Source organism: Oncorhynchus clarkii, chromosome 22, assembly GCF_045791955.1.
Source record: "Oncorhynchus clarkii lewisi isolate Uvic-CL-2024 chromosome 22, UVic_Ocla_1.0, whole genome shotgun sequence".
Taxonomy (NCBI): Eukaryota; Metazoa; Chordata; class Actinopteri; order Salmoniformes; family Salmonidae; genus Oncorhynchus; species Oncorhynchus clarkii.
Genome location: NC_092168.1, coordinates 25,833,363 through 25,977,541, shown reverse-complemented (window position 1 = coordinate 25,977,541; position 144,179 = coordinate 25,833,363). Strand labels below are relative to the sequence as shown.

At 43.0% G+C, this 144,179-nt stretch overlaps 4 protein-coding genes across 8 annotated transcripts; all 4 read left to right on the top strand.

The window, feature by feature from the left end:
• Nucleotides 1-24,938: 24,938 nt before the first annotated feature.
• LOC139380640 (follistatin-related protein 1-like) lies at nucleotides 24,939-85,607 on the top strand. Its single transcript, XM_071123531.1, has 11 exons — nucleotides 24,939-25,154; nucleotides 25,276-25,332; nucleotides 56,235-56,336; nucleotides 65,497-65,626; nucleotides 68,708-68,740; nucleotides 69,210-69,340; nucleotides 77,722-77,840; nucleotides 79,768-79,880; nucleotides 82,908-83,018; nucleotides 83,175-83,269; nucleotides 84,133-85,607. The coding sequence occupies exons 1-11, from the start codon at nucleotides 25,152-25,154 to the stop codon at nucleotides 84,172-84,174; spliced, it is 936 nt and encodes a 311-aa protein (XP_070979632.1). The 5' UTR covers nucleotides 24,939-25,151; the 3' UTR covers nucleotides 84,175-85,607.
• Nucleotides 85,608-86,856: 1,249 nt separating this feature from the next.
• On the top strand, nucleotides 86,857-105,636 carry LOC139380639 (leucine-rich repeat-containing protein 58-like). The gene is made up of 4 exons (XM_071123530.1): nucleotides 86,857-87,443; nucleotides 101,967-102,095; nucleotides 102,704-102,981; nucleotides 103,136-105,636. Exons 1-4 carry the CDS (start codon nucleotides 86,857-86,859, stop codon nucleotides 103,327-103,329), a joined length of 1,188 nt encoding a protein of 395 aa, XP_070979631.1. The 3' UTR covers nucleotides 103,330-105,636.
• A 1,195-nt stretch (nucleotides 105,637-106,831) lies between these two features.
• LOC139380632 (probable G-protein coupled receptor 156) lies at nucleotides 106,832-142,763 on the top strand. Of its 5 annotated transcripts, none has more exons than XM_071123519.1 (9): nucleotides 106,832-107,036; nucleotides 121,455-121,607; nucleotides 137,898-138,025; nucleotides 138,572-138,707; nucleotides 138,791-138,901; nucleotides 139,000-139,221; nucleotides 139,354-139,590; nucleotides 140,006-140,164; nucleotides 140,485-142,763. In XM_071123519.1, exons 1-9 carry the CDS (start codon nucleotides 106,980-106,982, stop codon nucleotides 141,901-141,903), a joined length of 2,622 nt encoding a protein of 873 aa, XP_070979620.1. In that variant the 5' UTR covers nucleotides 106,832-106,979; the 3' UTR covers nucleotides 141,904-142,763. The 5 variants fall into 5 exon arrangements, with proteins under 5 accessions (XP_070979620.1, XP_070979624.1, XP_070979621.1 ...); XM_071123523.1 differs by having other exon boundaries at nucleotides 140,006-140,175; nucleotides 140,485-140,711; XM_071123520.1 differs by lacking the exon at nucleotides 106,832-107,036 and adding an exon at nucleotides 114,152-114,447.
• Nucleotides 132,738-135,339, top strand: LOC139380634 (E3 ubiquitin-protein ligase TRIM39-like). The gene is made up of 2 exons (XM_071123524.1): nucleotides 132,738-132,886; nucleotides 133,141-135,339. The coding sequence occupies exon 2, from the start codon at nucleotides 133,143-133,145 to the stop codon at nucleotides 134,676-134,678; it is 1,536 nt and encodes a 511-aa protein (XP_070979625.1). The 5' UTR covers nucleotides 132,738-132,886; nucleotides 133,141-133,142; the 3' UTR covers nucleotides 134,679-135,339.
• Nucleotides 142,764-144,179: the final 1,416 nt, after the last annotated feature.

The window sequence follows — 144,179 nt, the reverse complement described above, 5'->3', positions numbered from 1 at the left end:
AAATAAGAATATGTTCTTTAACTGACTTGCCTAGTTAAATAAAGGTAAAAAAAATATATATATATTATTCCAAAGAGCTCCACCCCGAAACAATACCCAGTGTGCAGTTCATTTTGGCATGTTCATTTTCAAATATTCATTTACATTTTGGTAATTTATCAGACACACTTATCCAGAGTGACTTGCTCAACTAAGGAAGTTAAATAACATATCACACTCAATTAAATACATTACAAAATACACTTTTGTCATTTATTTTGATACATTGATCTTTATGGTATTTTGTCATTGTGGTCATTTTTGCCCATCCCTGCCTGATGTGCAGTTTTCAATCAATATAAGAACAGATTGCTTTACATTGACAGCTTGGAGATAAACAGTATTCCGAATGTTCACATATATCAAGCCAAGCAGAGAGTGTCTTTATGTAGCACGAACCTCAAAGAGAGAATACACACAGATCTGAAAACGTATCTTGCTCCTGTTAGCATGTATTTTCATGCTTGAATAGAATGTGGTGTACATTTTTTTTACAATATCTTTGTTTTCTTCCATTAGTTAACACACATAACACATACAGTACATAAACATAATATCATATTTTCACATTGGAGACATGTTTCTTATTTCTCTCCAGTATTGTCACGGTCGTCGTAGTGAGGAGACCAAAGTGTAGCGTGATGTGAATACATCTTTTTAATGAAAGACGAAAAACACGAAGTACACTAAACAAACAAACAAAATAACAAGACGACCGTGACCGCTATCAAAACTGAGTGCAAACATGCAACATCACATTGACAATAACCCACCAAATACCCAAAGGAGATGGCTGCCTAAATATGGTTCCCAATCAGAGACAACGATAAACAGCTGCCTCTAATTGAGAACCAATCTAGGCAACCATAGACATACATAAACACCTAGATGGTAAACAACCCGATAAACCTACAAAACCCCTAGCCAGTGAAAAATACATACATCACCCATGTCACACCCTGACCTAACCAAAATATATAAAGAAAACAAAGAATACTCAGGTCATGGCGTGACAGTACCCTCCCACAAAGGTGCGGACTCCGGCCGCAAAAACCTAACCTAAAGGGGAGGGTCCGGGTGGGCCTCTTTCACGGCGGCGGCTCGGATGCAGGACGTGGACCCCGCTCTACCTCAGTCTTGGCCCACTTAGGTGGCGCCTCCGGAGCGGGGACCCTCGCAGCAGGCCCCGGACTGAAGATCATCGTTGAGAGCGCCACTGGACGGAAACGCGCCTCTGGACTGAGGAGCAACTCTGGCAGCTCCGGACAGGAGGGAGACTCTGGCGGCTCCGGACAGGAGGGCGACTCCGGCATCGCCAGTGTGACAGACGGCTCTGGCAGCTCCTGGCTGACGACTCTGGCAGCTCCTGGCTGGCTGACGGCTCTGGCAGCTCCTGGCTGACTGACGGCTCTGGCAGCTCCTGGCTGACTGACGGCTCTGGCAGCTCCTGGCTGGCTGACGGCTCTGGCAGCTCCTGGCTGACAGACGGCTCTGGCAGGTCCTGGCTGACAGACGGCTCTGGCGGCTCCTGGCTGACAGACGGCTCTGGCGGCTCCTGGCTGGCTGGCGGCTCTGGCGGCTCCTGGCTGGCTGACGGCTCTGGCGGCTCCTGGCTGGCTGACGGCTCTGGCGGCTCCTGGCTGACTGACGGCTCTGGCGCCTCCCGGCTGGCTGACGGCTCTGGCGCCTCCTGGCTGGCTGACGGCTCTGGCGGCTCCTGGCTGGCTGACGGCTCTGGCGGCTCCTGGCTGGCTGACGGCTGTGGCAGCTCCTGGCTGATAGAAGGCTCTGGCGGCTCCTGGCTGACTGGCGGCTCTGGCAGCTCCTGGCTGACTGGCGGCTCTGGCAGCTCCTGGCTGGCTGACGGCTCTGGCAGGTCCTGGCTGACTGACGGCTCTGGCACGTCCTGGCGGCTCTGACGGCTCAGGACAGACTGGCGGCTCTGACGGCTCAGGACAGACTGGCGGCTCTGACGGCTCAGGACAGACTGGCGGCTCTGACGGCTCAGGACAGACTGGCGGCTCTGACGGCTCAGGACAGACTGGCGGCTCTAACGGCTCAGGGCAGACGGGAGACTCTGGCAGCTCAGGACAGACGGGAGACGCTGACAGCTCAGGACAGATGGGAGACTCTAGCAGCTCAGGACAGACGGGAGACTCTAGCAGCGCTGGGCAGGAGGAAGGCTCTGGCAGCTCTGGACATGCTTGAGCACGTGTAGGGATGAGACGGAGAGACAGCCTGTTGCGGGGGGTTGCCACCGGAGGGCTGGTGCGTGGAGGTGGCACTGGATAGACCGGACCGTGCAGGCGCAGTGGAGCTCTTGAGCACCGAGCCTGCCCAACCTTACCTGGTTGAATGCTCCCGGTAGCCAGGCCAGAGCGGCAAGGTGGAATAGCCAGCACTGGGCTGTGCTGGCGAACCAGGGACACCATGCGTAAGGTTGGTTCCATGTACGCCGGCCCGAGGAGACGCACTGGAGACCAAATGCGTAAAGCCGGCTTCTTGGCACCTGGCTCGATGCCCACTCTAGCCCGGCCGATACGAGGAGCTGGAATGTACCGCACCGGGCTATGCACACGCACAGGGGAGACTGTGCCCTCCACCGCATAACACGGTGCCTGCCCGGTCCCTCTCTCTCTCCGGTAAGCACAGGAAGATGGAGACCAGATGCGTAAAGTCGGCTTCATGGCACCTGGCTCGATGCCCACTCTAGCCCGGCCGATACGAGGAGCTGGAATGTACCGCACCGGGCTATGCACACGCAAAGGGGAGACTGTGCCCTCCACCGCATAACAAGGTGCCTGCCCGGTCCCTCTCTCTCTCTGGTAAGCACAGGAAGATGGCGCAGGTCTCCTATCTGGCTTCGCCACACTCCCTGTGTGCCTCCCCCCAATACGTTTTTTGGGGCTGCCTCTCAGGACTTCCAGCCACGCTGCCGTGCTGCCTCCTCATACCGGCGCCTCTCTGATTTCGCTGCCTCCAGCTCTGCTTTGGGGCAGCGATATTCCCCTGGCTGTGCCCAGGGTCCTTCGCCATCCAGAATCTCCTCCCAAGTCCATGAGTCCTGCGTACTTTGCCCGCTGCTGCTGGCCGTTACCACGCTGCTTGGTCCATTGTTGGTGGGTTATTCTGTCACGATCGTCGTAGTGAGGAGACCAAAGCGCAGCGTGATGTGAATACATCTTTTAATGAAAAGACGCAAAAACACGAAGTACACTAAACAAACAAACAAAATAACAAGACGAACGTGACCGCTATCAAAACTGAGTGCAAACATGCAACATCACATAGACAATAACCCACCAAATACCCAAAGAGGATGGCTGCCTAAATATCGTTCCCAATCAAAGACAACGATAAACAGATGCCTCTAATTGAGAACCAATCTAGGCAACCATAGACATACATAAACACCTAGATAGTAAACAACCCCATAAACCTACAAAACCCATAGACAGTACAAAAACACATACATCACCCATGTCACACCCTGACCTAACCAAAATATATAAAGAAAACAAAGAATACTCAGGTCAGGGCGTGACAAGTATAGACTGTAACAGGCTGTAACGTTGGGAGAGTGATGGGTGTGGAGTCAGACGCACAGAGCAGAAGGTAGACGGGGGAAAAACACTTTAATGTCCTCTATCACAGTAACAGGTACAAACATGGGTGAAGTCCAAAACACAGGCGCAAACAAACCCAAAACCACTGTTACAAAAATACCGGACAGCGAAAACCCAAAAGTCAACAATACACCACTAACGTAAAATAACAACATCCCAAAACCCCAACAAGGAACAGGTGAAAACAATTAGACCAAAACAAACAAAAAGGAAAAAGGGATCGGTGGCAGCTAGTAGACCGGCGACGACGACCGCCAAGCATCACCCGAACAGGAAGGGGAGCCACCTTCAGTGGTATTCGTGACACAGGCAGCAACCCTGCATATACAGTTAAACTCGGAATGAATACACCCCTGATCGCACGCAAACACAGTTTACTTTCATAGCAGCTACATAAAAACAGCATGATCACTTTGCTCGTTGTGTATATATAAATAATTCTATAAATAATAATTTAACCACAGTTGAAATCGGAAGTTTATATACACTTAGATTGGAGTCATTAAAACCCGTTAATCAACCACTCCACAAAGTTCTTGTTAACAAACTATAGTTTTGGCAAGTCGGATAGGACATCTACTTTGTGCATAACATAAATCATTTTTCAAACAATTGTTTACAGACAGATTATTTCACTTATAATTCACTGTATCACAATTCCACTGGGTCCGAAGTTTACATACACTAAGTTGACTGTGCCTTTAAACAGCTTGGAAAATTCCAGAAAATTATGTCATGGCTTTAGAAGCTTCTGATAGGCTAATTGACATAATTTGAGTCAATTGGAGGTGTACCTGTGGATGTATTTCAAGGCCTAACTTCAAATGCAGTGCCTCTTCATTTGACATCATGGGAAATCAAAAGAAATCAGCCAAGACCTCAGAAAAAAAATTGTAGACCTCCACAAGTCTGGTTTATCCTTGGGAGCAATTTCTAAACGCCTGAAGGTACCACGTTCATCTGTACAAACAATAGTACGCAAGTATATATACCATGGGACCATGCAGCCATCATACCGCTCAGGAAGGAGATACGTTCTGTCTCCTAGAGATGAACGTACGTTGGTGTGAAAAGTGCAAATCAATCCCAGAACAACAGCAAAAGACCTTGTGAAGATGCTGGAGGAAACGGGTACAAAAGTATCTATATCCACAGTAAAAACGAGTCCTATATTGACATAACCTGAAAGGTTGTTCAGCAAGGAAGAAGCCACTGCTCCAAAACCACCATAAAACAGCCAGACTACGGTTTGCAACTGCACATGGGGACATGGGGACATACCTTTTGGAGAAATGTCCTCTGGTCTGATGAAACAAAAATAGAACTGTTTGGCCATAATGACCATTGTTATGTTTGGAGGAAAAAGGGGGAGGCTTGTAACCTGAATAACACCATCCCAACCATGAAGCACAGGGGTGGCAACATCATGTTGTGGGGGTGCTTTGCTGCAGGAGGGACTGGTGCGCTTCACAAAATAGATTGCATCATGACGATGGAAAATTATGTGGATATATTGAAGCAACATCTCAAGACATCCGTCAGGAAGTTAAAGCTTGGTCACAAATGGGTCTTCCAAATGGACAATGACCCCAAGCATACTTCCAAAGTTGTGGCAAAATGACTTAAGGGCAACAAGGTCAAGGTATTGGAGTGGCCATCACAAAGCCCTGGCCTTAATCCAATAGAAATTTGTGGGCAGAACTGAAAAGCGTGTGCGAGCAAGGAGGCCTACAAACCTGACTAAGTTACACCAGCTCTGTCAGGAAGAATGGGCCAAAATTCACCCAACTTATTGTGGGAAGCTTGTGGAAGGCTACCCAAAATGTTTGACCCAAGTTAAACAATTTAAAGGCAATGCTACCAAATACTAATTGAGTGTATGTAAACTTCTGACCCACTAGGAATGTGATGAAAGAAATAAAAGATGAAATAAATCACTCTACTATTATTCTGACATTTCACATTCTTAAAATAAAGTGTTGATCCTAACTGACTTAAGTCAGGGAATTTTTACTCTGATTAAATGTCAGGAATTGTGAAAAACTGAGTTTAAATGTAGTTGACTAAAGTGTATGTAAACGTCCGACTACAACTGTATGCAGCATCCCCCTTTTGCAGGAAAACTTTCCTGCAGTGTTTGACATTTTAAACTTGTGTATTTGAGGTTTAAAAAGGCTTCTGAAATTGCACTTTTCCCTAATGAAAAATGTTTCAAGCCCTAAAAAAATGTCCATTCATTATAATCTACATAGTAATTTACATTTCCTGTTGCTGCAGGATTATTTTCCTGCTGTAGCAAACTGTCTTAAATAAATTAAGATCCTATATCTGTATATTTAATCAGATATCCTCTGCTGCCACTGTCAACCTGGCAGGTTATATCTGCCAGACTGTCACCCACTCTGATAGAGCAGATCGGAAAGGTGTTGATGATGATTCTGTATCATAGCCTTATAGAGATATGGTCTTCCTACACACACCTCACAGGAGAAAAGCAGACACCCTTTCAAACAAGCTCTCTTTGTTACGATTTTCTTCCGATGAAAGAGGCGGACCAAAATGCAGCGTGGTTATTTTGATTCATGGTTCTTTAATAAAGAAACTACACATGAACAAACTAACAAAACAAGAAACGTGACGTGAAAACCTAAACAGCCTTATCTGGTGCAAACTAACACAGAGACAGGAACAATCACCCACGAAACACTCAAAGAATATGGCTGCCTAAATATGGTTCCCAATCAGAGACAACGATAAACACCTGCCTCTGATTGAGAACCACTTCAGGCAACCATAGACTTTCCTAGATAACCCCACTCTACCACAATCCCAATACCTACAAAAAAAACAAGACAAAACACACCACATAATTAACCCATATCACACCCTGGCCTGAACAAAATAATAAAGAAAACACAAAATACTAAGACCAGGGCGTGACAGAACCCCCCCCCAAGGTGCGGACTCCCGGCCGCACACCTAAACCCATAGGGGAGGGTCCGGGTGGGCGTCTGTCCACGGTGGCGGCTCCGGCGCGGGACGTGGACCCCACTCCAACAAAGTCTTAGTCCACTTGAATCGCGTCCTTAGACTGGCGACCCTCGCCGCCGACCTTGGCCTAGTAACCCTCACCAAGGGCCCCACTGGACTGAGGGGCAGCTCGGGACTGAGGGGCAACTCTGGACTGAGGGGCAACTCGGGACTGAGGGGTAACTCGGGACTGAGGGGTAACTCGGGACTGAGGGGTAACTCGGGACTGAGAGGAAGCTCAGCACTGAGAGGAAGCTCAGCACTGAGAGGAAGCTCAGGCAGGGTAATGGAACTGGCAGATCCAGGATGACTGGTGGTTCTGGCAGATCCTGGCTGACTGACGGATCCTGGCTGAATGGCGGATCCTGGCTGAATAGCGGATCCTGGCTGACTGGCGGATCCGGGCGGCTCTGGCTGCGCCATGCTGACTGGCGGCTCTGGCTGCTCCATGCTGACTGGCGGCTCTGGCTGCTCCATGCTGACTGGCGGGTCTGGCTGCTCCATGCTGACTGGCGGCTCTGGCTGCTCCATGCTGACTGGCGGCTCTGGCTGCTCCATGCTGACTGGCGGCTCTGGCTGCTCCATGCTGACTGGCGGCTCTGGCTGCTCCATGCTGACTGGCGGCTCTGGCGGCTTCTTGCAGACTGGCAGCTCTGGCGGCTTCTTGCAGACTAGCAGCTCTGGCGGCTTCTTGCAGACTGGCGGCTCTGGCGGCTTCTTGCAGACTGGCAGCTCTGGCTGCTCCATGCAGACTGGCAGCTCTGGCTGCTCCATGCAGACTGGCAGCTCTGGCTGCTCCATGCAGACTGGCAGCTCTGGCTGCTCCATGCAGACTGGCAGCTCTGGCTGCTCCATGCAGACTGGAAGGCTCTGACAGCGCTAGACAGGCGGGAAACTCCGGCAGCGCTGGAGAGGAGGAAGGCTCTGGCAGCGCTGGACAGGCGAAGCGCACTGTAGGCCTGGTGCGTGGTGCTGGCACTGGTGGTACTGGGCCGAGAACACGCACAGGAAGCCTAGTGCGGGGAGCTGCCACCGGAGGGCTGGTGCGTGGAGGTGGTACTGGATAGACCGGACCGTGCAGGCGCACTGGAGCTCTTGAGCACCGAGCCTGCCCAACCTTACCTGGCTCGATGCCCACTCTAGCCCGGCCGATACGAGGAGCTGGTATGTACCGCACCGGGCTATGCACCCGCACTGGAGACACCGTGCGCACCACAGCATAACACGGTGCCTGCCCGGTCTCTCTAGCCCCCCGGTAAGCACAGGAAGTTTGCGCAGGTCACCTACCTGGCGTAGCCATACTCCCTGTGAGCCCCGCAAACTAACACAGAGACAGGAACAATCACCCACGAAACACTCAAAGAATATGGCTGCCTAAATATGGTTCCCAATCAGAGACAACGATAAACACCTGCCTCTGATTGAGAACCACTTCAGGCAACCATAGACTTTCCTAGATAACCCCACTCTACCACAATCCCAATACCTACAAAAAAAAACAAGACAAAACACACCACATAATTAACCCATGTCACACCCTGGCCTGAACAAAATAATAAAGAAAGCACAAAATACTAAGACCAGGGCGTGACACTCTTCCTCTTTCTACCCACCTTTCTCTCTTCTCTCACAAACACACATACACACTCTCACTTTTGCTCTCTCTATCTTTCTTTCTTAATTTCTCAATGGAATAAAAACATACAAACAGGCATGCTTGTTTAACATTTCTGTCCCTGGGTGTTAGGTGAGTGGTGCAGGTACTGTTTAAACAATGATGAAGGGGAATGAGATAACTTCTGCCCATCTGTCCTGCTCCTCTACCCCAGGTCCCTCACCTCATACTGGGTAGAGAGAGGACCCCATCCCCTTATGGTGAATACAAATGTAGGTTCCTTTTCTGTGTGTAAGTGTGTGTGTGTGTGTGTGTGTGTGTGTGTGTGTGTGTGTGTGTGTGTGTGTGTGTGTGTGTGTGTGTGTGTGTGTGTGTGTGTGTGTGTGTGTGTGTGTGTGTAAGTGAGATTTGGTTGGGGGGCCCCCTACCTCGCGGCAAAACATTCTATTGCACAGCAACATTTTTCAGTGTTGCATTTCCAGTGCTGATTCAGGAGTTAAATTCACCCTGTAAGAATAAAATGAACACTCAGTGGTGTAAAATAACCAGTCCCATCAAACAGTCCCATCAAAACCACACCCATCATTATCATGTTTCCCAGCTCTACTGAAGGTGAATTTTTTAGAATTGATTTTGCATGTACATTTGCCATGGTGCTGGAATGTTGCATGATAACTTTGACCTTTTCTTATGTTTGCTGTGGACTGTTTGCTGATCACTTAATTTTTGCATGAAGACATTATGATTTGCAGTGGAATTGAAAGACTGACCTTTTAAAGGGTATTTATTCCTTACATTTGTTTTAGACAATTTGAGTATTCTATCACATTTGTATTTTTGCATGCTTCTGTTGTTGGGATACTCCCATGCAGACGACGACCTCTGAATTTACTTCCTGGGCTTCCCACTGGATTATCGACTCTGATGAACTAGACCCTGCCTGAATCTGAACTGTGGGTGCTGCCTGCATGTTTCCCATAGGATACATTGCATTCTCGAAGTATTGCAGGTTACAGTCTTATTCTAAAATGTATTAAATATATATTTTTTACCCACATCAATCTAAACACAATAACCCATAATGACAAAGCAAAAACAGGTTTTAAACATTTTTGTAAATTTATTCAGACCCTTTACTCAGTACTTTACTCACTTATTATCCTTATCACTTATTATGGCGTAGCAGTCGGACGTGTGTTTTGTCTTGTCCCGTAATATCCTGTGTAAATATAGTTTTCCTCATTTTGTTCATGTTTTTTAATCTCACTTTCCATCTATGGACTGAATATACTCTCCTGCATCCCACCTCACCCAATGTGGTACGGATCTGCTATTTTTATACTTTACAACCGGATCCCCCATCAGAAGCTAGCACGCTAACTAGCTACTAGCTAGTAGTCAGTTAGCCACTGCTAGCGGCCTTCACCGTTAACTCGGACACCAGCCAGCCTCAGCTCGGTGAATACCTGCCAGTCTACACAGCGTGATATCAACCCAGAGCATATCGGACTGCTTTTTCACATCTCCGGATTTCTACAGCAAGCTCTGAACCTTTACACCAGAGCATTACAGCTAGCTGCAATTCTAGTGGCTACTCCTGGCTAACATCTCTGGCCTGAAGCAAGCACCAGTTAGCCTTGAGCTAGCCTCGAGCTAGGCCCATCTCCTGGCTAGCCGAAGAGGTCCACCAGCTAATTTCTTGGGCTACAATACCTCTTTTGCCAATTGGCCTGGACCCTTTATTGCCGATTCGGAGCCTCGCCGATCCATCACGACTGGTCTGTCGACGTAATTGTCCGAGGTGGTCTCAACAGGCTTTTCCATTATGAAGTCGCCGAAGGCCCATCTGCTAGCCCCGGCCCGCTAGCTGTCTGAATCGCTGAGTCTCCAGCTTGCCTAGCATAGTAGCGACTACTGAATCGGCTCCCTGACTCACCTATTGCTACTCATTGGACCCTATGATCACTCGGCTACACGTGCATCTCCCTAATGTCAATATGCTTTGTCTATGGCTGTTTTGGTGATTATTGTTTTATTTCCCTGTAGAGCCCTGTAGAGCCCCCAGCCCTGCCCAATATGCCTTAGCACTTTTGTCCCACCCCCCACACATGTGCGGACCTAGCTTAACTGGTGCCTCTAGAGACAAAACCTCTCTCATCGTCACTCAATGCCTAGGTTTACCTCAACTGTACTCACATCCTACCATAACCTTGTCTGTACATTATGCCCTGAATCTATTCTTCCACGCCCAGAAATCTGCTCCTTTTACCCTCTGTTTCCGAACGCACTAGACGACCAGTTCTTATAGCCTTTAGCCGTACCCTTATTCTTTTCCTCCTCTGTTCCTTTGGTGATGTAGAGGTTAACCCAGGCCCTGCAGCTCCCAGCACCACTCCTATTCCCCAGGAGCTCTCATTTGTTGACTTCTGTAACTGTAAAAGCCTTGGTTTTATGCATTTTAACATCAGAAGCCTCCTTCCTAAGTTTGTTTTATTCACTGCTTTAGCACACTCCGCCAACCCTGATGTCCTAGGCGTGTCTGAATCCTGGCTTAGGAAGGCCACCAAAAGTCATGACATTTCCATCCCCAACTACAATATTTTCCGACAATATAGAACTGCCAAAGGGGTCGGAGCGATAGCCTGCAGCGTCATGTCATACTATCCAGGTCTGTGCCCAAACAATTCACCTTTCCAGAAACAAGTCTCTCACCGTTGCTGCTTTTTATAGATCCCCCTCAGCTCCCAGCTGTGCCCTGGATACCATATGTTAATTGATTGCCCCCTATCTTCACAGTTTGTACTGTTAGGTGACCTAAACTGGGATATGCTTAACACCCTACAATCTAAGCTGGATGCCCTCAATCTCACACAAATTATCAAGGAACCTACCAGGTACAACACTAAATCCATAACCATGGGCCCTTAGATATCATCCTGACCAACTTGCCCTCTAAATACACCTCTGCTGTCTTCAACCAGGATCTAAGTGATCACTGTCAAACGCTCCCTAAAACACTTCAGCGAGCAAGCTTTTCTAATCAATCTGGCCCGCGTATCCTGGAAGGATATCCCTTCAGTAGAGGATGCCTGGTTGCTCTTTAAAAGTGCTTTCCTCAACATCTTAAATAAGCATGTAGAACTAAGAACAGGTATAGCCCTTGGTTCAGCCCAGACTTGACTGCCCTTGACCAGCACAAAAACATACTGTGGCGTTCTGCATTAGCATCGTATAGCCCCCCCGATATGCAACTTTTCAGGGAAGTTAGGAACCAATATACAAAGTCAGTTAGGAAAGCTAAGGCAAATTTTTTCAAACCGAAATTAGCATCCTGTAGCACTAATTCCAAAAAGTTTTCGGACACTGTAAAGTCCATGGAGAATAAGAGCACCTCCTCCCAGTTGCCCACTGCAATGAGGCTAGGAAACACTGTCACCACCGATAAATCTACGATAATCAATCATTTCAATAAGCATTTTTCTATGGCTGGCCATGCTTTCCACCTGGCTACCCTACCCCGGCCAACAGCTCTGCACCCCCTGCAGCAACTTGCACAAGCCCCCTGCCGCTTCTCCTTCACCCAAATCCAGATGCTGATGTTCTGAAAAAGCTGCAAAATCTGGATCCCTGCAAATCAGCTGGGCTAGACAATCTGTACCCTCTCTTTCTAAAATTATCAGCTAAAATTGTTGCAACCCCCTCTCTTTCATATCGTCTGAGATCCCCAAAGATTGGAAGACTGCTTCGGTCATCCCCCCTTCAAAGGGGGAGACACTCTAGACCCAAACTGTTATAGACATATCCACCCTGCCCTGCCTTTCTAAAATCTTTCAACGACAAGTTAACAAACAGATCACCGACCATTGTGAATCCGACCGTACTTTCTCCACTGTGCAATCTGGTTTCTGAGCTGGTCACCTCAGCCACGCTCAAGGTCCTAAACAATATCACAACCGCCATCGATAAAAGACAGTACTGTGCAGCCGTCTTCATCGACCTGGCCAAGGCCTTCGACTCTGTCATCCACCGCATTCTTATCGGCAGACTCAATAGCTTTGGTTTCTCAAATGACTGCCTCGCCTGGTTCACCAACTACTTTTCAGATATAGTTCAGTGTGTCAAATCGGAGGGTCTGTTGTCCGGACCTCTGGCAGTCTCTATGGGGGTGCCACAGGGTTAAATTCTTGTCCGACTCTTTTCTCTGTATATATCAATGATATCGCTCTTGCTGCTGGTGATTCTCTGATCCGCCTCCACGCAGACAACACCATTCTGCATACACCTGGCCCTTCTTTGGACAACAAACCTCCAAACAAGCTTCAATGCCGTACACCACTCCTTCCGTGGCCTCCAACTGCTTTTAAAGGCTATTAAAACTAAATGCATGCTCTTCAACCGATTGCTGCCCGCACCTGCCCGCCTGACTAGCATCACTATGCTGGACGGTTCTGTTTTGGAATACGTGGACAACTACAAATACCTAAGTGTCTGGTTAGACTGTAAACTCTCCTTACAGACTCACATTAAGCATCTATTTCGCAACAAAGCCTCCTTCACTCATGCTGCAAAACATACCCTCGTAAAACTGACTATCCTACCGATCCTTGACTTCGACCACTGGCTCCAGGTCATCTATAAGTCTCTGCTAGGTAAAGCCATGCCTTATCTCAGCTCACTGGTCACCATTGCAACACCCCCCTGTAGCAGGTATGTTTCACTAGTCATCCCCAAAGCCAACACTTCCTTTGGCCGCTGCAACTGCTGGAACGAGCCAGAATTCGGAGAGCCTGAAGCGCAACAGCATTGTGTATCTAAAGGTGACTCACATCACGCACTGGTCCAGTAGGCTGTAGACTGCGACCTGGGAAAATCGTATGTAACCTGGTCTGATTTGTTTGTATGGTGGAGGTCCACATTAGGCCGGCTGTGGGTCCATGTGGACTACTTACTCGGTGGCAAGTTAGAGACGCACAAAGAGTTATGTGGAGTGTTTTGTTTTGCATTGTTTGCACAGTTAACCCAACATTTGTGATCATTATTAGTCCAGTTATAGACTAAAAAGCTATAGAGAGAACGTTTTCTGAGTGTACGTTTGGAGTGCGGAACGAGGCACTGACTCTATATTCTCTTGTGTTTAGATCGCTAATCCGGCTCTGTGAATTTGGACTCGACTGTGTCACCATCTGGTGGAGTAAAACTGTCTTTTGAAAGTTACTATTTTTCTTGTGGAATTGTTTTTTTAAATTTTCTATATTTTTTTCTGTAGACAGTGTTTTTAAGGGCACATAATTGTTTTTGAATAAAAGTTATAATTGTGTACTCTACTTCAGCCTCTGCCTCCTTCTAGGTAATTGTTACACTGCCCCATCCCAAACCAATAACCTGTTATTTTATAGTTATTCCATTGAGAATAACTATATAAAAAAAGATACATCTCTCAGATATAACACAAACTTCCTTTTGATAAAACATTTTAGTATCTGTTTTCCATGTATGAATCTCTTATTCAACATGTTTCTTTGGGCTAATAGCTGTCACTTATACTCCCTCTCTGTCGCTCAAGCTCGTCAGGCTGCTCATTATTACGCACACCCCTTATCATTGTTACGCGCATCAGCGCCTCATCAGACTCACCTGGACTCAATCACCTGCCTGATTACCTTTCCTATAAATGTCACTCCCTTTGGTTCTTTCGCTAGGTATTATTGACTCAGTTTGTGTTCCATGTCTGTACACTACCCGTGTTTTGTTCTATGTTCATGTATTTATTCTACACATTTTGCCATGATTTATACCATCTTCATATAATATCTGAGTGAGAATGACAAAATCAATGTGGGCCCCTTGGAGATCAGGGCCCCTGGGCACGTGCCATATGTGCCCGGTCGGTATTCGGCCATGAATAATTTAAGTTTAGATAGCTGGCTAGACTAACTACTACTCTAAAAATGTACATGGCTAATTATCAGCTAATTGAGTGACTGACATAACAAGGGAAAAACTGATGATGCACAACAACATTTCTAAATTGCACCTGGTATGTTCTACTATTCTTACTCTCAATAGTAAGTTAAAAAAAATGTTACCCGACCGCTTATGTTGCTTATGCCTGGAGACGGCCATGTGTGAATGTGTGTGCATATTTACTTTTCTCTTCCCCACTGTAGCTGGAGGGAGGTCCTCACCTTGTGGCAGGCTCAGTGGAGTGGAGCATTAATTAATTGCTGAACTGCATGCTGGATCTGTTCCGCTTGCCTACATTTTACAGTTGTTCCTTTTCAATCTGCTCATTAAAATTGTATCTCACCACCAGCCCCTGGTGAGTAAAAGGCTTAAAGTAAGGGAAAATCAATGTTTGTGACGAAAAGCCAGCCATCTCTCAGTCATTAGACCTATCCAACAAAACAAGCCTTGTTGTGTACTAGCTAGCAGGGTACATTGTTGATTCATTTCACAGTTGCATTTTCCAATGGTTTGTCACTGTTTGTGTATCCCTCTTGGATACCAAGACATTCAAAGCCGTTATGTGCTGTATGTCTACATCTGATTTTAATCTCACATCCATTTGGAGGGAAAAGCTCTCCCTTGTTTTGGTTTCATATCCCTGCATGCCAGTGAAAGGTCACTCTCTGAGTACAGGAGATGGGGGGGGGGAATGAAAAACAAATACACACATCCCGTTGGGGGAAGTGTGATTTAGTAACGGTGAAAAATGGAAATGGTACAATGAAAAGGTGAAAATGCTTGGATTTTGTCTGATAATACGGTGCTTGTCGTCATGAAGATGTGCAAGAGGGGCTTCTTTGCACTTCAATGAGCAAGCCACCCTTCAAGAATGAAAATCACTCGAAATACATTTGTAGATCCATGGGGGTTGGCACTGTATGGTCTTTGCATCTATTTAAACAGGTATAGCTATCCGTAGAGCGATAGGATCATCTATAATGTCAAACATACACTGGAAAGATTCATCTTTCATCGAATTTAAATTCAGATTTTAAGGGTGTGCAATCTTTTGTTGCTAAGCCAGGCAGAGAAGACCATCCTTATCACTATTTAACCCAATGAGTACCATTAGTAGCAGGTGCGATTTGGACCTCTAACCCCCTTTAAGCACCCCTTTCAAACATTGACTTCTGGGTTGTACCATTGGATTTGTCTATTTCTTCTGCAGCCGTAGATACCATACATTAGTCTGTGTGATTAACGGGGGCTAAGCTAGAGCGGTCTTTGTGAGACAAAGACGGATCCCAAAAGGTATTTTTACAAAAATGTGACAGACCACCTAGATTCGGTCTGTAGCAAAATTTGAAATTGTGTTTTTTTTTACATTGGATAAAAACAGAGACACAGAGCTACAAAATGGTATATCACTTTTGAGAAAATGGCCTTTGAATGTTTTGGTACCTACTTGATAGGTGAGAATTGTCTGTTATTTGAATGATTAGAATATTCCGCCCTGAAACATATAATTGTATGGAATTAATTAGAATGCATAAAATCATAATCAATAAATGTGTAGTCCTAGTCAGAATCAGGGTAAAACAATATGTCTTTATGGTATTTTAAACACAGACTGTCTGAGCTTGGTGCCGACCTGGCTAGAGATTTGGGAGAGAACGGGGAGTACGTCTCAAGGACAAGGTCACTATCTCTGTCGGCTGGGTAGTGAGACAGACAGTGTGTGCGTAGCAGGACATGTGTGTGCTTCTGTTTGTGTGCATGTGTGTGTGGGTATGTGTGTATGTGTGTCTGTTTGTGTGTGTGTGTATGGCTGTGTGAATGTGTGGGCGTGAGAAGTCAGTATAAAATGAATTGCTTTGTATTCTTGATTTTAGAACGTTCCGTGAATAAACCTTTTTGTCTATTTAGCTGGGCCTCCGTCTGTTTCATTCGACCAGGATCTTACAAATTCTGGTTGGCAGACAGAGTAATATAAATTAAATTGGGTGATGTACCTGGAGAACATAATTCTCTTATCACTACTGAAGAGTTCTTCTTTGTCTACACCCATTCAGCATCGTTCACACACTCTTAAGCTTTAGCCCCACCCATCTCTTTTTGTTGTTCCAAACGTTCTGCCCTAACAACTGCAGTCAAGCACCTAAGCTAACTGGCTAACGTTGGCTACCTTGCTAGCTACTTCCAGACACAAATGAGAGAACAACTCACTGACCATCTTACTCGCCCTAGCAGAGCTGGTTAGTCTGTTTTATGTTTTCCAGAGCGTTGGTGACTGCAACTGTGCTGCTGGCAACAATTTACAATTTTTTGGAAAAGTTTACTGACACTTGACATATTCAATGGGTGTTGAGTGTTCGTAAATTCGTCAGTTATTCTGCGCTCTGGCACACACAGATTAAAGTGTTCTGAAATTGGAGTAGATAGCCAGAGCAAATTTACCAGCTAAGTCTATCAACAGTTGTCGCAGTGACATTCTATTGAAATGGATACTACCATAGTGGAGTCTTTTGTTAATTCATGTAGCTAGCTAGCTAGCTAAACAATTAAACATAATCCCAACTCATGACATTACTACCCTGCATGAATCTGCAGGTAGCTAACCAACCTGGTTCAATGTTAGCTAGCTAACATTAGGCTATAACTAGCAAAGCAAATGGCTCTGTGATACGAATAATAAGATTGTTATTAAGGCACGTGAAAGTTCACATGTTCCAGAAGGCATTTCTGCCCCAAAACTAATTTTGATTAAAATTGCTCTCCTGTGAAGTAGTGACCCGCGACATACGCCTAGTTTCCTTAAACGAGTCACAAATGTCTGTAGAGTCTGAATAGTTTGAGCTATTTATGAAAAGCTGAGACTCTCACGAACATGTACATGTTTTGCTCTATGATGCCCACAAGCGTCGTTAAAACGTAAGGAGTTCTTTTACATAGATCATAGGAAATCCTATGATACTGTAATAAGCTCACATAGTTTCTGTCACAAACTCCATACAGTTGTCACTGACTAGTTTGATATTAATTTCCCAGTGAGCAAACCATTTCTGTACTTCAAGCATTCATATAAATTAATTTTTAACATTTGTCAATAAAACTCATGAATGCAACTATTTATGTCAAGTTGTGTGTTCTACTTTTAGCCCTGGTTGTCCTGAAAAGAAAATGGGGAAACACTTCATTCGGAAACCTAAATATAAGGGCTTGACATGCAGATTAATGAAAGTCAGATAAATGAATAGCCAATTATTGCTGGGGTATCAGGACTGATAGGGTTAATTAGTTTAAGGGTGTACGACACATTGAGGCTTAGTTATCTTGGAATATTTGAAAAACATGTGGGCTAACTAGCTAGCTCACAACTCTAACTAGCTAATGTTAGCTAGCTAACTTGAATAGCTAATTCTGTGAGACACAATAATAGCTAGCTACATCCAAATCAAATAACATTTTGTCACGTGATTGATACAACAGACTTTACTGTGAAATGCTTACTTATGAGCACTTACCCAACAATGCAGAGTTAAAAACTAAGAAAAAAGTGTAACACAAAATAACAATAACGAGACTATATATACTGAACAAAAATATAAATGCAACAATTTAAACAATTTTACTGAGTTACGGTTCATGTATGGAAATCAGTCCATTGAAATACATTCATTAGGCCCTAATCTTTGGATTTCACATGACTGGGCAGGTGCACAGTCATGGGGGAGCCTGGGAGGGCACCCATGGGAGACTGGCCCACCCACTGGTGAGCAAAGCCCAGCCAAACATAATTAGTTTTCCCCACAAAAGAATCACCCACAAACCCCAACACCAAACAGCCTACCTAAATATGGTTCCCAGTCAGAGACAATGACTAACACCTGCCTCTGATTGAGAACCATGTCAGGCCAAACACAGAAACAGACAAACTAGACACTCAACATAGAATGCCCACTCAGATCACACCCTGACCAAACAAAACATAGAAACATACAAAGCAAACTATGGTCAGGGTGTGACATAAGCGTCAGTATAGAGACAAAGTAGTCGCAATTCAACGGCTCAGACACAAGAGGTATGTGGCAGGGTTTACAGTCAATCACGGATTACAAAAAGAAAACCAGCCCCGTCGCGGACCAGGATGTCTTGCTCCCAGACAGACTAAATAACTTTTTTGCCCACTTTGAGGACAATACAGTGCCACTGACACAGCCTACAACCAAAAGCTGCGGACTCTCCTTCACTGCAGCCGATGTCAGTAAAACATTTAAACGTGTTAACCCTCGCAAGGCTGCAGGCCCAGACGGCATCCTCAGCCGCATCCTCAGAGCATGCGCAGACCAGCTGGCTGGTGTGTTTAGGGACATATTCTTTTTAAACATTTATTTAAATTTTACCCCTTTTTCTCCCCAATTTCGTGGAATCCAATTGTTAGTAGCATGCGCAGACCATGCATATCTTGTCTCATCGCTGCAACTCCCAAACGGGCTCGGGAGAGACGAAGGTTGAAAGTCATGCATCCTCCGATACACAACCCAACCAAGCCGCACTGCTTCTTAACACAGCGAGTATCCAACCCGGAAGCCAGCCACACCAATGTGTCGGAGGAAACACTGTGCACCTGGCAACCATGGTTGGCGCGCACTGCGCCCGGCCTGCCACGGGAGTCGCTGGTGCGCGATGAGACAAGGATATCCCTACCGGCCAAGCCCTCCCTAACCCGGACGACGCTAGGCCAATTGCGCGTCGCCCCACGGACCTCCCGGTCGCGGTCGGTTACGACAGCGCTGCAGTACAGCGCCCTTAACCTCTGTGCCATCCGGGAGGCCGTTTACGGACATATTCAATCAATCTTTATCCCAGTCTGCTGTTCCCACATGCTTCAAGAGGGCCACCATTGTTCCTGTTCCCAAGAAAGCTAAGGTAACTGAGATAAACTTCCGTGTGTTTTGAGAGACAAGTGAGACAAGTCAAAGACCATATCACCTCCACCCTACCTGACACCCTAGACCCACTCCAATTTGCTTACCGCCCCAATAGGTCCACAGACAACGCAATTGCAACCACACTGCACACTGCCCTAACCCATCTGGACAAGAGGAATACCTATGTGAGAATGCTGTTCATCGACTACAGCTCAGCATTTAACACCATTGTTCCCTCCAAACTCGTCATCAAGCCTGAAACTCTGGGTCTCGACCCCACCCTGTGCAACTGGGTACTGGACTTCCTGACAGGCCGTTCCCAGGTGGTGAGGGTAGGTAACAACATCTCCACCCCGCTGATCCTCAACACTGGGGCCCCACAAGGGTGCGTTCTGAGTCCTCTCCTGTACTCCCTGTTCACCCACGACTGCGTGGCCATGCACGCCTCCAACTCAATCATCAGGTTTGCGGACGACACTACAGTGGTAGGCTTGAATACCAACAACGACGAGACGGCCTACAGGCAGGAGGTGAGGGCCCTCGGAGTGTGGTGTCAGGAAAATAACCTCACACTCAACGTCAACAAAACAAATGATTGTGGACTTCAGGAAACAGCAGAGGGAGCACCCCCCTATCCACATCGACGAGACAGTAGTGGAGAGGGTAGTAAGTTTTAAGTTCCTCAGCGTACACATCATGGTCAAGTATTTCGCTACACTCGCATTAACATCTGCTAACCATGTGTATGTGACAAATTAAATTTGATTTGATCTTGAACGTCCATACTTTCAGGCCAGGGGCACAATGTATGAATTTATGGTTGGATCCGAATCACTGTTCTAATCATTGGCCAGTACGGAGAATTACTTAAAACCGCAAATCCAAATCCCTATCTCCATCCATGGCTAATGTGAAATGTGTCCCATGAACATTGTGCTGATATATTTCAACAAATGCCTGTGCAGGGAAGTCTAATGTATTATCCTTATTTTCCAGACAATAAAGCTCGATGGCAGACATATTTTTCCTGAAGTATACTACATGCGGAGCCATCTTGTGTTGTAAGGGCTGTCTATCCCTCTCTCAATGATCAATATGCTGTATAAAGACGTTGACTCCAAAGAGGAATTTCACATTTACTGAAATATCATATTTACAGTACCAGTCAAAGGTTTGGACACACCTACTCAGTCAAGAGTTTTTCTTTATTTTTACTATTTTCAACATTGTAGAATAATAGTGAAGGCATGAAAGCAATGAAATAACACATATGGAATCATGTAGTAACCAAAAAAGTGTTAAACAAGTCAAACTATATTTTATAGTTTAGATTCTTCAAAGTATTCACCCGTTGCCTTGATATGTCCTTCTTTATATACCTTAGTTTAGTGAACTGACTGTAAGTCACTCTGGATAAGATTGTCTGCTAAATAACCATGTCATATCAGGTAAAACGTTTCTGTAACTGTTCCTGAGCATGTTGTTGTAGTTAAAGATACACTGGTCTTCAAGGTATATTGTATTTGTTAGGAGATACCTTTTGCTGTATCTTTGCCCATCTCTGGTTGGTGCCAAGTACGTTACTGTAATATTCAGTAAATTGCTACCAGTTTCATGTGACTGTAATATCAGAGCAATGATACAGCACAATACTGTAAAATGTACCTACTATACTGTGAGAAAGTAAATGCTACTGTCATTTAAATATTGGCATTTCACTGTACGTACATGTGATTGGTGCAAGCAGGTTGGCTGCTAGTTATTTGTATGTTGCAGTACTACAAATACTGTATTTGGTGTTTATTTAGTGTAGTAAATATAGTCACAATAAAGGCACACCTCTAAATATATTAATGAGCCAGCGATTATTTCCCAGCCCACAACATTTGACCGTAATTTATAGAACACTGCAGTAAATAAACAGAAAAACTGTAATACAGTACTTTATTGTTAAATTGTATGGTAATAAAATTACAGCAATTGCTAACAGTGAGTATGTAATTATATATTACATTATACCAATGAATATTTGGGGTTTTATATCACTTGCAGTTGTAGAGGCCTTAACAAAGGCTTCTCAACTGGCAGTGGCTAGATGGCAAAACAGTGCAAAAGGTTCAAAACATGGCTGAACACTCAACCATTAAAAGTTTGAGGCTAGCTGCCACTCTGTTCAGTCCCCTAAACACATTCAATTGTTTGGGAACTACTTCCACATTTCAGTTACCGATGCAACAAATATAACCTCTTACAAGGCAAGCCTCAAAATATATAAATGAGACAGAAACAACACTACCATGTACCCATTAGTGTTCAAAAGTTTTTTGGCACTCCAAAAAAACAGTATGTTACTGTATTCTGTGGGGTTGGTATGGAATTACAGTGAAGTACTGGCAGCACAGTAGCTAGTAAATTACTTTAGATTTACAGGAAAATGTTTTTAGATTCCAAAAATACAGTATGTTATTGCATTACAGTAAATTACTGGCTGCACAGTAGTCAGTAAGTTAAATTTAGTTTTGCAGGACAAGGTTTTTAGATTCCAAACTTATGGTATGGTACTATTTTCTTTGGGGTGCAGCATTCTAACTAACGGATGCAACAAATAGTGCCTCTTACACTGCATGCCTCAAAATGTGTTAATACCTATGTGAGAATGCTGTTCATCGACTACAGCTCAGCATTTAACACCATTGTTCCCTCCAAACTCGTCATCAAGCCTGAAACTCTGGGTCTCGACCCCACCCTGTGCAACTGGGTACTGGACTTCCTGACAGGCCGTTCCCAGGTGGTGAGGGTAGGTAACAACATCTCCACCCCGCTGATCCTCAACACTGGGGCCCCACAAGGGTGCGTTCTGAGTCCTCTCCTGTACTCCCTGTTCACCCACGACTGCGTGGCCATGCACGCCTCCAACTCAATCATCAGGTTTGCGGACGACACTACAGTGGTAGGCTTGAATACCAACAACGACGAGACGGCCTACAGGCAGGAGGTGAGGGCCCTCGGAGTGTGGTGTCAGGAAAATAACCTCACACTCAACGTCAACAAAACAAATGATTGTGGACTTCAGGAAACAGCAGAGGGAGCACCCCCCTATCCACATCAACGAGACAGTAGTGGAGAGGGTAGTAAGTTTTAAGTTCCTCAGCGTACACATCATGGTCAAGTATTTCGCTACACTCGCATTAACATCTGCTAACCATGTGTATGTGACAAATTAAATTTGATTTGATCTTGAACGTCCATACTTTCAGGCCAGGGGCACAATGTATGAATTTATGGTTGGATCCGAATCACTGTTCTAATCATTGGCCAGTACGGAGAATTACTTAAAACCGCAAATCCAAATCCCTATCTCCATCCATGGCTAATGTGAAATGTGTCCCATGAACATTGTGCTGATATATTTCAACAAATGCCTGTGCAGGGAAGTCTAATGTATTATCCTTATTTTCCAGACAATAAAGCTCGATGGCAGACATATTTTTCCTGAAGTATACTACATGCGGAGCCATCTTGCGTTGTAAGGGCTGTCTATCCCTCTCTCAATGATCAATATGCTGTATAAAGACGTTGACTCCAAAGAGGAATTTCACATTTACTGAAATATCATATTTACAGTACCAGTCAAAGGTTTGGACACACCTACTCAGTCAAGAGTTTTTCTTTATTTTTACTATTTTCAACATTGTAGAATAATAGTGAAGGCATGAAAACAATGAAATAACACATATGGAATCATGTAGTAACCAAAAAAGTGTTAAACAAGTCAAACTATATTTTATAGTTTAGATTCTTCAAAGTATTCACCCGTTGCCTTGATATGTCCTTCTTTATATACCTTAGTTTAGTGAACTGACTGTAAGTCACTCTGGATAAGATTGTCTGCTAAATAACCATGTCATATCAGGTAAAACGTTTCTGTAACTGTTCCTGAGCATGTTGTTGTAGTTAAAGATACACTGGTCTTCAAGGTATATTGTATTTGTTAGGAGATACCTTTTGCTGTATCTTTTCCCATCTCTGGTTGGTGCCAAGTACGTTACTGTAATATTCAGTAAATTGCTACCAGTTTCCTGTGACTGTAATATCAGAGCAATGATACAGCACAATACTGTAAAATGTACCTACTATACTGTGAGAAAGTAAATGCTACTGTCATTTAAATATTGGCATTTCACTGTACGTACATGTGATTGGTGCAAGCAGGTTGGCTGCTAGTTATTTGTATGTTGCAGTACTACAAATACTGTATTTGGTGTTTATTTAGTGTAGTAAATATAGTCACAATAAAGGCACACCTCTAAATATATTAATGAGCCAGCGATTATTTCCCAGCCCACAACATTTGACCGTAATTTATAGAACACTGCAGTAAATAAACAGAAAAACTGTAATACAGTACTTTATTGTTAAATTGTATGGTAATAAAATTACAGCAATTGCTAACAGTGAGTATGTAATTATATATTACATTATACCAATGAATATTTGGGGTTTTATATCACTTGCAGTTGTAGAGGCCTTAACAAAGGCTTCTCAACTGGCAGTGGCTAGATGGCAAAACAGTGCAAAAGGTTCAAAACATGGCTGAACACTCAACCATTAAAAGTTTGAGGCTAGCTGCCACTCTGATCAGTCCCCTAAACACATTCAATTGTTTGGGAACTACTTCCACATTTCAGTTACCGATGCAACAAATATAACCTCTTACAAGGCAAGCCTCAAAATATATAAATGAGACAGAAACAACACTACCATGTACCCATTAGTGTTCAAAAGTTTTTTGGCACTCCAAAAAAACAGTATGTTACTGTATTCTGTGGGGTTGGTATGGAATTACAGTGAAGTACTGGCAGCACAGTAGCTAGTAAATTACTTTAGATTTACAGGAAAATGTTTTTAGATTCCAAAAATACAGTATGTTATTGCATTACAGTAAATTACTGGCTGCACAGTAGTCAGTAAGTTAAATTTAGTTTTGCAGGACAAGGTTTTTAGATTCCAAACTTATGGTATGGTACTATTTTCTTTGGGGTGCAGCATTCTAACTAACGGATGCAACAAATAGTGCCTCTTACACTGCATGCCTCAAAATGTGTTAATGAGCTACAGATTTGTTCCTCGCCCACAACATTTCCCACAATGCAACCTAATTCATAGTATGTTGCCATAAATATACATCAAAACAGGCAATACAATGTTTTATTTTAAATTTACATTGTAAAATTACAGAAATTGCAATTTTACAGCATTGTAGAGGAATTGTAGTGGAATACCATTTAGCCCTGATAATGCACTCCTCTTCACAGTACTGTACTGTAATATAGAAATATAATAGCAAAGGTAAGTGTTTTGCTGTAAATGTACAGCAATGTGTTTCAGTGGGGGTACAGTAAGCCATGAGACCATAACCTGCTTTGGTGCGCTCTGCCAGCTGTTGTTTGTCAAGTGTGCTAAGCTGTATCATGCAAACCCTGCTAAAAAATAACATTACTCCAATTTGTATAATGATTATATAGATTTACGTCTATTAATTGAGTAGCATTTAGATAACTGCTCAGTAACAACTAGATATCAGCCGAAATAAGACAGGGGAAATAAAAATCATGAAAAATACATCTTAATCTGCTTGTGATCTGGTTATAAGAAGTCCCGACCATATTTCAACCAATAAAATACGTCTTCATCACGTTGTATGTCCACTGGGTACAACCATTTTGCAAGTAGGACATTTCTGAGTTTCGTAGTTCCGACTAGCACGTGAACGCTCCATAACGTTCCTGCGCTCCGGAGATGTTCATTGGTCACGCCATATCGGGGGCAAGACTCGAGACCAGGAATTCCTCAGCGCTCCTCAAATTTCCTGAAATCACAGACCTCTCGCTCGCCTCGGTTACCGATACATTCTGCGCCCACCTCCTCCTCGCAACAGACGTCTGAACAGAGCCGCTTTTCAAAATGGTAATTTTCTAATATTGCTCTTTATTTATTTGACTATTTTACTTGACATTAACCAATAACATGCGTTTTTCAACTTTCGTATATTTTCATATTTTTCTCTTCCTTGCCTCTGTCTTCCCAGATGTTGCAAAGTGTCCCCTTCCTCCTATTGCTGGCCATAGCGCTCTGTCAAACCGAGGTAAGTTGGACTTCAGATTGTTTTGTTAAATGGTAATCAATGCAAAGCCAAACAACATATTATGATTGACATAGGTTACTTCTATATTAAACGTGAAAGGCTCTGCTCTCTTTACTGGCTTTATGGTTTTTTGGTGCTTTTAGGCAGGACCTGATTATTGCAGGGGCTTACAGGGGCTGAAGCCCCAGGGCCTAAACCAGTAAGGGGGCCCTTGAAGCAGAGAAAACATTTTCACAGTTAAATTACGTGTTTAATATTAGGCTCATCAAAAAATATCTAAGCCCCAGGGACTATGATTTTTTAATGCAGCCCTGCTTTTCGTGGCACAGCTGGAGCACTTAGAATGTAGACTAGTCTAGTTATATTTGTGACAAACATTGGACCTAATAATTAAAAGCCTGGTTTTCTTTTCAAGGGAGAAACGATTAACATGGCATTATCCAAGGGACATTGCACACTAGACTTCATTATGGAGACAATTAGAAAATTGCATTTTAATTGGAAGATCTTCTTCCAAATCTGTTTGTAGATTATGATGGCCACACAGCATATTATTTTATCATCATGGTTTGTAGGACTATCCTAAAACAGCACAGACATTTATCTTTGATAATTTAGTTTAGCTATGTTCACAGATGTGAATGTGTCCTCTATATCTCTGATGGAAATAGGGCAAGGATTGGTATTTTTGACAGTGTTTTGGACCACACAGATGGAACAGAAAAACACACACACACACACACACACACATACACATACATACACACAAAGACACACACACACGCACACTCAAACACACACACACACACACACACACAAACACACACTATCCTGTGAATTTCCTCTTTCAGTGTTTGTTAAGTTGATGAAGTGATATTGTTGCAAGCAAACGAGGATACTCTTTATTATCTTTGGCTCCATGGGTATCAAACAGAGTTAACTCTTTACACTCGTGGGAATTGGCCTAAATGGATAGGGCTACATTTAAATGTATTTTGCAGAAGAAATATGGAAATGCATAACAATGGTAGCAATTACACTGAACAAAAATATAAACGCAACATGCAACAATTTCAAATATTTTACTGAGTTACAGTTTATATAAGGGAATCAGTCAATTGAAATACATTCATTAGACCCTAATCTATTGATTTCACATGACTGGGAATACAGATATGCTTCGGTTTGTCAAAGATACCTAAAAAAAAACGGTAGGGGGCATCGATCAGCTGGATGTGGAGGTCCTGGGCTGGCGTGGTTACATGTGGTCTACGATTGTGAGGCCGGTTGGACGTACTTCCAAATTCTCTAAAACAACATTGGAGGTGGCTTATGGTAGAGAAATTAACATTCAATTCTCTGGCAACAGCTTTGGTGGACAGTCCTGGAGTCTGCATGCCAAATGCACGCTCCTCAAAACATCTGTGGCATTATGTTGTGTGACAATACTGCACATTTTAGAGTGGCCCAGCACTCAAGGTGCACCTGTGTAATGATCATGCTGTTTAATCAGCTTCTTGATGTGCCACACCTGTCAGGTGGATGGATTATCTTTTCAAAGGAGAAATGCTTACTAACAGGGATATTCTATATTCCATAGAATATGAGAGAAATATGCTTTTTGTGCATATGAAACATTTCTGGGATCTTTTATTTCAGCTCATGAAACATGGGACCAACAATTTACACGTTGTGTTTATATTTTTATTCAGTGTAAAGGGGAACAGTTTGGAGAAAAGTTATGTGCATTTACATTGACTATACATTCAGTAGCATGATACGAATATTCACAAGGCAATTTGGAGAAGCAGATGGTAATTTTGGTGCGCATAGAGTGGAGTCATGAGTGCATTCAGATGCGTGGTCCGTGGCAAATTTTCTTCATAATACAGGACAAGCGAAGGTATGACGCCATGTCGTCTTGTAACTGGACATCCAGCATAGTGATCATAAATGTTGACATGGTATATTACATGAGTTTGATGATATGGAAATGTGCGGTGCACTTTTGGACTCACGGGTGTTTGACATGCTTGTATGACATCAAAGCGGTATTTATTATAATCCTCAATGTCTCATCTTTCAAAATATATCTAGTCCTCGTAATTTACAGCAATTCCCTAACTCAGAAAACAAAAAAGTTGCGCAATTATCGGGAGGGATGGTGCAACTTCTTGTCGCGTGAGGGGCTCAAGTTCAGAATGTCTATCAGTCAAAACTCATACAGACCTGTGAAGCGGACACCCTTAGCATGTTACTATACAGCCACCTCATTCCAATTTAGGCACTTATCAGTGTCCAAATCTGCAACTTTCAACCGAATATGGGTATGCGTGTAGAGGGTTAATAGACAGCTGAGCTAACTATACAGGGATCAGGAAGACTTTTTGCTGTGCTGGGGTTGTGTTTGGGTGGTCAGTGTGTGTGTGTGTGTGTGTGTGTGTGTGTGTGTGTGTGTGTCACTCACCCGGGTGGGTCTCACACACTGTGGTGCTAAGTAATGCCTGAGTAAACACTGAACCTAAAGTGGTTGGAGGTGAGGTCTCTTGAAACCACACAGTTAGAACTGTCACACACACATACACACAGGTTGTCTATTTTCAATGACTTCTCAATAAATTCAAAATATATTTATTTATGTAAAGAATAACAAAAAAAATCTTCCTGAGTTGACACCAATTAGAATTGTCACCAACCCTGACACACACTTGTGGGCTTCGGGGTTAGATTGTGGAAAACACTTTGGAATTTCCAAATATGTTCAGGAATTACTGTGGAATTCCAAGGATGTTCAGGAATTACTGTGGAATTCCAAGGATTTTCAGGAATTACTGTGAAATTCCAAGGATTTTCAGGAATTACTGTGGAATTCCAAGGATTTTCAGGAATTACTGTGGAATTCCAAGGATTTTCAGGAATTACTGTGGAATTCCAAGGATTTTCAGGAATTATGCTACTTTGGAATTACTTTGCTTTTCAGGATTACCCTCATTTCTAGATTAAGATTATAGGTCAAGGTTTGGGAGAGGTTAGCTTTTGGGTTGAGGTTTAGCATGGTTGTAGTTCTGTCTCTAGACTTGCGGGAGATTGCAGGGTGAACTAAGTCAGCCTCTACTCATTGGCATTACATGTCCAGACAGTCATCACTATCAGTACCAGCGCTACTACCTCCAGGCCCTCTGCTGACCTCCGAGTGCTGCCCCTGTCATTGCCTGCTGAAAAAAGGCCCTTTGTGTGGGTCTTTATTGGATCTGTGACCTCTCTCATTGGTGACATCTGGCACTGAGAAGACTGAGTACAGGCCAGAGTTTGTGGAATGTGGCTGTGGAATATGTGGGAGAGGCATTATAAAGACATACATAATTTAAGGGTAATTACCCTGCTAATATACAGCCTATTGACAGACCCAGTAGGAATGTTAAAGTGGCCTGCTAGTACACTGTCTTAAGGCGGTCTTGGGGATTGTTTAGTTATACAATGTGTTGGTATACAGTTTAAAGTTTACTACAGACCAATTTATGCTTGATCCGAAAATGTGATCGGAGGCTCTGTATAGAGGGTGTGACACAATTGAAGCGCTTCCGGGGGCATGCAGAGGCCAAATTGAGCTCTGTACCGCATTGCCTTGCGCCTCCCAAATGTTTTAACAATGCAGAGGGCTCCGCATAGCTCCGCATTGACATGATTGGTTGTTGGTACGTGGGGGCGGTTTGTATAAACACATTCATTTCCTTGACAACTTCCTTCACAACAGCTCTCCTCAACAGCTATACGCTGCTCCGTGAAGCGCAATTAGTATGAATGCAGATGTCAGATTGACCATGCAGTGCCTTTAAGGCAGACTAAAATGTTGCACTGCATGGCGGTCTTCAGTGATTATTTCAAGTCTCAATCCCTGTTGTTTAGTTAGTTTAGCTGCGGATACTGTACCTCAGGTGTATGTGTTTTGTGTGTGTGTGTGAGTGTGTGTGTGTGTGTTGCTGTTTGATGGCTCTTTATATTGCTGACATATGAATGCTAAGATATTAAAATGTGAAAGCTGGCTCCAGATTTATTATGAAGGAGAGAATGCCTGGGTACTTCCTGAGGCAAGAAACGGCTGTGTTTGCATATAGTACGGCTGGGCTCACGGCTATTCTCTCTGGCTGTGTGAAGACTGAGGAGAAAGATGCATCTGGTGAATATGATGTGGACGTTTCCCACACACACACACACTGTGAGAGTGAGATGCGAAGGCTGTGTGTGGGGGGGGCACACACACACACTGTGAGAGTGAGATGCGAAGGCTGTGTGTGGGGGGGCACACACACACACTGTGAGAGTGAGATGCGAAGGCTGTGTGTGGGGGGGGCACACACACACACTGTGAGAGTGAGATGCGAAGGCTGTGTGTGGGGGGGGGCACACACACACACTGTGAGAGTGAGATGCGAAGGCTGTGTGTGGGGGGCGCACACACACACGCTCACACTTTTCTGTTCTCCAGGCATCCTGTGTTATTGCATTACCCATAGTGGCCGGTGTAATAACACAGTAGATCATTCAGTTATTAGAAACACGGCTGGATCTGGCTTTGAAAATACAGGAAAGAAACTGAACAATGGCCCTCAACGCCACGCACAGTATACAACCTCTCTACTCACACACAGTGGATATACTACCTCTCTACTCACACACCGTGGATATACTACCTCCCTATACACACACAGTGGATAGACAACCTCTCTACTCACACACAGTGGATATACTACCTCCCTATACCCACACAGTGGATATACTACCTCCCTATACACATACATTGTGGATATACTACCTCCCTATACCCACACAGTGGATATACTACCTCCCTATACACACACCGTGGATAGACGACCTCTCTACTCACACACAGTGGATAGACAACCTCTCTACTCACACACAGTGGATAGACAACCTCTCTACTCACACACAATGGATATACTACCTCTCTATACACACACAGTGGATAGACAACCTCTCTACTCACACACAATGGATATACTATCTCTCTATACACACACAGTGGATAGACAACCTCTCTATACACACACAGTGGATAGACTACCTCTCTACTCACACACAGTGGATAGACAACCTCTCTACTCACACACAATGCATATACAACCTCTCTACTTACACACAGTGGATATACAACCTCTCTACTCACACACAGTGGATATACTACCTCCCTATATACACACAATGGATATACTACCTCTCTATACACACACAGTGGATAGACAACCTCTCTATACACACACAGTGGATAGACAACCTCTCTATACACACACAGTGGATAGACTACCTCTCTACTCACACACAGTGGATAGACAACCTCTGTACTCACACACAATAGATATACAACCTCTCTACTCACACACAGTGGATATACTACCTCTCTATACACACACAGTGGATAGACAACCTCTCTACTCACACACAATGGATATACTATCTCTCTATACACACACAGTGGATAGACAACCTCTCTATACACACACAGTGGATAGACTACCTCTCTACTCACACACAGTGGATAGACAACCTCTCTACTCACACACAATGCATATACAACCTCTCTACTTACACACAGTGGATATACAACCTCTCTACTCACACACAGTGGATAGACAACCTCTCTACTCACACACAATGCATATACAACCTCTCTACTTACACACAGTGGATATACAACCTCTCTACTCACACACAGTGGATATACTACCTCCCTATATACACACAATGGATATACTACCTCTCTATACACACACAGTGGATAGACAACCTCTCTATACACACACAGTGGATAGACAACCTCTCTATACACACACAGTGGATAGACTACCTCTCTACTCACACACAGTGGATAGACAACCTCTGTACTCACACACAATAGATATACAACCTCTCTACTCACACACAGTGGATATACTACCTCTCTATACACACACAGTGGATAGACAACCTCTCTACTCACACACAATGGATATACTATCTCTCTATACACACACAGTGGATAGACAACCTCTCTATACACACACAGTGGATAGACTACCTCTCTACTCACACACAGTGGATAGACAACCTCTCTACTCACACACAATGCATATACAACCTCTCTACTTACACACAGTGGATATACAACCTCTCTACTCACACACAGTGGATATACTACCTCCCTATATACACACAATGGATATACTACCTCTCTATACACACACAGTGGATAGACAACCTCTCTATACACACACAGTGGATAGACAACCTCTCTATACACACACAGTGGATAGACTACCTCTCTACTCACACACAGTGGATAGACAACCTCTGTACTCACACACAATAGATATACAACCTCTCTACTCACACACAGTGGATATACTACATCCCTATACACACACAGTGGATAGACAACCTCTCTATACACACACAGTGGATAGACAACCTCTCTACTCACACACAGTGGATATACAACCTCTCTACTCACACACAGTGGATATACTACCTCCCTATACACACACAGTGGATAGACAACCTCTCTATACACACACAGTGGATAGACAACCTCTGTACTCACACACAGTGGATAGACAACCTCTGTACTCACACACAGTCGATATACAGTGCATTCGGAAAGTATTCAGACCCCTTGACTTTTTCCACATTACAGGCTTTATCTAAAATGTATGAAATAAACATTTTCCTCATCAATCTACACACAATAACCCATTATGACAAAGCGAAAACAAGTGTTTAGAAATGTTTGCAAATGTATTTCTAAAAATAACAAACAGATATAACTTATTTACATACGTATTCAGACCCTTTGCTATAAGACTCGAAATTGAGCTCAAGTGCATCTTGTTTCCATTGATCATCCTTGAGATGTTTCTACAACTTGATTGGAGTCTACCCGTGGTAAATTCAATTGATTGGACATTATTTGGAAAGGCACACACCTGTCTATATAAGGTCTCACAGTTGACAGTGCTGTCAGAGCAAAAACCAAGCCATGAGGTCAAAGGAATTGTCCGTAGAGCTCAGAGACCGGATTGTGTCGAGGCACAGATCTGGGGAAGGATACTATAATAAATTCTGCAGCATTGAATGTCCCCAAGAACATAGTGGCCTCCATCATTCTTAAATGGAAAGAAGTTTAGAACCACCAAGACTCTTCCTAGAGCTGGCCGACCGGCCAAACTGAGCAATCGGGGGAGAATGGCCTTGGTCAGGTAGGTGACCAAGAACCTGATGTACACTGACAGAGCTCGATTTCAGATTTCCTCTGTGGAGAAGGACACCCATCTTTGCAGCACTCCGCCAATCAGGCCTTTATGGCAGAGTGGCCAGACGGAAGCCACTCCTCAGTAAAAGGCACATGACAGCCCGCTTGGAGTTTGCCAAAAGGCACCTAAGGACTCTCAGAGCATGAGAAAAAAGGTTCTCTGGTCTGATGAAACCAAGATTGAAATCTTTGGCCTTAATGCCAAGCGTCACGTCTGGAATAAACCTGGCACCATCCCTGCGGTGAAGCATGGTGGTGGTAGCATCAGACTGGGGCGAAGATTCACCTTCCAACAGGACAACGACCCTAAGCACACAGACAAGACAACGCAGGAGTGGCTTTGGGACAAGTTTCTGGATGTCCTTGAGTGGCCCAGCCAGAGCCCGGACTTGAACCTGATCGAACATCTCTGTAGAGACCTGAAAACAGTTGTGCAACAATGCTTCCCATCCAACCTGACAGAGCTTGAAAGGATCTGCAGAGAAGAATGGAAGAAACTACCCAAATACTGGTGTGCCAAGCTTGTAGCGTTATACCCCAAAATACTCGAGACTGCCAAAGGTGCTCCAACAACTGAGGGAAGGGTCTGAATACTTATGTAAATGTGATATTTCAGTATTTTTCTTTTTTTACATTTGCAAACATTTCAAACAGTTTTTGCTTTGTCATTATGGGGTATTGTGTGTAGATTGATGAGGGGAAAAACAATTTAATCAATTTTTAGAATAAGGCTGTAACGCAACAAAGTGGAAAAATAAATGGTTCTGTATAATGCCAAATAAGGGCTATTTGACTGGTAACCACAGTGAATCCCTTTTTGGTGCTATATATATATAACATGTTTTTGAAGGTTATATAAAGAACCACACTCATAAGGTTCTAAATGGAACAGGTATGGTGCTATAAAGAACCATTAAAAAAGGTCCTAAAAAATGAAACGTCCTGTCACTGTAAACTGCGTTTATTTTCAGCAAATTTAGCATGTGTAAATATTTGTATGAACATAACAAGATTCAACAACTGAGACATAAACTGAACCAGTTCCACAGACATGTGACTAACATAAATTGAATAATGTGTCCCTGAACAAATGGGGGGTCAACATCAAAAGTAACAGTCAGTATCTGGTGTGGCCACCCGCTGCATTAAGTACTGCACTGCATCTCCTCCTCATGGACTGCACCAGATTTTCCATTTTTTTCTGTGAGATGTTACCCCACTCTTCCACCAAGGCACCTGCAAGTTCCCAGACATTTCTGAATGGCCCTAGCTCTCACCCTCCAATTCAGCAGGTCCCAGACGTGCTCAATGGGATTGAGATCCGGGCTCTTCGCTGGCCATGGCAGAACACTGACATTCCTGTCTTGCAGGAAATCACACACAGAACGAGCTGGTGGCATTGTCATGCTGAAGGGTCATGTCAGGATGAGCCTGCAGGAAGGGTACTACATGAGGGAGGAGGATATTTTACCTGTAACGCACAGCGTTGAGATTGCCTGCAATGACAACAAGCTCAGACCGATGATGCTGTGACACACCTCCCCAGACCATGATGGGCCCTCCAGCTCCAAATCGATCCCGCTCCAGAGTACAGGCCTCGGTGTAACGCTCATTCCTTCGACGATAAACGCGAATCCGACCATCACCCCTGGTGAGACAAAGTCGCGACTCGTCAGCGAAGAGCACTTTTTGCCAATCCTGTCTGGTCCAGCGACGGTGGGTTTGTGCCCATAGGCAATGTTTTTGCCAGTGATGACTGGTGAGGACCTGCCTTTACAACAGGCCTACAAGCCCTCAGTCCAGCCTCTCTCAGCCTATTGTGGACAGTCTGAGCACTGATGGAGGGATTGTGCGTTTCTGGTGTAGCTCGGGCAGTTATTGTTGCCATCCTGTACCCGTCCCGCAGGTGTGATGTTCGGATGTACCGATCCTGTGCAGGTGTTGTTACACGTGGTCTGCCACTGCGAGGATGATCAGCTGTCCGTCCTGTCTCCCTTTAGCGCCTAAGGCACATTCACTCAGATGATCAGGGAACCTGGGCATCTTTCTTTTGGTGTTTTTCAGAGTCAGTAGAAAGGCCTCTTTAGTGTCCTTAAATTTCATAACTGTGACCTTAATTGCCAACCATTTGTAAGCTGTTAGTGTCTTAATGACCGTTCCACAGGTGCATGTTCATTAATTGTTTATGGTTCATTGAACAAGCATGGGAAACAGTGTTTAAACCCTTTACAATGAAGAGCTGTGAAGTTATTTAGATTTTTACCAATTATCTTTGAAAGACAGGGTCCTGAAAAAGGGACGTTTCTTTATTTGCTGAGTTTAAATAGCACCAATAAGGGTTCCGCTATGGTTACAACCCCTTTTGGGTTCTTCAGCAAGAAAAGTTCTTTATAGAACCATTCTCAATATCAAAGGTTCTTTATAGAACCATTCTCAATATCAAAGGTTCTTTATAGAACCATTCTCAATATCAAAGGTTCTTTATAGATCCTTTTGAAGATCCCAAATTTTTTGGGGCTGGTTATCCATATTAGGTTGTTAAAATTCCATAGGTATTTTTATGGCAATGTACAAGTTCAATCAGGTGTGCTAAATCTTGAACTGCTGGAGATCCCCGAGGAGAGAATTGAGAACCATTGATATTGTCAACCATTCTCAATTAACACAAGGCCATACATGAGTATTACCCAAGACACCATCACTATATATTGTCATATATAGCATGCAATCACATAACATAACAGATTAGATAAACTGGAATGACACTCGCAGTCACGGTTGCACAAAAAGCTTTTTTAGCTTTGTGCTAAACACGGCCCAAATTATTCCAATGAGCAGCCGTCCCTATATTTTAATTATCACTAAAAGAGCAAAGAACCCTTTTGTGAACTACAAAGAACCATTGAAGGGCTCAAATTCCCAAAGAACCCTTGAGGAATCCTCTTTTCTTAGTGTGTACTCTCAAAGTTGAAGCACATGATGTAGGACATAGGATCAAAATGTTAGAATACTGATGGTTTGCAATTAGTTTTTCACTTGATCTACTGTATAAACAAATACATGTTCTTGTGTGTATTGGTCATAGAATCACTTAACTAATGTTAGCGACTAGCAATGTGCAAAACCACATTTAGCAGCCTACTTTATAGTCGAAGTAGAGGAACTGCCTCCCAAGCTGTAATATCCTTACTAGAGCTGACAGTGACAGAGTCGCTGCCTCCATGTCACCATGCTGTGTAGCTGTTGATGACTGTTCTCTCATTGGAAGGTGCTGCCTGGGCTATAAATACCATGCCAAGGAGGAGTGAACAGAGCTGGAACATGGGGTACAGTACAGCCTGTCCTCTGTCATTTTTACTCAGGAATGCTCTAATTGTTCTAGTTCTACATTCACACACACACCCACACACACACAAACACACGCAGGAAGGCATGCACGCAAAGACACACATGGAGAGAGAGAGAGAGCTGCACTTTCTAACCTCCTGCCAAATCAAATGTATTGGTCACATACACATGTTTAGCAGATGTTATTGCGGGTGTAGCGAAATGCTTGTGCTTCAAGCTCTGACAGTGCAGTAATATCTAACAAGTAATATCTAACAGTTTCACAACATATACCCAAAATACACGTACATCTAAGTAAGGAATGTATTAAGAATATACAGTGGGGCAAAAAAGTATTTACTCAGCCACCAATTGTGCAAGTTCTCCCACTTAAAAGATGAGAGAGGCCTGTGATGATGATGATGATTTTCATCATAGGTACACTTCAACTATGACAGACAAAATGAGAAAAAAAAATCACATTGTAGGATTTTTAATGAATTTATTTGCAAATTATGGTGGAAAATAAGTATTTGGTCACCTACAAACAAGCAAGATTTCTGGCTCTCACAGACCTGTAACTTCTTCTTTAAGAGGCTCCTCTGTACTCCACTGTATTAATGGCACCTGTATTAATGGCACCTGTTTGAACTTGTTATCAGTATAAAAGACACCTGTCCACAACCTCAAACAGTCACACTCCAAACTCCACTATGGCCAAGACCAAAGAGCTGTCAAAGGACACCAGAAACAAAATTGTAGACCTGTACCAGGCTGGGAAGACTGAATCTGCAATAGGTAAGCAGCTTGGTTTGAATAAATCAACTGTGGGAGCAATTATTAGGAAATGGAAGACATACAAGACCACTGATAATCTCCCTCGATCTGGGGCTCCACGCAAGATCTCACCCCGTGGGGTCAAAATGATCACAAGAACGGTGAGCAAAAATCCCTGAACCACACGGGGGGACCTAGTGAATGACCTGCAGAGAGCTGGGACCAAAGTAACAAAGCCTACCATCAGTAACACACTACGCCACCAGGGACTCAAATCCTGCAGTGCTAGACGTGTCCCCCTGCTTAAGCCAGTACATGTCCAGAAGAAGATTGGGAGAATGTCATATGGTCAGATGAAACCAAAATATAACTTTTTGGTAAAAACTCAACTCGTCGTGTTTGGAGGACAAAGAATGCTGAGTTGCATCCAAAGAACACCATACCTACTTTGAAACATGGGGGTGGAAACATCATGCTTTGGGGCTGTTTTTCTGCAAAGGGACCAGGACGACTGATCCGTGTAAAGGAAAGAATGAATGGGGCCATGTATCGTGAGATTTTGAGTGAAAACCTCCTTCCATCAGCAAGGGCATTGAAGATGAAATGTGGCTAGGTCTTTCAGCATGACAATGATCCCAAACACACCGCCCGGGCAACGAAGGAGTGGCTTCGTAAGAAGCATTTCAAGGTCCTGGAGTGGCCTAGCCAGTCTCCAGATCTCAACCCCATAGAAAATCTTTGGATGGAGTTGAAAGTCCGTGATGCCCAGCAACAGCCCCAAAACATCACTGCTCTAAAGGAGATCTGCATGGAGGAATGGGCCAAAATACCAGCAACAGTGTGTGAAAACCTTGTGAAGACTTACAGAAAACGTTTGACCTCTGTCATTGCCAACAAAGGGTATATAACAAAGTATTGAGATAAACTTTTGTTATTGACCAAATACTTATTTTCCACCATAATTTGCAAATAAATAAATAAAAAATCCTACAATGTGATTTTCTGGATTTCTTTTCTCATTTTGTCTGTCACCTATGTCACCTATGATGAAAATTACAGGCCTCTCTCATCGTTTTAAGTGGAAGAACTTGCACAATTGGTGGCTGACTAAATACTTTTTTGCCCAACTGTATACATATGTCAGAGCGGCATTGGGCTAAGATACAGTGGCATAGTATAGAGTACAGTAGATTCAGTTGAAGTCGAAAGTTTACATACACCTTAGCCAAATTCATTTAAACTCAGTTTTTCACAATTCCTGAAATGTAATACTAAAATTCCCTGTCTTAGGTCAGTTAGGATCACCACTTTATTTTAAGCATGTGAAATGTCAGAATAATAGTAGAGAATTATTTATTTCAGCTTTTGTTTCTTTCATCACATTCCCAGTGGTTCAGAAGTTTACATACACTCAATTAGTATTTGGTGTCATTTGGAAGTATGCTTGGAGTCATTGTACATTTGGAAGACCCATTTGCGACCAAGCTTTAACTTCCTGACTGATGTCTTGAGATGTTTCTTCAATATATCCACATAATTTTCCTGCCTCATTGTACCATCTATTTTGTGAAGTGCACCAGTCCCTCTTGCAGCAAAGCACCCCCACAACATGATGCTGCCACCCCCGTGCTTCACGGTTGGGATGGTGTTCTTCAGCTTGCAAGCCTCCCCCTTTTTCCTCCAAACAAAACGATGGTCATTATGGCCAAACAGTTCTAATTTTGTTTCCTCAGACCAGAGGACATTTCTCCAAAAAGTATGATCTTTGTTCCCATTTGCAGTTACAAACCGTAGTCTGGCTTTTATATGGTGGTTTTGGAGCAGGGGCTTCTTTCTTGCTTAGTGGTCGATGTAGGACTTGTTTTACTCTGGATATAGATAATTTTGTACCTGTTTCCTCCAGCATCTTCACACGGTCCTTTGCTGTTGTTCTGGGATTGATTTGCACTTCTCCTACCAAAGTACATTCATTTCTAGGAGACAGAACGCATCTTCTTCCTGAGCGGTATGACAGCTGCGTGGTCTCATGGTGTTTATACTTGCATACTACTGTTTGTAAAGATGATCGTGGTACCTTCAGGCATTTAGAAATTGCTCCCAAGGATGAACCAGACTTGTGGAGGTCTACAATTTTTGTTGATAGAATTTCAGGATCCAATTTGCTTCGTTTAAATCCCCAGGTACAGTAAATGCAGCCTCAGGATATGTGATTTCCAATTTGCAAAAAGTCCAGTGAAGATCTTTGAGGGCCGTTGTGGTATTGGCTTGAGGGGGGATATAGACCACTGTGGCTATTATTAACAAATGTAGGCTGTTACGGTATGTTATCCAGAGCATAGTTACCTGCAACTGTGCTGTCAGATTGTTCGTTTGTAAATTCAGAGCTTTTCACGTTCAGAGCCCACGCTGGACGCTCTGGCCAATAAGTAGGGTTGTTTCCCGAAAGCTCTGACCTCACAACCACAGTCAATGAACCAAGCTAACTGGCTAACATTGGCTAGCTACATCCAGACACATAATGAGTGAGCACCCCACTCTGACCATTTTAGTCACCCTAGCAGAGCTGGTTAAGCAGTTTTCATGTTATCCAGAGCATTGGTGACTGTAACAGTGCCCTGCAGTGCCTAGTTCCACTCCGATTCCCCAGGCGCTCTCTTTTGATGACTTCTGTAACCGTAATAGCCTTGGTTTCATGCATGTTAACATTAGAAGCCTCCTCCCTACGTGTGTTTTATTCACTGCTTTAGCACACTCTGCCAACCCAGATGTTCTAGCCGTGTCTGAATCCTGGCTCTGAAATGTTCATCCCTAACTACAACATTTTCAGACAAGATAGAACGGCCAAAGGGGGTGGTGTTGCAATCTACTGCAAAGATAGCCTGCAGAGTTCTGTCCTACTATCCAGGTCTGTACCCAAACAATTTGAACTTCTGCTTTTAAAAATCCACCTCTCTAAAAACAAGTCTCTCACCGTTGCCGCCTGCTATAGACCTCCCTCTGCCCCCAGCTGTGATCTGGACACCATATGTGAACTGATTGCCCCCCATCTATCTTCAGAGCTCATGCTGCTAGGCGACCTAAACTGGAACATGCTTAAAACCTCTTAGAACTACCCATCCCGGATCCGGGAGAATTGTCATCAACTACACTAATTAGCATAGCGCAACGGTCAAAAAATATTACTAGAAAATATTGATATTCATGAAATCACAAGTGAAATATAGTGAAACACAGTTTAGCCTTTTGTTAAATAAGCATGCCCCATTCAAGAAATTTAGAACCAGGAACAGATATAGCCCTTGGTTCTCTCTTTCGTGTCGTCTGAGATTTTCAAAGATTGGAAAGCAGCTGCGGTCATCCACCTCTTCAAGGTTGGGGACACTCTTGAGCCAAACTGCTACAGACCTATATCTATCCTACCCTGCCTTTCTAAGTTCCTCGAAAGCCAAGTCAACAAACAGATTACCGACCATTTTGAATCCCACCATACCTTCTCCGCTATGCAATCTGCTTTCAGAGCTGGTCATGGGTGCACCTCAGCCACGCTCAAGGTCCTAAACGATATCTTAACCGCCATCGATAAGAAACAGTACTGTGCAGCCGTATTCATTGACCTGGCCAATCCTTTCGACTCTGTCAATCACCACATCTTCATCGGCAGACTCGACAGCCTTGGTTTCTCAAATGATTGCCTCCTGGTTCACCAACTACTTCTCTGTTGTCCGGGCCTCTGGCAGTCTCTATGGGTGTGCCACAGGGTTCAATTCTTGGACCGACTCTCTTCTCGGTATACATTAATGACGTTGCTCTTGCTGCTGGTGAGTCTCTGATCCACCTCTACGCAGACGATACTATTCTGTATACATCTGGCCCTTCTTTGGACACTGTGTTAACAACCCTCCAGGCGAGCTTCAATGCCATACAACTCTCCTTCCGTGGCCTCCAATTGCTTTTGAATACAAGTAAAACTAAATGCAAGCTCTTCAATTGATCAATGCCTGCACCTGCCCGCCTGTCCAACATCACTACTCTGGATGGCTCTGACTTAGAATATGTGGACAACTACAAATACCTAGGTGTCTGGTTAGACTGTAAACTCTCCTTCCAGACTCACATCAAACATCTCCAATCCAAAGTTAAATCTAGAATTGGCTTCCTATGTCGCAACAAAGCATCCTTCACTCATGCTGCCAAACATACCCTTGTAAAACTGACCATCCTACCAATCCTCGACTTCGGCGATGTAATTTACAAAATAACCTCCAATACCCTACTCAATAAATTGGATACAGTCTATCACAGTGCCATCCGTTTTGTCACCAAAGCCCCATATACAGTGCCTTGCGAAAGTATTCGGCCCCCTTGAACTTTGCGACCTTTTGCCACATTTCAACCTCGTTCGGAGGTTAGTTAACACAGTGTCCAAAGAAGGGCCAGAAGTATACAGAATGGTGTCGTCTCCGTAGAGGTGGATCAGAGAATCACCAGCAGCAAGAGCGACATTATTGACATACAGTGCCTTGCGAAAGTATTCGGCCCCCTTGAACTTTGCGACCTTTTGCCACATTTCAGGCTTCAAACATAAAGATATAAAACTGTATTTTTTTGTGAAGAATCAACAACAAGTGGGACACAATCATGAAGTGGAACAACATTTATTGGATATTTCAAACTTTTTTAACAAATCAAAAACTGAAAAATTGGGCGTGCAAAATTATTCAGCCCCCTTAAGTTAATACTTTGTAGCGCCACCTTTTGCTGCGATTACAGCTGTAAGTCGCTTGGGGTATGTCTCTATCAGTTTTGCACATCGAGAGACTGAATTTTTTCCCCATTCCTCCTTGCAAAACAGCTCGAGCTCAGTGAGGTTGGACGGAGAGCATTTGTGAACAGCAGTTTTCAGTTCTTTCCACAGATTCTCGATTGGATTCAGGTCTGGACTTTGACTTGGCCATTCTAACACCTGGATATGTTTATTTTTGAACCATTCCATTGTAGATTTTGCTTTATGTTTTGGATCATTGTCTTGTTGGAAGACAAATCTCCGTACCAGTCTCAGGTCTTTTGCAGACTCCATCAGGTTTTCTTCCAGAATGGTCCTGTATTTGGCTCCATCCATCTTCCCATCAATTTTAACCATCTTCCCTGTCCCTGCTGAAGAAAAGCAGGCCCAAACCATGATGCTGCCACCACCATGTTTGACAGTGGGGATGGTGTGTTCAGGGTGTTGCTTTTACGCCAAACATAACTTTTTGCATTGTTGCCAAAAGGTTCAATTTTGGTTTCATCTGACCAGAGCACCTTCTTCCACATGTTTGGTGTGTCTCCCAGGTGGCTTGTGGCAAACTTTAAATAACACTTTTTATGGATATCTTTAAGAAATGGCTTTCTTGCCACTCTTCCATAAAGGCCAGATTTGTGCAATATACGACTGATTGTTGTCCTAAGGACAGAGTCTCCCACCTCAGCTGTAGATCTCTGCAGTTCATCCAGAGTGATCATGGGCCTCTTGGCTGCATCTCTGATCAGTCTTCTCCTTGTATGAGCTGAAAGTTTAGAGGGACGGCCAGGTCTTGGTAGATTTGCAGTGGTCTGATACTCCTTCCATTTCAATATTATCGCTTGCACAGTGCTCCTTGGGATGTTTAAAGCTTGGGAAATCTTTTTGTATCCAAATCTGGCTTTAAACTTCTTCACAACAGTATCTCGGACCTGCCTGGTGTGTTCCTTGTTCTTCATGATGCTCTCTGCGCTTTTAACGGACCTCTGAGACTATCACAGTGCAGGTGCATTTATACGGAGACTTGATTACACACAGGTGGATTGTATTTATCATCATTAGTCATTTAGGTCAACATTGGATCATTCAGAGATCCTCACTGAACTTCTGGAGAGAGTTTGCTGCACTGAAAGTAAAGGGGCTGAATAATTTTGCACGCCCAATTTTTCAGTTTTTGATTTGTTAAAAAAGTTTGAAATATCCAATAAATGTCGTTCCACTTCATGATTGTGTCCCACTTGTTGTTGATTCTTCACAAAAAAATACAGTTTCATATCTTTATGTTTGAAGCCTGAAATGTGGCAAAAGGTCGCAAAGTTCAAGGGGGCCGAATACTTTCGCAAGGCACTGTACTACCCACCACTGCGACCTGTACGTTCTCATTGGCTGGCCCTCGCTTCATACTCGTCGCCAAACCCACTGGCTCCAGCTCATCTACAAGACCCTGCTAGGTAAAGTCCCCCCTTATCTCAGCTCGCTGGTCCCCATAGCAGCACCCACCTGTAGCACACGCTCCAGCAGGTATATCTCTCTGGTCACCCCCAAAACCAATTCTTCCTTTTGCAGCCTCTACTTCCAGTTCTCTGCTGCCAATGACTGGAACGAACTACAAAAATGTCTAAAACTGGAAACACTTATCTCCCTCACTAGCTTTAAGCACCAGCTGTCAGTGCAGCTGACAGATTACTGCACCTGTACATAGGTGCATAGTTAAATAAGGGTGAAATAGGCCTCCCGGGTGGCGCAGTGGTTAAGGGCGCTGTACTGCAGCGCCAGCTGTGCCATCAGAGTCCCTGGGTTCGCGCCCAGGCTCTGTTGTAACCGGCCGCGACCGGGAGGTCCGTGGGGCGACGCACAATTGGCCTAGCGTCGCCCGGGTTAGGGAGGGCTTGGTCGATAGGGGTGTCCTTGTCTCATCGTGCACCAGCGACTCCTGTGGTGGGCTGGGCGCAGTGTGCGCTAACCAAGGTGGCCAGGTGCACAGTGTTTCCTCCGGCGCATTGGTGCGGCTGGCTTCCGGGTTGGATGCGTGCTGTGTTAAGAAGCAGTGCGGCTTGGTTGGGTTGTGTATCGGAGGACGCATGACTTTCAACCTTCGTCTCTCCCGAGCCCGTACGGGAGTTGTAGCGATGAGACAAGATAGTAGCTACTACAACAATTGGATACCACGAAATTGGGGAGAAAAAGGGGTTAAAAAAAAATAAAAAAAAATAAATAATAATAATTAATAAAAATAAAGGTGAAATAAATAAGTAAAAATAAATATTCAACTGGTGTTGAGCGTTCATGTCTTTTGTTAAGACATGTAGCTAGCTAGCTAAACAATGGACCATGATCACAACTCTCTACCCTTTGATGTTACTACCCTACCTGAATCTGCAGGTAGGTTCTATGGCTATAACTAGTCAAGCAAATGTGTCTGAGATACGAAGAATAAGATCATACACAACGTTACCTAGCGACCCAGCCAGCTAACGTTAGCTAGCTAACAGTACACTTGAAATTAAGCCACGTTCTGTCAAAATTAGAAATGTGTAATATCTGAAACTAAACAAACTAGGCTCGTAATTGAACAATTGTATTTGTATTTACAGATGGAATACAAGTTTGATATTAAGGCACATGAACTTCACATGTTCGAGAAGGCATTTCTGCCAAGAAACACATTTTGATAAAAATAAATGTTTTATGTTCAAATAGCTCTCCTGTGAAGTCATGACTTGGAACATATGCCTAGTTTCCTGAATAGGGTCACGTTAGCACATCGTTACAACACTGTACATAGACATAATATGACATTTGAAATGTCTCTATTCCTTTGAAACTTTTGTTAGTGTAATGTTTACAGTTCATTTTTTATTGTTTATTTCTCTTTCATTTGATATCTATTTCACTTGCTTTGGCAATGTAAACGTATGTTTCCCATGCCAATAAAGCCCTTTGAATTGAATTGAGAGAGACAGAGTGTGTGCCAGTGTTTTATGGCCATGTTGTGTGATCTCCTCACTCTTGTCTAGTCATGAAAGGAATCCTCATTAACCAGCTGTACTGCTCTCTTATCCTCATCAGAGACACAGAAACACAGAAACACACGCACACGCGGTACAAAGACGTCATGCCTCACTGCCTCCTATGGTTGCTTTATAACACCATCCTCTCTCTCTCTCTCTAGCCTCTCTTTTCTGTAGCTAGCTCCATCTCGTGTGTGTGTGTGTCGTGGGATAGGACCAGGCACAAAGATAGCACTTGGCAGCATGCCCAAACATCGGGCCCAAATTGGCGGGCAATTAATACCAAGCAGAGCCCTGGGAGACACATACAGCCTAATTTCAGTGCAGCTTCAATATGAAATGGTTTATGACACAATACTTCAATGTAGAAAATGAACATGGACCTATCCGACTCGGCGGAACACTTGAATTGACACAGTGTATTGAACTTTGATGATATCCGTGGTCTCCAACATGCATCTGAACATTCCAGTCCCCAAAATGGCTGTCCATTCTACATATTCCAACCTATACTGTAGAGGTCTGCAAACAGGCCCACTTCCTTTGCCAAACACACTTTCAGCCATTAGCCCTGACTGTGGCCCCATGGAGGGAGTAGTGTCTGGGGCAGGGAAACTATTCCTCTGGTCTGGGCCTGGGTCTGAGCCCTCCCACCCAGACAGACTGGAGGGCTGCCAAGAACAGGCAGTGAGAGAAGTGGGGTGGAGAGAGGGGGAGAGAGAGAGGGATTGAGAAGGGAGGATAAGGGAGAGAGGGGCAAGGTGGGGAGCTGGTAAGGAGAGAAAGGATAATTTACAACAAAAATAAGAGATTTTCACATAAAGAGGGAGACAGGAAAGAAGGAAAGGTGAGGGTATGGATAATGAGTTCGACACAAAATCAGCTCAAGAGAGATGGACAGAGAAAGAAAGAGAAGCCTCCTCCTTGGATTTAGCAATGGAAATGGAGGCAACAGGACAGAGGTGTCATTGTCCTGACTGTGCCATGTGCCCACTGTGTTAGGTTGGGCAGTGGTGGCACTCTGATTTTGTTTTTCTGCTCAATTTCGTGGTATCCAATTGGTAATTACAGTCTTGTCTCATCGCTGCAACTCCCGTACGGACTCGGGAGAGGTGAAGGTTGAGAGCCTTGCGTCCTCCGAAACACAACCCAACCAAGCCACACTGCTTCTTGACACAATGCCCACTTAACCCGGAAGCCAGCCGCACCAATGTGTCGGAGGAAACACCATACAGCTGGCAACCGTGTCAGCATGCACTGCGCCTGGTCTGCCACAGGAGTCGCTGGTGCGAGATGGGACAAGGACATCCCTGCCGGCCAAACCCGGACAACGATGGGCCAATTGGTGGCACTCTGTTTTAGGGACTTTATTTTCTTGGTGACATTGTAACAGCCAGCAGATGTGCCTATAAGCTCAGGCCATGACAACTTCCTGACTAACAGCTTTCATTATTGTTTTTCTTTCACTCTTTCTTCTCAGTATTTCGTTTGCTATTTCTTTTTCTCTATTCCTTCCTACAGCTCTCTCCCTGCTTTCATCTCTCTCGCATTCTCTCCCTCCCTCTTTTTCTCTAACCCCCCATCTTTCTCTCTCTCGCTCTCTCACCCTACCTCTCTCACCCTTTCTCTCTTTCACCCTTGCTCTGTTTCTCTCTCTCAACCTATTTCTTTCCCTCTTTCCCCCTTCTCACCCTCTCTCTCCATTTGTCTTTGTTTTCTGTTCCTTTTTGACACGATCTTGAATCTCATGGACTTAAGGGATATGGAATGTGCAGCTTTATAATGACATCACACAGGATTCCATTCCAGATACGTGCATAAGAAAACATCTCCAAGAAACAAATACAGATCAATACACGATGCTATTTTCTCTCGCTCCATTTGGCCAGAGAACCAGACACAAACACCGGTCTGTGGCCATGTCCGAAGTCTGTCTCGCCTACTACTTCCTAAAATGACATACTATGTACTAATCGTACTGCATACTATTTAGCATGTATTGTTTAGTAAAAACGAATGCAGTAAGCAAAAAAATGTCAACATACTGTCTCATACATACTGAGATGTGTAGTCAATTGTGCAATTGCGTTGATTCCTGGCATTCTGTTTTTTTGACACAATACTGAATGGGGAGAGAACCTAAGGGTGTGCCAGATATAGGGAAGTTAATAAGTGAGGTAATGGAGTCCAGGTGTGCCTCATGATGACGTGCAGGTGCGCGTAATGATGGATCCCAGTACCGATGGAGATCGACTACCAGAGGGGAGGAGCGGGAGTAGACGTGACACATACTGAAAATATATGCATTTCATTTCAAATCTTTTATTTCAGATACCCAAAATGCCTGCTATTTAGAACGCAAGTACAAGTATTCAGACACGGCCAATGTGTATGGAACAAAGACTACCAGAGAGCCTGTGTGTATGGATGTCATTTCTCTCTGTAACTGTTTCTTATATTACCCTGTTTCCTCATCACATCACTACATACTGGTCACTCCTCTCTCACTCCAATATAAATGCATGGAATAGGAACCAGGCGTTTCATCTCAGAGGAGGATGAGAAATCCCTGTCATGCTGTAGTGTGGTGTCTAATGCACTGCAAGTCATTTCAGTTCACTACTGGTCGCTCAGCAGGGGTTCCCTCCATAACTCCTTTAAATTGAACTCAGTGGAGTAAAGGTATGATGAAAGCCTGATTAGTTGGAACTTAGGCTCAAAAGTGTGAAGATCCATGTGCAGTCTTTGTAGGATACAGGTCTGTTTCAGGATAATTAAAAGTAGACATTTAGAAATTAAGGAGCTGTCATTGAAAAAAAAATATTCCTCCAAATTATTATAAAACGTTCTAATTAAAACTGCTGTAAAGTATTTTTTCCTCTGGGCTATCCTCCAATGTGTCCCTTCGCCGAGCAGAGAGGTCCTCTCCTCTCTTCTCTCTCTGGCCTGGTTTGGACTGGGTCTGAGTTGTGTGCATAGGCTAGGACAACCCTGGGGAGGCTGGGAGTTGTGTAGAGAAGCAGGGAGGGGAGGGATATAGGAAACGGGGACGGAGGAGGGAGTTTGGGGGAACGTCCCTCTTACCCAGATATTTATGAGATTTTGGCTCCGGAGAAACCCCAATAGACATTGACAGAGGCACAGTTGAGCACCCAACCAATCTCTACTTGTTCTCTCTTCCCCTCTTGGTCTGACTCTTTTCCTCCCTCCCTTCCTCTTTCTCCCCCTCTCTTCAGATTATTTTGCCACGCTCCCTTTTATTCATATTCTTACCCTCTCTACAGTATGTACAGTACCTTTCCTTCATGATCTTTTTTTCCCTCGCTCTCCTTTCCACCCCCCCCCCCCCCCCCTGTTGGAGTTTAATAAGAAACATGTGTCTGAGAGCAATGAATGTTTCATTGGGAGGGGTGTATAGGCATGATGTCATCCATGGTGAGCTGCAGAGAGTCTGTGAGCCATTATGTTTAAACTCCCCTTACACATTTCTGTAAAGGGGTGTATGTGTATGGGCATTGGTTTGTTAATTCAAATTATAAACTGGGTGGTTCGAGCACTGAATGCTGATTGGTTGACAGCCGTGGTATATCAGACCGTATACCATGGGTATGACAAAACATGTATTTTTACTGCTCTAATTACAATGGTAACCAGTTTATAATAGCAATAAGGCGCCTTGGGGGTTTGTGGTATATGGCCAATGTACAGTACCACGACTATCTGCTGTATCCAGGCACTCCGCCTTGCATTGTTCGTAAGAACAGCCTTTAGTCGTTGTATATTGGCCATATATACCACACCCCGTCATGCCTTATTGCTTAAGTATAGCATTGATTAACACTAATCTCACTGGCCTTTTACTGTGGTTGCGGTTAGCAATACTGTTGTTTTAAAGGTAGTTACAGATTCTGTTGCAGGTGAAAAGAGAGAGAGCAGAGAAGGAGTCGGGGGATGGGTTTTATCCTTGCTTTAAACTGGCTATCAATGTTCTGTATGCTAATGAGTGCAGTGGTGCATCCTGGGAAGGGACTAATGGAGGTGGGAAAGTGACCCCAAAACAGGAAGCATCAATCCAACTGCTGACTCACGTGGAAGCACGCGTCCAACGAGAAAGTAAACCAGTCGCAGAAGTAATCCCATTTTATGAAATTAAACCCCCACTGTGAAGTGTGGGTGTACACTGGTTTCTTCTAACTATGTCACCTCCCATTCCATATGCGGTGCTATTATGGTGCTATGTTATATCATACTTCCTGCTCTAATGATCTGTGTTTGCAGGCTCGCAGGCCGCCAGGGTTTCCGTTAGCCGGCAATTGCTGGCTTTTAGAGAAAAACATTTTTAAGCCGATAAATAAAACTGTTGGCGGCCAAAAAATGACCTGGTGAAAAATAAATCCCAATGCAAAATAATGCTTTTTATTCATTGATGTAAATACCAGTCGATGTAAATACATTTGACCATCATGCTTATCGATCTATAGGTAAATTTGCATAATATATTGGAATAAAATTGGCCTGTGTGTATTTTCGTTAGTCATCATGTATCATTTATCCAACACAACTATCACATGTGCACAGCATACAGAGCCTATTTTGAGCTGGATTTCTCCTGCAGCTCCTCAGCTTGTTGCTGTTGGAATAAAACATGTGCTTTTATAAGCCCATTCATTGGCAACAATTCTGAATGCAATTGTGTTAGAAAACTGTTTTGGTGCTCGGTTAAAAAAAGCTAGGCCTACTATTGTTATTTCTCAACTGGTAATTGAAGCCTGGCTCGTTCACCATTCAAGTGCAGGCAACAGACTATCAGCGCATTACCCACCACTTTACAATGTGAGCTTGAAGCCAAATGCATTTTGAAAACATACTTCATTGTTTGAAAACTGAATGGTTGTTTTTTTCATATTATTTTTAAATAGCTTACTGTGAGGAACTCTAATTATAATATATTATAATTCGCTAAGGATGTTAAAAAAAAAACATTTTCCGAGCAGTTGGCCAGGTACTGCTATGCGCGCTCAGGAGCGTGCTCCCTCAACATTATCAGAGAAACCAGACAGAGTCTCATTGCTCACACTGAGCACTCCAAATATAAGACAATGAACATTTATTTATTTATTAAATAAACCAAAACTTGTTTCTCACAAGTGTAGTAGGTTGTGAACTCTGCAAAAAAAGAAGAAAATCCACAACTGGAATGAGAACAGTCAATGTTCATATTCATTATTATTTCATACATGCATTAACATTACTACAGAGATGACCTCTTCACACATCAACACTATTCATGGGTTGCACGTTTCATCAATTAACATTATTATGAAGACTGATGCCCCACAAAGGGTGGCTACTTTGAAGAATCTCAAATATAAAATATATTTAGATTTGTTTAACATTTTCTGGGTTACTACATAATTCCATATGTGTTATTTCATAGTTTTGATGTCTTCACTATTATTCTACAATGTAGAAAATAGTAAAACTAAAGAAAAACTCTGGAATGAGTAGGTGTTTCCAAACTTTGACTGGTACTGTATGTATATTACTTATATGTTTTATATGGGCATACGGGGCCTTCAGAAAGTATTCATACCCCTCAACGTATTCCACATTTTATTACATGACAACCTGAATTCAAAATGTATTCAATATTTTTTTTCTCACACATCTACACACAATAACCCATAGTGACGAAGTGAAAACATGTTTTTAGACATTTCTGCAAATGTATTGAAAATGAAATACAGCTAAATTAATGTACATACGTTTTCACGCCCCTGAGTCCTTATATGTTAGAATGGGCTTTGGCAGTGAATACAGCTGTGAGTCTTTCTGGATAAGTCTCTAAGAGCTTTCCACACCTGGATTGTACAATATTTGCATAATATTATTTTAAAAATTCTTCAAGATCTGTCAAGTTGGTTGTTGATCATTGCTAGACAGCCATTTTCAAGTCTTGCCATAGAGTTTCAGTATAAGTCAAAACTGTAACTAGGCCACTCAGGAACATTCAATGTTGTCTTGGTAAGTAACTCCAGTGTTTATTTAGACTTGTGTTTTAGGTTATTGCCCTGCTGAAAGGTGAATTTGTCTCCCGGTGTCTATTGACAAGCCGACTGTACCAGGTTTTCCTCTAGGACTTTACCTGTGCTTAGCTCTATTCTGTTTCTTTTTATTCTAAAAAAACTCCCTAGTCTTTGCCAATGACAAGCATGGGGTGGCAGGTAGCCTAGTGGTTAGAGTGTTGGACTAGTAACTGAAAGGTTGCAAGATCAAATCCCTGTGTTGATAAGGTAAAAATCTATCATTCTGCCCCTGAACAAGACTGTTAACCCACTGTTCCTAGGCTGGGACTATTGAAAATAAGAATATATTCTTAACTGACTTGCCTAGTTCAATTTAAAAAAATACCCATAACATGATGCAGCCACCACCATGCTTGAAAATATGAAGAGTGGTACTCTGTGACATATTGGATTTGCCCCAAACGTAACTCTTTGTGTTCAGGACATAAAGTAAAGTGCAGACCTCTCACCCATCCCCACTTTTTCTTCCAGTTTCTGACTCTTTTTCTACAGCTCAATTCCTATCATTTCTCCCTCTCTGTCCTCTCCTTCTCCCATCAGTCTTTTTCTTCCTATGAAGAGTGGCACTCAGTGATGTGTTGTGTTGGATTTGTCCTAAACATAACACTTTGTATTCTGTATTCAAGACATAAAGTACATTTCTTTGCCACATTTTTTATAGTTTTACTTTGGTGTTAATTGCAAACAGGATGCATGTTTTGGAATATTCTTATTCTGTACAGTCGTCATTTTTTTCACTCTGTCAATTAGATTAGTATTGTGAAGTAACTACAATGTTGTTGTTCCATCCTCAGTTTTTGCCTATCACAGGCATTATATTTTTAAGTCACCATTGGCCTCATGGTGAAATCCCTGAGAGGTTTTCTTCCTCTCCGGCAACTTAGTTAGTAAGGATGCCTGTATCTTTGTAGTGACTGGGTGTATTGGTACACCATGTAAGGTGTAATTAATAACTTCACCATGTTCAAAGAAATATTCAATGTCTGATTTTGTTTTATTTTTACCCATCCACCAATAGGTGCCCTTCTTTGTGAGGCATTGGAAAACCTCCATGGTCTTCGTGGTTGAAACTTTGTCCAATCCCGGGCAGTGTCACAATCGATCATGACCGAGAGTCCCATAAGGCGGCACACAATAGGCCCAGCACCGTCCGGGTTAGGGGAGGGTTTGGCTGTGGGGGCTTTACTTGGCTCATCGTGCTCTAGCGACTCCTTGTGGCGGTCCGGACGCCTGCAGGCTGATACGGTCGTCAGTTGAACAGTGTTTCCTCCGACACATTGGTGCGGCTGGCTTCCGGGTTAAGCGGGCGAGTGTTCAAAAGAGCGGTTTGGTGTTTTGAGGAATGCTTGACTCAACCTTCGCCTCTCCTGAGCCCGTTGGGGAGTTGCAGCAATGAGAAAAGATCGTAATTGGATATCACGAAATTGGGGAGAAAGATATATTTAAAAATCCACTGCTCGACTGAGGGACCGTGTCAATATTTATGTGTAAATAAATGTAAATGTTGGGTACAAAGATGAGGTAGTCATTCAAAAATCAGGATAAATAGGTGTGAGTTATTATTTGACTTGTTAAGCAAATATTTAGTCCTGATTTGTTTTCGGCTTGCCATAACAAATGGGTTGAATACTTACTGACTCCAGACATTTCAGCTTTTCATTTCTAATAAAAATGTATTACATGGCTTATAGAGTGACGGAGAATGGTAGAGAAGAGCTGTGATGTCTGAATACACTTCCCTCACCTGGAGATAGAGAGAGATATGAAGGAAGGGACTAGTGAGATTGTAGTGCCTCAAAATGTTTAAAGGCTGATCAATATACATTCATAAGCAAATCATTAATCACACTCAGACAGCTCTGATTTCCGATTGGCTCAGTTGGGGTTTATTATTGGCCAATCATTAATCACCCAGACAGCTCTTGGCTGCTATTGGCTCAGATTGGACAGATTGTGTTTTACGTTATCAGTTCAAATAAACAAAGGCCATTACTTAACTCAATAGCCTCAGTGTGTGTGTGCATGCATGCATGTGTATGCTAGTTGTGTATATGAATGTATATCTTTCTGGTATGACTGTAATCCTAGGTGATGCTTGACCTTCTCCCTGTCAATAGGACAGTAAGACATGCGTCTCTCTGAGCCTCACATCCCCTGTCACCATAGAAACTCCCCATTCAGAGCTGGTGGAACAAAAACTGCTCTCTCTTAGCTAAAATGAAAGGTGGTCCTGCAGGCGATATTTGGAGAGGTGTAGCTGGAGCTAGACTAAACTAAGCAACATCAGCACATCCATTACTCTGCTAGGGTTATCAGAGAGAGAGACTGCAGGTTTCAACAGGCTCCTCTCTCTGGTCTCTGGCCATCTGTAGCTAACTGTCTGAATGGACCACTACTCCACCAACCCTCATGGAGGCATTTGAAGAAGTTTTATAGTATGACCTCAGCTGTGGTTTGTGTGGAAGGGGGATGTGTGAGTGTGTTTTAACTTTTACACCAAACAGGGTTGTGTGTGTGTGTGTATATGCCTTTCCACCAAATGAACAGACTGGTTGTCTCTCAGGTAAGGGTCAGTAGTTAGTACATTACAATAGGCTGTTTAGCCCCCTCCTCTCTCTCTCAGGTAAGGGTCAGTAGTTAGTACATTGCAATAGGCTGTTTAGCCCCCTCCTCTCTCTCTCAGGTAAGGGTCAGTAGTTAGTACATTACAATAGGCTGTTAAGCCCCCTCCTCTCTCAGGTAAGGGTCAGTAGTTAGTACACTACAATAGGCTGTAGCCCCCTCCTCTCTCTCTCAGGTAAGGGTCAGTAGTTAGTGCACTACAATAGGCTGTTTAGCCCCCTCCTCTCTCTCTCAGGTAAGGGTCAGTAGTTGGTACACTACAACAGGCTGTATTGCCCCCATATGACCTCCATGTTAGCCTGTCATTAGTTTCCTAAAGGCTGATTGGAGAGATGGCAGGTCACAGGAGCCTTCAGGGATTTCTCCCACATTCCATGACTCACCCACACGCACGCGCTAACACAACACACAGGGGAGGGAGGAGAGCGAAGAACAGGGGACCCGAGGAGGGGTGGGGTAAGAATTACATATGGGAACGTATGGGACCATGGGAACGGGCCCAAAGGAAAACACAGCTCAGACTCCAGATGTGGATACACCCTGTTTTAAACACACACACACTCACACACACACAGTGAAAATGGGGAGGGAGGGGGTAGTAGGGAGGGCTGTAAGGCTACTCCCAGAGCTGTGCTTGGCAGCTGGTGATTGGCTGGCCTGTTGCTCATAATGAACTGGACTTGGCAAGTATACTGCCCTTGTTTCAGGAGAGACAAAGGCACAGAAATAGAGAAACAACGGAAAGAAAGAGCAATAGAAACATTTACAAGTATAAAGAGAATGAATAAAACCAAAGACTGTTAGTGTGTGTTCTGTATGAGGTCATATCTTCTCCACAGAATACATATACAGTTAGTATTTTCCTACTATTCACACACACACACAGCTCTTCTATCCTTGTGGTGACCTAGAATGTATTTACATTAAAGATCATATTGTCCCTAACCCCAAACCCCTAACCGTAACCCAAACCTAACCACTAACCCCTTACTTACCCTTATGTTATTTCTAACCCTAATTGTAAACCTAAGCCTAACGCATCAGCTTAAAATTGCCTTTGTCCTCATGGGGATGTGGGAAATGTTCCCACAAGGGAGACCTTTTCCATGTTTAACTATCTTTGTGGGGACTTTTGGAGAATTTCGGTCCCCACAGCGATGCCATCACGAATCAGTACACTACACTCAAGTTCCCGAGTTGCGCAGCGGTCTTAGGCACTGCATCTCAGTGCTAGAGGCATCACTACAGACACCCTGGTTCAAATCCAGGCTGTATCACAACCAGCTGTGATTGGGAGTCCCATAGGGTGGCAAACAATTGGTCCAGGTTTGTAGGCTGTCATTGTAGGCTGTCATTGTAAATATGAATTTGTTCTTAACTGACTTATTACTAATATAAGAATTGTCCCTATCGCTACATTGTGTTGGCTAAGGCTTTTACTACAGGCCACTTCCTGTTTACACTATGTCGTTTCTTGAGGTGAGCATGACGTAGTTGACATGGTAACTAACAGCTGCCACAAACAGGAATTAATGTGAGAGACCTTCACTCAGGTAGAAATAGAGAGAACCTGTCTGTGCTCTGTTGGAAGGGAACTGCTTTGGCCCCATTTAAGGACAATTACCCGTTGTCATGGCAATGAGATAGCCACCGTGTCTTCTGGGAGTTTGTAACAAAAATTGTGCCCCTCTAGTAAGGCAGTTATCAGCATGCATGTTTGTATATTTGTTTGCCCCTATTAGGCCAGTAATACCACATATCAGTTCAATTAGTACAGTATTCTCACTAACAGGTGCAACAAATATAGCCCCTTACAAGGCATGACTCTAAATATGTTAAGGAGCCAGCGATTCTTTCCCTTCCAACAACATTTTACCATAATGCACCATAATTCACAGTATGTTGCTGTGAATATACAGCAGAACAGGTAATACTAGGCTTTACTGTAAAATTGTATAGCAGTGTAGTGGAATGCCGTTGAGCCCCCATAATGTGTTGCTCTTTACAGTACTGTACGTTAATATATAATTACAGTAGATAGCTGTACATTTTTTGCCGTAAATTCACAAGCAATTTGTTACAGTGTGTGCGTGTGTGTGTGTGCGTGTTTGTGTGCGTGTTTTTGTGCGTGTTTGTGTGCGTGTGTGTGTTTGCTGAATGTTTCATGTGATTGCGTCAGCGAAACTGATAGTATCCTGATAGGGAGTGTGATAGGAGCCCACTGAAACTCACCCTACATGTGAAACCACTCATTCTATTCTGAAGAACACTGGCTCTTCTGAGAATGGGGCAACAGTGACGCCTTGTGTCTGAGACATGTAAATGCTGTATTTTTTCCTGTGTGTTTGTGGGGGGGGGGGGGGGGGGGGGGCGTGCATATACAACAAAATACAACTGCAAATGCCCCTAAAGACCAATGTATCAAAATTAAATATAATATACTTTTGCAAAGTATTGTACTTAATTACTATACATGTATTTTGTAGAACAGCAACAACATTCTCATTAACGGTTTCAGAAACTTCTTACTTTCTATGACTGTGATATGTTGTTATTTATATACCTTAGTTGAATGAGTTTTCACTCTGGATAAGAGCATCTGCTAAATTACCAAAATGTATATGTGAAAATTAACAACTACAAAGCACACTGGGTATTGTCATTGGCCTTGTTTTGGGGTGGAGATCATTCGAGTAATACACAGCATTCTTTGAAATTATACATTTTTACAAATATATTTATATTTAGTTAGCTATAAAGAAATAGGATACAAATTACAGCTTTCCAATGTATCTTCTTACAAAATACATTGGAATGTAAGTTCAGCCCAGTGCAATACAACATACAGAATACTCAGAAGTAATTATAATACCTATTTAAAATACATGTAACAGAAGTACTACCCATCTGTGTGTGTTTGTGCTGACAGTGTGCTCATGTGCCAAGGCTGTGTGTTTGTTTTCAGCACTAACAATGTGTGTTTTCTCTTTCGTCAGGAGGTGCAGAGTAAGAGTAAAGTGTGTGCCAATGTGTTTTGTGGAGCAGGAAGAGAGTGTGTCGTCACTGAGAAGGGAGAGCCCAGCTGCTTGTGTATAGAGGTGAGGCGTGTGTGTGTGAGTGTGTGTGTGTTCATTATCAGGACCACAAGTCACCAGAATGTCCCGACAAGGTCGGAAACCAAGAAAATGTTTGAAAAGTCAGGACCTTTTTCATGTGACTCACATCAACAGTGGCACTCAGCTCAATTTTTTTTTAAAGGGTTAGATCAGCTTTAATATTGCAGATAGATTGTGGCTTCTATCAGTGCATATTTTCCAATCCCCCATATATTATTTTAAATATAAACAGTAGCAGTCAAAAGTTTGGACACACCTACTCATTCAAGGGTTTTTCTTTATTTTACTATTTTCTACATTGCATAATAATAGTGAAGACATCAAAACTATGAAATAACACATATGGGATCATGTAGTAACCAAAAAAGTGTTACCCTTTTGTGTGTAGGGGGCAGTATTTTGGTTTTTGGCTAAAAAAAAACGTACCCATTTGAAACAGCCTATTTCTCAGTCCCAGAAACTAGAATATGCATATAATTGTCGGATTAGGATAGGAAACACTCTAAAGTTTCCAAAACTGTAACAATATTGTCTGTGAGTATAACAGAACTGATATTGCAGGTGAAAGCCTGAGGAAAATCCAATCAGGAAGTGCCTCTTATTTTGAAACCTCTCTGTTCCTATGCATGCCTATGCTCCATTTAAAGGGATATCAACCAGATTTCTTTTTCTATGGCTTCCCTAAGGTGTCGACAGTCTTTAGACATAGTTTCAGGCTTTTATTTTAAAAAATGGGTGTGAAGGATCACATTGCGTAAGTGGATAGGCGGGGGCTCTCAGAGTGAGTTTTGTGCAACTGAGTAAAGCGGCCATTGTTTCTCCCGCTGTTATTGAAAAAGCTACACACTCAGTTGATATATTATCGAATATATTATCGAAACTTTTACAGATGCACAATTGGGAGCATCCTGTCAGGATATTTCACTGCCTGGTACGGCAACTGCACCACCCACAACCGCAGGGCTCTTCAGGGTGGTGAGGTCTGCACAACGCATCACCGGGGGCAAACTACCTGCCACTCCTTTGTTGTCTCCACAGATGAACTCTAGAGCCCTGTCTGTCTTGGTGGTTCCAAACTGTTTTTGGGGACCATCAATGCTGCAGAAATGTTTTGGTACGCTTCCCCAGATCTGTACCTCGACACAATCCTGTATCAGAGCTCCACGGACAATTTCTTCGACCTCATGGCTTGGTTTTTGCGCTGACATGCACTGTCAACTGTGGAACCTTATATATAGTTGAAGTCGGAAGTTTACATACACTTAGGTGGGAGTCATTAAAACTTGTTTTTCAATCACTGTCTTGTTCACAAACTATAGTTTTGGCAAGTTTGTTAGGATTTCTACTTTGTGCATGACTCAAGTAATTTTTCCAACAATTGTCTACAGACAGATTATTTCACTTACAATTCACTGTATCACAATTCCAGTTAGTCAGAAGTTTACATACACTAAGTTGACTGTGCCTTTAAACAGCTTGGAAAATTCCAGAAAATCATGTCATGGCTTTAGAAGCTTCTTTTAGGGTAATTGACATCATTTGAGTCAATTAGAGGTGTACCTGTGGATGTATTTCAAGGCCTACGTTCAAACTCAGTGCCTCTTTGCTTGACATCATGGGAAAATCAAAAGAAATCAGCCAAGACCTCAGAAAATAAATTGTAGACCTCCACAAATCTGGTTCATCCTTGGGAGCAATTTCCAAATGCCTGAAGGTACCATGTTCATCTGTACAAACAATAGTGCACAAGTATAAACACCATGTGACCACGCAGCCGTCATACCACTCCAGAAGGAGACACGTTCTGTCTCCTAGAGATGAACGTACTTTGGTGCGAAAAGTGCAAATCAAGCCCAGAACAACAGCAAAGGATATTGTGAAGATGCTGGAGGTACAAAAGTATCTATATCCACAGTAAAAATAATCCTATATCGACATAACCTGAAAGGCCGCTCAGCAAGGAAGAAGCCACTGCTCCAAAATCGCCATAAAAAAGCAAGACTACAGTTTGCAACTGCACATGGGGAAAATATTGTACTTTTTGGAGAAATGTTTCGGCAGTTGTTGGTCTTCGCATTCCAGGTCAACATAATTCCTAGCTGCAGACTAGTAATTAGTATCGAAGATTTGCTCTTATTCTGTCGGTATCGATAGTCTCAGAGTTTAACCATTTCCCGCCGTGTAGCCAATACTCCGCGTGGTTTGGTTAGGAATTCAACAACCATTACAACCTTAGCTTATACTGAGGTTTTGTGGTCTCTACTCAAACCTTCTCCCCCTCGATGGTCGAGGTACATATGCTCAAGAGGATTTCTCCAGGTGGGGGTTTTGTTCGGAACAGTAGAAAAGGGCTGTCCCATTAGCCAGATCATGTCTGTGCTCACGGGGGCGGGCCAGTGACTAAGTTAAACTTTGAAGGGAATACAATTCTGTCACATTAATGGTTCAACATCACCTTACATAACTTCACAAATAGTTTCATCTTTACTCATTTTATACAATAATTAGTAATTAGACTCAAACCTCATAACGGAGGCTCCTGTATGAACAGAGTTATGGTAATGTGGCTGTATTGTCTTTCGTGAGGTCACAAAATGAAACAAAACGGACTGGGTCGTAGCTGGCTACTCCACCGACTGTTTACACATTCTCCAAAACATGGATATTGTTCAGTTCTCAAGTTCTGTGATGTAGAAGAAGTTCATTTGTTCTACTGTGAAACCCTCTCGCTATACTGCATGTATTCCGCTAGCGCCACCCCCCCCCCCCAACATTCTGCTGAAAAGGCAGCGCCGGATATTCAAAAATATACGTTTTAAATATTTAACTCTCACACATTGACAAGTCCAATACAGCAAATGAAAGATAAACATCTTGTTAATCTAACCATCGTGTCCGATTTTCTAAAAATGTTTTACAGCGAAAACACAACATATATTTATGTTAGATCACCAACAAATCCAAAAAACACACAGCCATTTTTCCCAGCCACTTTGACGAAAGATACATGTTTTACATATAATTAAAGATACACCGGTTCTTAATGCAACCGCTGTGTCAGATTTTTTTTTAAAGCATACCATGCAATAATCTAAAACGGCGCTAAGACGTAACAATATTTCTCCGCCATGTTGGAGTCAACAGAAATACGATATTACATCATAAATATTCCCTTACCATTGATGATCTTTCATCAGAAGGAGTCCTAGTGCAAGGAGTCCTAGTTCCACAATAATTCATTGTTTTGTTCCATAAGGTCCATTACTAGTGTCCAATTAGCTGCTTTTGCTAGCAGATTTAGCTCACATGTCCAAAAGCTGGCACTGGTCCAGGCGAACTCGGATGCAAACTTCAAAAAGTTATATTCCAGGTCGAATAAACTGGTCAAACTAAGTAGAGAATCAATCTTCAGGATGTTATTTTCATATATATCCAATAACGTTCCAACCGGAGCATTCGTTTTTGTCTACAGCGTCATGGAACCCAGGCGATATCAACAGTAATTTGCTCAACCAGGAACTGGCATTCTGACAGCACTGACTCATTCCCCTCCCATCCGGTCATACATCACACTAGAGGCTTCATTCCACGTTCTTCTGACTGTTGACATCTAGTGGAAGGCGTAGGAAGTACGAACAGATCCATATCTTTTTGGGATATGGATAGGCGATGACTTGAAATTTGACCAGCCCTAGAATTTCCACTTCCTGTCTGGAAGTTTGCCTGCCCTATGAGTTCTGTTATACTCACAGACATAATTCAAACAGTTTTAGAAACTTCAGAGGGTTTTCTATCCAATAGTAATAATAATATGCATATATTAGCATCTGGAACAGAGTAGGAGGCAGTTCACTATGGGCACGCAATTCATACAAAGTGAAAATGCTGCCCCCTATCCCTATGTCTTGTAATGGCCTAGTCAAAGCCCGGACCTAAATCCAATTTAGAATCTGTGGTATGACTTAAATCAAATCAAAATCAAATCAAATGTATTTATATAGCCCTTCTTACATCAGCTGATATCTCAAAGTGCTGTACAGAAACCGGGCCTAAAACACCAAACAGCAAGCAATGCAGGTGTAGAAGCACGTGGCTAGGAAAAACTCCCTAGAAAGGCCAAAACCTAGGAAGAAACCTAGAAAGGAACTAGGCTACGAGGGGTGGCCAGTCCTCTTCTGGCTGTGCCAGGTAGAGATTATAACAGAACATGGCCAAGATGTTCAAATGTTCATAAATGACCAGCATGGTCAAATAATAATAATCACAGTAGTTGTCGAAGGTGCAGCAAGTCAGCACCTCAGGAGGGTCAGGGTTCCATAGCCGCAGGCAGAACAGTTGAAACTGGAGCAGGAGCATGGCCAGGTGGACTGGGGACAGTAAGGAGTCATCATGCCAGGTAGTCCTGAGGCATGGTCCTAGGGCTCAGGTCCTCCAAGAGAGAGAAAGAGAGAATTAGAGAGAGCATACTTAAATTCACACAGGACACCGGATAAGACAGGAGAAGTACTCCAGATATAACTGACCCTAGCCCCCCGACACAAACTACTGCAGCACAAATACTGGAGGCTGAGACAGGAGGGGTCAGGAGACACTGTGGCCCCATCCGATGATACCCCCGGACAGGGCCAAACAGGCAGGATGTAACCCCACCCACTTTGCCAAAGCACAGCCCCCACACCACTAGAGGGATATCTTCAACCACCAACTTACCATCCTGAGACAAGGCCAAGTATAGCCCACAAAGATCTCCACCACGGCACAACCCAAGGGGGGGCGCCAACCCAGACAGGAAGATCACGTCAGTGACTCAACCCACTCAAGTGACACACCCCTCCTAGGTACGACATGGAAGAAGACCAGTAAGCCAGTGACTCAGCCCCTGTAATAGGGTTAGAGGCAGAGAATCCCAGTGGAGAGAGGGGAACCAGCCATGCAGAGACAGCAAGGGCGGTTCGTTGCTCCAGAGCCTTTCCGTTCACCTTCACCCTCCTGGGCCAGACTACACTCAATCATATGAGAGCTGAGTCTTCAGTAAAGACTTAAAGGTTGAGACCGAGTCTGCGTCTCGCACATGGGTAGGCAGATCATTCCATAAAAATTGAGCTCTATAGGAGAAAGCCCTGCCTCCAGCTGTATGCTTATAAATTCTAGGGACAATTAGGAGGCCTGAGTCTTGTGACCGTAGCGTACGTGTAGATATGTACAGCAGGACCAAATCGGAAAGATAGGTAGGAGCAAGCCCATGTAATGCTTTGTAGGTTAGCAGTAAAACCTTGAAATCAGCCCTTGCCTTAACAGGAAGCCAGTGTAGGGAGGCTAGCACTGGAGTAATATGATAAAATTTGGGGGTTCTAGTCAGGATTCTAGCAGCCGTATTTAGCACTAACTGAAGTTTATTTAGTGCTTTATCCGGGTAGCCGGAAAGTAGAGCATTGCAGTAGTCTAACCTAGAAGTAACAAAAGCATGGATTAATTTTTCTGCATCATTTTTGGACAGAGAGTTTCTGATTTTTGCAATGTTATGTAGATGGAAAAAAGCTGTCCTTGAAACAGTCTTGATATGTTCGTCAAAAGAGAGATCAAGGTCCAGAGTAACGCCGAGGTCCTTCACAGTTTTATTTGAGTCGACTGTACAACCATCAAGATTAATTGTCAGATTCAACAGAAGATCTCTTAGTTTCTTGGGACCTAGAACAAGCATCTCTGTTTTGTCCGAGTTTAAAAGTAGAACGTTTGCAGCCATCCACTTCCTTATGTCTGAAAGCGGGGGCAATTTTGGGGCTTCACCATGTTTCATTGAAATGTACAGCTGTGTGTCTTCCGCATAGCAGTGAAAGTTAACATTATATTTTCGAATGACATCCCCAAGAGGTAAAATATATAGTGATAACAATAGTGGTCCTAAAACAGAACCTTGAGGAGCACCGAAATTGACAGTTGATTTGTCAGAGGACAAACCATTCATAGAGACAAACTGATATCTTTCCAACAGATAAGATCTAAACCAGGCCAGAACTTGTCCGTGTAGACCAATTTAGGTTTCCAATCTCTCCAAAAGAATGTGGTGATCGATGGTATCAAAAGCAGCACTAATGTCTAGGAGCACGAGGACAGATGTAGACCCTCGGTCTGACACCATTAAAAGGTAATTTACCACCTTCACAAGTGCAGTCTCAGTGCTATGATGGGGTCTAAAACCAGACTGAAGCATTTCGTATACATTGTTTGTCTTCAGGACAGGCAGTGAGTTGCTGCGCAACAGCTTTTTCTAACATTTTTGAGAGGAATGGAAGATTCGATATAGGCCGATAGTTTTTATATGTTTGGTACACATCCAGTGGATAGAGAGCCGTTTATTATGTTCAACATAGGAGGGCCAAGCACAGGAAGCAGCTCTTTCAGTAGTTTAGTTGGAATAGGGTCCAGTATGCAGCTTGAAGGTTTAGGGGCCATGATTATTTTCATCATTGTGTCAAGAGATATAGTACTAAACCACTTGAGTGTCTCTATTGATCCTAGGTCCTGGCAGAGTTGTGCAGACTCAGGACAACTGAACTTTGGAGGAATACGCAGATTTAAAGAGGAGTCCGTATTTTGATTTCTTATGATCATGATCTTTTCCTCAAAGAAGTTCATGAATTTATTACTGCTGAAGTGAAAGCCATCCTCACTTGGGGAATGCTGCTTTTTAGTTAGCTTTGCGACAGTATCAAAAATACATTTGGGATTGTTCTTATTTTCCTCAATTAAGTTGGAAAAATAGCATGATCGAGCAGCAGTGAGGGCTCTTCGATACTGCACGGTACTGTCTTTCCAAGCTAGTTGGAAGACTTCCAGTTTGGTGTGGCGCCATTTCCGTTCCAATTTTCTGGAAGCTTGCTTCAGAGCTCGGGTATTTTCTGTATACCAGGGAGCTAGTTTCTTATGAGAAATGTTTTTAGTTTTTAGGGGTGCAACTGCATCTAGGGTATTGCGCAAGGTTAAATTTAGTTCCTCAGTTAGGTGGTTAACTCATTTTTGAATTTATAGCACGACTTTTGATGCTCCTTGGTTGGGGTCTGAGCATCCAACTTGAAGTAGCTGGGGCAGTTTTGCCTTGAAGAATGGGCAAAAATCCAAGTGGCTAGATGTGCCAAGTTTATTCAAGTGTATTGTTTGTTTCACAATAAAAAATATTTTGCATCTTCAAAGTGGTAGGCATGTTGTGTAAATCAGATTATACAACCCCACCTCCCTCCCCCTCCCCCCAAAATCTATTTTAATTCCAGGTTATAAGGCAACAAAATAGGATAAATGCCAAGGGTGATGAATACTTTTGCAAGCCACTATACAATGTGTAATTTATTGATGGTTCCTAACTAGCCCCATAGGCAGGGATGGGCAAAATACCATAAAGATAAATGTATTGAAATAAACTACAAAATACTATGACTGTGATATGTTGAGCAAGTCACTCTGGATAAGAGTGTCTGCTAAATCACCAAAATGTAAATATATATGTGAAAATGAACACACCAAAATGAACTGCAACGCACGCTGGATATTATTATTGGCCCTGTTTCAGGGCATAGATTATTAGAATAATACTCTGCATGCTTTGCAATTGTTCATTTTTAAATTTACATTTTAGTCATTTAGCAGATGCTCTTATCCAGAGCGACGTATAATTACTGCATTCATCTTAATATAGGTAGGTGAGACAACATATCACAATCATATCAAGTACATTTTCCCTCAACAAAGTATTTATCAACATTTTTACAAAAACATTTATATTTAGTTCATTTAGCAGACCCTCTTACCACACCATAGTGCTATCAGACTTCTGATATCAATGCAGGGTGAAAGTGGAGCCACAAAATTTGAACCGCTGTAAACAATGGTATAGGTATTTTGATAATACAAATTACAGTATTTTGAAAATACATTGGAGACTAGATCAGCCCAGTGTATTTCAAATGACAGCTTTTCATGCAAATATTCAAAAATCTGCATAAAGAAAATATGCGCATTTTTCCAACCAGTGGACTTGATGCAGATAAAAATCATTGAGTGACTTTTTTTCCACTTTTTTGCTTACATTTTCATATACGGAATACAAATCTAGTGTTCAATCTATTGCCATCTAATGTTCAACTCTACTGATAGTTTTGTCACAAAAACTGTTGCGTTAAATAGCAAATGTGCCTACTCTTGTTTTGGCATCTGCGCTCTAGCCAATTGCTCGCAGAGACAGTGCGGGTAGGCTAGTCTACATGATGAGATTATGGATAAGAGTGAGAATGTTTTATTTGTCAAAACTGCAGTCAAGCATTGATCATCATGTCACCAGATTAAGACCCTCAACATTTATTGGAAAGGAGCATCAAGATCATCACCTTGCACTTTCACCACCCTGTGAAGTTCATCATAACTTCGTTATTTTGTAGCCTAATTTAAACTGCATTGTTTCCTGAGTCGTAGTGGGATTCCAGGTTTACTTTGATATAATGGATCTTATATAAATATTTACACATAAAGGCGTTTCCATTGCCATTTCTCACATAATACATTTTACAGACACAAAAAGATCCCACCATGTCGAACCAACAAATTATCTGTCTGCATTGATAAAATTGTTCCTTAACTTCCTGTTTTCATTACAGCTGTCATGATTTTTTTTATATGGTATAACTTTACTCGCATAAAAACTGTGGATAGAAACATGGTTAGTGTGACCGTTAAAGGGGCAATCAGCAGTTGCTTTATACTTTTTTTGACTTATAAAGGAATGAAATGTACCCATTGATTCTTGAAGAATACACCTTATGCCTCATAAGCTTATTTCAATTGCCATACCTAATCGAAACCCAAAATATAAGTTTGTTTTACTCCAATGATTGTAACCAAAGTAAATGTAAACAAACACTATATAGCCCCAGACATGGTTAAAACGATAATTTTATATCATGGATGCTCAGTCCTTGCATCCATAGCTCTGTCTATGAATTTTTAGAGTAGTACACCAGACCCAACACTCAGCTTTTTACGGAACAAGGGCGGGGAAAGTACTTTGTTATTGTTTCTATTGCTGATTGCTGCTTTAAGAGAGTCAAGATGATATATTTATGTAGCTATAACATCTCTCCCTCTCCTTTTCCAGAGCTGTAAGCCCCACAAGCGTTCAGTGTGTGGCAGTAACAGTAAGACGTACCGCAACCACTGTGAGCTCCACCGAGATGCCTGTCTCACCGGCCTCAAGATCCAGGTGGCTCATGATGGACACTGCCAGGGTGTGGAAAACACACACACACACACACACACACACACACACACACACACACACACACACACACACACACACACACACACACACACACACACACACACACACACACACACACACACACACTTTCTTGTTTACTTTGTGTGTGTATAGCAGACCTGGGCATAAAATAGTTGTCTTTTGTTGTTTATTTGAAAATACCAACTTTTCAAATACTCAAGGTAGTCGAATATAGAGAATATAGTAAAGGAAACTATTGGCGACTACACTGAACAAAAATATAAAAGCAACATGTAAAGTGTTGGCCCCATGTTTCATGAGCTGAAATAAAAGATCCCAGGAATTTTCCATACACACAAAAAAGCTTGTTTCTCAAATGTTGTGAACGAATCTGTTCACTGTTAGTGAGCATTTCACCTTTGCCAAGATAATCCATCCACCTGACAGATGTGGCATATGAGGAAGTTGATTAAACAGCATGATCATTACACAGGTTCACATTGTGCTGAGGACAATAAAAGGCCACTCTAAAATGTGAAGTTTTGTCATACAAGGCCACAGATGTCTCAAGTTTTTAGGGAGCGTGCAATTGGCATACTGACTGCAGGAATGTTCACCAGTGCTGTTGCCAGATAATTGAATGTTCATTTCTCTGCCATAAGCCGCCTCAACGTCGTTTTAGAGAATTTGGCAGTACGTCCAACCAGCCTCACAACTGCAGACCACATGTAACCACGCCAGCCCAGGACCTCCACATCCGGCTTCTTCACCTCGTCTGATACCATACACCCAGACAGCTGACAACCGAATAATTTCTGCACAAACTGCTAGAAACGGTCTCAGGGAAGCTCATCTGCGTGTTCGTCGTCCTCACCAGGGTCTAGACCTGACTGCAGTTCGGCATTGTAACCCACTTCAGCGGGCAAATGATCACCTTGCTTATATCAAAGTTGTGAACAAAGTGCCCCATGATGGCAGTGGGGTTATGATATGGGAAGGCATAAGCTACAGACAATTTGAATGCACAGAGATACCGTGATGAGATCCTGAGGCCGATTGTCGTGCCATTCATCCGCCGCCATCACCTCATGTTTCAGCATGATAATGCACGGCTCCATGTCGCAAGGATCTGTACACAATTCCTGGAGGATGAAAATGTCCCAGTTCTTCCGTGGCCTGGATACTCACCAGACATGTCACCCATTGAGCATGTTTGGGAAGCTCTGGATCAACGTGTACAACGGTATGTTCCAGTTCACGCTAATATCCAGCAACTTCGCACAGCCATTGAAGAGGAGTGGGACAACATTCCACAGGCCAAAATCAACAGTCTGATCAACTCTATGCAAAGGACTGGTTTTCTGATCCATTCCCCTAACTTTTTTAAAGGTGTCTGCAGAACAGATTCATGTCTGTATTTTTTTACCTTTATTTATTTATTTAACTAGGCAAGTCAGTTAAGAACAAATTCTTATTTTCAATGTTGGCCTAGGTACAGCCTGTTCAGGGGCAGAACGACAGATTTGTACTTTGTCAGCTCGGAGGTTTGAACTTGCAACCTTCCAGTTACTAGTCCAACACTATAACCACTAGGCTACCCTGCTGCCCCATCATGATATTCCCAATCATGTGAAATCCATAGATTAGGGCCTAATTCATTTATTTTAATTGACTGATTTCCTTATATGAACAGTAACTAAGGAAAACTTTGAAATTCTTGCATACTGTGTTTATATTTTTGTTCAGTGTATTTCCTTTAAAATTCAAATACAGGTCTCAGAGAAACTAATACTATTTGAATTTATTTTGAATACCTCTCAGAAAAACAAATTATATTTGAAGCTATTTGAATATATGCAAGTTATTTGAAACCAAAAAATATATTTATTTGATGGCTGCCAAATATTTCATGGGCCTTATGAATATGGTATTTTGTTAATAATTTAAAAAAATATTTTGCTTCGGATCTCACTTGGTGAAGTCCATAGGATCAAAAATGGATGAATGCAACAGCCTCTGTCCTTAACAAATACAGTCATGGGTGGTAACTCTACAATTTACTAGAAAAGCACTCTCTAAAATAATGGAATAAGGCTTTACACTAAGCAGTGTGTTAATGTAACACTATTCCAGTGTTTATATGGGTCCACAGACTCAACACTGTCAGTGTTAATAATTGTTTTTAAATTACACCGGAGAATTTGCTGTGCAGTATATTGTCACAACGTATTTATACTTATCTGTACACAATATCATTGGTTGATTGGTTTGACTTTATTATCCACGCCTGGGACCTGTTCAGGAGAATGGACATTTACAGAATGTTCAGATAGAAGTGTATTGTGTAGATCAAATGTGACTGTCAGATAGATTGGAATAGTATAGGACATAATGTGTGCTTTATTCATCACATTTCTATCTGCAACATGCTGTTCCAGATACAGGCCTGCCATTAGTTGAAGGCAGCAAATCAAATAGTTTCTGAATTATAGTCACTTCTTAAGATCTGTCTTCAAATATGTTTTTAATGTAGTCGCTTTCTGAGATCTGTATTCAAATATATGTCTTTTTTTTAAGTAGTTGCTTTTCAGATCTGTATTCAAATAGTTGTAGTCACCTCCAACGTAGCTATTTGTTACTTTCCAACAAGCATATTTAAAACTATAGTTATCCCAGGTCTGGTGTATAGCACACGACTGAACTCTATTTCTATCTGATGCCTATATACTCTGGTTGGCATAACAGTCAGTCTATGTGCAAACTGACAGGCGACACATATGGTCCCATACTCATCTTTAATTTACCTGACTGATTATCTCCTAGTGTTGAACTTTGAACCTGTACACCCAATGACCTCTTCGTGTCTGTCTGTTGGCCTGGACATTGATCAGGTTGATGTTAAATCGGTTACTCCTCTGTTGTTGTATGAGTGTCACAAAGAGGCCATCATGTCACAGTGTCCTTGGGCATTAATGGTTATTGTGGCAATGTGACAATGACATGGTGAAAAACACTAGATAGGGAGAAACGCTAGATACTGTAAAGCACAATGAATTACAGTTGCTCTCTCTCTCTTTGTCATCTGCAGAGAAGAAAGCAGAGCAAGCAGCTGCCAGCCCAGGTGAGTGATTGTGACACAGTGAATCTGTGGGCTTTGGGCCAATCAGAGCTCTGTATCTCTCTGCTCTTATCACCTCTAGTCCTAATGGGGCTTTATCATACAGAGTACACCTCTCGTAGTGCCCTTTCTGTGCTCTACTGATCTCTCAGTGCTCTAGTAAAGCACACTTATTTAATGTTGTTCTAACCTTATCCACTCCCTATCACTAGACTTAACTGAAAGGGAGTGCCAGGTGTTAGGGGTTAGGACAGTACATTTGACCTCATACTGAGCGGGGAGGTACTGGTGTGCTCTGGGCAGAACAGGGATTATGTGGATTCTCTTGATCATCCTAGAGAGTGTCAGAAAGGCAAGAGTACCTGATAGATTGTGGGTTTTGACTGTGTCACATTCTCTCTCTCTCTCTCGCTCTCCCTCTCTGTCTCGCTCAATCACACCCACTGTCTCTCTCTGTCATTCCTCTCTCCAGTGGTGTGTTACGTAGCAGACCGTAATGAGTTGAGGCATCGTGTGATCCAGTGGCTGCAGACTGAGGTGGTCCCAGACGGCTGGTTTGTCAAGGGCTCCAACTTTACCGACATCCTGCTCAAATACTTCAAGGTGTGTGTGTCTGTGTGTGTGTTCCAGTTGTGATATTGGTTCTATGAAGTCCAAAACTATGGACCACATGTAAAAATGTAAGCAGTTTTTACCTCTCACATACAGTGCATTCAGAAAGTACCCCTTGACTTTTCCCACATTTTGTTACGTTACATTCAGAAATTGATTGAATAAAAAACAATTTCCTCATCAATCTACACACAATACCCCATATATAAATGTAAAAAAAAAAACAGAAATACCTAATTTACATAAGTATTCAGACCCTTTGCTATGAGACTCGAATATGAGCTCAGGTGAGTCCTGTTTCCATTGATCATCCTTGAGATGTTTTTACAACTTGATTGGAGTCCACCTGTGGTAAATGAAATTGATTGAACATGATTTGGAAATGCACACCTGCCTATATAAGGTTCCACAGTTTGACAGTGCATGTCAGAGCAAAAACCAAGCCATGAGGTCGAAGGAATTGTCCATAGAGCACTGAGACAGGATTGTGGTAAGGCACAGATCTGGGGAAGGGTACCAAAACATTTCTGCTGCATTGAATGTCCCCAAGAACACAGTTGCCTCCATCATTCTTAAATGGAAGAAATTTGGAACAACCGAGACTCTTCCTAGAGCTGGCCGCCCGGCCAAACTGGGCAATCGGGGGAGTAGGGCCTTAGTCAGGGAGGTAACCAAGAACAAAGTTCCTCTGTGGAGATGGGAGAACCCTCCAGAAGGACAACCATCTCTGCAGCACTCCACCAATCAGGCCTTTATGGTAGAGTAACCAGACGGAAGCCATTCCTTAGTAAAAGGCCTTGGAGTTTGCCAAAAGGCACCTAAAGGACTCTCAGACCATGAGAAACGAGATTATCTGGTCTGATGAAACCAAGGTTGAATCCTTTCGCCTGAATGCCAAGCTTCACGTCAGGAGGAAACCTGGCACCATCCCTACGGTGAAGCATGGTGGTGGCAGCATCATGCTGTGGGGATATTTTTCAGCGACAGGGACTGAGAGTTGTTTGGAGGACTTTTGGGCCCAGAAGTCTGTTTTAGCATGGACAACGCCATTGAAGACTTTTTTTAAGTAGTCAACTTGATGGGACTTCCTATGGGTTAAGGAAGGATCACATAGGAGGAATTAGCCAATTAATTATACTCATGAGTAAACATTCCATAACTCTACGTGGCAGTAAATCACCAACCTTGGCTTTATACCTGTTCAAACAACACACTCCAGGTGGCAGTATGCACCCTTACAGTTTGTTTACCAACCAGAAGTAGTAGAATAAGAGGATATGGAGATGGCCTCAATGGCGCTGTCCGTGCTCTCACAGACGCCATAATAGGACAGATTCAACGTTGCAATCTCTATATAACTCTGTGATTTATTCCCCCACTGGTTACAGTTTCTTCCACACACATGAAAACATGAGAGAGATTCATTTGAAATCAAAATACCATTATTCTCGTGACTCTTCCAATCTCCTCTATGTGCCTTGTGTCTGAGAGTTTCATTAACTCAAAGTGCTGTACAGAAACCCAGACTAAAACCCCAAACAGCAAGCAATGCAGGTGTAGAAGCACGGTGGCTAGGAAAAACTCCCTAGAAAGGCCAAAACCTAGGAAGAAACCTAGAGAGGAACCAGGCTATGACAAGTGGCCAGTCCTCTTCTGGCTGTGCCGGGTGGAGATTATAACAGAACATGGCCAAGATGTTCAAATGTTCATAAATGACCAGCATGGTCAAATAATGATAATCACAGTAGTTGTCGAGGGTGCAGCAAGTCAGCACCTCAGGAGTAAATGTCAGTTGGATTTTCATAGCCGATCATTAAGAGTATCTCTACCACTCCTGCTGTCTCTAGAGAGTTGAAAACAGCACGTCTGGGACAGGTAGCACGTCCGGTGAACAGGTCAGGATTCCATAGCCGCAGGCAGAACAGTTGAAACTGGAGCAGAAGCACGGTCAGGTGGACTGGGGACAGCAAAGAGTCCTCATGCCAGGTAGTCCTGAGGCATGGTCCTAGGGCTCAGGTCCTCCGAGAGAGAGAAAGAAAGAAAGAGAGAAATAGAGAGAGCATACTTACATTCACACAGGACACCGGATAAGACAGGAGAAGTACTCCAGATATAACAAACTGACCCTAGCCCCCCAACACAAACTACTGAAGCATAAATTATGGAGGCTGAGACAGGAGGGGTCAGGAGACACTGTGGCCCCATCCGATGATACCCCCGGACAGGGCCAAAAAGGCAGGATATAACCCCACCCACTTTGCCAAAGCACAGCCCCCACACCACTAGAGGGATATCTTCAACCACCAACTTACCATCCTGAGACAAGTCCGAGTATAGCCCACAAAGATCTCCGCCACGGCACAACCCAAGGTGGAGTGCCAACCCGGACAGGAAGATCACATCAGTGACTCAACCCACTCAAGTGACACACCCCTCCCAGGGACGGCATGGAAGAAGACCAGTAAGCCAGTGACTCAGCCCCTGTAATAGGGTTAGAGGCAGAGAATCCCAGTGGAGAGAGGGGAACCAGCCATGCAGAGACAGCAAGGGCGGTTCGTTGCTCCAGAGCCTTACCGTTCACCTTCAAGCTCCTGGGCCAGACTACACTCAATCATATGACCCACTGAAAAGTCTTCAGTAAAGACTTAAAGGTTGAGACCGAGTCTGCATCTCTCACATGGGTAGGCAGACCATTCCATAAAAATGGAACTCTATAGGAGAAAGCCCTGCCTCCAGCTGTTTGCTTAGAAATTCTAGGGACAATTAGGAGGCCTGCGTCTTATGGCCGTAGCGTATGAGTAGGTATGTACAGCAGGACCAAATCAGAGAGATAGGTAGCAGCAAGCCCATGTAATGCTTTGTAGGTTAGCAGTAAAACCTTGAAATCAGCCCTTGCCTTAACAGGAAGCCAGTGTAGGGAGGCTAGCACTGGAGTAGTATGATCAATTGTTTTGGTTCTAGTCAGGATTCTAGCAGCCGTATTTAGCACTAACTTATTTAGTGCTTTATAACCTAACCTAACCTAGAAGTAACAAAACATTTTCTGAATAATTTTTGGACAGAAAGTTTCTGATTTTTGCAATGTTACGTAGATTGAAAAAAGCTGTCCTTGTCCTGTTCTTGATATGTTTGTCAAAAGAGAGATCAGGGTAACGCCAAGGTCCTTCACAGTTTTATTTGAGTCGACTGTACAAACATTAAGATTAATTGTCAGATTCAACAGAAGATCTCTTTGTTTCTTGGGACCTAGAACAAGCATCTAGGTTTTGTCCGAGTTTAAAAGTAGAAAGCTTGCAGCCATCCACTGCCTTATGTCTGAAACACAGACTTCTAGCGAGGGCAATTTTGGGGCTTCACCATGTTTCATTGAAATTTACAGCTGTGTGTCATCCGCATAGCAGTGAAAGTTAACATTATGTTTTCGAATGACATCCCCAAGAGGTAAAATATATATGGAAAACAATAGTGGTCCTAAAACTAATCTTGAGGAGCACCGAAATTTACAGTTGATTTGTCAGAGGACAAACCATTCACTGAGACAAACTGATATCTTTCCGACAGATAAGATCTAAACCAGGCCAGAACTTGTCCGTGTAGACCAATTTGGGTTTCCAATATCTCCAAAAGAATGTGGTGATCGATGGTATCAAAAGCAGCACTAAGGTCTAGGAGCACGAGGACAGATTCAGAGCCTCGGTCTGATGCCATTAAAAAGTAATTTACCACTTTCACAAGTGCAGTCTCAGTGCTATGATGGGGTCTAAAACCAGACTGAAGCATTTCGTATATATTGTTTGTCTTCAGGAAGGCAGTGAGTTGCTGTGCAACAGCCTTTTCTAAAAATTTGAGAGGAATGGAAGATTCGATATAGGCAGATAGTTTTTTATATTTTCTGGGTCAAGGTTTGGCTTTTTCAAGAGAGGCTTTATTACTGCCACTTTTAGTGAGTTTGGTACACATCCAGTGGATAGAGAGCCGTTTATTATGTTCAACATAGGAGGGCCAACCACAGGAAGCAGCTCTTTCAGTAGTTTAGTTGGAATAGGGTCCAGTATGCAGCTTGAAGGTTTAGAGGCCATGATTATTTTCATCATTGTGTCAAGAGATATAGTACTAAAACACTTGAGTGTCTCTCTTGATCCTAGTTCCTGGCAGAGTTGTGCAGACTCAGGACAACTGAGCTTTGAAGGAATACGCAGATTTAAAGAGGAGTCCGTAATTTGCTTTCTAATAATCATGATCTTTTCCTCAAAGAAGTTCATGAATTTATTACTACTGAAGGGAAAGACATCCTCACTTGGGGAATGCTGCTTTTGAGTTAGCTTTGCGACAGTATCAAAAATACATTTTGGATTGTTCTTATTTTCCTCAATTAAATTGGAAAAATAGGATGATCGAGCAGCAGTGAGGACTCTTCGATACTGCACGGTACTGTCTTTCCAAGCTAGTCGGAAGACTTCCAGTTTGGTGTGGCGCCATTTCTGTTCCAATTTTCTGGAACCTTGCTTCAGAGCTCGGGTATTTTCTGTATACCAGGGAGCTAGTTTCTTATGAGAAATGTTTTTAGTTTTTAGGGGTGCAACTGCATCTAGGGTATTGCGCAAGGTTCAATTGAGTTCCTCAGTTAGGTGGTTAACTGATTTTTGTCCACTGACGTCCTAGGGTAAGCAGAGGGAGTCTGGAAGGGCATCAAGGAATCGTTGTGTTGTCTGTGAATTTATAGCACGACTTTTGATGCTCCTTGGTTGGGGTCTGAGCAGATTATTTGTTGCAATTGCAAACGTAATAAAATGGTGGTCCGATAGTCCAGGATTATGAGGAAAAACATTAAGATCCGCAACATTTATTCCATGGGACAAAACTCGGTCCAGAGTATGACTGTGGCAGTGAGTCGGTCCAGAGACATCTTGGACAAAACCCACTTAGTCGATGATGGCTTCGAAACCCTTTTGGAGTGGGTCTATGGACTTTTCCATGTGAATATTAAAGTCACCAAAAATTACAATATTATCTGCTATGACTACAAGGTCCGATAGGAATTCAGGGAACTCAATGAGGAGGCCTGTAAACAGTAGCTATTAAAAAGTGATTGAGTAGGCTGCATTGATTTCATGACTAGAAGCTCAAAAGACGACACCTCTGCCTTTGCGGGATGCACAGGGGATATGGTCACTAGTGTAACCAGGAGGTGAGGCCTCATTTAACACAGTAAATTCATCAGGCTTAAGCCATGTTTCAGTCAGGCCAATCACATCAAGATTATGATCAGTGATTAGTTCATTGACTATAACTGCCTTTGAAGTGAGGGATCTAACTTTAAGTAGTCCTATTTTGAGATGTGAGGTATCACGATCTCTTTCAATAATGGCAGGAATGGAGGAGGTCTTTATCCTAGTGGGATTGCTTAGGCGAACACCGCCATGTTTAGTTTTTCCCAACCTAGGTCGAGGCACAGACACAATCTCAATGGGGATAGCTGAGCTGACTACACTGACTGTGCTAGTGGCAGACTCCACTAAGCTGGCAGGCTGGCTAACAGCCTGCTGCCTGGCCTGTACTCTATTTCATTGTGGAGCTAGAGGAGTTAGAGCCCTGGTAGATAAGATGAGAGCACCCCTCCAGCTAGGATGGAGTCCGTCACTCCTCAGCAGGCCAGGCTTGGTCCCAGAAAGAGGGCCAATTATCTACAAATTCTATCTTTTGGGAGGGGTAGAAAACAGTTTTCAACCAGCGATTGAGTTGTGAGACTCTGCTGTAGAGCTCATCACTCCCCCTAACTGGGAGGGGGCCAGAGACAATTACTCGATGCCGACACATCTTTCTAGCTGATTTACACGCTGAAGCTATTTTGCACTTGGTGACCTCTGACTGTTTCATCCTAACATCGTTGGTGCCGACGTGGATAACAATATCTCTATGCTCTCTACACTCAGTTTTAGCTTTAGCCAGCACCATCTTCAGATTAGCCTTAATGTCGGTAGCCCTGCCCCCTGGTAAACAGTGTATGATCGCTGGATGATTAGTTTTAAGTCTAATACTGCGGGTAATGGGGTCGCCAATGACTAGGGTTTTCAATTTGTCAGGGCTAATGGTGGGAAGCTTCGGCCTCTCAGACCCCGTAACGGGAGGAGTAGAGACAAGAGAAGGCTCGGCCTCAGACTCCGACTCGCTGCTTAATGGGGAAAACAGGTTGAAAGTTTCTGTCGGCTGAATGAGCGACACCGATTGAGCATTCCTACAGCATTTCCCTCCAGAAGCCATGAGAAAGTTGTCCGGCTGCGGGGACCGTGCGAGGGGATTTATACTAACGTTACTATCTTACTGGTGGCACAGACGCTGTTTCATCCTTTCCTACACTGAAATTACCCTTGCCTAACGATTGCATCTGAAGCTGGGCTATCAGCACAGCTACCCTGCCGTAAGGCGATCATTCTCCTGTATATTATACAGTACAGCGACTGCAATTAGAAGGCATCATGTTAATGTTACTACTTCGCTTCGGCTGTTGGAGGTCCTGACGAACCACGTCCAGATAAAGCGTCCGGAGTGAAAACGTTGAATGAAAAAAAGTTGAGTGAGGGAAAAACTAAAAATATAAACAGTAATTAAAAAGTAAAAAACGTAAAGTTGTCAGGTAGCAAAGTAAGGTTGGCAACAAAATGCACAGCCACACGTAAAATGGAGGCTTTAGTATAGTCCCACATACCACCACATCTACGCACTAAAGTGTGGTGTCAGGAAAATAACCTCACACTCAACGTCAACAAAACTAAGGAGATGATTGTGGACTTCAGGAAACAGCAGAGGGAACACCCCCCTATCCACATTGATGGGACAGTAGTGGAGAGGGTAGTAAGTTTTAAGTTCCTCGGCGTACACATCACAGACAAACTGAATTGGTCCACCCACACAGACAGCATCGTGAAGAAGGCGCAGCAGCGCCTCTTCAACCTCAGGAGGCTGAAGAAATTTGGCTTGTCACCAAAAGCACTCACAAACTTCTACAGATGCACAATCGAGAGCATCCTGTCGGGCTGTATCACCGCCTGGTACGGCAACTGCTCCGCCCACAACCGTAAGGCTCTCCAGAGGGTAGTGAGGTCTGCACAACGCATCACCGGGGGCAAACTACCTGCCCTCCAGGACACCTACACCACCCGATGTCACAGGAAGGCCATAAAGATCATCAAGGACAACAACCACCCGAGCCACTGCCTGTTCACCCCGCTATCATCCACAAGGCGAGGTCAGTACAGGTGCATCAAAGCTGGGACCGAGAGACTGAAAAACAGCTTCTATTTCAAGGCCATCAGACTGTTAAACACCCACCACTAACATTGAGTGGCTGCTGTCAACACACTGACTCAACTCCAGCCACTTTAATATTGGGAATTGATGTAAAATATATCACTAGCCACTTTAAACAATGCTACTTAATATAATGTTTACATACCCTACATTATTCATCTCATATGTATACGTAGATACTGTACTCTATATCATCTACTGCTTCTTTATGTAATACATGTATCACTAGCCACTTTAAACTATGCCACTTTGTTTACATACTCATCTCATATGTATATACTGTACTCGATACCATCTACTGCATCTTGCCTATGCCGCTCTGTACCATCACTCATTCATATATCTTTATGTACATATTCTTTATCCCTTTACTCTTGTGTGTATAAGGTAGTAGTTTTGGAATTGTTAGTTAGATTACTCGTTGGTTATTACTGCATTGTCGGAACTAGAAGCACAAGCATTTCGCTACACTCGCATTAACATCTGCTAATTATGTGTATGTGACAAATAAATTTGATTTGATTTAAAAATATAATGGAGACTTTAAGTTTGCCTCCACCCAATATAGAGGTTCACCCTGGGGGACCCCCGTGGGGAAAGGGATTAAAGACCATATCTATTTCCAAGGCAACAGGTCCCTGCATCCAAACCCCTCAATCCCCTTATCTGGCAGGGCCATCGCACCCCTCCCCCCTCTCTTTCTGGAGACTGTCTCACTTTCTCTCCCTATTCACCATGTCTGTCTGTCAATCTCTCTCTTTATAGAATAGAACTCTATAGCTGTTATAGAGTTCCATTTCCATTTGTCCCCCCTCTCTCTGGATTAGCAGACTAGAAGCAGGTGTTTTATCAGTTAAATGGAGATATTGTTAGAGAGTGATTGATAGAGAAACTCTTCTCTCCTCCTACTAACTGTGTGTGTGTGTGTGTGTGTGTGTGTGTGTGTGTGTGTGTGTGTGTGTGTGTGTGTGTGTGTGTGTGTGTGTGTGTGTGTGTGTGTGTGTGTGTGTGTGTGTGTGTGTGTGTGTGTGTGTGTGTGTGTGTGTGCGTGTGTGCGTACACAGAACTACGACAATGGTGACTCCACGCTGGACTCCTCAGAGCTCCTCAAGTTCATCCAACATAATGACTCCAACGTGGACATGCAGTCATACGCAGACCAGGAGAGCAACAAGCTGCTCAGGTCAGTGTGCGTGTGTGAGTGAGTGTGTGCTTGTGTGCTATTTCATCTTTAAAAAGCTTATCTATTTCTGGTGTAGTGTTTATGAATACCTCTACAGTATCTATATCTTATCCTCAGCTGTACAGTAGAGGGCTTCTGAGGAGCTGGTGCTATATTATGCCCTACTTTCCCTCTCTCTGAGCCTTAAACCCTGTGTGACCCAGTCTAAACTGCACCGGGGGCCTCCTGTGGCTATTACCCTCACAGACATCTGTTCTGTGCATTATCAGAGCCTGGGTTTCCACTGCGCTGCTCACTGGAGCAGTGCTGCAATGCTGCTTCAGGTTTGGAGAAAATAAACTGATTAAATAAGCTGCTTGTATTGCCCACACATGAGTAGGCCCCTGAGTAATTCCTGGCCATGTGACTTGACTAGGGAAAACTCTTGGCCTTGCAAATGAAGGATAGATACAGTGTAAAAGCAAATGTATTTGTTTCAACTAATTATTGTTAAGTAACTGGTGTCACTGGTGTCACATCCTTTTAGTTTACTCAACTTTTTTGGTCCAACTTGAGAAAACGTAGGCAAAATCCAGTCAATTTAAAATGATGTGTTTTTTCAAGCTGTCTCATATGTTCATTCAACTATAAATTATTATTTTTCTAACTAAAAAAGTTTGTGCAACTGGTTACACACACAAACAATGCTTTTAACTTACATATTTGACATTCGTGATTACATTGTGCATTGATACAGTCATTATTATTCAACATGTCTTCACCTGGGATTTGAATTCGCAACCTCTTGGTTCATGGCATTCTGATCTTCCTGCTATGTCTCCACGTCTGGGTCATTTATAAGTTAATCTGATTATTCTCTCATCATTGATTTGATTTACTTATTTCAGCAATTGTATTTTTTTCTGTGTAGTTGTCTGTTGTTGGCGCATATTATTCTGTTTTAATGTTAGTCCTGAATCACTATGATAAATAAAATAGTTTATATTGAGTGTACTTTTAACAAAGCTGAGATTTACTTTGAAGTGCAAAGTGTAGCAATACAGGTAAAATCAGTCTTCGACACAGACATGGTGGCCTACCAGGAAGACTGGAATGCCGTGAAACCAAGAGGTTGTGAATTCAAATCTCAGGTGAGGACATGTTGAATCGTAATTACTGTATAAGAGAATATGCACAATGTTAATGTGTGTCAAATATTGTATGTTAAAAGCATTCTGTGTGTGACCAGTTGCACAGCCTTTTTTAGTTAAGATGCCCAAATAATAATTTCTAGTTGAATGAACATAAATTATGAGACCATTTCTGAGCAAACACATCATTTTGTAACGGCTGTTTGAAGAAGAGGACCGAGGTGCAGCGTGGTATGTGTTCATGATTTTAATAAAACTGAACACTAGAACAAAAAGAACAAAGTGGCACAAACTAAACAGTTCTGTCTGGTGCAGACACACAAAACAGAAAATAACTACCCACAAAACCCATGTGGGCAAGAGCTACCTAAGTATGGTTCCCAATCAGAGACAACGATAGACAGCTGTCCCTGATTGAGAACTATATCCGGCCAAAAACAAAGAAATACAAAACATAGAAAAAAGAACATAGAATGCCCACCCTAGTCACACCCTGGCCTAACACATCTTAAGTAGATTTTTTTTTCTTAAGTTGGAGCTAAATTTGAGGCAACTTTTTGAGATGGACTGAACATTTGAGTAAACAAAAAAAAAAGTTGTGGAACCAGTTACTTAATAATAATAAGTTGAAACAACAGATTTGTTTACAGTGTAGGAAGATTCTCTATGCAAAATCAACCACTAACTTTTTTATCAGTCAGAAGCTATGCCCAATAACCATCTCAACAGCTATACATAACTATGAGTACAGGCAGTGGATGTGAACTTGTGTGTGTGTTTCTTTGTCCTGTTCCCAGAAGCCTGTGTGTGGACGCCCTGATCGAGCTGTCAGATGAGAACGCTGACTGGAAGCTTAGCTTCGATGAGTTCCTCAACTGCCTGAAGCCCGGCTTCAACCCACCCGAGAAGAGTGAGCTCACAGACACATGACCTTTGACCCCATTACTCTATGATGACAACATTGCACACTACTGCTGACATCACACGTTTTTTTCTCAGTTCATTACACAAATACCTCTATATCAACCTCTCCCATACATGCATTAAATTGCAGTATGCATTTAAAGTGCATGGGATTTACATTATGTTAATCAAAATAGCAAACTTATTCACCACAACCACAAGCATATCTACTGTAACTCACCCTAACATACTTGAAATTCATTGAAGCAAAAACAGCTAAATATGATTTATTTACAGACAAGATAATTTTTCCTCAGTCTGTTGTACTGTACTGAGTTGAGCAGAGGCTGTGCAACCTGTTATAACACCCTGTCCCGCAGGGACAATCAAATATTATTTTTCATAATTTTCATAAATATTTTAGCTAGCTAGCTATCGCTACTAGAAAGGAAGCTAGCATAATAAGGAAGCTAGCATAACCCATAATAGCGACCTGCACACTTTTCACCAAAAGTAATGTAAATGTTTTTATTATTCATCCAATCATGAACATATTTGGCGGTGTTGGGCCTCCCTGACACTTTGTCGGTCTATTGAGGAACGAGAAAGAATAGCTCGGTTTGAAATGAATTTGGATGTCTATGAAGGAAACATTCATTTTGGCTTAGAATTACTGTATATATTTCCTTTTTTCTACGTATAAATTGTACATTATTTTGTGTGTAGGATGGACCTAAGAAAGTTTGAATGACGTATATTTAATTTAACATGTACAGTGCATTTGGAAAGTATTCAGACCCCTTGACTTATTCCACATTTTGTTACGTAACAGCCTTAAAAATTTGATTTAAAAAAATCTCATCAATCTACACACAATATCCCTTAATGACATTTTGGCAAATTCATACAAATTATATAACATTATATATAAAATGATATATAAAAGTATATACTTATTTATGTAAGTATTCAGAGCCTTTGCTATAAGACTTGAAATTGAGCTCAGGTGCATCCTGTTTCCATTGATCATCCTTGAGATGTTTATAGAACTTGATTGGACTCCACCTGTGGTAAATTAAATTGATTGGACATGATTTGGAAAGGCACACACCTGTCTATGTAAGGTTCCACAGTTGACAGTGCATATCAGAGCAAAAACCAAGCCATGAGGTTGAAGGAATTGTCCGTAGAGCTCCGAGACAGGCGTCGGTCAAGGCACAGATCTGGGGAAGGGTACCAAAACATTTCTGCAGCATTGAAGGTCCCCAACAACACAGTGGCCTCCATCATTCTTAAATGGAAGAAGTTTGGAACCACCAAGACTCTTCCTAGAGCTGGCCGCCTGGCCAAAATGAGCATTCAGGGGAATGAGCATTCAGAAGGGCCTTGGTCAGGGAGGTGACCAAGAACTTGATGGTCACTCTGACAGAGCTCCAGAGTTCCTCTGTGGAGATGGGAGAACCTTCCAGAAGGACAACCATCTCTGCAGCACTCCACCAATCAGGCCTTTATGGTAGAGTGGCCAGACGCATGCCATTCTTCAGTAAAAGGCACACAACAGTCCGCATGGAACAGTCCGCTTGGAAAAAGGCGCCTAAAGACTCTCAGACCATGAGAAACAATATTCTCTGGTCTGATGAAACCAAGATTGAACTCTTTGGCCTGAATGCCAAGTGTTATGTCTGGAGGAAACCTGGCACCATCCCTACGGTGAAGCATGGTGGTGGCAGCATCATACCTTGGATGTTTTTCAGCGGCAGGGACTGGGAGACTAGTCAGGATCGAGGGAAAGAAGAACGGAGCAAAGTAGAGGGATCCTTGATGAAAACCTGCTCCAGAGCGCTCGGGACCTCAGATTGGGGTGAAGGTTCGCCTTCCTACAGGACAACGACCCTAAGAAAACAGCCAAAACAACGCAGGAGTGGCTTTGGGACAAGTCTCTGAATGTCCTTGAGTGGCCCAGCCAGAGCCTGGACTTGAACCCGATCTAACCTCTCTGGAGAGACCTGAAAATAGCTGTGCAGCGACGCTCTCCATCCAACCTGACCGCTTGAGAGGATCTGCAGAGAAGAATGGAAGAAACTCCCCAAATACAGCTGTGCCAAGCTTGTAGCGTCATATCCAAGAAGACTCGAGGCTGTAATCGCTGCCAAATGTGCTTCAACACTGAGTAAAAGGTGTCTGAATACTTATGTAAATCTGATATTTCCGTTTTTATCTTTAATACATTTGCAAAAATTTCTAAACTGTTTTTGCTTTGTCATTATGGGGTATTGTGAGTAGATTGATGAGGGGGAAAAACTATTTTATCCATTTTAGAATAAGTCTGTAACGTAACATAATGTGGAAAAAGTTAAGGGGTCTGAATACTTTCCAAATCCACTGTATGTGTCATGCCCTGACCTTAGTTATCTTTGTTTTCTTTATTTTTGGTTAGGTCAGGGTGTGACGAGGGTGGTTTGTTAGTTTTTTGTATGTCTACAGTTTTTTGTATGTCTAGGGTTTTTTGTAAGTCTAGGTGTTTATGTCTATGGTTGCCTAGATTGGTTCTCAATCAGAGGCAGCTGTTTATCGTTGTCTCTGATTGGGGACCATATAGGTAGCCATATTCCTTGGGTATTTTGTGGGTTCTTGGTCAATGTTTAGTTGCCTGTATGCATTACGCATATTAGCTTCATGGTTCGTTTTGATAGTTTGTTCAGTGTTCTTTCTGTAATTAAAAAGGATGTATGCTTACCTCGCTGCGCTTTGGTCTCCTCCATACCACGACCGTGACAGTATGCTATTTCAAATGGCCCAGTACAGTGTTTTAAAAGAGGGCATCAGGGCTCTGTTGCTCTCTTTCTGCTGTGGACTATGTATAAACTCATCACTACTCAACTGCATTGCCATGGTCCTATTTAGACAGAATAAATTGATTTAACTTAAAAACACAGAATTTTATATATCTTTGTTAGATGTGGGGTGTATGAGAGGCACCATATCTGCTGTACTCTATCTATTTTTAATCTGAATTCTATGTTCCCCCCTGCAGAGTGTGCCCTGGAGGATGAGACCTATGAAGATGGGGCCGAGACACAGGTGGAGTGTAACCGCTGTGTGTGTGCCTGTGGCAACTGGGTCTGCACTGCCATGACCTGCACTGGTGAGGAAAGACACACCAGCACACCTGTATAGACACACTGACTCCTCTACAAGTCATCTGAACCACATATAGCACAACAGATAAGGACTCAACACCTGTTCTTCTCTCTCTCCAATTGTTCCTGTAATTCTTTCATCCTTTGCATCTCTTTCTCAGACAAGACAGCGGTTGTCAAGGAGACCGGGGAGGCGGGGCAGGAGATGACAGAGGAGGAATGGAGTCTCCGTGTGACTGAGCTTAACAAGCACCAGGTCAGCCTGTCACCAAAGGAAACAGTTGGTCAAAGTTCAACGGACAGACCAGGCCGCTCTCCAATCTCCCCAGACAGATGGGTAGCTCTGGAATTTGTCTAGACAGAGTTATCAACTAGCTGCAATATTATTGAAAGTTTAGAACAAATGAGTTTATTACACCCGTTTCACCCCTTGAAAGATGTGTACTACAGCCCATGAGTAACTATTCGGCATATCTCACAACATTAAGGGTGGTTTGAACAGTCATGACTATGCAAATAGTGTACCTAGACCAGGGCTCTCCAAACCTGTTCTTGGAGAGCTACCCTCCAGTAGGTTTTTGCTCCATTTCCAGTTGTAACTCGTCTAATTTAGCTTATCAACCAGTTAATTATTAGAATCAGGTGCGCTAGATTAGGGTTGGAACCCTGACCTAGACCATCAGGAGTGGGAGATATGCTTTGTCATGCCAATACAGCATGTTTAGTTGTCCTGAGAAAGAAACAGTGGTAGAGTTGTTCTTTATTGATGACTAACCTTGTACAGATCATGCGACCCATTATCGGCTGCCAAGGCAGCAACTACTTTTCCTGGGGTCCAGCAACATTAAGACAGTTACATAATTTAAAAAACATTACAGTACATTTAACAATAGATTTCACAGCACATTAAGTGTGTGCCCTCAAGCCACTACTCTACTACCAAATATCTACAACACTGGGTAGAGGAATTTTGGGTATTGAGTCTGTTACTATCTAATCAGAGCTATATGGCATACAGTATATTGCTCTTCTCATGACAATGTATAACATTCTCCTCTCACACCTCACACCATCTCTCTCTCCCTCTACCCCCCCCCCCCCCCCCTCTTTTAAACACAGGAAACAGTGGAGAAGATGAAGGTCAGCACAAAGGAGGCCTAAGAGGCCCAAAGAAGAAGGGCTTGAGAGAGAGTGCGAGAGAGTCACTCTTCCTCTATACTTGATGTACCTTGAGGCCCTGTGCTGTTGCTGAATTTACTCATATGTTAATTATTATAGCTTTTTTTACTGTCTTTTTGTTTATGTTTGTTAGATGCAAGGGCAGTCTAGAGTATTATTTTAGGAGTTCCTTGTGTTAAGTACTGTCTTTATTTGTGATTGTATTACTGCACCCTGCACTAGGAATGGGGCCATTTTTTACTGTTACATTTTTCTTCTTCTTCCTATGTATACAATATAGATACGGTATGGCTCTTGTTAGTAAAATAGCAAGCAGTAATTGTTTGGAATGAGAAAGATGAGGGATGAGAGATGTTAGGAGTGAGCTGTTGGGACAACTTTATTCATCAAGGAAACAACATCATCTTGAAAGTCCTTCAAGATGTGTTAGAAGTGTAGAGCAAGACGATGACAGTGTCCTATTGTAGGGGAAGGTAGTGGGATGTCATACACTTGACTTTAAGCTTATTTGCTTACAGAACTGCCATGATACTACTTGACCAATGCACTTCCTCCTCTGTGACTAGCAGCATAGTTTCAGGCCTTAGTGAATCATCCCGTTTAGTTAGTATGCCCTGCTTTTTGACAAATACACTTGCTCCTATGTACAATTTGTTATATGCTTGAGTTGGAGATCATGTGGTCACAATGGCTCCTGTGCTGTATTCAATCAGCGCTCTCTGGTGCTTGTTTCAGAAACATTGAAGCAATGGTCATCTAGATGTGAAACCCCAAGTAGAATATAGAATGAAAGCACCAAGCACAAAGCTGAACTGAGTACAGCAGGGAGAGAACTGAAGCCAAAGCCTGATGATGACTATGATGATGAAATGATGTACGAACCCCTCCAGGTAAAGCATTACTCTGGACCCAGCAACAACACTATACCTGTGCTTATCAAAGATCAGTTATAAGGATTAGCCTTGCTGTCAGCTAACATAACTTAGATGCATCTCTAACTTAGAGGGAATGCATCTGCCAGATAATGTGTGTGTGATGAGGGAGTGTTTTTTGAGAGAGTGTGAGCTACTAGTGTGTGGCGGTGAGTGTCATATTTGTTTTATGTTTTATTTGTCAAAATCCAACTCATCCTGAGAATTATTTGTGGTTAAATCAGTGCCTTTAACACCCAAACATAGGCCTGCAGACACACACTGTCAAGGTCTTGTGTCCAGCAAGCTTTAAACCACAATTGGAATGGGCAAGACTATAATTGGCAGAATTTTTATAGTAACCTTAGCGCTATGTGGTTTAGTCCTTGTTAAATGGTTGTGTAAAAGTTCCATAACTAGTTTGGTTAATAACTTTTTATTCTAAAAGGAATGCAGAATGAGTATATATATGCCAATAAAAGACATCCCATACAGTACTACAAATGTCTCAACCTGTGTGTTTATCTTTTATGTTCAAACTGTAATAAATACAAATCTTAAGACACAAAAAATATCACATTTTTGCATCAGAGCTGTCTATCTGAGAAATGTTGCTGATGTGGTTTTCTACAGAAAATCTAGCCTACATTCCATTTGTATTGGTCAAAGAGGCAGTGTTCCAATGCCATCTGGTCCATATTGTGGCTGTAATATGATCATCCTTTTTAAAAGTCATTTAACATTGCAAACAGTGTGCATTTTTTAAATTCTGCTAGGAGGCATTGTGGTTTAAGTAGGATATAGGTGAATTGATGTTGCTTTTTAAACCTACATCAGGTTATACACGTGTTGTGTATATAATTCTATACTCTCGCATTATGTTTTACATAATGTAGGCTACTAGTGGATGAATGGATAATATCCAGGGGTTCATCACCACCTTCAACTTTCTCCCAGTTTTAGTTTATTATTGACCCATTAGAAATTGAAGCACGACAACCCTGTTTTAACAGCAAACGGGAGACAATAAACGTTGTGATGATACTCTATCAGATCAGATCCAACTGATATAAATGCATGTAGGCAAATGAACGGCTTCAACAGTTAGGGCGGAGCTACTGGAACAAGCCAACCCCGAAACATGTACTACAAATACTCACTGCTGAATAGTTGCTTTGTCTGGTACCAGCCAGGTTCTGGCAATTTACAGTGATCTCTCTCTATTCCACACAATAATCTTGCCAAATGTAAATGACCGACCCATATTATTTTCCTTAAAATACAGTGTGTCGTGTTGCAACCTGGTCTCAGAGCATTTCGTCAAATGCAACGTTGCATGAACAACATGAGCATAAGTGAGTGAGCAACAATAGTGGACTCGACGTTTCCCCTTCAAAATAAAGGTCTCAATTGAAACTGATGCGAACAGATATAAGCTCTAATATTTGTGTGAACTCTACAGTGGTGTTCTATGGGTCTCTCCGAGTAGACTGATACGCCAGTTCAAGGGTGCACAATCCATAGGTTTGGCTGTAGAGTGCAATATAGTATCCCCAATGCAATTATAAGGTCTAATACATCCACAGTTTGTATTTTTGTCAAATTAACTAACACTTGTCTTTATATAACATTACAACCTTGTTTGACATGATCTAGTGCAATTGTGGCGTGATTCCACTTTTTTCCTCCGTTTGCATCAGTTTCAACGGGGACTTTTACTTTGAAGGCAATTCCACTACTGTCGCTCACCGTAATGTTGTTCATGACACCCACATGCAACTCGGGCCATTGGCATTGGACTCCTCTCTTTATTTGGAGAACCACAAAGAGTGCAATCACCAGTGTGTCCACAATATTGAAGAGTAGCCTACGCTGCGAAATGGATTTGCATGAAGGAGCCGCACACGGACATGGTGAGGGTGTTTTAGACTTGTCGCGTCTGAATTTGAACACTTTGAGCTTGGTCGAGATCAGCGAGGAGCGAAAGATGGGCACCAAGCAGTTGTATCTAAGCTTCAACCGACTGCCCTCGCTTCCCGGATCGGTTTGCATGTTCTCCAACCTCGAATTTCTTGACATTAGCAACAACGGACTATCGGTAATCTGTGAAGGCATTACTTGGTTAACGAAGCTCAGAACACTAATAGCCAAGAACAACCGTCTGGACGAATTCTCGCTTCCCAAGGAGTTCGGGTCTTTGCCGTTGGAGGTGTTGAATCTAAGTGGCAATAGGTTTGAGGAGATGCCAGCGCAGTTCCTAAAGTTGCAGCGGCTACAATCACTTTCCCTGGGGGGAAACAGACTCCAAAGTATTCCTGCAGAAATTGAGAATTTAACCAGGTATGTAGAGTACATAACGATGCCCGCGGCCTCACCAGCTGCTACCACAGTAACTAGCTTGTTGCAGTCACCAGTAATTACATCAAACTTTCATATAATTTGCAACAAACGGCCTGTGACAATGACCAGTTTAGGCGAACTGTAGTTAGTTTCCTGGGCGAACAGCGAGTTCAGCCAATAGCGTTTAACTGCAGCCTGAAATTCTGGGTGTTCCAGCATGTGGGCATTCCAATTGGAACGTCCCCTCCATCCCATCCCATTGGTTCCTTTATAATCCCCCCCCCCCCCACCCCCCCCCCCGTATTACATTGGTTCCTGCATGAGCGCCGCATCCCCCCCAACATGACATCTTAATGCTTGTGACACTTTTCAATGTTGGTCAAAGGGAAATCAATATTTTGAGGATTTTTTTTATGCCCCCGCCTCATGGAGTCGTTCTTGCTAACTTAGCGGCAGCAACACCGGTAGACGGTGTCCCTTACTCCCGCTTGCCGAACACCTGCCTTCACCGCTAGCACGGGAGGCTGGGACGACACCATGTACTAGCTAACTATCTACAGTAGCTTGTTAGTGACACTGCATGCTAGCTTGCTAGTTAGCTTGCACACTATGTCGCTCCCCTGTATCGGAGAAAACCGTGCCCGACAGGCAGGGGCAAGGGACACTCTCCAGCTAGCAATGAGGAATCGGCCCGGAAGTGGCCCTTTTCCGGGGGTCCGGAACTGATTGAATCGGCCCGGAATCAAAATGAATGATTGCCCAGAATCGGCCCAAGTACATCAGGCCCCAAACATATGGTGCTCTATCTTTATATCATGACAGTAAAATAAGCAACGAGATAGACCAGATGCTTTTCAACTTTCTTTGGAGAAACTGTACCCATTACATTAGGAAAACTGTTGTAATGAACACTGAATTATCTGGACTTTACTACTTTAAATAATACTTTTAAGATCAATTGGATAAAACAATTCCTAAGAAGACCCACTTCTATCTGGAATTGTATTCCTCATCATGTCTTCTCTACTTTTGGTGGCCTTAACTTCATGTTGTTTTGCAATTATAATATTGACAAAGTTCCAGTGAAACTTTCTGCTTTTCATCGGCATGACAGACTGCCATTGCCACACTCACAAAGTTATTCAGAGCAGGAAATTTGTGGTTCATATGGTGGGGTACACACTGCGCAGTATACATGTAAACAACCTTTGGGATGACTAACTACTATTCATAAATGACACACACAAACACTCACTTGCACATGGTCAAGACACACACGTACGCATACACACTTGTACATAGTCATCACACACACACGAGCACGTAGAGAAATTCAAGCCTCGTGGTCAATATGTGAAGGATGCCAAGTTTGTATAAAGTGCAGGGGCAGTGTGTTCCAATGGTACTAAAAAACAAGGTCATCTGGAATAATTGTTTATTACTCTCCTTATATCATGTTTACACTGTGTCAGCGGTAAGTTAATATCAGCGAGAACAGTTTAGAATCCTCCTCAGGGGAGGTTCCTCAGTGAATTTCAAAAATAGTGAAACAAAGTTATTCTTTTTAGATAAAACTGTACTAAATATATTCTTCATTTGGGTACATTGACTTCAAGACAATCTAGGAGGCTCATAGTTCTCACCCCCTTGAATAGACTTACACAGTAATTATGACTATAGGTCGACCGATTTAATTGGAATGGGCGATTAATTAGGGCCGATTTCAAGTTTTCATAACAATCGGAAATCGCTATTTTTGGGCGCATATATATATATATATATATATATATATTTTCCTTTATTTAATCTTTATTTAACTTCTTGGCAAGTCAGTTAAGAACACATTCTTATTTTCAATGACGCCCTAGAAACGGTGGGTTTAACTGCCTCGTTCAGGGGCAGAACGACAGATTTTCACCTTGTCAGCTCGGGGGATCCAATCTTGCAACCTTACAGTTAACTAGTCCAACGCAATAACGACCTGCCTCTCTCTCGTTGCACTCCACAAGGAGACTGACTGCCTGTTACGCAAATGCAGTAAGCCAAGGTAAGTTGCTAGCTAGCATTAAACTTATCTTATAAAAAACAATCAATAATAATGACTAGTTAACTACACATGGTTGATATTACTAGATATTATCTAGCGTTTCCTGCGTTGCATATAATCTGACTAAGCATACAAGTATCTAAGTATCTGACTGAGCGGTGGTAGGCAGAAGCAGGCGCGTAAACATTCATTCAAACAGCACTCTTGCGTTTTGCCAGCAGCTCTTCGTTGTGCGTCAAGCATTGTGCTGTTTATGACTTCAAGCCTCCCGAGATGAGACTGGTGTAACCGAAGTGAAATGGCTGGCTAGTTAGCGCACGCTACTCGCTCTGAGCCTTGGGGTGGTTGTTTCCCTTGCTCTGCATGGGTAACGCTGCTTCGATGTGGTGGCTGTTGTGTTGCTGGTTCGAGCCCAGGGAAATGCCACTTTAGCTAGCTGGCTATGGCTATCCAACACTCTTCCAAGTCAAGGTAAGACTTTGGTTTTATTGACACAATAGTTCTAATAGCTATATTGACTATGGGGTGACAACGATGTAGGCTATGTGTAGCGGTTAGTGTTCATGAAATGAAGGTTTGCCTGGTCACAGACCACTGATGTGTTGTGCACCGAAGTCCACAAGAGAAGGGAAAAGGTGTGAGACTGAGAGCGTGTAGATTCAGTTGAAGTCGGACGCTTACATACACCTTAGCCAAATACATTTAAACACAGTTTTTCACAATTCCTGATATTTAATCATAGTAAAACATCCCTGTCTTAGGTCAGTTTAGGATCACCACTTTATTTTAGGAATGTGAAATGTCAGAATAATAGTAGAGAGAATCATTTATTTCAGCTTTTATTTCTTTCATCACATTCCCAGTGGGTCAGACGTTTACATACACTCAATTAGTATTTGGTAGCATTGCCTTTAAATTGTTTAACTTGGGTCAAAAGTTGGGTGAATTTTGGCCCATTCCTCCTGACAGAGGTGGTGTAACTGAGTCAGGTTTGTAGGCCTCCTTGCTCGCACATGCTTTTTCAGTTCTGTCCAAAATAAATCTATAGGATTGAGGTCAGGGCTTTGTGATGGCCACTCCAATACCTTGACCTTGCTGTCCTTAAGCCATTTTGACTCACCACTTTGGAAGTATGCTTGGGGTCATTGTTCATTTGGAAGACCCATTTGTGATCAAGCTTTAACTTAGTGATGTCTTGATGTTGCTTCAATATATCCACATAATTTTCCAACCTCATGATGCCATCTATTTTGTGAAGTGCACCAGTCCCTCCTGCAGCAAAGCACCCCCACAACATTATGCTGCCACCCCCTTTCTTCACGGTTGGGATGGTGTTCTTTGGCTTGCAAGCCTCCCCCTTTTTTCTCCAAACATAACAATGGTCACTGGCCAAACAGTTCTATTTTTGTTTCATCAGACCAGAGGACATTTCTCCAAAAAGGGCGATCTTTGTCCCCATGTGCAGTTGCAAACCGTAGTCTGGCTTTTCTATGGAGGTTTTGGAGCAGTGGCTTCTTCCTTGCTGAGCGGCCTTTCAGGTTATGTCGATATAGGACTTGTTTTACTGTGGATATAGATACTTTTGTACCCGTTTCCTCCAGCATCTTCACAGGGTCCTTTGCTGTTCTGGGATTGATTTGCACTTTTCGCACCAAAGTACGTTCATCTCTAGGAGACAGAACGCCTCCTTCCTGAGCGGTATGACGGCTGCGTGGTCACGTGGTGTTTACTTGCGTACTATTATTTGTACAGATGAACGTTGTACCTTCAGGCATTTGGAAATTGCTCCCAAGGATGAACCAGACTTGTGGAGGTCTACAATTTTTTTTCTGGGGTCTTGGCTAATTTCTTTTGCTTTTCCCATGATGTCAAGCAAAGAGACACTGAGTTTGAAGGTAGGCCTTGAAATACATCCACAGGTACACCTCCAATTGACTCAAATTATGTCAATTGGCCTATCAGAAGCTTCTAAATCCATGACATAATTTTCTGGAATTTTCCAAGCTGTTTAAAGGCACAGTCAACTTAGTGTATGTAAACTTCTGACCCACTGGAATTGTGATACAGTGAAATACTCTGTCTGTAAACAATTGTTGGAAAAAATACTTGTCATGCACAAAGTAGATGTCCTAACCCACTTGCCAAAATATAGTTTGTTAACAAAGAAATTTGTGGAGTGGTTGAAAAACGAGTTTTAACGACTCCAACCTAAGTGTATGTAAACTTCCAACTTCAACTGTATTTGCAAGAAGGAATTATTTATATATACACAGCAAGCAACGTGATCATGCTGTTTTTATGTGGCTGCTATGAAAGCAAACTGTGTTTGCGTGCGGTCAGGGGTGTATTCATTCCTCTGTGTTCAAAAACTTTCCTTAAACGGAAACAAATGGAACGAAACGGGGATTAACATACCTGAATTGGTATGTAGAAACTCTTAATTTGCAACTGCACTAATGATTAAACCCTAGAGGCAGGCTCCCGAAGGGCGCAGTGGTCTAAGGCACTGGTCTCAGTGCTATAGGCATCACTACAGACACCCTGGTTCGAATCCAGGCTTTATCACAACAGGCCGTGATTGGGAGTCCCATTGGGCTGCGCACATTTGGCCCAACATCGTCCGGGTTTGGCCGGTGTAGGCTGTCATTTTTAAATAAGAATTTGTTGAACTGACTTGCCTAGTTAAATAAGGGTTATATTTTTATATATTTTTTGGGGGTCAGCTAGATGCAGGCAAGTGTGTGCAAGGCAGTATTGAATGTATCAGTGTCTGTCACCTTGATTACAAAAAAATTGCTTGACTTGTGCACCAACATTATAAACTTTCATTCATAGGCTAAATTGTAGCAACCTCATGATGGGTACAGGGGAAATTTGAGTGTTGTGTCGTAACCTAAACTATTCAATGTTACATTGAGCTGGGTGAAATGGAATATGAATGACAGTCAGCCAACATGCTGTAATAGAAATACCTTAATGTCATGCTCCATCATCTTAAATGGCACCGACCGCCACTGATCTGACTACATAGTTACTATCATAAAAGAGAGAACTCGTAAAGTCACAGAGATCAGTGAGTGCAACCGAGATGTGGATCATGCGGTTAAACAGTAGCCCATTTATATACCAAAGATAAGTGTGTAAATACTTTTGACTTCATCTGGAACAGACCCACATTGGCTTTAATAGTTGTTGTTCCACCCATTCTGTGCCATTTGAGGTGAGTAACTTGATTGGGGGGGGGGGGGGGGGGGGGGGACGTTTGATTTCACCTAATTTTAACATTCTCTCATATGCGAAATTTAAGTAACAGGGTTGATGATTTAATCTTCAATTAGCTATAAAACCCCTTGTGACAGGGAAGCTTGTTGTGTGCAACAGCAGGGGACATTTTTAATGCAAGCTTCATTTGAATTATTATTATTTTTTTGTAATTGTTAACATTTCTATGGGTAACAGGGTTGATGTTATGCTCGTTTTCCACCACAAAACAGCAAAAAAAAGTAGAACCAGCTCACCTGCTTTTGACAATTAATGTTCAATGTTTCTTTAAAATGTTTTTTAAATCATAGTTGAACTATATTAAAGTGAGATGTTTTGTTTTTCTCACATGAAATAAATGTTCTTCAGAAATTACTTTTGGGAAATTCCACGTTAAGTGACACAGACTCAGGTTTTTCACTTTAAAATGTATTTCAAACAAAAACCAATGATTACAAAGGTGAACAGACCATATAACTATGTACAATGACTACTTTTAACAATTTCCACAAACATTTTATAGAAAAGCATGCTAACAGAATTATGGTTTGTGTTTGTTCTGACATTCTGTTACCAAAATTTGCATCTGCACTGTTCTTCAACAAACTGACTAGGGATTATTATTATTATAACTAAGGATCCTCTAGGCTTTTGCCTGTGTTTAGCTCCCATTCTATTTCTTTTTTTAAAATCGTAAACTTCCCAGTCCTTAACTATTACAAGCATACCCATAACATGATGCCCCTATTCTTGAAAATATGGAGAGTGGTACTCAGTAATGTTTGGGGCAAATCCAATGCAACACAACACTTTGTATTCAGGACAAAAAGGTAATTGCTTTGCTACATTCTTTGCAGTATTACTTTAGTGCCCTGTTGCAAACATGATGCATGATTTGGAATATTTGTATTCTGTACGGGCTTCTTTTTCCTCTGTCAATTAGGTTACTATTGTGGAGTAACTACAATGTTGTTAAAAACCTCTTAAGGATCGGACCCTTTTTTTCCCAATTTTCGCCTAAAATGAAAAGTAAATCTAACTGCCTGTAGCTCAGGACTTGAAGCAAGGATATGTATATTCTTGATACCATTTGAAAGGAAACACTTTGAAGTGTGTGGAAATGTGAAATGAATGTATGTATATATCTATCGTTTTTTATATATATACAGTGCCTTGCGAAAGTATTCGGCCCCCTTGAACTTTGCGACCTTTTGCCACATTTCAGGCTTCAAACATAAAGATATAAAACTGTATTTTTTTGTGAAGAATCAACAACAAGTGGGACACAATCATGAAGTGGAACGACATTTATTGGATATTTCAAACTTTTTTATCAAATCAAAAACTGAAAAATTGGGCGTGCAAAATTACTTTCAGTGCAGCAAACTCTCTCCAGAAGTTCAGTGAGGATCTCTGAATGATCCAATGTTGACCTAAATGACTAATGATGATAAATACAATCCACCTGTGTGTAATCAAGTCTCCGTATAAATGCACCTGCACTGTGATAGTCTCAGAGGTCCGTTAAAAGCGCAGAGAGCATCATGAAGAACAAGGAACACACCAGGCAGGTCCGAGATATTGTTGTGAAGAAGTTTAAAGCCGGATTTGGATACAAAAACATTTCCCAAGCTTTAAACATCCCAAGGAGCACTGTGCAAGCGATAATATTGAAATGGAAGGAGTATCAGACCACTGCAAATCTACCAAGACCTGGCCGTCCCTCTAAACTTTCAGCTCATACAAGGAGAAGACTGATCAGAGATGCAGCCAAGAGGCCCATGATCACTCTGGATGAACTGCAGAGATCTACAGCTGAGGTGGGAGACTCTGTCCATAGGACAACAATCAGTCGTATATTGCACAAATCTGGCCTTTATGGAAGAGTGGCAAGAAGAAAGCCATTTCTTAAAGATATCCATAAAAAGTGTTGTTTAAAGTTTGCCACAAGCCACCTGGGAGACACACCAAACATGTGGAAGAAGGTGCTCTGGTCAGATGAAACCAAAATTGAACTTTTTGGCAACAATGCAAAACGTTATGTTTGGCGTAAAAGCAACACAGCTGAACACACCATCCCCACTGTCAAACATGGTGGTGGCAGCATCATGGTTTGGGCCTGCTTTTCTTCAGCAGGGACAGGGAAGATGGTTAAAATTGATGGGAAGATGGATGGAGCCAAATACAGGACCATTCTGGAAGAAAACCTGATGGAGTCTGCAAAAGACCTGAGACTGGGGCGGAGATTTGTCTTCCAACAAGACAATGATCCAAAACATAAAGCAAAATCTACAATGGAATGGTTCAAAAATAAACATATCCAGGTGTTAGAATGGCCAAGTCAAAGTCCAGACCTGAATCCAATCGAGAATCTGTGGAAAGAACTGAAAACTGCTGTTCACAAATGCTCTCCATCCAACCTCACTGAGCTCGAGCTGTTTTGCAAGGAGGAATGTGAAAAAATGTCAGTCTCTCGATGTGCAAAACTGATAGAGACATACCCCAAGCGACTTACAGCTGTAATCGCAGCAAAAGGTGGCGCTACAAAGTATTAACTTAAGGGGGCTGAATAATTTTGCACGCCCAATTTTTCAGTTTTTGATTTGTTAAAAAAGTTTGAAATATCCAATAAATGTCGTTCCAATTCATGATTGTGTCCCACTTGTTGTTGATTCTTCACAAAAAATACAGTTTTATATCATTATGTTTGAAGCCTGAAATGTGGCAAAAGGTCGCAAAGTTCAAGGGGGCCGAATACTTTCGCAAGGCACTGTATATATAAATATAACAGTGGGTGTCTCTATAAGGAAGCACGATATAGATATCGGAATCGGCTGACATTAGCTAAAAATCCCACATTGGTATCGGCCCGATGTTTGTCTAGTTTAACGCCGATGTGAAAAAACTATGTCAAAGCTGACATGGATTCCTATATGACACTAAACATGCAACATGGCATTCCTAACCCACAATGTTTTTTGAGTTTATTTGTATATTTTATCTTTTATTTAACTTGGCAAGTCAGTTAAGAACAAATTCTTATTTTCAATGACGGCCTTGGAACAGTGGGTTAACTGCCTTTTTCAGGGGCAGAACGACACATTTTTACCTCGTCAGCTTGGGGATTCGATCTTGCAACCTTTCGGTTACTAGTCCAACACTCTAACCACTAGGCTACCTACGGCCTGCTATGTAGATCAAGCAGTCATATGGAAGAGTAAGAACATTTCAGCGAGACAACTCGAAGGTGAAATCCATTAACGCCAAGATAATGGAAATCATTGCCTTTGACCATCAACCGTTCTCTGTCGTGGGTGATGTTGGCTTTCGCAACTGGTCAAGCACCGGTACACACTAATGTTACCAAGTGCGCTATTCTTCAGATGTTGCCCTGCCGGAGTTACAGTAATAGCGTCACAACATACTATGGAACGCCGTTTGAGTCTTTGCGTGTCATAAAAGATGCACGTCAAATAACACTATTTGACCGTCAAAGTACACAGTTCTATTCTAGAATGTTGTGTTCTGAATTTGCACGTGCAAGCCAAGCGCCACCACTACGATCAGTAGCACTGTCAAAGCTGTACAAAAAGTCAGCAAACACCAGCCACTAACGATGTGTTTACAATATCGCGTTGGTAATTGGTAACAAAGTACCTCTTTGAAAGTGATGCAGAAGGTTACAATTGGTGGAATCATGCCATATTTAGACTAGATAATGTTAAATGAGTGGAATGTGAAGCAATGAAGTTGGCTATCAGTCTTATCGGTGACACCCACAGAACACAACTGAAGAGTTTACACAAATATTAGCGTTGTAGCTCTTATCGCGGACTGTGACTGTGTGAAATCACCTCCCCAGTCAGCCTATTGTGTTTATTGACATTTATATTGCACTGTACAGGTTTACCTAAAGGATTGGGGATCAATGAAATAGGGTAATAGTCTACTCAATACCCAATACATTTTTTTCCTAATGTTCTCCTCAGTTATCAGACTCCAAAACATGCACGCAGTATTGTTTTTCTTCAGGAATAGTGTTCCATACACATAGGTTGACAATACATGTGGTTCAATTCACAGTTGTTTCAGAGTCTCACAATAAGAGTTACGATGCTAATGTTCTCTGAGTGTCACTGAGTAGACTGATACCCCATGTCATTAACCAACAATCCGTAGGTAAGGCTGTACAGTAAAATAATTATGCCCCCAATGCAATTCTAAGATATAATACATCCAGTGTGATTTCAAAGATTTTTTGTCAAATTAACAAATTGTCTTTATATAACATTCCAACCTCGTTTAGCAGGATCTATTCAATTATGGCATAATTATATTATTTGTATTCATTTGCATCACTGTCAATTACATCATTTTATTTTGAAGGCTAACTGCAAAGTCCACTAACAGAAATTGAATAATGTGTCCCTGAACAAAGGGGAGGTCAAAATCTAAAATAACTGGTGTGGCCACCAGCTGCATTAAGTACTGCAGTGCATCTCCTCCTCATGGACTGCATCAGATTTGCCAGTTCTTGCTCTGAGCTGTTTAAAAAAATTCATTGTAACCTTTATTTAACTAGGCAAGTCAGTTAAGAACAAATTCTTAATTTCAATGATGGCCTAGGAACAGTGGGTTAACTGCCTTGTTCAGTGGCAGAACAACATTTAACCTGTTACCCCACTTTTCCACCAAGGCACCTGCAAGTTCCCGGACATTCCTGGGGGGAAGAGCCCTAGCCCTCGCCCTCCAATCCAAAATGTCCCAGACATGCTCAATGGGATTGAGATCCGGGCTCTTCGCTGGCCATGGCAGAACACTGACATTCCTGTCTTGCAGGAAATCGCGCACAGAATGAGCAGTATTGTCATGCTGGAGGGTTATGTCAGGATGAACCTGCAGGAAGGGTACCACATGAGGGAGGAGGATGTCTTCCCTCTACGCACAGTGTTGAGATTGCCTGCAATGACAACAAGTTCAGTCTGAAGATTGTGACACACCTCCCTATACCATGACGGACCCTCCAGCTCCAGAGTACAGGCCTCGGTGTAACGCTCATTCCTTCGATGATAAACGCGAATCCGACCATCACCCCTGGTGAGACAAAACCACGACTCGTCAGTGAAGAGCACTTTTTGCAAGTCCTGTCTGGCGACGGTGGGTTTGTGCCCATAGGCGATGTTGTTGCCGGTGATGTCTGGTGAGGACCTGCCTTACAACAGGCCTACAAGCCCTCTCTCAGCCTATTGAGGACAGTTTGAGCACTGATTGAGGGATTGTGCATTCCTGGTATGACTCGGGCAGTTGTTGTTGCCATCTTGTACCTGTCCCGCAGGTGTGATGTTTGGATGTACCGATCCTGTACAGGTGTTACACGTGGTCTGCCACTGCGAGGATGATCAGCTGTCCGTCCTGTCTCCCTGTAGCACTGTCTTCGGCGTCTCACAGTACGGACATTGCAATTTATTGGCCACATCTGCAGTCCTCATTGCATAATGCCGAAGGCACGTTTACGCAGGGACCCTGGGCATATTTTTGTTGTGTGTTTTTCAGAGTCAGTAGAAAGGCCTCTTTCGTGTCCTAAGTTTTCATAACTGTGACCTTAGTTGCCTACCGTCTGTAATCTGTCAGTGTCTTAAGGACTGTTCCACAGGTGCATGTTCATTCATTGTTTATGGTTCATTGAACCATAAAGCATGGGAAACAGTGTTTAAACCCTTTACAATGAAGATCTGTGAAGTTATTTGGATTTTTACGAATTATTTTTGAAAGACTGAGACAGATTATTGTTTTGCTATGTTTTTGGGGAAGAACATTTGTTTGCATCCATGAGCTAGTTAGCTTTTTTTATGTCCAGAACTCTTGGTGCACGAGACAACTTTACCGGCATCATAGCATACGTATCGATGAATCGTTGTGCATATGAAATTCGAGTGATAGTTATTACACTATGTAAAAAAATAAATAATGAGGGAGTTAAATTATGTGACGTGCAGTCATATTCAGGTCCTGATTGGTCAACAAGCTTATTTGACACGTCAAATAGTGTTATTTGACTTATCTTTGTTGACACGTGGAGACCTAAACGGCGTTCCATAGAAATCCTGGTTGAGAATGAAACGACTGAACAAATAAACAACTTAACAGCAAGTAAGTGAAAGAAATAGGCGTGTGTGATTTTTATTTAACTAGGCAATTCAGTTAAGAACAAATTCTTATTTAAAATGGCGGGCCAAACCCGGACGACGCTGGGCCAATTGTGCGCCGCCCTATGGGACTCCCAATAACACATTTAGATCTGGTCAAATAAAAATTTGTTTTTTATTAATTTTTTGTTCCATCATATTTTAAATGCAAGTGAAAGACCATAAAATAATTTTGCAGTTTAGGCGCAATTTATATTTTGGCCACTAGATGATCCAGTGAAGCATTGCAGTACTGGACAATATTTTGTATCAAATCTGCCCAAATGTGCCAAATTGATACATTTTCAAGTACATAACTATAGAGAACATACAATAAGTATATGGTAATACAAAATGTAAGTTTACACACTCCCAGGAATGTAATGCATGATGGATCATTAGCTTATACACTAACTTTCACACATCTACATGGCCGGGCGAGGTGGGTGTGGAACCAGAGTTCGCAGGGGTTCAAACTGTAGAACCCAGTTCCCACATTTTGAATATAAATGTTTATTTTATTAAACACAACTATGCTACATTTTATCTCTGGGACCCTCAGGATGACAAATCAGAGCAGGTTTACTGAATGTAAGTACATTATTTACTTTCAGAGGTGAATGTATCAAACCAGTTGCCGTGATTTTAAATGTTTTTGTTGTGTATTCTCCTCAAACAATAGCATGTTATTTTTTCATTGTAATATCTACTGTAAATTAGACAGTTAATGAGCTAGCTAGTTTATATGGGATTAGCAACAATAGTGCAGTTAGATTAACAATAATTTAACATTTCTGCCCATATAAGACATGTTTATGTCCTGGAAAGTTTGCTGTTACTTACATCATGCTAATCACATTAGCACAAGTTAGCTCAACCGTCCCAATAACGCAAAGCCAGAGTAAAATTCAAAGATAGGGTTACTGTCAGTCACTCACTGTGTCTTGTAAACACACTAACCAACACAAACTACATGTAAAGAGAGCCTCTCACCGACAACTTCAGAGCAGCTGAACATATACACTGTCTCAGATCTACAGTCATGAATGATTGAGGTTGTATGGGACTAGGCCTCTGTGTGTGTTAGTGGTGTAACTGTAGAGTGAGTTGTTGAGATGGCCCTGAATGGCTTCTTTAGACCCTCGGGACAGAGGGGCTGGCTCAGGGCTCAGGCCCCAAGGACACATAATGGCCTCTCCCAGTCTCTGCTGTGTCATCAGTTCCACAGGCAGACCAGACCATGGGGCAGATGGGCTGACTGCTCACTTTTAGTGTCAGGCCATTACATCTCCCTTTCACTCCCTGTCTCTCTGTCCCTGCTGCTCACTCTGTTCTTCTCTCTATTTCCCCAGTGTTCCTCTCTCTTTTCACTTTTTCATCTGTTCAGAGGGATTGGGATAAAGCAGAATGCTTGTGTATGTGTACATTTCCATTGGCGATTTGTGGGAATTGGACAATAGTAATCTTTTTCTCTCTGCCTCAGTCATCGGTTTTGTAAAGTGAACAAAAATATAAAGGCAACATGTAAAGTGTTGGTCCAATGTTTCATGATCTGAAATAAAAGATCACGAGTAACCACGTCAGCCGAGGACCTCCACATCCGGCTTCTTCACCTGCGAGATCGTCCGAGACCAGCCACCCAGACAGCCGATGAAACTGGGTTTGCACAACCAAAGAATTTCTGCACAAACTGTCAGAAACCATTTCCGAGAAGCTCATCTGCATGCTCTTCGTCCTCGCCAGGATCTTGACCTAACTGCAGTTTGGCGTCGTAACCAACTTCAGTGGGAAAATGCTCACCTTCGATGGCCACTAGCACGCTGGAGAAGTGTGCTCTTCACAGATGAATCCCGGTTTTAACTGTCCCGGGTAGATGGCAAACGGGTGCCGTGTGGGCGACCGGGTGCCGTCAATGTTTTGTACAGAGTGCCCCATGGTGGGGTTATGGTATGGGCAGGCATAAGCTGCAGACAATGAACACAATTGCATTTTATCGATGGCAATTTGAATGCACAGAGATACCGTGACGATCGTGAGGCCCATTTTCATACCATTGATCTGCCGCCGTCACCTCATGCTTCAGCATGATAATGCACGGCCCGGTGTTGCAAGGATCTGTACACAATTCCTGGAACCCGAAAAATTCCCATACTCTGGCTTCCATACTCCCCAGACATGTCACACATTGAGCATGTTTGGGATGCTCTGGATCAACGTGTACAACAGTGAGTTCCAGTTCCTGACAATATATACATATCAACTTTGCACAGCCATTGAAGAGGAGTGGGACAACATTCCACGGGCCACAATCAACAGCCTGGTCAAGGATATGTGTCGTGCTTCATGTGGAAAATGGTGGTCACACCAGATACTGACTGGTTTTCTGATCCACACCCCAACAGTGTATATGACTACCCCACATTGTCTGCTGCTTAGAACTGTGTATTTAGCCGACACTGCATTTGATTTCTCCAAACCTAAACGCCAGTCTTCACTAGATCTAAACTTCTGTCTGAATAAAAATAATTGGGACTCTCTAGCAATGCCTCTCTACCTCTGCTGTCCCTTGAACAAAGTCAGAGTAAACACACACACACACACACACACACACACACACAGGCGGGTAGGCTAAAAAGCTATCGAAATTCCAGCACCTCTTTGTGCATAGTGTATCTCCTCTTTGAAACAGTTTGTTTAGCAGTTCCACTGCTCCAGCCCATTCCTCATAGTCACATCTACACACACCTGTTATACTCCTTTTTACTATGGACCCGGATGCTCAATCTTTGATGCCTTGCGCTCACTCTGGTAATGCATTGCTGTCACATACAGCATCAATATCAACATGTGGGAACCCCATTGTGGTACAGATGTGTCGACATGGCTAGTCATGTGTCCACTTGGAACTGTCAAGTATATAGTATGGTGTTTTTAAAGTCCTAAACCCCTTCAGGCATGCTTTACTTGTTACCGTAATGTTAATTACAACTCGATATGATGCTAAACATATTAAACCTCTCTCTCTGTCAGTCTTGAGATGCTGTATTTGGGTGGTAACCTGATCACCTCTATTCCTCCTGAGCTGGCCAACCTGCCCTACCTCAGCTATCTGGTCCTGTGTGACAACCGCATACAAGGTGTACCCCCGCAGCTCACCAGGTAACCACAACACAATAATAACACAGCCTCAACCCCATCTAGAGCATACTGCCACAGCTCACGAGGTATCCACAACACAATAATAACACAGCCTCAACCCCATCTAGAGCATACTGCCACAGCTCACAAGGTATCCACAACACAACCATAACACAGCCTCAACCCCATCTAGAGCATACTGCCACAGCTCACGAGGTATCCACAACCCAACCATAACACAGCCTCAACCCCATCTAGAGCATACTGCCACAGCTCACGAGGTATCCACAACACAACCTCAACCCCATCTAGAGCATACTGCCACAGCTCACGAGGTATCCACAACACGACCATAATATAACCACATGAAACTGCAAGTAAGCATTTCATTAGGCAATGTATACCTTGCATATCCCTTACATACTAATACAACTAAACTTAATACAACTACAACTCAATAATAATAATACTGCTAAGACGGTCATAACCCACCAGCACCACAGCTCAACTGGTTACTACAATACATCCATAGTGGACTACTACAACTTAACCTAACCACGGTCTAGATTTCTGTTCATAATACTCAAAACGATAACCATGACCTTGTCAATCTCTCTCTCCCCCCTCAGGCTCCACTCCCTGCGCTCCCTGAGTCTCCATAACAACCTGCTGACCTACCTGCCCCGGGAGATCCTCAGCCTGGTGCGCCTGCAGGAGCTCAGTCTCCGTGGCAACCCCCTAGTCGTGCGCTTTGTCAAGGAGATGACCTACGACCCCCCATCACTGCTGGAGCTGGCGGGTCGTACCATCAAGAGCCGGAACGTTCCATACTCGTCCTGCGACATGCCCTCTCACCTGTTGCACTACCTAGACCTGGCCAGCAAGTGTCCCAATCCTAAGTGTGCCGGTATGTCTACCACACATTCATTTCTCATTGGACTGTGTGTCTGTATTTCTGTCCCTGTCTTTTTTTGCTTGTCTGTATACAGTTGATTATGTATACGTATGTGTCAATTTATTTAAGTGTGCTTATTCTGTCTGTTTCTCCGCTCTCTCACCAGGCGTGTACTTTGACTCGTGCGTGCGCCACATCAAGTTTGTGGACTTCTGTGGGAAGTACCGGCTGCCCCTCATGCACTACCTGTGCTCCCCAGAGTGCACTTCACCCTGCAGCTCCAACCCCCAGAGCGACGCCGAGTCAGAGGATGAGATCAGCGTGCCCGCCTACCGCCTGCAGAGGGTGCTGCTGGGATAGCAGGAAGTGGAAGGGCCTCCAGTCCTAACCATATCAATAGCCTCAGAACCCGTCTTTCTCTCTGTGACTGGACGGTACTGTAGGGATGAAATCTGACCCCTCTGGTCTCGTGTGTGTTTGATGTAAGACGCTAGATGCACAAGCACAAAGACATACCCTCACACACAAACACACTCACATGTGAGAGATATCCGGTTGTCAATGTGGACCTAAACCAGGACAAATGTCTTTAGGTGGGTATGTCCCCTGGAACCCATTGACTCAGTCACTTTAGCCATCTAAAACTGGGGGACAAATGATGGGAGGGATCTTACCTCTATTTCTCAGTAACACTACAGATCACTGATGCCTTCAGACTTTGAGCAGTGCCTTTAACAGATGAAGCATTTCACTCCATTCCTGATGGTTTCATGGGTAAACATAGGAGGGCAGTAGAAATCATAACTTTGCCAACTCGCTATGTGAGCTATTGAAAGGTTTTTAATGATTTTAGAACACTATCACACCATTCCTTAGAGTCAGGTTATGAACAATTTAAGATTTCTAATTGCCTGAAAACAGGAAGTGTGTGCCCCGGTTCTTTGTAAAAGCTTTGTTTTTCTCTCACACACAGGAAGTCGATCTAGGCCAGGCAGAGTGTGAATAGACTCCTGAAAGGAGAAAATCAAACGTATCTGACAAGATGCAATGAATGTTTGTATTTCCAGCTCTTGGTTTTCTCTAAATTTGACAGATATAGATATATGTATTAACACTTTGTATGTGGGAACATTTAGACAACTTCTCCAGAAGGTACATGTTTAAGGTAACCGGAAGAATAATACAGTAGCTGGCCTTTCAATAATGCTGGTCTATTGTTACAGTATCATGTAGAAGTGCTTTTGAATGTATGTGTATATGCCTTATTGAAGAGAGAAGGAATTCTAGAAAGAAAACAAAGTGAGAAAAGAACAAAACAAGAGAGGTCATTTTTCTTGTACCCTGAAATATGTAACAATTCACTTTTTTTAATTTTCTATTTATGATCCATTAACTTTACTTGACACCTAGTGTCATAACATGTTATGAAACATTCATAACAGCTGACATAACCTGTCGTAACACTGTCATGACACATATTTAGACCTCTTGTGACATATTGCATTATTTTATTGCTGGTTATGACCCCTACATAAAACCTACCACAAAAGGCAAAACATCCATTACACCATAACCTACATCAACTGTATTTTTATGTTTATATAACATTTTCTGAAATGTACCCTATTAAATTATCATTGTAATTGTGCACACATTGATGTCAGACATGCAGCTACCACAATGTTCTGTTGCTGATGACTGGGATCAGATTTCAGGAGCAGGACTGATGACTAACATAGGCCTATCATGTACATGCCCTTATCTGGCATATATGATACTGATGGTCATAATGCTTCTTGACAGTGTCGAAGTGTATTTTCTTAGTCCAAGTAAAGTGACATAGGATGGTCATAGTGCTTCTTGACAGTGTCGAAGTGTATTTTCTTAGTCCAAGTAAAGTGACATAGGATGGTCATAGTGCTTCTTGACAGTGTCGAAGTGTATTTTCTTAGTCCAAGTAAAGTGACATAGGATGGTCATAGTGCTTCTTGACAGTGTCGAAGTGTATTTCCTTAGTCCAAGTAAAGTGACATAGGATGGTCATAATGCTTCTTGACAGTGTCGAAGTGTATTTTCTTAGTCCAAGTAAAGTGACATAGGATGGTCATAGTGCTTCTTGACAGTCATAAAGTGTATTTTTTATGATAGGGGGGAAACATGAATCTTTTAAATTCTTTGTTGAAATTGATTCTAAGAAACTAACTTTCCAACGAAATCAAACTTGGCAGGAAAAATAAACATTTGAATAAATTAGGGTTTTGAGCTTATGTAGGTGTCATAACCAGCCATAAAATAACGCAATAAATGTCACAATAGGTGTAAATATATGGGTCATGACAGTGTTATGTCAGCTATTATGACATAGTTATGACGTTAGGCGTCGTAGTGTTACCCATGATCTTAACCACAATGTTGGGAAATTGATGCACTTGTGCAGTTTTTGTAACGTACTGCTTTTATACAAATCCAACGTTCTACTGTCAATGACACTCAATGGTTCACACACTAATACAGTGCTTTCATTGAATATGACTTACTGAATATAATATAGTGCTCATACAGGTCGACGATCTGTACTAAAGCATGTGCACTTGTCCCCTATAATATAGACTGTACACAGTATATAATAACATCCCTAATAAAGTTTAATTTGAGTGTCTAAAAAAATGTGTGTGGGATATCTGTGAAACTTGTTATCCACGATCGTGCAACATTATCTGACTGCACTACCATTTCCTATCTGTCTAGTTAGCTCTGAGTTCATAGTCCACATCTCATATCTGCTGAAGCTATGATGACATCTTAGCTTCTGTCATCATTGTTTGCTATGTAGACTGTTATATGAGGAAGAATCAGTGGGCCTGTCACCAAACAGTGTCCATTTGTTTGTTTGCCTGCCTGTTGTGAAAATGACTACAATGCATTTCCACTGTATCTTTCTCCAGGACTTAACTGCCAAACAGTTGACAGTTGGAACTATGCTAGATTGCTAGGCCGTCTGTGAGTGTGCTTGTGCATGAGCGTGACTGACTGTTTTGTTTTGAGTCATTGGTAGCTTGAATGAGTTGCGTTCAGGACCGGTCTGTTTCATTTGCATATGAACGTGATTGCATTACTGAGGCAAATGCAGAGGGACCTCTTCTTTAACCCAGCACTAAGAGATGCCAGGGGAATGCCATTCTGCCTCCTCTCAATCAACAGATCCCTTTATTTACCCTGCCAAGACCTAGTGATGTAAACATCTCCTACTCTCTCAGCCTCTCCTCTTTCATTCTCTTTCTCTCCTCTGAGCAGGCTGACTGGTTCTTTGATGGCTTTGAGGGACAGATGTTTTGTGTCATCTGTTTGCCCACTTTTTAAACAGTCTCTTAAGAGAGCTCAAAGTTCTGTCTCTGTCTGTCTGGCTCACTAACAGACAGGCTCTGTCCAGCCCTCCTCATTCAGGCCTGGGGTGGCTTACGTCAAACACCTCACTGGCCTTTTTTCCCCCCTCTTCCATCTTTCTCTTTGACACACACACACAAACTCATCACTGTGAGAAGCTGATATGCTTACAGGGTTGTGCTCTCACTATCTTCTGTATAGTAGTATGATATGTATTTGAGTTTAATGTTTATTGATATTTTCCACTGCCACGATGATTCCTTTTCCCAACAGCAGGTGTCTTGAGCCCCCTACTCTGTTACATAAGCCAGGTGTGTGTGTGTGTGTGTGTGTGTGTGTGTGTGTGTGTGTGTGTGTGTGTGTGTGTGTGTGTGTGTGTGTGTGTGTGTGTGCGTGCTGCAACCCGAGACCGAGACACACACTGAAGCGGCCATGATGAAACTGAGCCAGAGTGAATTAAACAGACAGTTGAGGAGAGGAGCCCTCTGTCACCAGTCAACACAGCTCAGGAGTTCACACTCACAGATCACAACTCAGACATTTGGAATATAGAACAGGAAGTCAAAATCTTGTACTCAAGAATTCGGAACATAACTAAGAACTAACTTCTTGACTGTCAGCAGTGAATGGAAGATAAAGACCCAAGGATACTGACCCAAGGCCAACAGAACTGCCTGCTATTGGTAAAGACTATAGTGTGTGTGTGTGGTGTATGTATGCAGGCTAATTCCATCTGATTCATGTCTGGCATTAGGTTTTTGCGCTGCCCTATAGATCATAGTATAGAGTACAATGCACAGTATGGGGGATCAGTTGCTAAAAGAACAGAGTTGTTTGAAATGGGGGATTTTGATACTATAAGCCTCTTATCACCTTCACTGGACCATTAATTCAAATCAGCTCCCCTCAACACTTCTACTTGGCTGCGTGTGCCTCCACTGATGTACATTCCAGACCTCACACATGATGAACTCCGCACATACTCACACACACGCATCGTTCAACACACGAGAGTCACACACTCCGGACCCTGACAATCGGACCTTGTCCTGGGATTAGGGGAGGGGGGACTGCTAATCGGCCTCCTTACTGCCGCTTATATGGTTTCTCTGGGGAAGGGGGGTGGTGATGGAGGCACGGAGTGAACAAGAGGGGAGGGCCATGATTGTCCACTGTTATGTAACCATGTTAGATCACCATGGTGAAGAACAAATCATAGAACAAAAACTCTGATCACACCCCTCTCTCCTCAACCCCTTTCATCTTACTTCTCTCTGCTACATTATCCTCAGCTCTTTTTCTCGTGTTGCTTCTGCCTGCAAACTTCTTGTTCTACTCCTCTCACCCATCTTTTATTTCTTCTAACATCTATTACATTACCTCTCAAACTTGCTGTCCTCATTTCTCATAACTTTTCTGCCATCACCTGTGATTACTAGATCTCTCTCAGAATCTGTTTGACTGTTAAACCCCTTTCCTCATGTGGCCAGCAGCACACGGCGAGGGAGACCTCAATTGCCCCTTTAGTAGAGACAATTCGGTTGCAGCATCAAATAAAAATATAATACCGGTAATCCAGGACCCTGGGAAATCATGGAAGGGTTTCAGTGTTCCAGAGCTGGATTTGCAGCACAGGAAATGGTTTCTGCTATGGCAGGAAATGGGCCTCAGGCATTCAAATCACAAAAACAAAAGATTTAGCCCAGAGGCAATTTATTTGTAATTTTTTTGGCCTTTGTTCCACTCATATACAGAACTTCACTGCTGGTTTACATTCACTGTAAGTAGTTATTGTGCCTTTGTTAGTTACAGAGACAGCCCAAGCACAGGGTGAACAAAGTGTCTTGAACAATGATGGTGCCCGTTAGACATAACAGTTAGCTGTTTTTTTCATGATGTATTTCGTAAAGTTTCATATCTCCAACCTTATCCTGAGGAATATGCGTTCCTCTCATCCTCGCCCTCCCCCTACCCACTCCCATCTCCCCTCCCTCCTACCCACTCCCATCCACCCTCTCCTCCTTAACTCAAGCTGTTCCAAATGCTCCGCTGTTATTTCTCGATCAAATATTTAAGCTCCTGGTAACCCAAGTTTGCGCCATCCACCTGTTTTTATGGCCAACACACTTTGAACCTGATCTTGGGGGAATCCGTAAGTGATCTCCACACAGTGACTGAAACCGAGACTACAATTCCATGGCTTTAGAGCTTCAGTAGGGACTAACGTTGTGACAGTTGATCTGAGCGTTGAGGTCAAGACGTTCTGTTTGTGCTAGGATTCGTCTACCGCATGTCCACATTTCATCATTTTGTGTCCAAATGAGGAATTGTCCACCCTTAGAAATATGTTGGATAACTTGCATTACAATGCAATGCATTACAGTAATGCAGTGAGTTGTTGAGATCATGTTGCAGATTGTGTGTTAAGTGCATCATAACCTGCAACCATATGACCGTCCATCATTAGCGGTGTTACTCTGAGACAGTACTGGTCCACTGGCATTAATGGGGTCTAAACTGTCTATGGAAACGGAGCCGATGGAGGAACGTCGCTCTCTCTACTTAGTTATACGTACTTTTGTGTGGCTGAAATTTTGAAACGCGACGCATAGGGACCATAGTCAGCTCTGTTTGTGTAGACTGTGTAGACCCCTTAAGAGTGCCATGTCATATGATTGATGGCTAGGTCAGCATGTACAGTATATAGACATTTCCCTGAAAACAGAGGTGGCAGTAAGTAGTCATTGATGTCAGGGAACAGCGCCACCTGCTGTCCCTTCAGTGGAGAGACACAGGATGATAGGAACACAGGATGTTCTGACCAGATGTCACCGGTACCACCTCCTCTTAGAGCTGACAGGGGCAGACTTTGTGATTTGTAGGCCCCATGCAGAGGCTTTTATAGTAAAGATGCAATTTAACTGTAAAAATGTATTACCTTCTAATGTGCCATGACAACAACCAGTCATTATGTTTTCAAACAAATTACTTGAAAAAGTAGGTTACCTTCGCACGCACGTTCATCCAAAATAATTCCAGAATACAAAAAGTACACTGTGCAACCGTCAACTTTCCTTCAATTCGCAAGTGACTGAAACTGTCTCACCAGAGAAAGCATTCAAGCTAGCAATATAGCTCCCCTTTATCTTACTATACGTAGCCCATGTATCTGATGCTGTCTGGCCAAAATCTTTCTTGCCAGACTCTGGTCTTTGGTCTGATGAGGCCAAATGTGAGATTTTTGGTTCCAACCGCTGTGTCTTTGTGAGACACAGAGTAGGTGAACTGATGATCTCCGCATGTGTGGTTCCCACTGTGAAGCATGGAGGAGGTGTGATGGTGTGGAGATGCTTTGCTGGTGACACTGTCAGTGATATATTTAGAATTCAAGGCACCATTAACCAGCATGGCTACCACAGCATTCTACAGCAAAATGCCATCCCACCTGGTTAGTGGGACTATCATTTGTTTTTCAACAGGACAATGACCCAGAACACACCTCCAGGAATGAGACTGATGGTGCTGCTTCAGATGACCTGGCTTCCACAATCACCTGACCTCAACCCAATTGAGATGGTTTGAGATGATTTGGTCTGCAGAGTGAAGGAAAAGCAGCCAACAATTGCTCAGCATATGCGGGAACTCCTTCAAGACTATTGGAAAAGCATTCCTCATGAAGCTGGTTGAGAGAATGCCAAGAGTGTGCAAAGCTGTCATCAAGGCAAAGGGTGCCTACTTTCAAGAATCAAAAATATAAAATATAGTTAGATTTGTTTAACACTTTTTTGGTTACTACATGATACCATATGTGTTATTTCATAGTTTTGATAGTTCTACAATGTAGAAAATAGTACAAAAAAATAAAGAAAACCCTGGAAGGAGTAGGTGTGTCAACTTTTGACTGGTACTGTATATAAAATAAAACATTTAATTTGGCCTTACTTCTATTACCCCATAAAAACGGATTGAATAACAGATTCAGACATGGAAAAACTCAAATGTAATCAAATGAAAATATGTTTTGAAGTGTCTGTCCTATATTTGAGAGATATAAGAAAGCTCAGAAAAAAAGTAACATGTATTTTTTCAGTGGAATTAATTACCTGTATACCTTTTTTCGGACTGGTACCTTCAGACGAGTCCCGTGACACTCGTAGAGCAATTTCCTCTTCTGCCTAATGGTAAGTCCACCAGTGAGAGCCGGGTTCACACACACACGCACACACATACTTTCAGTTTGAATAGGCCCGATGCTCCCTCTGATAGCTGGGATCAGCCCTAGGCTAGCAATAGTTTCCAGACCTCCTGATAACGACCACAACAGCCACTGGGAAAACAATCTATGCGATGACTCAATGTGGAAAATGGATTGGATTTACAAAAAGTCCTCAATTTAAGGGCATTTAGTATTTTTTTCACCCAACTTTTGAGAGAGAGAGAGTTCCTCTGTCCAGTGTCTGTGTTATTTTGCCAAACTTAATCTTTTATTTTTATTGGCCAGTCTGAGATATGTTTGTTCTTTGCAACTGCCTAGAAGGCCAGCATTCCAGTCGCCTCTTCACTGTTGACGTTAAGACTGGTGTTTTGCGCATACTATTTAATGAAGCTGCCAGTTGAGGACTTGTGAGGCGTCTGTTTCTCAAACTAGACACTGACCTCTTGCTCAGTTGTTCACCGGGGCCTCCCACTCTTCTTTCTATTCTGGTTAAAGCCAGTTTGTGCTGTTCTGTGAAGGGAGTAGTACACAGCGTTGTATGAGATCTTCAGTTTCTTGGCAATTTCTTGCATAGAATAGCCTTCATTTCTCAGAACAATAAGAGACTGACGAGTTTCAGAAGAAAGTTATTTGTTTCTGGGCATTTTGAGCATGTAATCGAACCCACAAACATTAACAATGTCTACATTGTATTCCTATTCAATTTGATGTTATTTTAATGGACCCCAAACTTTGGAACGTTAGTGTAAATGTCAACCCTGTGACACTCATCTTTTCACATTGCACCCAATGCATTTGTGACACTCATCTTTTCCCATTGAATGCAATGTATTGACATAAACATCAACCTTGTGACATTCATCTTTCCCATTGTCTGCAATGTATTGAAAAAATGTTAAACCTTGTGACACTCATTTTTTCCCAATTGACTGCAATGTACTGAGAAACAACTTCAACTCTGAAAATCTCATATTTTCCCATTGATTGCAATGTATTGAGAAAAACGTAAACTCTGTGACACTCATCTTTTCCATTGACTGCAATATACTGAAGGAAAGGTCATTATTCTGACACTCATTTTTTCACATTTACTGCAATGTGTTGAGAAAAACATCAAGCCTGTGACACTCACCTTTTCCCATTGACTGCAATGTATCGGCTACTGTGACATTTGACCTTTTTTTGCAAAAGTGTGCCTGCATGATGTTTTCAGGCTGATAATGGGCTGGCCACAAGTGTTGAAATGGGTGGAGATCTGGTGACTGAGAGGCCATGGCGTATGGTTTACATTGTTTTCATGCTCATCAAACCATTCAGTGACCACTTGTGCCCTGTGGATGGGGGCATTGTCATTCTATGGGGGCATAGCCATGGTAGCCAAAATAGTGCTAATAGGGTTATGTGATAAATTAACTCAGGAACCACACCTGTGTGGAAGTAGCTGCTTTCAATATACTTTGTATCCCTCATTTACTCAAGTGTTTCCATTATTTAGGCAGTTACATGTACTTGTACACCTTATATGAATATACCCTCTCTCAACTCTGACTCTCCCCCTAAACATAGCTGTCACTAACTTACCTGTGACACTCCCTTGTCAGGAATGAACTCGCGTGCAGGCTCACACCGTAAATCCCCGTGACGTTATAATAACACCTTTACGCCTCGCGAGGCTGATGGAACAAGCGCTGAAATATTTACATGGGGTCCGGCTGCAGAGCGAGCTGGAGAGGAGAGAAACGTTTTACTGGAGCTTTGTTCTCTATTTTTAAAATATTTTACAGTCATTTGCAAATGTGTCATCCCTTTACAGTAGGTCTAGGCCTACAAGCAAAATCGCCATCCCCCTCTTCATATATTTCAAGCTCCCCCGTAATGGAGTGATATTGTTGAAAACACTTCTGTTTCTTTCCACTGTACTATGGGGTATACCAATATTATTTATTTTCACAGTAAGAGGACGCGCCCGAGCCTCTCTCCTGTGCAACCCTATCCCACGCGCCACCCAGTCCCCTGTGACTGTTCAATGTCACCTGCAGCCCAAAGCGCAACAATGGTGAGCTCATATGTTTAGGACAAATAGCGTGAGGCGCAGTGGTTATACCATGGAACTCCCAATCAGATGACAGAGAAAATCATATATTGTCATTTAACACATGAAAGCAAACTGTAAAGGCAACACAGCAATAATCATACATTTTCTTAAATAACCATTCATAACCACCCACTTTGATAATGTCAATAGGAGACTTTGGCAATTTCTATATCTGTTAATTGGTGTATTGACTGGGAATTTGTCTTCAAATGTTGATATTTGTGTTGACAACCAAACACAATTCAATATCACTAAATATCATTACTTTTGAAATCAACCAGAGCTTGAAAACCTAGGCCTATTTTATGATTTATTTTTTGTTTAATTCTGTGTTGAATTGAAACAATAGCTGATGACTTTGCAAATGCTATATTTACATTTTAGTCATTTAGCAGACACTCTTATCCAGAGCAACTAGGCTTAAGAGCCTTACTGAAGGGCACCTTGTACGTATTCAACATATGTTATCCAAGGTTTGTCCTTGGTGTTCTCTCTCTGCAAAACAATGTGTGCCCGGAAGTACAGGAAGGCCAGGAAAATTGTTAAAGACTCCAGCCACCCAAGCCATAGACTGTTTTCTCTGCTTCCACAAGGAAAGCGGTACTGGAGCAAGTCTGACATCAACAGGCTCCTGAACAGCTTCTATCCCCAATCCTGAACAGCTTCTATCCCCTAGCCATAAGATTGCTAAATAGCTAATAAAATGGCTACACGGACTATCTGCATTGACCCTTCTATTTGAATTTTTACACTGTCTCTATGAACACTTACACACTCGCTCTATTCACACTCCCCTTACAGAAAAAACACATAATTTCACATGTGTAGTTTCATGTTATCACATGTTGCTTTACATGTTGTCACATGTTATCACATTAACTTCAAATAAGATCACATGTGATCACATGACAACATGTGTTTTTGGAACACTACATGTGATCACGTTAAATTCATGTGGTTTTTTCATAAGGGTCTACACACTCACTCAAACTTACACACACAAACTTACACACACACACACACACACACACACACACACACACACACACACACACACACACACACACACACACACACACACACACACAATAATTTTATAAGCTGCTGCTGCTCCTTTTAACCTGATGCCAAGTCACTTTAGCCCTATACATATTTAATCCTATCATTCCAGTATCCCAGCATATTGTAAATGTGGTATTGGCACTGACACTGTATATACTGTACTTTACTTACTGTACTTTTTCTTGTTCTTATTTATATTTCTCGTGTATTTTTGTTCTTCTTTACTTTTTACAATTTTTTTTATAGTAGTACTGATATTGATTACTGCATTGTTAGGAAAGAGCAAGCAAGAAAGGCATTTCACTGTATTTGTGCACGTGACAACAAAAGCCTGAAACTTCCGCAGCGCGCTACCCGCTAATTAATTACAGCGAAACACACACACACACACACACACACACACATTTCCCTCAATCTCCCACTCTATCTACCCTGCTCATGAAAACTTGTTGCAGACTATACTTTTTCTCCCTGACACCAGGCAACATTTTGGGATAGGCATACTTTGGACAGTTCTCAGTTGTCATAAAAAGGATTATTTTTCTTCTGGTTGGATTTTTGGAAGGGTTTTACTATAGGTCCCAGTCGTGGAGTTAACTTTCCGGGACAGTTTGTTTCACTTCGTGAGACTCCAGCGATGGTGCGAGGACAGCGGCTAGGCGGAGGGACTCTCCACGCACCCCTCTGACATCCCTCACCGGTTATTTAGGGACTCCGTCAGGTTGGTCTGCTGCTGTGTTTCGTCGCTTCTCAGATACCTCTGTTCATATGATTGATGCGGTATTATCGTGAGGAGGAATCATAGCCCTTTAACGCCGAAATTAGCTGCTATTCTGAGGATGCTATTTATGAGGATCGTGCTATTGCTATTTCAAAATACCGATACAGATGTGTTAATACAATAACGATTGATTAAGATGTGCGTTAAAATGACATACTTTGAAAATTAAAAGTGATTTTAAATGTTTTTCATGATAACCTATGATAAACCAGTGCATGTGAAATAAAATAGACACTGCCATTCATTGAGTTAGCAGGCCTTTGAGAGTGAAAGTTAGGACTTGAACCCTGTAGGTTAAGTTCAATTTGATCTTTTGATTCATTGTTTTTAGTTGAGCTTTACATATGTTTTGGCAAGAAAGACAAAGCAGTCAGTTTGAAAACATGCTGATGTTCAAGCAGTTTAAACTACAACACATTTAGGCTTTTATTTAAAGTTTAATAGGGGAGACAAGGGATGAATGTAACACAAGACAGCTGTAACACTTTCAATATCTCCAAGCAGAAACAAGCTAGAGTGAGGTAACTCACTCTGCACATGCATGTCAATAAGGAAAGTTATAAACCAATGTAGGAAAATAACAATTGGCAAAAATCTCATAGAAGAGAAAGTTATAGGGATAGTTCTTAAGAGCCTCATATGGAGTGTGAACCATGTGGCTAGTATACTATGTCTAGCCACTGGCTTGAGGCAAGGGCAAGCTATGCCAATAACTGCATTCTTACACTTGATTTGAGCATCTTAGAATAAATTGCTAAACGGATTACAGTGTGAGGTGGAATGTTTCAATATTGCTCCTGCAGAACACTGGTCGTGCTTTGTCCAGCCTTGCTGACCGCTTGCAGTTCACCCGCTGCTCCCCACGCCACCCCTCTAATCTTAAAAGGGAAAGAGGGGATTGGGCCAGGCAAACTGACAGGGACAATGAATGGATTAAAACAATTGAATGTGGTACTGGGTGGACAACAGGAGGGTCAAAGCCACAGGGTTACACCTATCCATGACAATCCTACTGGTAATTGGTCCCTGACTGATCTTGATACCACATAATCTCTCAGGTGAACAACGGAGTAGATAGTGAGGCCTAGTGAGGCCACAAGTGAAAGTTGTCAGAAAATAGGCTAACTATAAGCTTTTACAGTACAGTTGTCTTCTCCGCCTAAGGGCACAGGTAGCTCAGGAATTACTTGTGGTTAAGGCCACATGAGTTTAGAGGACACATGTAGAGACAAACACACATTATAACCATCATGCACTGTCAAAATATGTCCGTCAACATGCTGCCGGGGCCGGGAACACGCCTCATGCTCGGTGCTCACGCTGACCCCTGTGGCTAAGTGTTGACTGACCTTTGTTGGCACACGTTTCAATGTGGTTGAAACCGGTGGAGAGGATTTTGAAAAAACTGCATAGAAGCCTTTCTAGTCCGGTTGTGCCTGCAGGAATCCATAAAGCTGTGATCTAAACTGGGACAATTACGAAAGGATACGAGGAAGGAAACAGACATTTCCCAGACCCCCAGAAAAGAAACGGAAGAAGTCATTGTTCATTTTGACAAGACAATTACAACTTGTGTCATCCTAACAGGCCTACGTACAACTTAATTAAATAGCTATTACTGAAGATTTTCTCCAGAAAATATACATATGCTCTTTGATATAAGGTTTGTAGGCCTGCAGGCTTCAGTAGCATTATAGTAACTTGTGTCTTAAACTGGTAGCTTCTCAGAGTTGTTGACTAGCGAGGAAGCATCTAAATGCTGATCATCCTTGTTCTACTCAATAACTTATTTAACCACTGAGATTGAAAAACAAAGACCTATGATTAAGACCAATCAAAGGCACACCGTAGTGAAAGTGCTCTGTCATCAGCCTGCGACTACTGATACTGTGAGATGGTTACAGCCCTGGGCATATCTTAGTCAACCCACAGACAGTGACATGGTGTGACACACACACACACACACACACACACACACACACACACACACACACACACACACACACACACACACACACACACACACACACACACACATACACACACACACACACACACACACACACACACACACACACAAACATACAGTACTACACACACACACACACACACACACACACACACACACACACACACACACACACACACACACACACACACACACACACACACACACACACACACACACACACACACACACACGTAAGCTCTCTATACACAAAATATGACAGACAGATGGACGTACATATACATGTAGCTCATGAGTCAGTGTGGTTGTTAAAATGGTAACGTAGAAGACAGATCGAAACATTGTATGATGTCATGGTCGATTGTACATAATTATATCAGCGACATGTCTGTGCAACTCATTGCCTAACGACTCAAACAGAACTCAAACAGAGTTCGCTACATACTTCAGTCTGAGACTGCCATCATTGAAGTAATTTGTGGTGATGTCAAAATGAGGGGTGTTGTACAAAACAAAGTCATCAGCGATTGGATCATCTCTAACCAATCAGAGTATCAAAGCCAATGACACATTTTCAAAAAACACCGCTTTACCCACATGTGTTCTGGCTAGGCCCAGCCCACAGGTTTATGGAACCAATCAGACGGTCTAAAATGGATTTTCATTCTAGTAATCGTCAGGGAGGTACTCAGATCCAGACTCATTGTGGAGAAGAAACTAACGGACGTGTGTCTGTTGTGTAGCGTTTGGCCGGAGCAAGGAGTTTGGGTAGCCAGGCAATGCAACCCAGATGCAACCTCTTAAAAATGCACAATATAAACCTATAGTGCTTCTAGGTGCTGTACATTGTGATTTATGAATGTATTTGTTGTTTATTTGTCAGGGACTAGACAGATCACTTATATGCAGAACCACTGACTTACACTGTAATTACCTGTCAAGGTCATTAACATTTGTGGTTTCCAGGCAGGTCACAAAAGCTCTGATCAACTCAACATTCTATGCAATACCTATAATCTCACTCAGATTGTCAACAGTGTAACTATGTTGAATATAAAATATCCTCTGAAATCCTCTTTGATTGATTTGATCTTAACCAATACTCCTCATCATTTTAATGCTTCTGGTATTTTTGCAAATGACATAAGTGATCACTGTGCTATTGTCTGTGTGAGAGATGGTAAAAATCCTAAGAAATCTCACCGTGTCATTACGAAAAGAAACTGGAAGCGGTTTGATATTCAAGGTTTTTTACATGATGTATCTAGCATTGAATGGAATAGAATGGAATTAATCCCTGATGTTGAACTAGCCTTTTCTTACTTCCACAACGCATTCTAGGATGTATGCAATAGGCATGCCCCTTTTTAAAAAAAATCAGGATTAAGGGCAGAGAGAACCCTTGGTTTACTAAGGAACTTACAAAAATCATAAGGGAACAAAATGCTATGTAAAGCAAGAGGGACTGGTTTGGCAGATGATTGGATGGCTGTTAAAACGTCTTTGAAATATGGGTGTGGCTATGATCCGTAAATTGAAAGCAGACCGCTGCTTGAAATCTGCTTCACCCTAATTTAAATAATCCATCCAAAATCTGGCAAGTAGTGAAAGGTTTGGAGTGCAAAAAAGATACACAGCTTCCCAAACAATTGTTGGTAGACACACAGATTGTAACTGAGAGAACCTTCATTCTGAAAGCCTTGAATCAGCATTTTTTTTAGATGCAGGCAGTTTATTTGAACAGGTCAAAGGTATAATTGACCCCCCAATGAATTTACCTGACACCCATGTGCACTCCTTCACCAGGTTCTCCTTTTCATCCTTCTCTGTTTCAGAAGTGTGTAAAGCCCTGAAAGAAATTGATAGGAAAAAATCCTCTTGCCCTGATGAACTAGACCTCGCTTCCTACACCTAGCTGCAGACATTATTGCTCCCCCTTAACATGTATTTTTAACCTCGCGCTTGATGTTAAGGAAATTCCCAAGTTATGGAAATCTGCTTTTATACTGCCTCTCCTGAAAGGTGGAGATCCTTCGCTACTTGACAACTATTGGCCCATATCAAAATTATCTGTACTGTCTAAGGTACTGCAGTCCTTTAGTTAGTAGGCAGCTAAAGGCCTACTTCCAAAAAACAACATCTTAAATGGAATGCAATCAAGTTTTAGGTCTGGCCACAGTACTGTTTCAGCAACATTGAAGGTTTTAAATGACATCCACTGTGCTCTTGATAAGAAGTTACATTTTGTGTCTGTCTTTATTGATTTGTCCAAGGCTTTTGGCACTGTGGACCATGCTGTGTTAGTGCAAAGGTTAAAATGTTGTGGAACTACTGGTCATGCTCTAGATTGGTTTATAAATTACCTATCAAATCGTTCACAATGTGTAATGGTGGATGGTTGTAAATCTGAGTCTATAGAGGTGTGCTCAGGTGTTCCGCAAGGTTCTATTTTGGGCCCACTGTTGTTCATTTTGTATATCAACAACATTGGGGATCTTATTGAAACAGTAGATGTTCATTTTTATGCAGATGATACTGTTCTTTATTCAAGTGGTAGTAGTTTATCTTTAGCTTTTTCAAATGCCAGGCATGTTACTAATCATGTCATTGCTACATTGGCTGGACATACTATAGAGCAAGTTAAAGTGTACAAATATTTGGGTGTGTGGGTTGATGGTAAGCTGAGCTTCACTGTGCATGTAGAGAACTTGATAAGGAAGCTCAAGCTGAGAATAGGTTTAATTTCCGGCGTAAGGCTTGTTTTTCTTTGGAGGCCGGGAAGGAGCTGGTACGATGTACATTACTGGCGCTTTTAGATTGTAGCGATGTTATATATATGCAGGCCTCAACCACTACCCTGAGAGCACTTGATTCAGTGTATCATGCAGCCCTCAGGTTCATTACAAATCAAAATCATCTAACACATCATTGTGATCTCTACAGCGCTGTTGGCTGGTCGTCATTGACCTTGCGTAGGCTTAAACACTGGTATACACTGATTTATAAGGCCATATTGGGGAACATTCTTTTTTAGTCAGGTCGGTAAATAAATATCAGTTACGGTCCCATTCTCATTTGCTTCTAACAGTACCAAAAATTAGAACAGGTCATGGTAGAAATAGTTTTAGTTACTTAGCTCCTTGGTCCTGGAATTCTCTCCTGAACATTTTTAAATTTGATGATCTAGTTTCGTTGGTGTAGTTTAAACATGTATATATCATAGAAGATTGTTATTGTCTTTAGGACAGCTGTTTTTAGTCAAGACTTTAGTGTTTTTTACGTAAAATGTTTTTTTTTGTACTGTATGTGTGTTTATAGTTTTGTTTAATGTTGTGTTAGTGTATGTAAGTTGTTTTGTCTGAAACGTTGTTCCCCCTGCTGCTATTGTACCAGGTCTCTCTTGGAAAAGAGATGTTATCTCAATGAGAAAAACCTGTATGAAAAAATTAAAATAAAAACAAAGAACATTATGATATTACCGTGAAACTAGTACAAAATAAATACACTCAATATACTCCCTAACTTTAATAATAACCTTAACTGTAAACCTAACCTCTTACCCTAACCCTAATTATAACCCTAACTGTAAACCTAACCTCTTACCCTAACCCTAATTATAACCCTAACTGTAAACCTAACCTCTTACCCTAACCCTAATTATAACCCTAACTGTAAACCTAACCTCTTACCCTAACCCTAATAATAACCCTAACTGTAAACCTAACCTCTTACCCTAACCCTAATAATAACCCTAACTGTAAACCTAACCTCTTACCCTAACCCTAATTATAACCCTAACTGTAAACCTAACCTCTTACCCTAACCCTAATTATAACCCTAACTGTAAACCTAACCTCTTACCCTAACCCTAATAATAACCCTAACTGTAAACCTAACCTCTTACCCTAACCCTAATTATAACCCTAACTGTAAACCTAACCTCTTACCCTAACCCTAATAATAACCCTAACTGTAAACCTAACCTCTTACCCTAACCCTAATTATAACCCTAACTGTAAACCTAACCTCTTACCCTAACCCTAATTATAACCCTAAACTTTAAATATTCTTTGTGCTCATGGAGATGCCGGAAATGTCCCCACGAGGGAGACTTTTTCTTGTTTTACTATCTTTGTGGGGACTTGGGGGATTTTAGGTTCCCACAAGCATAGAAGAACCAACCAACCAACCCACACACACACACACACACACACACACACACACACACACACACACACACACACACACACACACACACACACACACACACACACACACACACACACACACACACACTAAATCTAGATGATATGGTCTAAAGTGTGGTCATGTATTGTGTTGTTCAGCTCTGTGCTGTCTTGTGGAGACTGAGGACAAGCAGAAGCTTGCAAGCTTCCTCTCAAATTGGCCAGATCCTGCACTCTTTTAGGTTTGGTCAGACCTCGCTGTAGCCTTCTAAGCATTGTCTTTCCCTGTAGCTTTCTTGCAGTTTCTGTGGGAATTGTTTGTCCAATCTGCCCTTATTAACCTTAGTCACGAGACTGAAATAGTTGTGTCATTTTTCTGTCACACTGATATATGAATCTTATGTTTTTATATTTTCCCCACTCCAAGTTCACTGTCTGTTTTTTCATGAGCAGTGTCACAGGCCCCTGCTAAAACCACTTCTGTTCACTGGGAATATTCATAATGGCGCCACCCTGTGGTGAGTGCTGAGGAGTGATCCTGTGCTCTGTGGAGTGAATAGGAGAGACTTGGGTATAGTTGTTCTATCTAGACTTCTGCGTTCCTGTATATTGAAATAATGTGGTGTTGGTGGGAGAATGGGAATGGAGAAAGAGAGTCTGTGTGTAATAATGCACATGTAAGTGTGGTATTAAAGATATGTCTGTATTTCTCCCCTCAGTGTATGTATAAGTATCTGTAGGTAGTATTGTAGTGTGCTGAGAGTTCATGACAACTGTATCTTATTCTTCAGGATGTGTGTGTGAGGGCTGACGGTGTGGGTCCAGCCATGGAGCCAGAGTTGAACTGCAGCTCTCACTGTGACTACGGACTCTGCCTCATCCACCCTGGAGTCAATACACAGGAGGACCTGGAGATACTGCAGAGACTATGTACCCTCAGCACGGTAAAGTAAACATGCACACATGCACACACATGCACGCAGGTTCAGGGTCAGGTTTTGCATCGTCCCGCAACGAGCCATTGTTTATGGCTCGTTGTAGAAGCTTCCGTATCCTGGCGTCCTTTATCAACTTGGGGGGACCGAGTGGCACAACGGTCTAAAGCCGTGACCGGGAGTCCGATAGGGCGGCGCACAATTGGCCCAGCGTCGTCCCGGTTACGAGAGGGTTTGGCCGGGGTAGGCCGTCATTGTAATTTCTTGCCTAGTTAAATAAAGGTTAAGAAAAAATACAAAAAATAAACCTAAACTATTTGGTTTCAACAAAATAACATTTCCTGCCACCAGAGGCATATCCATTACCTCTAGGAACAATACTTACTATTCATCGGGTTGAACGTGTCCTTAAAACACGTTCTTATCCCGGACCTGCTATTTTCTACCTGCGGGCTGCAATTGTAGTCAAATCAAATCAAATTAAATCAAATCAAATCAAATTTTATTTGTCACATACACATGGTTTGCAGATGTTAATGCGAGTGTAGCGAAATGCTTGTGCTTCTAGTTCCGACAATGCAGTAATAACCAACAAGTAATCTAACTAACAATTCCAAAACTACTGTCTTGTACACAGTGTAAGGGGATAAAGAATATGTACATAAGGATATATGAATGAGTGATGGTACAGAGCAGCATAGGCAAGATACAGTAGATGGTATCGAGTACAGTATATACATATGAGATGAGTATGTAAACAAAGTGGCATAGTTAAAGTGGCTAGTGATACATGTATTACATAAGGATACAGTCGATGGTATAGAGTACAGTATATACGTATGCATATGAGATGAATAATGTAGGGTAAGTAACATTATATAAGGTAGCATTGTTTAAAGTGGCTAGTGATATATTTACATCATTTCCCATCAATTCCCATTATTAAAGTGGCTGGAGTTGAGTCAGTGTCAGTGTGTTGGCAGCAGCCACTCAATGTTAGTAGTGGTGGCTGTTTAACAGTCTGATGGCCTTGAGATAGAAGCTGTTTTTCAGTCTCTCGGTCCCAGCTTTGATGCACCTGTACTGACCTCGCCTTCTGGATGATAGCGGGGTGAACAGGCAGTGGCTCGGGTGGTTGATGTCCTTGATGATCTTTATGGCCTTCCTGTGACATCGGGTGGTGTAGGTGTCCTGGAGGGCAGGTAGTTTGCCCCCGGTGATGCGTTGTGCAGACCTCACTACCCTCTGGAGAGCCTTACGGTTGAGGGCGGAGCAGTTGCCGTACCAGGCAACTGGTATACAGCCCGCCAGGATGCTGTCACAATGCTGTCTGTGTGAGTGGACCAATTCAGTTTGTCTGTGATGTGTATGCCGAGGAACTTAAAACTTGCTACCCTCTCCACTACTGTTCCATCGATGTGGATAGGGGGGTGTTCCCTCTGCTGTTTCCTGAAGTCCACAATCATCTTCTTAGTTTTGTTGACGTTGAGTGTGAGGTTATTTTCCTGACACCACACTCTGAGGGCCCTCACCTCCTCCCTGTAGGCCGTCTCGTCGTTGTTGGTAATCAAGCCTACCACTGTTGTGTCGTCCGCAAACTTGATGATTGAGTTGGAGGCGTGCGTGGCCACGCAGTCGTGGGTGAACAGGGAGTACAGGAGAGGGCTCAGAACGCACCCTTGTGGGGCCCCAGTGTTGAGGATCAGCGGGGAGGAGATATTGTTGCCTACCCTCACCACCTGGGGGCGGCCCGTCAGGAAGTCCAGTACCCAGTTGCACAGGGCGGGGTCGAGACCCAGGGTCTCGAGCTTGATGACGAGCTTGGAGGGTACTATGGTGTTGAATGCCGAGCTATAGTCAATGAACAGCATTCTCACATAGGTATTCCTCTTGTCCAGATGGGTTAGGGCAGTGTGCAGTGTGGTTGAGATTGCATCGTCTGTGGACCTATTTGGGCGGTAAGCAAATTGGAGTGGGTCTAGGGTGTCAGGTAGGGTGGAGGTGATATGGTCCTTGACTAGTCTCTCAAAGCACTTCATGATGACGGAAGTGAGTGCTACGGGGCGGTAGTCGTTTAGCTCAGTTACCTTAGCTTTCTTGGGAACAGGAACAATGGTGGCCCTCTTGAAGCATGTGGGAACAGCAGACTGGTATAGGGATTGATTGAATATGCTCGTAAACACACCGGCCAGCTGGTCTGCGCATGCTCTGAGGGCGCGGCTGGGGATGCCGTCTGGGCCTGCAGCCTTGCGAGGGTTAACACGTTTAAATGTCTTACTCACCTCGGCTGCAGTGAAGGAGAGACCGCATGTTTTAGTTGCAGGCCGTGTCAGTGGCACTGTATTGTCCTCAAAGCGGGCAAAACAGTTATTTAGTCTGCCTGGGAGCAGGACATCCTGGTCCGTGACTGGGCTGGATTTCTTCCTGTAGTCCGTGATTGACTGTAGACCCTGCCACATGCCTCTTGTGTCTGAGCCGTTGAATTGAGATTCTACTTTGTCTCTGTACTGACGCTTAGCTTGTTTGATAGCCTTGCGGAGGGAATAGCTGCACTGTTTGTATTCGGTCATGTTACCAGACACCTTGCCCTGATTAAAAGCAGTGGTTCGCGCTTTCAGTTTCACGCGAATGCTGCTATCAATCCACGGTTTCTGGTTAGGGAATGTTTTAATCGTTGCTATGGGAACGACATCTTCAACGCACGTTCTAATGAACTCGCACACCGAATCAGCGTATTCGTCAATGTTGTTGTCTGACGCAATACGAAACATGTCCCAGTCCACGTGATGGAAGCAGTCTTGGAGTGTGGAGTCAGCTTGGTCGGACCAGCGTTGGACAGACCTCAGCGTGGGAGCCTCTTGTTTTAGTTTCTGTCTGTAGGCAGGGATCAACAAAATGGAGTCGTGGTCAGCTTTTCCGAAAGGGGGGCGGGGCAGGGCCTTATACGCGTCGCGGAAGTTAGAGTAACAATGATCCAAGGTCTTTCCACCCCTGGTTGCGCAATCGATATGCTGATAAAATTTAGGGAGTCTTGTTTTCAGATTAGCCTTGTTAAAATCCCCAGCTACAATGAATGCAGCCTCTGGATAAATGGTTTCCAGTTTGCAAAGAGTCAAATAAAGTTCATTCAGAGCCATCGATGTGTCTGCTTGGGGGGGGATATATACGGCTGTGATTATAATCGAAGAGAATTCTCTTGGTAGATAATGCGGTCTATATTTGATTGTGAGGAATTCTAAATCAGTTGAACAGAAGGATTTGAGTTCCTGTAGGTTTCTTTCATCACACCATGTCACGTTAGCCATAAGGCATACGCCCCCGCCCCTCTTCTTACCAGAAAGATGTTTGTTTCTGTCTGCGCGATGCGTGGAGAAACCCGTTGGCTGCACCGCCTCGGATAGCGTCTCTCCAGTGAGCCACGTTTCTGTGAAGCAAAGAACGTTACAGTCTCTGATGTCCCTCTGGAATGCTACCCTTGCTCGGATTTCATCAACCTTGTTGTCAAGAGACTGGACATTGGCAAGAAGAATGCTAGGGAGTGGTCCATTCTAGTCCACGCAGTTACGCTAGAGTAAGCTACCACGTAATCTCTCGTATCAATCAGTAACTTTCCACACACCTAGTTCCTCTTTACCCTTCCTTGACCCCGAACATACACATTCCTTGTACATGTAAAGTAATCAATAACAGTCCCTCCTTTTTCAATAGTAGCTCCATACTGTTCAAAAGGATATAAACTTTGAAATGACTTATAAATGAACAGAAGAGAAAACAACATGATTAATATTCTCAATGGATTTGTATGTTTACACCTCCAAGACTTATGGCTTCTGACTATGTAATATTCTTCCATGGCTTAAGGCCCTGGTCTCAAACTTATAATCACACTATACACACTCTTACCCCCCACCCCCCTATCTGCCATTACACTTCCTGTTGTACAACTGATAATGAATTTCGGCTGGAGCTTGTGCCTTTCTCTCCCTTCGGGTTCCTAAGAGAGTGGAAGCAAAAGTCTTGAAATGAACAAGAAAACACAAAATATGACAAGTATTAGTAATGCGTTAAGATATGCATAATAATTTATGGCAAAAACCAAAGTTTGATAACATGACGATTTCCACTCTCCCTTAGCCTGACTCTAGACCTTTGGGATACTATTCTGCTGCTATTCTGGTCCACAAAAATGAAGGCTCTATACTCCTCCTCATGCTTATAGGCAGACTTCCACCGTCAGGCTGCAGGTTTACAGGAGGTGTTCCCACGCCATGTCATCCTCACTTTGCCCTCTATTTGCGTGCTATGTGCAGTCAACTAATATAATACTAATACAAACTCTTCCCCCTCCTGAGTCTAGTATGTACAATGAATCTCTGTGGCTAGGCAGGTGGTGTTATCGTCCCATCCCGAGTCCTGAACTCCTCACACATCTCCCGGTCTTCTTATCAGTAGGCAGTATACATTCTTGCACCTAGCCTCAGTCCACTGTACATTTTCCGGACTCATACACAAAGAGTTATTTGAGAATAAGCAACCCATTCATACTTAAGTGAATATCATGATGCAAAACATAGAGAGAATACAATAATTTAAAACAGGAAAGCTATAAGACCTGTTAAAAGGCAATAGTTCACAATCTATAGTATTAGCTCTATCATATGACTCCTATCTCACCCGTATGGAAACATTCTGTCTCAGAGACAGGCCCCCTTTGTACTTTGCCTCTGGCCACAAACACATTTGCACATAGATCAATCCATCTAACCCATAACATGTTGATCACTACTGCTAGGCCACTTATATAGTTATAAACATACTAAAACGTGCTCAAGTCAATTAGTCAGTTTCCAACAGTCCCTCATCTGGAACAGTGATCACTCCCCTCCATCCCGGCTCTCATTCGTCTGGCGTCTCTTCATTTTATTCATTGGATAGCTTTACAGTTCATCCTCCCAATGGCACTCATGTAACTCATGCCTGTCAAAGTGGATGGCCCTTGATAATGTCCCCGATTTCAATATCTGGGGAATAATCTGATTTTCCCAAGCAGACAAAGCACACAAATGTCTCACCACCAACCATTACGGTCCATTCTGTATTGTCCATTTCTGTCTTGTCCATTTTCCAACCAGTACACCAGCAACATGAGATAAGTTTTGACATGATCTCTCTCCATGCTCACTCCACGTGGACGGTCTCAGGACTCATGCTGCGCTCCAGAGAGAAAAGGCATTGATAGCTTCGACTGGATGCTGTACACCGTTTGCTGGCTCGGACTCATGTCTCAGGTAGAAGTGGTGGAGGACAGGGTCATAGTGAACACCATTGTCTCAATTTCTTCTGCCGGTTAGAGGGGGTAAGGCTCACACTGTTCTCGGTCGAATAATCCCTTCCATGCATCTAGATACGGTCTGGGGTCGCTATTGCCATAACCTTGAGAGAGGACAGACCAAAACAACAGTTTAGGGTATTTCTCATTCAGGAAATCCAGACAAACTATTCACTGCATGACTAATTATTACATTCCAAATATCCTTAATACAAATGTCTAAGACAAATGTCAATGAGAATAACAACACACTGTTGTTAACAACACACTGGCTTATACTCCCCTATCATCTTGGCGATCTCACCGCAGAGTTACAGGGTCAGAGAGTTAGAGGGGTAACCTTTAGAGAGAATTCCTGACCATACAGCAGACTCAATCTGGTGAGATTTGTGTTGAAGCAAAGACAAAAACAAAACAAACAAAACAACAGCAATACACTTCTTCATATTTACCAGCATTTACATATTATACACTGCTCAAAAAAATAAAGGGAACACTAAAATAACACATCCTAGATCTGAATGAATGAAATATTCTTATTAAATACTTTTTTCTTTACATAGTTGAATGTGCTGACAACAAAATCACACAAAAATTATCAATGGAAATCAAATTTATCAATCCCATGGAGGTCTGGATTTGGAGTCACACTCAAAATTAAAGTGGAAAACCACACTACAGGCTGATCCAACTTTAATGTAATGTCCTTAAAACAAGTCAAAATGAGGCTCAGTAGTGCCTGTATCAGTAGTGCCTGGCTCCACATGCCTGTATGACCTCCCTACAATGCCTGGGCATGCTCCTGATGAGGTGGCGGATGATCTCCTGAGGGATCTCCTCCCAGACCTGGACTGAAGCATCCGCCAACTCCTGGACAGTCTGTGGTGCAACGTGGCGTTGGTGGATGGAGCGAGACATAATGTCCCAGATGTGCTCAATTGGATTCAGGTCTGGGGAACGGACGGGCCAGTCCATAGCATCAATGCCTTCCTCTTGCAGGAACTGCTGACACACTCCAGCCACATGAGGTGTAACATTGTCTTGCATTAGGAGGAACCCAGGGCCAACTGCACCAGCATATGGTCGCACAAGGGGTCTGAGGATCTCATCTCGGTATCTAATGGCAGTCAGGCTACCTCTGGCGAGCACATGGAGGGCTGTGCGGCCCCCCAATGCAATGCCACCACACACCATGACTGACCCACCGCCAAACCGGTCATGCTGGAGGATGTTGCAGGCAGCAGAACGTTCTCCACGGCGTCTCCAGACTCTGTCACGTCTGTCACATGTGCTCAGTGTGAACCTGCTTTCATCTGTGAAGAGCACAGGGCGCCAGTGGCGAATTTGCCAATCTTGGTGTTCTCTGGCAAATGGCAAACGTCCTGCACGGTGTTGGGCTGTAAGCACAACCCCCATCCGTGTACGTCGGGCCCTCATACCACCTTCATGGAGTCTGTTTCTGACCATTTGAGCAGACACATGCACATTTGTGGCCTGCTGGAGGTCATTTTGCAGGGCTCTGGCAGTGCTCCTCCTGCTCCTCCTCGCACAAAGCCAGAGGTAGCGGTCCTGCTGTTGGGTTGTTGCCCTCCTACGGCCTCCTCCACGTCTCCTGATGTACTGGCCTGTCTCCTGGTAGCGCCTCCATGCTCTGGACACTACGCTGACAGACACAGCAAACCTTCTTGCCACAGCTCGCATTGATGTGCCATCCTGGATGAGCTGCACTACCTGAGCCACTTGTGTGGGTTGTAGACTCCATCTCATTCTACCACTAAAGTGAAAGCACCGCCAGCATTCAAAAGTGACCAAAACATCAGCCAGGAAGCATAGGAACTGAGAAGTGGTCTGTGGTCACCACCTGCAGAACCACTCCTTTATTGGGGGTGTCTTGCTAATTGCCTATAATTTCCACCTGTTGTCTATTCCATTTGCTCAACAGCATGTGAAATGTATTGTCAATCAGTGTTGCTTCCTAAGTGGACAGTTTGATTTCACAGAAGTGTGATTGACTTGGAGTTACATTGTGTTGTTTAAGTGTTCCCTTTATTTTTTTGAGCAGTGTACTTAAATCTCAGGGTGATCACGCCTCACCAGAAAGTCAGAACAGAGGTCATTAAGTGAGTCTGTTTTTTCCCTGTATTTCAGACTAATTATATAATATATATAAAGTTAAAACATTCTGTGTACCGGGTTTGCATTGGGTTTTTCAGTACGTTTCTAATGTACTCGCCACCGAGTCTGTCACGACTTCCGCCGAAGTTGGCTCCCCTGCCTGTTCGGGCGGTGCTCGGCGGTCGTCGTCACCGTCCTACTAGCCGCTACCGATCCCTTTTTCGTTTGTCTGTTGGTTTTGTCTTATTAGGTTCACCTGTGCGTATTTTAGTTTAATTAGCTTCCCTATATGTAGTAGTTTGTCCCGCCCTTGTTTTGTGCAGGATTGTTTTTTGTTACTCTGTTGGATTGTGGTTTTTTCATGTGTGTATTCTCCGGACTGCTTGGTCCTGTGTTTGGGCTGGTCTGTTCTATGCGCCCTGTATGTTGGCATGACCGTTTTTTGGCCAGAGAATCAATCACGATATACTGAACCCTGCTCTCTGCGCCTGATTCCAACCCACCACTACTAGTATCCCGTGACAGAGTCTAACAATTAACTTCAGTACATGACTGGTCTCTCTTTTACCCCATGATTTTGCGTAACCACCTCACTGCAATGCCCTTCTTGCTCATGAACTAACATTTAAAAGGTAATTTTAGATTTGGTAACCCCAATGCTGGCGCTTGACACAATTGCTTTTTTAAAACTCTACAATTACAATTGTTTCCAATATTAACTACACTCTAATTTCTCGTGAGGACCCCTCCTACCCTTTGTCAATTCTGTAAAGCTATTTCAGAATAAAATGGAATGAAGTGTATCACCAAATTAAAACCCCAATGTTTTTCTGAGCTTGCGAGGACTGTTTGGCCGTGCCAATTGTAATTTGTTATCTTTTATAGTCCATTGCCCTTGCATTTTTCAAAGATTATCCAAACCCAAAATCGGTTCTACCCCAGCTACCATAAATACTGAGCCCAGTATTGTTACTGGACCCATTGTACACAACATGGGTAGTAATTGCATAGTTTTAGATTCTGTCCCTGTTAACCCACTGAACATAATGGTTTTCCGCCATACATTTAGCCAATTTGACGACCTCACAGAGGCCAAATAAACCTATGCGTTACTCCCAACTCCGGCCGCTTTCAGGAGTGCTTGCTGTTGCTCACTAGTCAGTGAATAAAATGTCTGCGCAGTCTTACTTAGTTACCCTGCAATAGTCGTTTTGATGGTGGGTTTCAACCCTGCCAGCAAAGCGAGGTACATATTCCCGCATCTTGATTCAAATGATCTGCTAGTGCCAGATTACTGCCCAATACATCTTCCATCCTATCAATGTACTCATGTACCCAGTCCTTTTTATGCTGAGTACATCTGCTAGTTTTGGTTCTATCGGTTTCGCTTTTCTGTTGATAGAACGCTAACATCAAAACGCCAGTTTATTGAGATTTTTATTTTGTATTTTATGTCATTGTGCCAACTCACAATAGCATCTCAGAATTCTTTATTAGATTGAAATTTTCCGTCAACGGGGAAGCTGCCCAATTTGATCAATTTTGCAAAAAATGCTCCATATTCAAGCCAAATTGGTAAATTGCTCATGCGTCTCTTTCAGCTCCTCTATGGCTTTGTTAAACTTTTTTTCCTCTAGCCCCCCCTTTAAAGGGAGGATCGGGGCCGTCGGTCGCCATTTCAATAGTTATTATTCTGACGCTGTTATGCGGAGTGGAACAGGGAAACCCAAGAGCAGACTCAGATGAGGAGACTAGGATCAAGTAACCAAGATATTTATTGAAACACAGGGGGAAGATGGAGTGCAGGCCAGGGGAAGCTCGGGCGGGTTGCAGGAAACCCGGTGCGGAGGCTGAGGCTGGAGCAAGAGGTGTTGGGACAGGGTAAGCAGGTCCTGAGGGGAATCCAAGGGAGCAGTAGAGTGGGTAATCCAGGGCAGAGTAGCAGGATGAGGAGACATGAGACTGGAGACAGGAACCTGAGTCAGAGCGGGCAGAACTGTGGCAGAGCGGAAAACCGTGTCAGGCAAGGAAAACAGGCACAACAGGATCTAAATAGTGACAAACGGCTACAAACGTAGACTGACTGAGCAGAGATTACGATCTGGCAGTGGAAGTGGCAGGATTGAGTATTTGTAGAGGTCTTGATTATGGAACATGTTGCAGCTGGTGGGGATCTGCTCTGACTCCAGCACACCTGTCTCTGCCTACACAATCACACACACAGAGAGAGAGGGATAGGGAGAGGGAGAGGGAGAGAGCACTGGGGGAGTGGCGGCAGGTCAAGGAGACACAGGATGAGCAGTAGAGGGCATGGCAGGAGCAGATGTAACAGGCGCTTCTCCCGACGGTGTCTAGGGTGTTTAGATTTCCTCACCCACGGCTCTAATACACAACAATTTAAACTATTTTTCCAGGTAGTGATACCCACTTCCCGGAGAATACTTACAGTATAGGTGCTTAATCTCCATATACTATGTCTACTATGTCATACACTATATCTCCATACACTATGCAGGTAATAACGAATGATTAAACAGACATGTCATAGGTATGGCCACTTCCCCCGACCCTCCTAAGGGACTTCCACCCCCTAGTCTAATCTTCTGGTGGACAGAGTGCCTAGTCGAATCTTTTGGTGGCTAAACCCCCCCATAGGGGCCCCAACCCCTAGGTCTATCAGTAGTAGATACAGTGGGTCTACTGAATAAACTCAGGCTTTCCAGATCTGTATCCTTTCATTTGTATTCAAATCTCGTCTCCTCAAGATGTCAGAATGAGTAGTAACAGGTAGGAAATTTGCCTACCTTGTTTTTATGTGCTGGCTCCTGTTCTACTGATTTGAACTCTCCAGTTCAACTATAAATATTGGTTAATCCTGTCAACATTGGCAACTGTTAGGTTCTGTAGAAAACTCACGGGCGACTAGAAAAAGCTCAAACCAAGTTTATTCAACCACTGAGTCATAAAGCTGCAAAGACAACATACAAGTCCCACAAGCACATCTTCATTTCTTCCAAATAGGCGGAGTCATTCCATATCATCTCCTATCTAAGATAGACACTCCTTCTCTGTATTTAGGCAGAAACAGAGGAGCTTCCTCTTACTGGTATTGTCATGGCCATGCCTAAGACTAAGGCCCTCGTGGGCGTGAAAATGTGCATGTGTGTGAGATAGGACTATAATCAGATAGTCTTTGGGGTGGACACCTGTGGCCCCCCTCCCAGCAGTGTCTTCTCTCTTCATCTGTTGACCTTAACTTGAGTTGAGTTCCATATCCTTCATGGTCCTGTTTCCTCAGAAACTAGTCTGCCTGATCAATAACTGAAAGTAGACTGTTGCCCTTTGCCTCCCTCCTTAGGAACATTCATATTCAGCAGTAACATATACGAACAGAATATGAACTTTATGCACTTCCCCTTTTCTCACTCAGTAACTTTCCACGTCACTCAGTAACTTTCCACATACCTAGTTCCTGTTTACCCTTCCTTGACCCCTAACATACACATTCCTTACACGTGTAAAGTAATCAATAAGTTCTAGTATGGTAACATGAATAAGTATATTTCAAGCTAGAATCCAACAGAATGTTCTTAATGTCTTGTACACTCGGTGTAGGAAGATCTGCTCCTTTAAGTGATGGAGAAGAAAGCTCAAAGTCTTTCAATATGGTGTTGGGAGGAGCCTGTTGATGAAATGAAACTAAACAGCAGAGCTGAATGTTGAGGACCTGAAGACACTTTCTCCTTATACATTTTTCTGAACACTTGCCAGTCCCCTGGACTCAGTCTTACTTTGGGATTCAAGAGGGGAAAAAAAGATAATTCAACAACACACATCATCTCAGGTAAGAAGAGATAGAGAAAATCTTTGAATTTTTGTATTTTATTGTAGCTTCTCTTCTATGTAGTGTGTTTGACGTTTATTTTTGTTAAAGAGTATGTTTAGAAACGATAGCATTCAAGAATTGAAAATAATTGAAAATACATAAGCATACATAAGCATAATAAATACATAAGCATAATTCTGGTGTGAATGCCAAGATAACACAGATTGTTGATTCATTCAGGAAAGTTGATTTCATTTTCTGTTTGTTCCCAGGCATGGCATCAGCTAACAATCCACAGTCTGAAATGCAGTTAATATGCAGTATATGTGAGGAGGTGCTCAAGAAACCAGTCACAACCCCATGTGGGCACAACTTCTGCATGGATTGTATCAGAAAATACTGGAAAAACAATGTCCTGTGCCAGTGTCCACAGTGCAAGGAGAAATTATCTAACATATCTGAGCTACAAGTCAATACTCAATTATCTAAAATGGTTGATGAGTTCTGGAATCCATTTGTGGTAAATAACACAAGCCCCCAGGACCAATGCCTGGACCATCCTAGAGAGGTGTCCCATGATATCTGTGTTGGGAGGGAGGTCAAGGCTGTGAATTCTTCTTTTGAGGCCTCTTACTGTGAGACTCCCCTGAAGCCCAATCAGAGAGTCACAACCTTGAGGAGACAACAGCATGTAGAGAATCCTGAAGAACATATGTGTGAGAGGCATGGGAGATGTCTGGAGTTCAAGACCGACTACAATACCCACAACACTCTCCCTCTTAAAGTGGAAACCAGAAAGAATAATGTACAGTTAGGAAAGGCTGAAGTGCAGCAGATGATTCAGGGCAGACAGCAGAAGGTTATTGAGATCAGAAATAGTCTACAATCTAGCGGAATAAATGCAGAGCAAGAGGTAGAGAACAGTTGTCAGATCTTTAGAGCTTTAATGCGCTCCATTGAAAGAAGCCAGGCTGAACTCATTCAGGTGATTTCGGAAAAGCAAAAGGAAACTAAAAGACTGGCTGAAGGGCTCATTAAAGAGCTGGAGCAGGAAATCACTGACCTAAAACTCCTCCAGAGCTCACCATCCCTGTGCACCTCTCCACCCACCAAGGACTGGTCTGAGATCAGGGTTCAGAGTATTGAGAATGTCGGCATGGTGAGGAAAGCTGTGAAGAGAGCTGGCTCTCAGTTTGAAGACACACTGAAGAGTGAATTGAAGAGGTTGTGTGAGGCTGAGCTCAAGGTTATTCAGCAGTGGTCAGTGGATGTAACTCTGGACCCTGATACAGCTCATCCCAATCTCACTCTCTCTGAAGATGTGAAACAACTTAGACATCCCGGTAGACGACAAAACTACCCTGGCAATCCAGAGAGGTTCTTCTATATTGCCAGCATCCTGGGAAAGGAAGGCTACTCCTCAGGAAGATTCTACTACGAGGTGCAGGTGAAGGGAAATACTCTCTGGAGTGTAGGAGTGGCCAGAGAGTCCATTAAAAGAACGATTCATGTAGCAAAGCCTGAGAATGGACTCTGGACTATCCAGCAGGGGAAAGGGAACGTCTACAGGGCCTGCACCACTGACCCTACCCCCCTCTCCCTGAGTGAGAAGCCCCAGAAGGTGGGGGTCTATGTGGACTATGAAGATGGTGAGGTCTCCTTTTACAATGCCCAGGCCAGGTCTCATATCTACTCATTTACCGATTGTTCCTTCACTGAGAAACTTTACCCGTACTTCAACCTTGGGGTTTGTGGCATTGACAAAATGTCAGCACCGTTGATCATCTCTCATGTGAGCCAATCAGATTAAGATTTAACTCGTATCGATTAAATTCTAAAGTAAACTGAACATTCCATGCATTGATTTATATTGAATATTTAGAGAGGTATATATTGTATCTTACCAGGAAATTTAGAATCACGTTTGCTGGACTGTATTGTGATGTCCTTTACGATTGTATGATGACATACTGAAAATGCAGCTCATTACTAATCCTGCCCCAATATGTCTCTGTATCTAATTTATGTGGATACTTGTGGATACTTTATTTTTTATTTTTATGTGGATACTCTGAAATGTGCATACTTTTTTCAATGGCTTTTGTTATTTGGGCAGGTCCTCAAATAATCTTCTGGGCTACAGCACAATAAAAGCTTTGTGAACTCCTACATAATATGAACAGGAAGTGTGAATGTATTAGATACATGGCAACCATAATACATGGTTCAGCTGAGAGAGTCCTGTCATGTGAAGGGTTAATTCAGCCATGTACTGTTCCTTTAAGAGCAGCTGCATTTCAGCTTAGCAGTAAGGGACGGGGACAAGCCATGGTAATGTCACCTTCTAAAATGAGACTCGACTAGAGAACTTTGTGCTTTAGCATGACAAAATCCCCTCACAAATCTCTCTACACAGCCTAATAGAGTACAAAATAAATCGTCTTTGACTTGCTGTTCTTCTGAAGACAGAGGTGAGTGGAGGTTCTTTCATTTGTGCTGTGTTGTCTGTTGTGCTAGGTTGTTTATTCAAGTTTCAACACCTGTCCCTCTCAGCCCAGTTATAAATAGAATCAAGGGGAAGAATACAGTTATATATATATTTTATTTTATTGTATTGTATTTACTGTGTTATACAGGAGGCTTGATTTAGAGACAGATTGAATTTGACAGGTGAAGATGTCATCACTGTCCCTTTTAATTTCTTTATCTGTTGGGCTGTATTAGACTTCTCATCATATGTTTATAAATGCATATTTCTGAATGAAATATAAAATCATATGATTGGTACCATTGGCTACATGTATTGAGAAAGCTATTTGGGTGTGCTGTAACTGCATAGAGCTCGGTGGTCTACTGTAAGCTAGAAAAAAACATTCCAGTAAAGAAATTCCAAGGTCGAGAGCCAACTGATTCCATGAAGTCCCATGTGGTTTATTTTTGGATCTCTTCCCAGACCCAGACATGGCTTCCGCCAGCAGCCTGCTGTCCGAGGATCAGTTCCTGTGCCCCATCTGTCTAGACGTGTTCACCAGCCCAATCACCACCCCGTGTGGACACAACTTCTGCAAGGACTGCATACATGGCTACTGGCATATCACCAGCCCGTGCCAGTGTCCCATGTGTAAGCAGAAATTCAGCAGAAGACCTGAGCTCAAAGTCAATACTTTCATAGCTGAGATGGCCGATCAGTTCAGAAGGTCAGTTGAAATTAGGGCTACTGCTACTAGTACACAGTACCAACCCCAAGCAGCCCAACCTGGAGAAGTGCCCTGTGACGTCTGCACTGGGAGGAAAGTCAAGGCCTTGAAGTCCTGCCTGGAGTGTCTGGCCTCTTACTGTGAGACTCACCTAGATCCTCACCATATACTGGCCACCTTCAAGAAACACAATCTGATTGAGCCTGTGATTAACATAGAGGACAGAGTGTGTAAGCGGCACCAGAAAATTCTGGAGCTGTTCTGTAGAAGTGACCAGACGTACATGTGTCAGGTTTGCACTGAGAAAAGACATAAGAAACACAATGTTGTCCCTTTGGAGGAAGAAAGCAGAGAGAGGAGGGCTCAGCTGGGGAATATGGAAGATGTAATGCAGCAGATGATTCAGGGTCGACTGCAGAAAGTGAAGGAGATCAAACACACAGTACAATCAGGCAAAATAAATGCAGAGAGAGAGATTAGGGAGAGCTTGCAGGTCTTCACTGCTCTGGTGCGCTCCATTCAGAGAAGCCAGGCTGAGCTCATTGAGGTGATTGAAGAGAAGCAGAAGGCAGCAGAGAGTCGGGCTGAAGGGCTCATTAAAGAGCTGGAGCAGGAAATCACAGAGCTAAAGAGGAGAAGCACTGGGGTGAAGCAGCTCTCACTCACTGAGGACCACCTCCACCTCATCCATAGCTTCCCATTCCTGTGCACCCCTCCACCCGCCAAGGACTGGTCTGACATCAGAGTTCAAAGTGTTGTGTACGTAGGAACAGTGAGGAGAGCTGTGAGGAGAGCTGGATCCCAGTTTGAGGAGACACTGAAGAATGAAGTGAAAAGATTATGTGAAACAGAACTTACAAGAACTCAGCAGTGTGCCGTGGATGTGACGCTTGACCCTGATACAGCTCACCCTAAACTTATCCTCTCTGACAACGGTAAACAAGTGGCCCACGGCAATACAGCGCTGAACCTCCCTGACAACCCCGAGAGGTTTTACCCTGGTATCAGTGTCCTGGGGAGGGAGGGCTTCTCCTCAGGGAGGTTCTACTACGAGGTGCAGGTGAAGGGGAAGACAGAGTGGGACATAGGAGTGGGGAGAGAATCTGTCAACAAGAAAGGAGGGAATACCCTAAACCCTGAACATGGCTACTGGACAGTAGGCCTGAGGAACAGGACTGAATACTGGGCTCTGACGACCCCTCCTGTCCCCCTGCCACTGGTCGATAAGCCCCAGAGGGTGGGGGTGTACGTGGACTGGGAAGGGGGGCAGGTGTCCTTTTACGATGTGGATTCCAGATCTCATATCTACTCGTTCACCGGTTACATCTTCGCAGAGAGACTGTATGCATACTTCAACCCCCGAAAGAATAACGGTGGAGTCAACTCAGCGCCATTGGTGATCTCTCCTGTCAGTGACGTTACCTCCTCACCTTAACCGTTCACCTATCACCTCTTCTTAGAATAGGACACTGAGTGTTGTGTCAGTTTTATTTGTTAAAGAAGCTTGTGCCACAATATATTTTCTCTATCTCTTGTATTGTGTGGTTGATTTAATAAAGATATAATTCATATTAATAAAGGTTCATAAAAGTTGTCTGTTTCTGTGCCTTGGGCTTGCAAATTAGTATGCAATATATTTAAGAGGCGATACAAAAACAAAAGGTTTTGGGCATACTCCAATCATTCCAGAATGCAAATGATAGCAACTAAACCACATTCAATACTCTTAACATGATCAACACATACACACAAACACAAAGTTACTGTATTTACTCAAGTGTTTCCCATTAGTGTATATATTCTAATTGAAATGTGATTGACATCTACTGTAGATGGGAGTGGAGCTGCAGAGGCAGTCTCTCTCCCCGGTGCTCTGTGCAGTGGTCTGGACTATTCTCTCCTGTGGCATCCTGCTGGCATTCTGCTTCCTGCTCTTTACCCTGCGCTTCAAGAACAACAGGTATACACATAAACACACTAAAGTGCCTTCAGAAAGTATTCAACTCCCTTGACTTTTTCCACATTTTGTTGCGTTACAAAGTGTGATTATAATGGATTTAATTGGATTTAACAACTAAAACTATATAAAAAAAAGATATATACACACTTATTTTTATATATATATATATATATATATATATATATATATATATATATATGTATATATATAGAAGTTTTTGCTCAAAACTTTGGGGGAAAATTAAATCACCTGAGGGCCGAATTTGGCTTTGGGCCGCCTATTGGGAACCCTGCTGTACAGGCTTCCTTCTTTTCACTCTGTCATTCAGCTTTGACACTTTGACATTATGGGATATTGTGTGTAGATTAGTGACCAAAATAAATCTGAATTGAATCCATTTTAAATTCAGGCTGTAACACAACAAAATGTGGAAAAAGGCAATACTTTGAATACTTTCTGAAAGCACTATAAAAGCATATGTACATGCTCAAATCGATACACAGACGTGAACATTCTAACTTGTGTATGTTCCTCTCTCTGTCTCAGGATAGTGAAGATGTCTAGTCCTAACCTCAATGTGCTAACTCTGTGTGGGAGTGTCCTCACCTACAGCAGTGGATTCCTATTTGCTTTTGAGGAACGCACCCACCTACAAGGGGGAGGAGTGAGAGCTATACTACAGGTAAGAACCCACACACATTGGTCTAACGGTGCCGTGCCGTGTGATATTATGGGATGTCCTGATGTTATTGTGGTGTATCCTAGGCCAGGATCTGGATGTTTTGTATCGGCAGCACTCTGGTATTTGGGCCCATCTTGGGGAAAACATGGCGGCTGTACAGAGTATTCACCCAACGCGTGCCTGACAAGAGAGTGGTAAGCAGGCTGCTGCTCTCACTGTCTCTCTGGTTGAAGTGAGTAGTAGAGTGGGTGTGTTGCACGGTGTATTACTGAATTCTGTGTGCATGTTTCAGATCATCAGAGACATCCAGTTGATGGGCTTGGTAGCTCTGTTGATTCTGCTGGACCTGCTGGTTCTGACCGCCTGGAGTCTAACCGACCCGGTCAAATGTGCTCGGTCCATTGGGGCTATGGTCAAGGTGGTGGAGAGAGAATTGTCCTACTCTCTGTCTCAGCTGGACTCCTGTTCTTCTCTCTATTCAGACCTGTGGGTTATCCTCCTCGCTATGATGAAGGTAGAGCATACAACTGGGAGAAAGGCTCAGATAAACATGAGAGCACATTTTAGCTGTTTCCTCTGAGTTTGTGTTGGTTTGTCATGGTAAACATGTCATGAACGTTATGTGGTTGTGTTGCGCTCTCTCCAGGGTGGCCTGCTCCTATATGGGACCTACCTGGCCGGTCTGACCAGCAACGTCAGCCTCCCTCCGGTCAACCAGTCCCCCACCATCATGACCGCGGTCAGCCTGGTCACCCTTTCCACGGTGGTTGCAGTCCCAGTGTCGCAGTTCCTGCAGGCCTGGCCTAACGTGGTCTATAGCGTGGTAGCTGGAGCCATCTTCATCTGTACCCTCGCCACCAACTGTATGCTGTTTGTACCTCAGGTGAGAGAGACAGTTGGCACACATCACTAAAATACATTTATGACAGGCCCAATTCGAGTGGCTACATGAGTGTTTCCCATACCTCACCGTAGTGTGTGCGTGTTAACAAGGCTGTGTGACTCATACAAACACACACATTGATCCATGAGTCAACACGCTACAGCCTCCGCCAACAAGTTAATGACTCCCCGTAAGTAACTGGTGGTGAGCTGATGCTTTGATACAGGAATGCATCCTGGACGGAAATAAAGGAAGTACTTGAACAATGAGCAACACACGCACCTGGAGATTCAAGGGTATGCTCAAAGACTGGCACATTTGTCTGACAGTTATCTGACTATCCATCACAATCCCCTTCTTCCTCTCCCCTCTCCCCTCTTTCCCCTTTCCACCCCTCTTGGTCCCCTCTTCCCAGTTAACCCAGTGGCGTCGGTTTGAGGAGGAGCAAAACAGCCTTAGCCAGATGGCGAAGTACTTCAGCAGCCCCAGTAAGAGTGTCCACTCTGTCTACAGCCAGGATGAAGTCTACTATCTCCTGGGAGAGAACAACTCTATGAAGAGGCTCCTCAATGAGGTAGTCAGTGTGTAGGCTATGTATTACTTTAACCCTCACTCACCCCCTAACGGTTATAAAAGGTAGTGAAATACTCTCCTTACTGACTAAAATGGTCCCTACATGGTCCTGTACTCAGAATAATCTCTGTGACCCCTCAACACTATAGTATATACCTAAACGTGTTTACTTTGTATTCTGAATACCCTTCTACTCATCACCAACTTCACCTATTACCTTTAACCCGACACCAATCTTTAGGTTAGCCTTTAACCTGACTCTTGTTGTTGATGTTTTTTGTTTTGAAGGGGATTTAAAAGTTTGTTGTTGTCATTTGGCAGAAGAATGCTGTAATTGACAGTCTGCAGGAGCAGGTGAACAATGCCAAAGACAAGCTATTGCGCCTCATGTCCAATACCCACTCTCACGAGGATCAGGAAATGGACTCTTCTACCACCAACCTCCACTCCTCCTCCACCCAGACCACAGTGGTGCCGTCCGACTGCTTTCCAACTCCCCTGCCACAGAGAGACGTAGCAGAACCTACCCTCTCTTCTCCTCCTTTCTCTCTACCTCCTCTATCTTCTCCTCCCCCTCCTGCCCTCTCTTTTCCCCCAGGGGATTGTGTGAGTGTTAAACCGTGCAGTGTAGAGTTTGGCCCATACATCCAGGGTTCAGAGATGGAGACAGAGGCAGGGGGTTGTAAGATTGAGGGGACTGTGTCCCAGCAGCAGTGTGGAGTGGAAAGGTCTCACCTCCCAGTCTCCCCTCAGCCCTCTGTTTCTTCCAAGACAGGAGTCAGAACACCAGGGGAGATGGGAGGGACACAAACCACACCCTCCTGTCAGTCAAACTATGTCACTTCCTCATCTACTCTCCCCCTGGTGGGTTTGGCCCCAGCTCAGTCGGAACCGTCAGGTTGCCATGGCGATACCACATCTCCGTGGATGGCAGGTGTCAGGCAGGCAGGGTTTGTGAGCAGTGAGCAGCTGCAGGAGATACTCCAGGAACTGAGCGTGGACACTGTTATGGAAACGGCCCTCCGCTCACCAAATCACAGCAGGGGGTTCAGGAGACCCTCTCAGCCCTCCTCGACCAATCCCTCTGTCCTCTCTCCTCTCTCCTTCTGCACTCCTCATTCCCCCAATCACCCTCTCCTCTTCCACTACCCCAGTATCTCCCCCTACGTAATGAGGAAACGCAGACCTCCGTTCCATTCCCCCAGAGGAGGGCCTCCGCCCTGTTACTACCCAGGCTCCAAGCCTCCTGGTTGGGGAAGGAGGAGGGACACGGGGCTCTCACAACCAGACAAGCACCCCTCAAAAACACAACCTCTGCTCAATCCTGTCGCCACAGAGACTAATCTTCTCCGCCCCGACGACAGTGATGGAGAAGAAGGCGTAGAGGCGTGGCATAGGATAAGAAACAGCTGCGGGAGGCGCGGCTCAAGGCGGGAGCACCGGCCACCACCCCTTCGAAAATGCCCTCCAGATGGTGACGGGGGAGGTGAGGGAGGGCCAGACAGAGACCATGGCAGGGACTCGTATGGTTACTGGGACTCAGACTCCAGCAGCTTGGCTGACTACTCCTACTACCATCGTCCCTACTGCGACGCCTGCCTGCAACACGGCTCATACCCCTCCAGCGACAGCTCTTCCTCAGACTCCTCGGACAGTGAGTATGGCGGCTTCACCAGCCTCTGCCGCTCCACACATCCGGTGGTCAACTTCAAGGAGGACCTCAAACCGACCTTCGTATGAGCCTGCCTGGTACCTAGACTGAACCGGTGCTGCGGAAGAATCATTCAAGTCAAACTGTGTTGTAATTTACTTTCAATGGCCAGTTCACGGCAGAACAATTGAGTTTACACACTGTTGTAACACTATTTAGAAGTGGTAAATTGAGCAAGAACTAATGCTAGAAAAGCTTGCCTGATTTTGAATTCAACAATTTATCTTCCTTATGTATGTGTGGAGTACGAGTACCCTAGCAACACATTACCTCACAGCAATCACATTAAAGGCTTTTTAATTGGTTGCAAGTGCTTTAGAAATGGGACCAATATGGAGAAAGTCAATCAATGGGTTGAGTTTGCTGTATGATGATTGGGATCTGATTTTAATTTATCGACTTTGTCTTTAACTTATTGCACTGACTGCCATTGTCTCTAGGTCATGTTAAAGAAAATGTATATTTGTAGCTAAACAAGATACAATATTTAGATCATATAGATTGTTGCATGTTACAAAAAAAAACCACTGGATTTTATTGATCTGTTACCACCTCTTTTAACCCCCTTACCTTGAATAGAGCCCACCAGGGATGTATGCAGTCACCATTGTAAAGAATACCATTATAACCATTTTGTCTGAGTTTTTATGATCTTTATGCTTTGGTTTACCTTGTTATACATCAAAACCCCTCAATAACATTGGTCATGTTATTGATTTGAGTGTTATGTGTGTGTGGCGTGCATGTGTGTGTGCACAATGTACTGTATTCATTGCATTTTATTTGGAGGCTCTGCCTCCAATTCTATCAATTGTAATTCTCTGTGAGCTGATTGATTATTAAATTACCTATTGACCTTTGCCTTCCAGTCTCCTCTGGTCCCAATTCACCCAGTCTGCCTGTAGATTACTTCTGTCTCCCTCTTCTGGCTCTCAATGCTTCTCATAAGAGGATGCAACTCTATTCATTTTCAGAATGAATGAGTTTACATAATTAGATTTTTTTCTCTGGTGTTAATGATACAGTATGTACCGAAGACGCCGGGAGTCGGGAAGCAGGTGCAATCGGTGAGTTTAATAGGAACGAACATAGAGTAAATACAAAAACAAGAGTAGCGTCTAAACATGAAAACAAACAATACTGCCTGATGGGTGATACAACGGGGGAGCGGGAGTAGACGTGACACAGTAACTGCATAGTATAAAAGCTGATTTGCTACTGTGTGCTGTACCTTATAGACTTTTGTAAGCGCTCTAAACTCATAAATCCAATGCTAAACAGTGAAAATGCCACCATAAGACTGTTCCCTGTTGGATTATTTGGCACTGAACTAGCTCATTAGACCATTAAGAATTAATAAATAACATTCTTTATGTTGCATAATTCCCTTATAACACCAACCTGAGATAGACAAAAGAGCAAAACATTTTGAGAAGTAGTGCTTTTTCTCTCCCATTCAATCATCTCTCTCCGTTCTTTCCTTAAGGCTCTTTCATCCCAGTTTGTCTTTAATACACTGATTTTGTGTGTGTGTGTGTGTGTGTGTGTGTGTGTGTGTGTGTATGTGTATGTGTATGTGTATGTGTATGTGTGTGTGTGTGTGTGTGTGTGTGTGTGTGTGTGTGTGTGTGTGTGTGTGTGTGTGTGTGCTCCCGCGCCCCGGGAAGTGTTTGCTTAAAGAGAAAGCAGCATCTCCCATTATTTCTGCACCACTGCCTCTGTTTCTGATGCTGGTCTTCTTTATCCTGCGTCATCACTGCTGAAAGATCACCCCGGGAAAAAATCTCCCTTTGATACAGCATCCTCAGATGAACATAAAATACATAAAAGAGTACAAATAAACAGCACATAAGCCCCTTTAACTTCTTAGACAGTAGATGACTTGGGTAGGGTTCTCCTGTGGAGCAACCATCAAGGATGACTCATTTCTATCCTTCAAGACGGTTTTATGTTCAAGATCACATACTGTGTATAACAGTGTACCAATCACGGTGACCTGGGCTCTACAGCCTTAATGAGGATAAGCATAATGTGTGTGTGTGGCTTCACATACTGTAGGCCTACTAATGTAATGACATTGTAATGACATAATAATAGCCAATGATCCCTTACCCTCCGACTACACACACACACACACACACACACACACACAAACAATGACAAACATTATGTGTGGAAATCAATACCCACAGCTGGAAAATCTGCACACCCAGTCAGAGAGAGATGCAGAGAGGGAGGGAGATACAGTGTGTGTGTGTGTGTGTGTGTGTGTGTGTGTGTGTGTGTGTTTCTGCAGGTGGCAGGT

What these genes read in the sequence shown, in the direction of transcription:
- LOC139380640 (XM_071123531.1), top strand. An exon ending in TCCTGCTCAAATACTTCAAG is followed by an intron (nt 69,341 to 77,721) that starts GTGTGTGTGTCT and finishes GTGCGTACACAG; the next exon opens with AACTACGACAATGGTGACTC. An exon ending in CTGAGCTTAACAAGCACCAG is followed by an intron (nt 83,270 to 84,132) that starts GTCAGCCTGTCA and finishes TTTTAAACACAG; the next exon opens with GAAACAGTGGAGAAGATGAA.
- LOC139380639 (XM_071123530.1), top strand. Translation starts at nt 86,857, where the DNA reads ATGTTGTTCATGACACCCACATGCAACTCGGGCCATTGGCATTGGACT. An exon ending in GTACCCCCGCAGCTCACCAG is followed by an intron (nt 102,096 to 102,703) that starts GTAACCACAACA and finishes CTCCCCCCTCAG; the next exon opens with GCTCCACTCCCTGCGCTCCC. An exon ending in TCCCAATCCTAAGTGTGCCG is followed by an intron (nt 102,982 to 103,135) that starts GTATGTCTACCA and finishes CTCTCTCACCAG; the next exon opens with GCGTGTACTTTGACTCGTGC.
- LOC139380632 (XM_071123519.1), top strand. Translation starts at nt 106,980, where the DNA reads ATGGAAGATAAAGACCCAAGGATACTGACCCAAGGCCAACAGAACTGC. An exon ending in AACAGAACTGCCTGCTATTG is followed by an intron (nt 107,037 to 121,454) that starts GTAAAGACTATA and finishes CTTATTCTTCAG; the next exon opens with GATGTGTGTGTGAGGGCTGA. An exon ending in TGAAGAGGCTCCTCAATGAG is followed by an intron (nt 140,165 to 140,484) that starts GTAGTCAGTGTG and finishes GTCATTTGGCAG; the next exon opens with AAGAATGCTGTAATTGACAG.
- LOC139380634 (XM_071123524.1), top strand. Translation starts at nt 133,143, where the DNA reads ATGGCATCAGCTAACAATCCACAGTCTGAAATGCAGTTAATATGCAGT.